The sequence below is a fragment of the Trachurus trachurus genome (genome assembly GCF_905171665.1).
Source record: "Trachurus trachurus genome assembly, chromosome: 14".
NCBI classification, from domain to species: Eukaryota; Metazoa; Chordata; class Actinopteri; order Carangiformes; family Carangidae; genus Trachurus; species Trachurus trachurus.
Window position 1 is genome coordinate 12,162,636 of NC_139903.1, and position 144,179 is coordinate 12,306,814.

Consider the following 144,179-nt stretch of genomic DNA (forward strand, 5'->3'; position numbering starts at 1 on the left):
TCATCCAGTCTTCCTTTTTAAGGCTTTGCAGATGTTCCCAGTGAGAAATTAGCCAAGTGGATGATACTGTACCCATATTAAAGCTCATAGCTAAGAGCTTAGAGAACTCTGTTATTTGCCTGCAATTATATCAACTAGAGCATAAAAATCTTGAAAACTTCCCACTGCCATTAGAGTGAGTTTGTAATCAGCTGAATGGTTTGGCACAATATGCAGTAAATAAAAAAAATACTGGTTTGGAAAATGAGACAAAATAATTTGATCCACAATTCAATTAGTGGAGCCCCTGATTCAGGCTGCAAACCTAGATGAATGCTACCATTTCCTAAACCATTCAAATCTATAGTATTTATTTAAGACTTTGTACATAATTTAATCTTTTTAAAAAGCACAACCAAAATGCTAAGTAGCTTAATTTGCTCTCTCTCTCTCTCTCTCTCTCTCTCTCTCTCTCTCTCTCTCTCTCTCTCTCTCTCTCTCTCTCTCTCTCTCTCTCTCATTCTCTCTCTCTCTCTCTCTCTCTCTCTCTCTCTCTCTCTCTCTCTCTCATTCTCCTCTGCATGGTTTCTTTAGATGGGGTAGGGTTAGGAGTTGAGCTGTGCAGCAAATTACTGCAGGAGTGTTCAAAGCCCTATGTTTCTCTATCAGAACCGTTATTGTTGCTGCTGTTGCGTGCCTCACTGTCAGGATCATGTGAATATAATCCCAACCCAGTGGCAAACATAAACAATGGGCAAAGAAAGTGAATGCAAACTACTGTAGCTCCTGGCATGGTTTAAAAACACACTGCAAACCCCCACAACTACCCCATCCCACCCCACCCTCATCCCCCGTAGAAGAAAAAACTAACATCCAGCTATTGGTACAGAGAACCTGAAATAAATGCAGTGAATAAGATAAGGAGAGTATAATGTTTACATGACAGTAACAGGATTACTCATCGCACACACTGTGTTACATTATTTATTTTAGAATAACATTCATAGGCTGCTTGTTTTAAGTCCTGATTTGTGAACATGGCAGACCAGCTTCCAACGCACCTTGTTTTCCCAAAATTCAGATATTGCGTTTTCTCCAGGAGGGAGGAGTGATGTGGATCCTCCCACCTCCTTAATACTCTCTGCTTGATAGAGAGTGCATTCTGTTAATTAAGCAAACCACATGGGGCCAAACATAAGTCCAAATGCTCTCTCTTGTTTTGATTTAAGTTCACGGTATATTCTCCCAGTGAATAAGAGCTAGAAGCGGAGGGCGTTCATGAAATGTATATAAGCATACCTGTATGTGTGATGCTGTAAGAGGAGCTGAGGGGCAGACCTAACACTGATGGAATTAATGTGCCAGTCTAAGTATATACCATACTGTGACCTATAACCATTTCCCACCCTTGTCTTCCTACTTGCTTTCTCATCTTACTGATATTACTTTTCTCTTTCATGCCCTCTCCTCCTGCTGATCCCCTCACCTGTTTCACATATGATATTGTTTGGAAAAGATGAACAAGTGTGTGTGAAGTGTAGTTATAGCTGAATTGACAGCTGCTGGGGGAAATATTAGCAGCGAAATTGTCCAACCTTTGTAACTGCCAATCAGAAACACACATACACCCACGAACACACATCACACACGGGGCTAAATCATGACGGGAATGATGGTGAGCTGCATGTGGTGCTGACAGCTCTATAAACACACCTCTTAAATCTCTTTAAATGCCAGCGTGCCATTAGGAAATCAGTTGTCTATTAACACATTTCAGTCATTAGACTGCACCAGCCTTCAGACAACAATGGCTTCCCCTCGCTTTCATTATTCATTTCTTTTTGATGTACATAACATCTGAATAACCTGGTGGGATTTTTAGGACAGATTGCTGATATTATATGCAAAATTAAATTCATTGAGCTGATAATAAATTACATGAAATGCAGGCACATGGCTGCAAAGCCTGGTATTAGTTCAGGTATTTGAGTCCATGGGGCTTGTATTATATTGGCATTGAGATTTCATGTTCATTAAGGAGTTTTACAAAGATAAACCAGTTTTTCTCCAATTACACTCTACTCACCAAGCAGAGTTTAAAGTTTTATTATAAATGGATGATACCAAAATAAAATCTATCTTATTTTGATATCTTTGATATTTGTTCAGTTGATGAAAAAATTGGACCATATACACAATTATATTACTAGGAAGTTACATAAATTGAGCACCAGATTATGAAACTAAAGCAGAAATTAGTCATGTAGGAAATGTTTCTGAAATTGGGCAGGGAACAAAATAGAGTTGCCTTTATGATTGAACTGTTACAGCTGATAGAATCGCAAGAGGTACTAATTAAATCTCGGAATTAAAACTGAGGAAGATGAATGGGTGTGCACCTCCCCTTACTGAATCAATGCCAGCTGAAATCCTCACTTAAGTAGTGATGAAAACATTTTATAAATCAGATTTACATCAGTGTATTGAACTTTTTTTATTCCCTAAACTGATGACTCAGTACTACTGGGCTCTGACTTGGTGCTGAACAGTTCAAGTATCATGAAGTTACCTTTTCGCATCACTGCTCCTTCAATCCCTCGGTTGACCCGTCTGTAACTGCTCCTGCTCCACAAGTGGATGTGCTACAAATCTGAATGCAACATATTCTTTAAGTCCATGTCTGCTGAAGGAGAGAAAAGGAAATGTGAGGATGTTTCTCCTTGGGATGAAATATCTCAGGCTCTATTTTTATTGGGTTGACATTTAAAGAGTAAATGCACACTAAATCACATATGGCAGACAACTGCTGCTGCACTGATGCCTGTGGGCTTCAATGCTGTTGCAAGTGTGGCCACACCCCATGATGTCACAGTAGGTGTTTTCAATCACCTGTCAAAAGTAAAAGTATCTGCTGTGGCATCAATGCCTGCAATGTGACGAGAGACACAGCATCCTCAAACATTTATACCCATAGAGCAGTGCAGAAGCTGACTTTCCTCATTCAGACCCACTCTCATTCATTCTCTGCTGCAGTTTTTGTTGAATATGTTTTTTTCTTTTACCTCATGTGTCTCTCATGGATGACATTTGCATAACATACATGATTGCATGTATGTATCTTTTCATCTGTCTGTTGTAGTGTCTGTGTTGTCTTTTTTCTATATATACTTCCTGTGAAAGAGTGTGTATGTGCATACTGGGGGAAGTTCTTCCAGGTGTGGGATGTGATAAGAGAATAGATGTAAATGTATACAGATCACATTCACACGCTGTATTACCGTGTGCTGCAATAGTAAACAAACCATGAGCTGTCTGACTGCAGAGTATTCAAGCACACTCAGCTTCAAAGTTTTCAGCATCACTTGACATAAATGGAAATTTGTAATGAAAATAAATTCAGGAGAAAAACTCCAGCAATACTTAATTGATGATTACTGAATGTGTTTTTGGGACTGAATCGAGGATGAAAAAAAAAAACAGAGGCTAAGTGTTTGGTTATAATATTCATAGACTGGCCACAGATTGTTTCCTGGCCAGGTTTGACATGATGGGCAGTATCTTTTGGGGAATTTGGGAGAGTTTGAGGTGCCTTTGTTCTGCTGCACTGATTACCCTTGCCTTGTCCTTGTTTTACCTCTCTCATATTCAAATTTGGCCATCAGGAGAAGGTGAGTGTGAATCAAACAGATCTGCACTCTTTCAACTGACAAATAAAACTCTGAATTAAGGAGTCTGTCAGCCCACACTCAGTCGTACCTGAAATGAACAACACTGTCTGTGTCTCTGTCCATGACTATGAAGGCTACAGGCAGACATTTTGACATCAGACGTAGCCAGTTAAGCGTTAATATTTCTGAAACACTGAAATACTTTTTTTTCATCATGTGGTTGGTTATAAAAATGACAAAAAAATATTCACTTAAAACAGCCAAAGATCATCTAACTTCATTTCTGTTAATTGGCTGGTTTATGAATTCAAATTGTTTGCAATTACCTACCGCTCTTATTCTAAATGAGCCGCTGAAACATTTAAAATGAAAAGTAATTATTTGACTCAGATGGCTGGTCACTCACCACTGGGACCCTAACCCACTCAGTTAGTTTCTTATTGTATGATTTTCTCTTTTATCGGTGCCCATATAACTCTTGTGTTGTGGAATATTTTTCTCCTCTCTTTCTACCTCCTCTCAGTCACCTTATGGGCCACCTGTGAAAATACTTAAATGTTATTAGTATGGCTGGTGAAGAGCAGCATAGCATAGCGGTGCGTGGGCGGGAGCTCTAATATGATTGGCTCAGGGACACTGTGAGCCTGAGTGGCAGCCCTTAATGGGAGCCCTGGAGAGGTAACCCAACAGCTGTGTGTTTGCAGCTAATGAGAGATGGGGGAGGAGTAAAAGGATCACAGACTGGAAACACTCTGATAAACTCTTGCTTCAGAAAGGCTGGGGAAGATAGAAAATCAAGTTTTCTCCAGAGGACATTGCTTAGGGCTTTCCTTTGTGACAAAACCCGCATTTGACTCATTGTCCCTGGTCCATTGCTTATGCTTAAGCAGTTATGATCACTGACATCAGTGTTTGGGAAGAAAGGGAGATAGTTGCTGCGGTGTGGGATGAATTCCGCTCCCTGCTGAGCCATGCTGATTTATAGCCCTGAGCAAAAGCATTGTTTTTTTGTTTTTTTTAATTACACTGATGCAATTTTAATAGAAGTTGTCAGACACAATTAGTTTATTCCACTGTACACTAACAGCTTATCCCTTTTTCTGTGTAACTGATAGGCACTGTCTTGCCTGGCAAGAAACTAACACTATAATGTGCATTACCCCAGCATCAAGCAATGTTAACATTCAATTCCCCTAATTTCCCCAGCTAATGTAGAGGACTGTGTGACTTCCCTTCTTTATTATAACCGCCTGAGGGTGGCGCCAAATGAATAAATAGTGGCCAACCAGCTTCCATTTTAGGCCACTCATTTTGCTACATGGAATGCATATCAACAAGTAAATTGTCAGCGCAGCCTACCTGTTACATCAAATATATTCAAGTGGTACAAACAGTGCATTTTATAGCTCTTAAAGGAAGCACAGATGGTTTGCAGGAGACGAAGGAGGGCAGGGAGGGCACAGTGATCGCAAAACGCACGCTTATTTAGAAAAAAAAAAAAAAAAAGGTGAATTCCCCTGTTTGGGGGGTGACCCAGTTTGATTTGATCTCCTTAAACTGTAGGAATCACACAATTTCCTGGTAGGCAGCCCGGGCATAATGTGATGTTGAGTGTGAAGTTGCTGTGTGCTGCGGTGGATGGGAGCCCCACCTCCTCCCACGCTCTGATGAGTAGAGAGAGAAAGAGCGAGCGAGAGAGGGGAGCAACTAAACCTACCCACAGTATCTCGCCACTTGCTCTCTGGAAATGCTTCAGATTGGGCTTCTCGTCTAGGAGCCCTTAGCTATTCACGTTGCTCACGTTGCAAAAGAAAAAAAGAAAGAAAGATGACATTTGTGTTGCTGTCGTTCAATCGTCCAGTCCATCCTCGGAGTGCGCTCTAGGCTACTTACATCAGGGGGAAGAGCTGGAGAAACTTGGGACCAAAGGGATGCGCCAACGAGTGCATATCTTGGCAGGGATCAGTTATTGAGGATTGAAAATGGGACACAGTGGGCTGTTCTTCTGGAATATGACTCTTCGTTTTCCAGCTCTGTCATAAAACCGCAAAAAGACAAACCGCTCATAACTTATAATATCAACCTCACGGACAGAAAACCTCGGCTGAATCTCGCTTCTTCCAGGACCACTGGACGACGGACGCTTGGATCCTGAATTTTGATGCGGAAAGTTGTGAATGCTGTGAATGTATTTTGCGTCTGCTTGAAGTTATTTTGATGTCAGCGCAGTGACGGAGGTTTGAGGGTTAGACACCTGCCTCTGGGAGCACCGGTGACACAGGCTATCAGCTGCGGACGGAATTGGCAACGCCACAAGCGCTCATAGAGAAGTCTCCGGCACAGGTAGCTACTGACATTACTGCAGAATTTAAACCGAGAAAGTTGTTTTTAATGAACGCTGTGCTTGGAAGATGTGTGCTGAGACGCGAGGGAAGTTTTATGTGTTATTATTTTTTAATTCCCGACTTGTCTGAAGTGACATCAAAGGCCGCCGTCTAAATAGAATGTTAATACAACAAGTTGTCCGCTGTGCACTTTATAATGGTGAAGCCTATACGGCAGCTGCTGCACGGTGTTACAGGTTGATGAAGGATGCGGTGATAGAAAGGCAACAGTCTAGATATGTCACCCACAGTAATGATGCGCTGCATGACTGATAAGACGATCCGCTGGAATTAAAACACATGCGAACAGACTTGAGGTCTAGCCTCCGTGAGTAATGGCATTAAGTCATTAAGTCTGCATATCATGGCACTTCAGCTACAATATGAGTGCGTGCACTTCTGTCTGATCTGAACTGGCGATCGTCTAATTGCATTTTATTTTACCATTATGATTCTGTGAAGCAGAAAATGTGATCCATTTGTATCATCCTTCTCCTGCCATTTCTTTTACACCGCATGCAAACATCATACTAATTGCCACAATCGGGGGAATCTTTATTTGGAGCTGTTTACTCACGAGAAACGATTTCTGCGCAAATAATTTTGACGTATAGCCTCATGTTAATTATTAATCGGCAATTTTCCTATACGGAGAGCTTCACGCATGGGCCTATAATTGGAGAAAGAAAAGAAATCTTTGATCAGCGCATCCACACGGGTAATCTCCTCTGCTCTCCAGTAACAGTCTGGGGTGTTGTTTCTCGCCACTCAACCGACCAGCAGACACATTTGAATAGTCTGCTCTACATAGTGATGTCGGAAGTTCCCACACATACTGTAGGCTACAAGGCCGTCAAAACAGAGCAGATCAAAACAGGCCTATAACCCAGCTGTACCCCATATCTGACAAACTGTCTTTAAGACGTAAACCTGATGAAAGTGATGACCCAAGTCAGTCGATTTTCTGCAGCGGTTGCGTGATAGGAGTTTGACACATTTCCTCTGGTCTCCGCAGAATACTGCACAATAACATGCAATGTGTCATGTAGCTTAATGGAGTTGCTGGAGAAAGGCTAAATGTGTGCCATTTGGTAAATATCAAATCACAGAAAGGGCTCAAATGAGATTGCTGACTGGAAAGCTCAAACAGCTACTTGACAGAGTGAACCTTTACAAAATCATACAAAAAGCAGTGCAATCCCCCTGCAAGGAAACTCTGCTTTTAGTTACACAAACAGAGACCAACAAAGAATACAAAGTGCATGACCTGTCATTATGGTCATATCTCCCTTTACACACTGTGGAAATGTCTGAATGCAGCCTCTTTGATCTTGGTGTATTTAATGGGATTTTTGTGGTAGGAGTCACCCTCCATCAACGTTAGAAGCAGTGTACATGAATAGCTAAATTAAATACCCATACCCGTAACAAGTGTTTCCAACTTAAGACCCATGCTTCCTCACTACCAATGCCCAGGGTTTAAAGCCAGTCGAAGACTGTGGGGTAACATTTTGCAGTAAATTCTAATGGTTTATCAGCTGTAAGGAGACCCATAGCTGTGATACTACCCATCATAAATCATGCTGGTGGGAGGGTAATGGATTTTACCTGTTATACTAGCTAAAGGCGCAGAGTCAGCCAATACATCAAATCACATCAGTTGAGAAAATCATTAAATCATTTGTTATCTCTCCACGACGTAGCAAAACAGAAGAGTAGACCCCACACTGGAGACTCATGAGCTTCATTTTTACCAGGTGACAGGTGAAAATCCTCGTTCTGTAGAGCAAGAGCTGGACTGATAGAGCAGCTGAATCATAATCTTCTCTGCTATTACAACAAAACACATGTAGCTACTTTAAAGAAAATTAGATTTTATTACTTTATTTGAATATTCTTTTTTTTTTTTCTAGACCCACCCTTACTTCTTTGACATATCAGTCATTTTACGATTATTCCTGTTTATTCAGTGCTTGAGTCATCTCTGCTGGACCTGTGAAGCGACCAACCTAAAGAGCAAATGTCACCCAGTCAGTCACAGAGTTTACTCAGTCAGTAGATAGTCTGTCTCTATGGTAACCAGGGCAGGGGCACATGCTGAGCAACACAATCATATTATTCATATATCAAATACCCGTTATTTTAAAGATTGTGACAGCGTTCGCATGTGTGCTGCCGCACACACCTTCATCAAGCCAAAAGCAGTTACACCTTATATTATAAAGAAAGAAACATTTCTTAATCTCCCTCAATTGCTTTTAAGAAAAAGCTTTGTTTCTGTTCCTTTAAGAATAGGAAATAGATGATGATATTTTCACTTTGGTGATACATAACCGATGAAAAACGTTCATCTTTAGGCTGCCAGTGTGCCTATTTTTCTTTTATAATCCCTCAGCTTGCAAATAAAAAAATCAATTAATATGGAAGCTCTGTACCCAACATTTACAAAAATCAAAAAGTTATCTTAAAATGCACCCAGTAACCTTATACCTTTCAGTCGTTCAAAACTCCACAAGCCGTAAAAACAGTTGGACAGCTACCCGTGGTATAAAAGAAATGCACTCCAAAACACCTGGGGAGCAGTTTTAGGAGACTGAATGAACAGGGTCTTACCACAGAAGCCAGTGTGTCACAGATATTTCTGTGTTGTGTGGCTGGGTTCAACACCTCTGGTATCATAAAAGCAGAGAATCATATCTCTGTTGTGAACGAGGTCAATTGTGCACAGTATGATGCAAGATAGCACGTTGATTGTAGACATGCAGAAGTTAAAATGTTCTCTTGAACAGTGGGGTCAGCTGGCTGGTGCAAAGTGTGAGGGCTCCAGGCGAGACTCAATCAGACCTTGCAGTTTGACTGATGTTTAGCTGCCAGTGAAGTTTTCTGCAGTCGCTAGGTGGAATATGGGAGTTGAGTCACTCAAAATGGTCTTGGAGTAAATGGGCTGGTTCACGATTTAAGACAGAGATCAGAGGGAATTGAAAGTGAGCTCTATCTATCTATCTATCTATCTATCTATCTATCTATCTATCTATCTATCTATCTATCTATCTATCTATCTATCTATCTATCTATCTATCTATCTATCTATCTATCTATCTATCTATCTATCTCATTTTTACATGACAATAGTAGAGCGTGGAGCAATTGTATATTCACATATCAATCTCAACACTTAACACTTGAAAGCAACACTTGAAAGTTCAACACGAGGTGACAACACACTCGTAGATGACACTGGAGCAGGAGTGCGAACCACTCTCTCTTTGAGCTACTCTTATCTATAGGGGTCATAGGCAGGTGAAAGGGTATGCCTGGGTGAGCTTCTCCTGCAGCTTGCGAAGTCTGTGGACTGACGGACACGCTGTGCTCATGTCATGAAACACAGACCCTCTGGTCCAGTCTTGTTCTTAGACCTGCAGTGGACTTGCCACATGGCAAGCCTTCTCTGTGATGTACTCAGAGTCTTTGACTCCACTTGTGAACAGTTTTGCCTTGACTGCATTCCTAGTTGCGAAGTTAAACATTTTCACAGAAGGTGAAACAAACAGTCGACCCATCAGACAGTTTGAGACTATCTTTGAAGGTCCACGTCCATACTGCGGTACAGGCTGCCTTCAGTTTTTCTCTGTGTTGGAACCATCTGGACCATTGCATGATCACAGCATGAGCCTATGTGCTGAATGCTGCTTCACTGGTAGAGTTTAAGTTCTCTTCCCAGTCAGACAGTAGATGTTTTGATTCTATTTGGAAAGACATTTCTTCTGAATATTTTCGTCACAGATCACCACAGTGTCCGGCTTATTGGTATGTCTATTTGAGCAGAATGTTTTATGCTGCATACAGTGCACGTGGGACTAAAAGTCTGAGCTCTTTTGGCTGTGTAAGGCAGCTCTGTGTGAAGGAAGTACAGTGTGTACTACACTACTACAACTTGTGGTACAGAAGGGGTCACCGAAAAATGTACCAGGGCTAAACTGTCCCCAGGCGTAGCTACAGTAGCTTGCATTAGTTATATATTAGCCCTGCTTATAATGGCCAGTCAGTGCAGATATGAAAAATGTTTAAAATGTTTTTGCAGTGAGTCTCTTTATTGTGCATCACATCACTTGGGTGTTATCAGGGTGAATTTTAATTGCCACAATGATTTCACTCTCTCAGCCTAACACTTAGTGAGATTTGTGTTACAGCGCTTGATCCAGTTGTACTGTGTGCCCTATTCGTTGTTTTTCTGATTGTAGAATTACAGGAGCCAAACCTTAATCCTGCAAAGGACAAAATAAACCATTTGATTTTAAAACTGGCTGACCAGGACTCTTAATGTGACACAGTTTAACACAGTGGAAAACTTACCTCTTGTTCTTGCCTTTGATTTTATGCTGAGTTATGTATCGCAATCTCCCTGAATTTGCATGTAGTCTTGTGGGTCTACCACACCATCTGGGATAGCAGATGATAACCAAGTTTTTCAGAGGAAAAGCGCTGAGATGCAGGAAATGTCACTCCTAGTTGTGTTCAGCAGTTCTAATTTATCCATTTTGCTGCTCAGGTAGTGAACTTTACTGAGACGTGTAGCAGTCCAAGAAGTCTCACATCCTCCAGGATAGAAAAATCTCAGCACAAGTTCCCCTTCGTGACCACCTCAGAGTGCTTTGAGATGAGTGAAAAAAATGTACGCTGTCAAGCTTTTGATAAAATATTTGTGAGATAGCTGAGAAATGTGAGATAAAAATCCAAAGGCCTGGTGTCAATAATATTCAACTGATAAGAGATTCTCAGTGAGTGATGGCAAAACCCATATTTCACGAACAACATGAATTTTAATGTAAACGTAAACAAAGAAAAAAGAACACCAATTCGCTGTGGCTGCCAGGCACAGAGCCATCTGGAAGACAGGCATTAGGCCAACTGGAAGACATTAAGTCATGAGTGTCATCAACCATAACAATCATGTCACTATCAAAGCATTCCTATTCATTCTAGAAGTGGATGCAATGGCAGGGGGACATTTATCGCTAAAATAAGGCCAAATATTGCAAACTTAAAAAGTGAATTTTGAATGAGAAATGTATCCTTGTATGTATCCTTTGATCGCGCTTTTTACTCCTGCATGCTTTTTCCCCCCCTTCCTGCACACATGAACACCCTCACCGTTCATGCTACATTGACTAGTGGCTTCCCTGCAAATGTAGAGAGGGACACATCAATAACTGAGCAATTAGTACATCAATAACCTACACTTCCAATTTTAATGTATTCAAAAGGAATTGGATTTCTCATTGAATTTCTGTATATTTGTCCTTTTTCTGCCTAGCTTAATACACATTTGTTTAGCTTCTGTCTGGAACATGAGCTTAAAATAACCCTGTTCATACTCATGTATATTTCTACTGTATCTTTCTCACAAACTGTGGAAACACTGATCCCACTCTTTTTTTCCCGATCCCCTAAACTCAGGTTATTGACCGATAACATCAATTTAATCTTCAATTTAAATCTACACCCAATTTATTTAACAGACTGTGTAAATTCTCTATGATTTAGGGAAGGTTAGAAAATTATATTGTCGCTATTTTGTCAAGACGGTGAGTAAGGCACAGTATTTATTATGGACTACTCTAGTCTGGGTAGCAATAACAGTCCACTGAAAACACACATCGGAAAAAGAACACTCCATGATTAGTGAGGAGACAATCACAGATGCCGCACACACAGAAAACTGGTAAAATGTTGCCATCACTAAGTTTTCCAGAGCACTGGACCCTGATACTTAACCTCAGTGTCTGCTTCCATTTCAATTACCAATAGAACACCACACACACACATACACGCACACACGCACAAACACACACACACACACAAAATCACCCACATACACCCACACACAGGAAATAATTATAGTCTAAAATCATTGCAGCATGAAAAAAGCCAGAATTCTTTAGCTGGAGGGAATACAGATCAAAGAAGACACTAAAATAATGGGTCGTAATTACAGAGTTGAAAGGTTCAAAATCAAACAATGATTGCAGTGTTTGAGCTAGCCAGTAGCAATAGAGTGAGAGTCGAAATTTCTGCATTGTGCATTGTTGTAAGATGCTTGTGATGATAATGGCCAAGTTGCATAATCTGCATGTGAAGAAATGGCCCCTACTGCCTCTATGACCCTTAGAATGCAAGCCCTTGTCTGTAGAGGCTTCTGTGGTTATAGAATAGATCAAACAATTTAGCTGTGTCAATACACAACATCTTTGCAGGTTCATAAAGAATCATTTTTTGAGGTTATTTTTATACCGTAGGTTATTTTTGAGCTACATTGCTTCACCACTCAATGTCTAGTACTGTAATACTGAAATAATGAGTCTCTTAGGCTGTGTTGAATCTCTGCGATTTTGTATTTCATTTTTATTTGATTACACAGCTGAAACAATCCACACTGGCCCTCAAGTTTGTTTTGTGTGTAAGCTCACAAGATAGAATTTCCTGTTCCTACATTAATTTCTACATGACATTTGTAAAGTTGAGACATTTATTGAAGCTATTAAAGCTCTGGGACAAAAAAGAAACCATGCTGGGATATGGCTATGGTTGCATTTAAAGAAATGCAGGGGGAAAGTAATTCCTTTGTTGTTGCTGTTGTCTCATTATTACTTGTGCTTGGAGGCCTGTTTTAGGTGTTGGTTCAACTTATTGAAAAAATAGCAGAACAAAGAATACCATACGGTACAATATAATACAATAATAACACTACAATGACAACAATGTTTTTTTTCTCCTACTGACTAAATCCATCACTCTGGACTTTATGATTGCTGTTGTGGGTACTGTGGTATTCGTTTCAAATTAAAGTCATTGCATATGGAATTTGTTACAGCTCCCACCTGTTTTGTAGTTAAAATTTCATATGTGTTTTCCAAAAGAAGCCAATAACTTAACACAGACTCTCTCTGACATTTACAGGCAGATCTTCTGATGACCTAATGGAACTGATTTTACGTGTGATGCTGTTTTGGGTCCTGGTGCTGCACTGTGGCTCTGCTGAAGGCAGTATCCTGTACCGGGTCCAGGAGGAGCAACCCCCCAACACCCTCATTGGTAGCCTGGCAGCAGACCAGGGACTGCCAGACTCGGGTCACCTCTACAAGCTAGAGGTGGGTACCCCTTACCTCCGTGTCGATGGAAAGACGGGAGACATTTTCACGACAGAGATTCCCATAGACAGAGAGACCCTGAGGGACTGTCGGTCTCTGGCCAAGGGTAAGCCCTGCTACCTTGAGTTTGAAGTGTCAGTAACAGATCTGATACAAAATCAGAGCCCACGTCTCATCGAAGGACGCATTGAGGTACAGGACATCAATGACAACACCCCACAATTTCCCTCTTCTGTGCTCACCATCTCTGTCCCTGAGAACACAATCATGGGGGCGCTATTCTCCATTCCTTTAGCCACAGATAGGGACTCAGACAGGAACGGGGTTGCTGACTATGCGCTGACTGCAGGTCCAGAAGCAGCAACCCTCTTTGGTTTACAAGTGGCTGATGACAGAGGAGGAAAACTCCCACAGCTGATTGTCCTGGGCAACCTAGACCGCGAGTTAAAGGATTCCTATGACCTCACCATCAAGGCAGTGGATGGAGGAAACCCGCAGCGCTACAGCAGTGCTTTGCTCCGAGTCGTGGTCACTGATGCCAACGACAACTCTCCCAAGTTTGAAAGGTCCAGCTATGAAGCAGAAGTTTCAGAGAATAGTCCAGTGGGGCACTCTGTATTGCAGGTAAGACTGTAATTCCATTCTTCTTTTAAAATATTAATTATTACAATACATATTTATTCCATAGACACAGTTGCAGTTGATATGTTAAACCAAATCAATCTAAAATATTTTTACTTTGTTGATGTGCTTTAAATATATATTTGAATTTAATTTTGAATTTGAAAAATATAAAAATCTAACCTCAAATGCCTCTGATTCTTGGGAAGCCAAGACCACAGTTTGTATATTGAATCACATATCTGCTTACTTCTACGTTTTAATCACCCCTGTTGCTCTAATGTGCGTTTTTAAGTAATACTATAAGTATTAGAGCATTAGCACATTAGGCTTGTACAGGTAATTAAGCTGCTTATTGCTTTTGTTGTGCTATTACACTTGCAGAAATAGAGTTAGAGATACACAATGCTCAAGTGTAGGAGTAAGATGCTCTGTGTAGGATTTTTTCTGCATTCTGCTGTGAAATTGCACTGACTGCCATGAAAGGAATAGCAGCTCTAATAATTTACCATATGTTTTCATATGAATATTTTCTGTAGCCTATTTTATGGAATAAAAGAAAGGGGGAAAAGAAAATAAAACAGTGACATAACTATCAAAAGCAAAAAGAGAAAGGGCAATAATGAAATATGCCTACATAAAGCTATTCAGATGCTATGCTTTATAGTGATTGTACATATACTGATTTAATTCATTCATTCATTCAGCGACTAATGGTTAGTAGAGAACATATTCTAGTAGCCTCTTTTAATTATTTATTTCTAATTATTTAATTCTAATACTACACAGTAAAACCCATAATGGGTTATTTTTTAACCCAATTTTTGGGTTAAGTAAGACTAAAATGTTGGGTTAAAATGTATTATACCCACAGCGGGATTCGATCCTTTATTCTTCTGGTTACTGATCAACACACTCTACCCTCCAAGCCACTGCCACGCCAATGTAATTACATTTATCATCAAATAAAGCTGTTACTAGGCAGCCAAATCCACACAAAAACCAATGTCCAAGATTTCAGGCAAATTAAAAAAAATATATTTTAACCCAAAACAAGCAACCCCGAAATTGGGATGAAGAAATAACCCAAGAGTTTTTAATGTGTAGCCCAGAAATTGGGTTACTCTTTGAAAAATAACCCAGAAATGGTATATTACTGAAATATGTTACTCTCTGAGAAATAACCCATCATTTTAACTCAACATGAGTAACCCAGAAATTGGGTTAAAGAAATAACCCAGGATTTTTTACTGTGTAAATATTTGCAAATAATTCATGCTGTTAACCATATAATTCCTTTAATTTTAGGTCAGAGCAAATGACTCAGACATGGGCCCGAATGGAGAGATTGAGTACACCCTTCATCAAGCAGTGGAGCCAGTGCCCAAACTCTTACGAATTGATCGGTCTACTGGTATTATCTATGTCAAAGGATCCTTGGATCGGGAGGAAATCAGCAGCCTGTCCTTCTATGTGATGGCAAAGGATAAAGGTCCGCAACCTAAAAGCTCTAAGACGTTTGTAACCATTGAAGTCACTGACCAGAATGACAACGCTCCAGCTGTTGAGATTCGTGGGATCGGTCTTGTGACACACAGTGAAGGAGTGGCTAACATTTCAGAGGACATGCCAGTGGGAACAGCTGTAGCTTTGGTGCAAGTGTCTGACAAGGATGAGGGAGAAAATGCTGTGGTGACTTGTGTGGTTGCAGGAGATGTTCCATTCCAACTCCGTCCTGCCAGCGACTCATCCAGTGACAACAAGAGGAAATATTTCCTACAGACCACCACTCCTCTTGACTATGAAAGGGTTAAGGAGTACCGCGTAGAGATTGTGGCTGTGGATTCTGGAAATCCAGCACTCTCTAGTACAAATTCATTGAAGGTGCAGGTAACAGATGTAAATGACAATTCTCCAATATTCTCCCCAACCTTGTTTGAGGTAGATTTTGCTGAAGAAAACCAACCAGGTGAAAAGGTTTTGGATGTTACAGCTTCGGATGCAGACAGTGGCACTAACGCAGAACTCCTTTATAACATCGTGGCAGACTCATCAATCAAAGGTCTGTTTGAGATTAACCCAAATACAGGTGAAGTAAAAGCCCGAAGCCCACTTGATCGTGAGCATAAAGAACGATATGAGTTCCGGGTCACAGCAGCAGATAAAGGGTCACCTGTTCATAAAGGAACAGCTACTGTAGTGATAAAAGTCCTTGACCGCAATGACAATGATCCCAAGTTCATGCTGAGTGGCTACAGCTTTTCAGTTTTAGAAAACATGCCTCCCCTAAGTCCAGTTGGTATGGTGACAGTCCTCGATGTGGACAAAGGTGAAAATGCCCATGTTCACCTCTCTGTAGAGCCTGATGGAGGGAAGTTTGTTGTTCAGAATGGAACAGGCACCATTCTGTCAAGCATCTCATTTGACAGGGAGAAAGAAAGCAGCTACACTTTCCGTCTAAAGGCAGTGGATGGAGGAGAGCCACCAAGGTCTTCATATGTGGGTGTCACTATCAATGTACTGGATGAAAATGACAATGATCCTGTGGTCACCAAGCCCTCCAATTCCTCGTTTAGGCTCCTGTCACCATTAGCATCTCCAGATAGCCATGTGGAGGTAGTGGAAGCTGAAGATCTGGACAGTGGCCCTAATGCAGAGCTGGTCTTCAGTATTGCTGGTGGAAATCCTTACCAGTTATTTCGCATCTCCCCCTCCAGTGGGGAGATCACTCTAGCTAAGGAGATGACCCGAAAACATGGTGGGCTACATCGCCTTGTGGTGCGAGTGAGTGACAGGGGGAAGCCTGCACGTCATGCCACTGCCCTGGTCCACATTTATGTCAATGAAACCATTTCAAATGTCAGCTTAGTGGAAGCCCTAGTTGGACACAGTCTTTATACACCACTGGACAGAGACATTGCTGGTGACCCAGACAATGGTTTTGCTGCACAGCGTAGTAACATTTTGTTTGGAAGCCTTGCCGGTGTGGCAGGTGTTGTCATGTTGATCTTAGTGGTGGTATTTATTCGACATCGCATCCAGAGAGAAACCAAGAGTGGCTATCAGGCTGGCAAAAAGGAAACAAAGGACTTATACGCACCCAAACAGGCACCAAAGAATGCCAAAGGCAAACGCGGAAAGAAAGGCAAGCCCCAGAAATCCCCCAAACCTCTTGGGGAAGAAGAGGAAGTCAGCCTTCAAAAGAGTCTCAAGTTCAACCTCGATGGAGTCAATGATAGCCCCAGGATCCACCTGCCTTTAACATATTCACCTGGAAGCCCTGATATAGGCAGGCACTACCGCTCCAACTCCCCTTTACCCTCCATCCAGCTGCAGGCTCAATCTCCCTCAGCCTCACAGAAGCATCAAGCCGTCCAGGACCTGCCCGCTGCCAACACCTTTGTAGGAACGGGAGGAGATGACAACTCTACCGGCTCAGACCAGTACTCAGATTACAGTTACAAGACCAACCAACCGAAGTACAACAACAAACAGGTAAAGTCACGCCTCACAAATTGTCATATGTCCTTTATGGTCTGTTAGAGGAGTGGATGGCTTGTGTGTCACATTGAGTGACGGACAGATCAGTTTTGGAGCTCACTCTGAACTCATACTCTTACAAGTCTCTTATATACTCTTATACAGTAAGTGTTCAACACTTATAACACATATTATACAGTGAAGAATTCTGGTGTAGGCTAAGTTGTCAGCTACAATAATGTCATCATCTACTTAAAAGAGTACCATGATACCAAATTTGAATAATTTGTATGACTTTTGTTATCGTTGTGCTGTCAGTCCAGATTGTAAAAATGCAAAATCATACTTAAACATTTATTGCAGATATGTTAGTGTCACTTCTCTCCTATTCACAATTTCATTCTCCGCTGAACGTGTGGGATGACAGATTAAGAGGAGACAAAATGTCTACTGCCATTTGAAAGCCTACAACAAGTTTAAACAGAATTCAAATTGTGTTCCCCACAATTCTAGTTGTCACTAAAATGCCTCTGTAATGACATGTACAGCATTAATATACTTTTGGAACGTAATTATGATAACTAGAGTTTATTTGGACTCCAGTAATAGAGAGAGTATAATGTTTGTTATTTCTCTTAATATTAACTGCAGTACTATGCTGTCTCACTATTTGTTTTGCTCCCATGTAACTTCTCTGGAGGGTGAAATTGGATACACAACAAAAGATGCTGCAAAAAATTATTAACTTAGAGTATGCGTTCATGTTTTGCACGACTAAAAAACTTAGATGGCTCTTCATATTTTGTTTTCTCACCTGTTTGGCAGTGGACCTGTTTGTTGAACAGGGAAAGTCCATTTCTCAGCGACTTATTTCTGCTCTTCTGCCTGACCTCTAGTGTTCTGATCTCTGCAGGTCACTTGCTCTTATCTCCTTGCTCCTTATGCTCTTATCTCCTCTTATCTGTACAACATTTGGCAAGGTTTGAATCGCCATGGAAACAGAAATATTAATAGACTCAGTGGGGATTACGAACAGAAAAATTGTAAAGTCTAGGGACAGGAAGCTAGTGTGTCTCTAGGTTTCTGTGTCATCTGCAAGTGTGTGAATGTGCGTCTTGGACTAAATAAGTGTAGATGTGTATTTGTGTCTGTGTGCAGAGGGATAAGGGAGACTACCATAATCCTTGAATAGTGTAACATTCTGTATAGTACTGAGACATTTCCAGATGTCATGATTCCATCAGTTTATTAAGACAGATATACACAAGCTATTGTAATGCATTTCTTCTCTCTTTTACAAATACAGTAATTACTGTGTTAATCTCTCATTCAGCATGAAAAAAATACCTAATGTCAGTAGGAGGTAAAAACACAATTACACAACTTCCAAGTATCTCTAAAACCAAACGGGCATTCCCTTTTAAATAAGCACAGTACAGCCAGTGATATAAAAAAAATAGTTACTATATTGTTGAATGACAACAAATTGTATCCATTGACATTGATGTCAAAAATATATTTGTCCCTAAAGAAAAGTGGACGTGAGCATTTAAACAAGTTTGACATTCTCCAAGGCTTTGCAGATAATGTTTGCCACATAAGAATTAGCAAAAATAGAAGTGGAAAATACGCCGCTGAGTTCTGAACATGTGTAGGTGACACATTTTCTGTGGTGATATCTTCAGAGCCAGTCTCACAGTTGGCTGGTCGGTAGTTTCAGCAGATGCTAGCTGACAGCTTAGGTGATCACAAGCCTTTGTGGGTGGAGTCAGTTTAGAGAACAGTCACCACTGTCTCCTTGATGGACAACATAAGGGACCAAAATGACTGCAAGCCACAGGGTGTGTCTGGGTATTTGTGTATAGTGCCAATCTGTGTGTGTGTGTGTGTGTGTGTGTAGATTTGCTGCTTATTATAAGAGTGTTAATTGTAACTCAGGCACAGATGTAGGCTCTCAGCTCTTGACAGTGTTTGTGGTTTCTCAATATGATAACTTAGATTCATATGAGACGTGACTCCAGTGATTGACAAGCTTTGTAAAAACACAGACAGATGTTGAAGCTCATGTGACATACCTCAGCAGATGTTGTCTCATGTATGGCATCCCCTCTCACATCAGGAAGAACAGATTGACCAAAATATATAATTAAAGTAACTGCCAAGTGATGTGACAGATGTAGAGTGGTGCCCTTGCTTTAATTAACTGTGCTACACTCAACAATGGCTTTTCGATAGGAATGTGGTCAGTTGTGGTGTTGCATGGCATGCAGATACTGGAGAGGTATCACAAGACCCTGCTGTTAAAAACAGTACTATACCTAATTTGATGAGTTTTTGTGTGCGTTAAGAATGACAGTGTTTTAACAAGTATTTCCAGTGAGCTGCTTCATTGTGCGACAGTGGGTCAGTGTGTGTGTGCAGTGTTCTGCTTTCACTCCCTGCAGGCATTGTGGGCGTGCCAACCTTTTTTTTTTCTCCATCATACGAGCGCTGCAGCTTTCATGGTGACAAAACAAGAGGCATGGCTGCAAATACAAGTGTTCTTGCTGACCATTCACTGCTTGTCAACAATGCAGACACACAAGGCAAAATACGGCATTGTTTTGCTTATATAGCTAACAGCCAATCCAAGTCCATGGACACTGCAAAGCCTGTCCATAAAATATGTTTTAAACCTACGCAGAATAAAGGAGGCCAACTTGGCAAATCATCTCCTCAACAGACATGCCAACCTGTTCAAAGAATTCAAAGAGTGACAGGTTAACAAATGTGATGGATAACATAATTACATAATGCCCTTGCCCTAAAATATCAAAGGAGGGTGATTTATTCTGTGACAAGTTAACATTTTTTACTGTGGAAAGAGTTAATTAAGGGCAATAATGACAGTTAAATTTGGCAAACATCTCTTTTTACATCACTCCTGGTAATGGTATTCATTGCAAGTAAATGTTTTTCAATGATTACAGTATTTCAGTGCAGATATTATTTTTACCTATCAAAGAAATCACATAGACTCATCATATTACCATATTCAATGGACAAGCGTCACTATGATTTTGATCAATTTCTTTACAATAATCCATTTATTTAATTGTAAAGTACATGAAGCACATTTTTTATATGGCACAGATAAATGGCATTAACCAGAAGTCTGGCACTGCATGGTGATGAAGCACAAACCCGGTGCGAGTCAACACAAAAGCCTCAGTACATACTCCTGCGCTCAAACAAGTTCATTTTCTAGTTTTATCTTCAGTCAAATTAGATTTTAGAGTAATTTAATAAGGACAGGGTTGTGGTGCTATTTCAGTGTCAGTATTAATATATTTAGACCAGAAGTGTATCAAAGTCATAATGTTGATATCCTGACACCATTAGTCAGGAAACAAGGTATGTACTGAGTTTCTTGATATTACACCTTCTGTGTAAATGGATTGAGCACACAAGAGCATTTTATTGAAAAAATACAATTATGAAGATTCATTGTGTTAACAGAATTGAAGCAAGTTCACAGATTGAACACCAATCTATTACTGGGAGAAACCTCACATTTACTTCATATGTCTGTGCTCTTTAATGTTCGGAGCACCAGTTTGAGCTGATAGTGAGGACATGCTTAAAACGTGATTATATTTTAGGCAGTCACACCTCTTTAAAGGGCTTCCACGGGATTAGGTGCAGAATATGGCTGGACATGCTGTCTTGAGGACTCTGGTTAATATTGGAGACTGGTGGATGCATCACAACAATTTAGGTCAATGGGGTCTCCATAGAGGACCAGTTTGTCAAATGTTTTCAAATATATGTACAAAAGTGGTACATTTGGTAGGTGTTGGTAGATTAGTGATGTATAAACGTAAATATATAACACAGACAAGTATTAGATACTGTATATGGAATTATGTATGTGTCTTACTGCTCTAACATTTATTTAGACCTACTGTGTATCCTTGTTTGCTGCACCCACTTACAGTAACTCTAGATTTATTTTGCAGACATCAATTTATTTGTTCAGTTTTTTACCTTAATTTTATAGAAATGTATATACTGTACCTAAAAATGCTAGCCTTAAAAAACAGCCTGAGGCTGGATAAGATAATCTTAAGGCACTTTATACTCAAGAATGGCTTGGAGCTGCCAAAACCCAAACAGATGTTTAAGATGTCCTAATTAGATCACAGTATTAACTAAGCATGTGCCAGCTATATGTGTGAAGACATATTTGGTTTGTTTGTTTTTGTTTTTTTTACACTAGGAGATGGTACTGTTATCAATCCAGAAACATTTTCATCTCCCAACACTCAGTAGAGAATTTTGCAGCCCTCTAATTGCTTTAGATTAACCCACTTTGGCATAGAATTCCTGAAATGCAGTTTCTGGGATATAGTTATTACAGCAGACATACTGCTTCTAAATACAGTCAAAGGCAGTTGGGCAAAAATATCCATTACCTCACAGCAAATGCAAAATAAATCCTTTCTCTATAATGTTTTTTCCAAAAAAAGAAAAAGGAAACAAACCAGTAAATGCCAGAAATAGACTTAGACATCTGAAACCCTTAACCACAGTTGTAACCAACGGTTGTCATGTAATGTATGTCTCTTGACTCAATGAAATTCAGAACCATGGACAGTGCTTTTTGCTGCCAACTGTTCCACAGCCGCTGTGCAGATGGAGTACCGACGCAACACGAGAAGAGAGAAAGATGATATGCCTGTGTGTGCCTGGTTTACATGGACTCCTGTTCTCCCTGGTCCTTAGTTAACAGCCTTTAGAATTTTAACACACACTAATTTGAATGTGTGAAATGCTAAATTAAAAAAGAGCCATGTTTTAGTAGAAGGTAGTGAAAGCCCACCAATGGCTTGAAAATTGAAATGAAATTAACATTTTTTCCCCCACTATTACAGATAAGACTACCTATTCTCTGGCCAGAAAAAACTTGAGAAAGTTTAAATTTACCATCAAACAAACACAAAATGTCTTTATAATAACTTAAAACAAACCATATGAGCTTTTTGCATGATACTGTATGGTCCTCTAGCTTCCTTGTGCTGGATAGAATCCTTACTTCTTTTTTTCTTCTTTTTTTTCATCGACTCACACCTGTTTGGGTAATATTGTAATTAAAGTGGGGACATTGGGAATTTTCCTCAGGGTCTTGGCACGTTACACTATTCTCAGGTGTATGTCACAAATTTGTCATTGAGCCTGGGTACCCATTTACATACAGGAAAATGTGCATATTTCAAAGGAATAATTATCAACGTGACAATATTCTGTATTGTTAAACTGCATGATGTACAGCATGTCACGTGCAAAGGAGAGTCTCTGACTAAACTTTGCAGATGTTGTTCCTGAATATGAATTTGTTTTTAAGTTAACTATAATGTATATTTTTTTATAAACCAAAAATAGGCTCACTCTTTTACTCATTCAGTTGTGTGTTATTGAGTCCTAGGATTACATGTTTGAACGTATGACTCATTTGTTCAATTAATTTAATATTTGTAAGATTAAATCATATTTAGACTCTTGGTCATAATTGAAGATGAATATCTCACCCAGTTGACGCTTTCCAGTCATGTCCAAAATAACATGATAAACTTTACATTGGAGGTCTGTGCCTTATTACAACAACCATCTTTGTAGGTTTCAGTTCCCTATTGTCACCTTTGAATGTGTGATATTGCGTGATGGTTACTGCAGAAACCAGTGACTCACATTAGTCATAAGAGCTGATAATTAGCCCTGTTGGGTCCAGGAGCTGGCGCCTTTTTTCACACCTCATTTTATGAGAAACTACATTTGAACAAAACACAGTGCAAGTGGTATGGAACACTAAGAATCCCTTTTACACAGCATTCATGATTTAAACACTGCAAATTCATTCTTATGTACATACACCCCAGTAAAATGCTTCATTTTTAGAAAATGGTTGTCCCCCTGTGGGCAACTCATTTATCTCTTTTCCTGTCCACAGTTACCTAAAACCCATCCAGTGGCTTCCCAGAACAGGAAAGTGGGTAGAGTGAGTCAGTGTGAGTCTTAATTAACCTGCTTCTTTGTTGAGCAGGGCCCACACTTTGTGAACTTTAGGCATCCCTTTGAGCTGGGATTAGCCCAATTTAGCCCAATTCTGCTGTTTGAACCCAGCAGAGGTGTATTACAGACGAGGCCAGAGGCAAAATTTCTACTTGTTCTACAAGACTGTGACACAATATTCTCTTGGACGTGTACTCAGGACCAGTGAAACCTAAAAATCACAGAAAATGTGTCATCTGCATTCCAGTGAATAGTTGAGAAAGCAGATTTATTCTCCCTATCTTTTCCTATCTCAGTTTCCAATCTGCCTTCCAGTGTTTTTCAAACAGGCACGACACACACAGACTCCCACGCACACATAGCTTTTTGTGCACCACATATTTACCCTGGCCTTTACCCAGAAAAAGAAGGCTGGAAGGAAAGTGAGGTGAAAAGCATTGTAGATGCTGGAATCATTCACTTTGCCTGTACTGCATGTTTTGCTTACAGTTTTATGGCATGGAAGAATGATTCAATACATTTTGTTGCGTTGTACACCACATTCTACTGAAATGGCTGCATTGTGTATTGTATATACACACAGTGGTTTTTGCCCATGAGATGCAAAACCATACGCTCGCCCCCTACTGGCTGCCAGCGGTACAGGTCATAAACCGTGCCCCTTCCATGTTAGCAGATGGGACATGGGCCAAGTATGGTTTGAATTAATTATTTGATGCTATAAAACAGGAGGGTAACATGATTGACAGCTGTGATTGACCTTGATGCTGCAGATCACGACTGCATACAGCCTGGCTGTAAATGATGTCATCAGTGCAAGATGTCTGGGTTATTTTAGCTCGCTCTTTGTACAGTAGCTGGAAGTTGAGATGCACTGTCCATCGCAATATGCAGTCATTGCTTTTATCGTCATTATATACTTTTTCACAAAGCAACAGTGCGTAGCAAATATTTTGAAGTTGTAATAACATCGTAATGTGCACAGGCTCATGACCGTCAATGTGTGAATGTTCTTTGGTCTAAGACTCTAGTAACGAGCTAGTATTATCTGCACAGTAAGGTTAGTATCGCTGACTTGCAGGCTAGTAAGCTCCCAATTACTGCATTATCTGAGGCAGTAAACACAACAAGGATGTAGGCAAAGAGCTAGAATAAGGGAGAGGGAAGGAGGGGTAGAGAGTGGTCTTCTTTCGAGTCTTATGCTGCCTTTGTGATATTATAATGAAAAAGCATTTGCTGTTTTTATTTTTTTCTTCTTTTAGTAAGTTATAACAGTCTACTTGAGTTTTAAGCATCAACCTGAAAATACGTTGGAAGAAAATGATCATTTTCGGTTTCCGAAAACGTGTGACATTTCTGACACGCAAACAAACACCAAAAGGCTTTTTAAGAACAGAAGCTCGTAATGATTGTATGGTACTTTGATCCAGCAATGATGGAGCCAAAGCATGGCAGGATCAAACAAAGTCATAAAGATGACAAGAGCAGATTCTGAAGAGTTTCATATTTTAATTGGAAATCTTGCGCTATCAGGGAGAGCACATACCACATGGGTACAAAATAATGCACACACTGGTCTTGTTTGTCATAACCCTTTGTACTTCATCTCCCTTTTTCCCCGCTTTCAACGTATATACTGGGTCTGCTATGACTGTAGCCTTGCCAGATCACACTGCCATGGTAGTAATTGAAGGTTGCAGACCACAATTGGAAGTTATTTTAGGGTTACAGCTCGCAACAGAGAGACTGGTTCAGTCAAACACAGTAGAACTGACAGACAGGCAGGATATGAACAAATGGTAGTCAGCCAAGGTAATGGGCAAATCATGGAGATTTGAGGCAGGTACTGAATGTGTAAAAAGGGCTTGAATGCTGAAGCAGAAGGGTAACGTAACCTGGGAGTGAGGAACCACCCAAGATATCTGCTACTAATTGTAGATGAGCAGTAGCTTGGTAGATGGGGGATAGTACCAGGTCAGTGTTTCCATTATACTGTATACATTTTTGCAAGCGGCCTACTACTGAAAAATTATTGCTGCTACAGCAATATCATGAAGTTGCAATTACACAACTCTGCAAAGGGCTTTTGAAACAGGAGATATAGGGCAACACCTGACCAAGGCAAGGGGAGAAAGAAGTTCAAAAGAAACAGAAGAAATAGAGAGGTAGATTATGTAAAATAGATTTTTTTTTACCTATTGATATTCACTCTGACCACCAGTGTTATACATGTGCAGCTCCCAGGTACAACAAAATCCTTCACTGTTGGACTGACTAACGGGCATACTGGCATAAATTCCAGTGGGCCACTACATTGGTGGGCCAATGAACCATCACAAAATCAAAATCAGTTTTTACCGGCCCAGTCAGTCTCTAATGGCTCTCCCGGCGTGCCTGTCATTCAGGGTGCACCTGACCCCCGACCATGCTGCTGGGAAGAAAACTCCTAAGGGAAACACTGCAAAATGTGTCTGTTTTATGTAGAGGAAAGAGAGAGAGCTTTTATGGAGGGCCTTTAAATGTGGTGTGTTTCTAATTTAATTTGGTTTAGGATGGCTTAACAGGAAGACCAAACTGGCAACTGCCCTTCCCTTCCTCTGGACAATAATTAAATTAAAGAACAATGAAGTAATCCCATCCTCAAATAATGGAGGTTATTCTACCTTTAGAAATAATATCAGAAAGCTTTACACATGATACAAATAAAACAAATCTTAAGTGCTACTACTTTCCCCTGACAAGTTACTCCTTCTTTGTGTTGGTCATTATGACAACTAACTGCTACTAAATTTGGACATAATTGACATTCCTAATCAAACACAAAGTGAATATTTAATAAAACAAATGGCCACACGAAGGTAGTTGTTGGCACCCATGTTATTTGCAAGGCTTTCAGAATGATGGATCTGTCCTTTATTCAGATATCTGAAGTCATGCTGGATATTGAGGAGGAAGAAGAAATCTGTTGACAAGCAAATACGCTTTGATTGGATGTCAATCTGTCAACATCATCTAATCCACTAGAGTGTTCGCTACCAGAAGAATAAATAGAAAGACATCAAAACATTGAAAGTGAGAAAAGTAATGGAATAATGTCAAGTCTAATTTTCCTCATTGTGTGCCTGAACATATCACCTGAGCTGACATCTGACAAGTTTTTTCTTTTTTTTTTTAATCACAAAATTAATATTAAAGCAGATATCAGTGGAATGTTTTTGTTAATATAAGTCCTAAATAGTCCTATTTTCCGTCAGCAATCACTTACATGAAGTATTTCAGCCTAAACACGAGTCTCTCCGTCACTCTGCTCTGCTGTAACCCGAGGAGAAAATTTTCCTTGTGGGATACAAGTGTTATCCAATGAGGAGAGAGAACGGCATGAAGGGCTGTGTGTGCAGCCAAGGGATGCGCGTGAATGTGGTGATGTAGCACGAGGACCAATTGATGCCTGACAAGGGCGGGGGCTGCTAACTCATGGTGCGTTCAAAGAAACTCGTACTTTGTGTTTTTCCTTCCTGTGAAGTCATACCAGTTCGATCTGGTACGAGTTCACGGGTCGGAAGTTACGAGTGGCCGTTATAGGGAACTTTCACAGACAACAGGATGGTAAAAACACGAGCTACGGGTTACCTGGAACGCTACCAAGTCGTAGTTGTGACTTGAAGCTGTAACTTACGGTTTCAAAAGCCTGCCTTGAACGCAGCATTAGCCGAAACGGCCGTGAAGCTGATATCTGCTTTAAGTTGGTTACAAAACCTGAACAAGTTGCTGTTTCTAGATATTAGTGACCTGAGGGTGTTGGATGTATCCATATCCCTGAAAAACCATAGATCATATACAGTATAATGATATATAATCATAGATAATCAATCAACACATTTTTTGCTCATTAGCCCAATAGCTAACACACACTCGGCAACATCTGCAACTAATCCACAACATGTATGGACAATGACATTTATGTTTTTTTCCCTTTAAATTGTTTGACTGTAAAATCGAAGGGTTTGCCTCCGATCTGAATGTTTTAATTGCTGCCATAGTTACAGAAGCCAAATGTGTGCAGTGACATTGTAGAGAGGCGGGTATTATAGACATTTAGCTCATTAAAATAACTAGCTAACATCACAAGACCAGGACAAATGTGAGAGCAAAATTCATCCAAACCCCAAATCTATTGACCACCACCTTTGGAAAATAAACTGTCCACTAAAATGTGCGGAGAAGGGGTGTCGAGTGGCGCAGTAGGTTGAACAGGTGCTCCATATGTAGAGGCTACAGTCCTCACTGCAGTCGGCCCCACTTCGAATCCCCCATCGGGCGACCCTTTAGTGCATGTCATTACCCGTCTATCTGCCTCCCCATTTCCTGTCTCTCTCAACTATACTATCCAATAAAGGCATAAAAAGCCCAAAAATATATCCTAAAAAAAAAAAAGTACAGAGAAAATAGTAAAGTTGTAAATGTATTTTGTTTCTCCACACAACACATGTACAAGACACCCATAAGATGTGACAAATGTCTAAACCAATGTTAAAAATTCTGTCTAATCAATCAATCAATCAATCAATCAATCAATCAATCAATCAATCAATCAATCAATCAATCAATCAATCAATCAATCAATCGACTACCATAATTTCACTGTAGAAGTCAGTGGGCTAGGGCTAAAAATCCTTACACTCCACCCCTTCTTATCTTCTTTGGTGTGTCTGCTCATTGCTATTAAAAACTGCACTAGGCAGGTGGAGATAAAGAGGCCAAAAATATTCACATAACATCCCTAGACATCCTTTGAAGTGTCTTGCCAGGGTAGAGAGGATGTGTGTTACCTTGAGTTACAGTAGACGGAGACGGATGTCAGCTGTACGATCTGGCAGTGCACAATATAAAAGATGGCACAGCTCAATAATCAAGGCTTATACGGAAACGCTGCATGCTCAGATGGGCTGCTGTACTCAGCACATTTACAATGTCCTGGCACCCTCCATGAAGCCCTCTGATGCTGTCTTGTTTCATGTTCACTGGACTGGAGATTGGAGCACCCAAATCTCAGGATACATCCTAATTATACAGCGGCCAATCGACTGTTAAAACTTGGAGAGTTTCGGTTTCTTTAAGTTCTTGTGACTTAACAAGACAAATCCTATTTGATGTGATGCTGATAAGTATGAAGATTTCTGGCTTTGCAGCAGCAGACCAGTGGAAGTGCCTGACTTACAATATTGGTGGGTTCCAGGTAGTGAAGGACTGTGGATAAAATATTAAAAATTGACTTAACCTAAGGTCAGAATCCATAGATTGCAATGTGAAGGTGGGCATGGCTTGTTTTTTTTTTAGCTTCTCAAGTGCACATCTGGCAAGAGAGGCTGCTTGACATGAAGCTTTAAGTGAAAATTGTAATTGGGCATTCTGTATACTGACCAAGAAATATCCAACATCTCACCCAGTCTGTTTAATTCTTATGAAAGGAAAAGGAAGTGTTTATATTTTATTTTGTGGGATTGGATCCCAAGACAGAAAATAACACTAATAACACAGTACTACTATACCAGCACTAGTACTTGTAGTATTGGCAAGCAGTGCTTTACTCTCTACAAAAAAGAGTAAGTCTCTGGTGTATTGCCAAGTCTTTTTTGTTCTATAAAGGAAGTATATCACCATAACTGTAATAAAACAAATTGTAAAATTTGTATTTCCAATAGAAAAAAATATTGTGGATGAAAAATAATTTGTTGGCACATTTGTGAGCAGATACTATTTAGATGTCTTCCACCACTCTAGGTAATAGAGAAGCTATAGATTTAAAATGCTCCAATAAAAAAGTCTTTAACTAGAGGGATGATCAACATGGTGAGGGCAACAGAGACAGCAGGGAGGCAAATGACTTCAATTAGCAGGCTTGCCCTAATGAGAGAACCATCCTTTGAACTAGGACATAGGCATTGATTTCATTTGCACCCCACTCTTAGGCTGAATGATCAGTGTTGGCCCTCTGAGATTGCTGGGCCTATATAGTCTGGTGTGACAGGACTGAAAAGTGTTGATAACAGACTTAGACAATGTGCGGGAAAGAGTAGTACATTTTTCAGTTTGTAAAGTATAATTATTAACATTTTTGTATTTATATCAGAGAGTGCATTTTTTTGCTGGAAAAAAGCTAAGATGTGTTACTTTCAACACATTGTTCTCCCTAAGTAATGATTGACTGTCTTTTTTGAGCTAGACATTTCAAAGTTTGGAGAAGGTACCAATGAGGTGTGATACCACCAGGTACTTAGTGATTATTACTGTCAATCTTACTTCCTTTACACCTCATTCTTTTAAACAGCGTTTATTGGGGGTGTTATATCAGGTCTGGTGTGACATGGTAATGTGAGTAACATTTTAGCAGCTGGCTATAGAGTCCGTCCCCATCTTGAATTTTGCTTCATGCATGTTGTCATTTCTGATGGAATAATTATGCCCTTAACATATTTTAATAATGTGGCAATGTATTGATCTAATGGCAAAAGGACCTGTGACAAAAGTCTTCCTGATGAATGGCAAGAACTTCCAGGGCAGCTTGCATTGACTGCCAGCCCTGAGCCCTCTTGATGTCATCAAAATGCCCAGCATTGCTGACTTGCTCTTTGATGTAGTGGGAAAATAATTAAAGTGTTGCTAGTGATCTATATACGTATTAAAAAGTGATGGTCTCTCCCTATCGATCAAGTCTGATGAAATGTCTGATGAAAAGCCAGTGGTTCACAGTGATCTGCTCTCACTTTTCCTCAGGCTCATATGTATGCTTTTGGCACATGGTCAGATTCCGTCTTTTATGTAAAAAATAAAATAAAATGAGTAACTCCTTAAGGTAAAGCTGTGTGGAGGCTCAGCTCCCTGATGGCATTGCCTTTAGCTGAGATATTATATCACCACACATCCCAGCCTTCTTACCTTCTGCCAGGCAGATTAGTGCTTTTATCAATAAGCAGCTTAGCACCAAAGTGTCCCTCAATAATATGCCATGGTATTTTTTTTTCTCCCGCTGCTTTAACTCCTGGGCTCTTTCCGTGTCTTCTGCTCTTACACATTCTCATAACCTCACATTTCCCTCTCTTCAACCCCTAAAATTCTCCACTTTCTTTAGCTATATTAACCTCTGACTTAGAGAAACAGTGATACATTATGCATTCTTCTCTTCCGGTCACATTAGGAACCTAGACAGGACCCAGGAGTGCCAGAGAGCAGCATCCCCATCAGACATACTACCCCATTAGAAGCCTGCAGTGCACCATAAAACCTATAAAAGTCCATTAGGGAAGTGCTCTGGCCCACAGACACCTTTAAGACCAGTCAGCCACAAAGGTGCGCAGTTACAGATGGGGTGAAACTTATTTGATTCGTCACCGAATTGCCATGTTTTCCTTTGGATATTCATTCTGAGCAACGATTCAGTCGTTGTTGCTCAGTAAGCAGTGGTTTAGATGTTGAGCGTTGTTGCTATGTGGTTGCAACATAGCTTCAGAAATGTAGGGTAGTCAGATGTCAGTGAGTCTTAATCATCCCTGAATTCAGTGATGTTTTGTGAAAACTGTGCAGTTATAGCTATCCCTTTTTTTTTCAGCAGACCAATACATAATACACATTATCACAATGAATATAATTTAGCGTAAACATTATTGAACCGAAACAGACCCCAGCTGAGATTTTGTAACACGCTCTTCAGCCAGTGACAGCTCTTTCAACCTCCTTCGATCGGGACAATTGCATACAGCTGTGAGGTTTCAGCGTACTGCCTCTCATGTGATTAGAGCAGTGCTTATTACGTTTGATGAGCCTGACCCAAATCTTCCAGTGGCAGACACATTTTTCATAGTGAGTCTGAAATTCTAAATCCTAGATCAAGTCAAAGGTGAATCCCTCACTTGGCCATAAAGTGCTATTTCCGTTGCAATTTTGTGGGAAAATCTACCATTTGGTCTTCGGGGAGATTTTCATGACATTTAATAAACATTTTGAAAACATCTCTAAATGTGTATACCAAGTTTTAAAGCAGCATGATGTGTCGCAGCGACATACATTTGGAGCTGCATAATGAATAGTGTTTAATTAGCTTTGAGGAAACATTTCTCTTTGTGACAAGCTGATGTGGGGCTATGATTAATTTCATTCCTTCCATGCCTGTCTTTTTTTTTTATTTAGCAGCAGCAAGTGAGGAACTCATGAATTCTCTTTTTTCGACACTCACTCCCTCACTCACAAATGTACTTTTTTTTTAGTCCTATTGCTGTAATTTAATAATTTTAAAAGAACGGATGATGAATGAACACATGAAAATGAAATACATCATTTGAATTGTATTTGTGTACTTAACACATATTATACAAGACTGGGTAACTACGTCTTGTGAGTGGTGAATGTAATGTGCCTCCATTGCTTTAATTTTCCATTGCATGACTGCTGCTCTGAAACTAGTCATGAATTAGTCCTGTAGGATTACGCTCCGTGTGCTGTGGGGGACCAAGATATTTTATATTTTGCAAAGTTTGCCCCTGAAGGGTTACATGGCACAAAGATCCATTCATAATCCAATAATAGAGAGGAAATTTAGTCTTAGTATTCAACTGAATGGATTGAATCTCTAAATTCATTCTGGTATTTATATCAACATACAATAATTACTTTCAAATCAATGTTATATTTCGAATCACTGCCTTACAGTGTCTTCCTCTGCTACTCAGACTCGTTTCAGAGTACATCCCTGTTAATCCAGAGTCATGTGAAATATGAACAATTAGCGTGATAATTCCATTGTAGATTCCTGAGTGTTTTGAGACATTTTACTGATCTTGACCTTTGGACTTTGATTAACAAAATCCAATCATATCATCACAAACGTAGACAAGTCACTGTTGGTGCCAAATTTTCAGAAGTTCAGAAGGTGTTACTGAGGGATCTGATATATCAGAGATAGAAGAATGGGATGAGCCGGTGGACAACCTGAAAACAATATGCCTGCAGCTCTGGCTGTCACTAGTGCAGAGCCATAAAAACCAAGATGGACTTTTGAAGAAGGAAGCCACTTGCAACACATTGCCTCAAGGGTTCCACAGTGCAATTTTCTCTTTCACATTACAAGTGGTTATGTGCCCCTGATTCCTTTGGAGTTTTTGTGTTCTTTTATCACAGTTCTCTCTTCACATTCATAATGTCATTTTCAGACAGATGTTTTGAACTATTATGGATCTGCAACATTGCATATCTGGCACTTTTTTCTGTGTATCTTGTAATTGACATTATGTTGTCAACTTTAAGCAAAAAAAAAAAAAAGTCAATCAGTGAGAAAACTCAAAAATGATGTGGTGATGGCACATGTGGGTTTAGCAGTGACAATCGAGTAAGAAGTTAGAATAGGGATTCGTTCTGTTAAAAGGCTGGTGACAGGTTTGACTTTAAACCAGCATCTAAACCAGAAAGATGAATATTTAAATGCTTTTAATAAATTCTTGAAATGCATTGTAAGACTGAAAGCCAAATGAACGGGCTTAGACAATTGTAATGTGACCGTCATTTTCTGATTAGAGACCTCTCTGCTCATATGCTTCTTAACTAAAGGATAAAAGACAGAAAACGATAAAAGAAAACTGTCAAAAAGAAACAATCTCATTAATTTTCATGTGCTTGACAATCAGTATAGTTACATTAAAATATCTCAACAAAGGTTTTACTTTATTAGTTGAACTGCCAAGATTTTCATTAAGATTTGTGACATTGTAAGACTATTCAGATTATGACAAATTTTCATCTAACTGCAGAATGTTGTGACACATCCAACTCTTATGAAAGCTATTAAGAAATTATAGTCAGTTCATTTTACATTTAGATATAACAGCAATCTCCTTGAGTAAATTATTAACTTTCATAAGAACTGCCAGAGCAGCCCCTGTTCACACGATAACTTCTCACCTGCAAAAACTTTGAAGGAATATGTAGATGTTATAGTATATTAAAGGCTTTTCAGCTGTTTTCCTGAGAATTAGTGGCTCATCACAGTGACAGAGGAAAGTTCAATGTAATGGTGACTGGTTTGCTTGCCAGCTTACAACTTACAACATATAAATAAGATTTGTAGTCTAAGAAATACGTCTTTTACTTTTGACAGGGCGAACTGTTCGCCCCCTGCTACAGTCTCTGTGCTAAGCTAGGCTTAGCATGTCACAAAGACACCTCTTACTCAGTAAAACAGTAGCCTGTTAGAGAAATTTCACCACAACCTGTCTTGCACCTAACTTGATGGCACTCAGAGCTTGGTCCTGTGCACTGCAATTACAGATATGAGGACATTCATATATGTCCCCTCTGGGTGCGTCTTGTTTCCATTGCCTGGGGGCAATGGGTTTGGCTCCCCTTTAGCTGCAGGACTCTTTGTCATCCATACAACACGTCATCCACTTGGGTGGGGGTGATTGTATTCTTACTGGCCTATAGGACTTTTCTGCCAAGCCTCCAGGTTCTGCTCTTGATGTTGGCAGTACAGTCCCTTACACAGAACTGTTCGCCCTTTTGGGATTTTCTTGGCACTACAACTCCACACTCAGACCTGCTCCCCATTTTTGAAGTCACTTGAGCTCCTCCAGTCTTCTATACCTACACACACCCATCTCATCCACTAAACCAAAAGACTATTGAACCTACCCTGCCTGCTTTTACTGTATAGTCCAATAACTTCCTCCACCATTTTATTTGAGTTCATGATTTGAGCATACATTTTTATATATTTAAGTTTCCTCCCATTCCAATAATGGCACAAAAGAAACTCTTTAGTGCTAATAATAGCGGAGTGTGATTTATACAGCAGAAATGACCATGGAGCTCCTCTACAGCAAATGTGTTGTCACAAAGATGAACTTTGAGAAATTGTATCAAATATATTATTACAGTAATCTTAACAGTCATTCCATCTGTCCAGGAATGTTCAAATAAACATGAAAATGTGGTTTGGTATGAAATAAAAGACTGAACCATCAATCATATTAATGTAACTATGCGAATGATAAAAAAAAAAAGGGAATCGATGTAACAAATAAAGGAAATGGGACAATAATATGAGGCAGAAAAAAAAGAAATGAACAATCCAGCTGTCATAAGGTAGAGACGCCCAGCAGGGAAAGGGTTCTGGTGAAAGAAGAAAAATACTCTAAAATCAGAAATACTGTCTTTATGGAAACAGTCATAACTGTTGTTATCATTCAGAAACCGTATTGCTTGTTAGGTAACTGCACAAGCAGCAGAAACATCTTGTAGTTAGGTGCAGTAATTGCAGACTTACCTACACACCACAGACAATTTAGGTTAATTACACCTGGTGATGGATGCGTAGACACATTACCCACCAGGGACTGAACATGCAATATGACTGCCAACTACAGCATGCTTCCTGAGCCAAAGAAAGTGTTTTTTAACCTCCAACTGATAGATTTTTAGTGAGGAAGCCCCGCCACAGTACTCATTACAGGGCCCAGGTTGGGGTAGACACTCAGCCAATAAAAGTTTGTGCAATTCTGCCTGTGATGCATCCAGGAGTGCAATATCAGCACGCTGCCTCTGCTTCTTTGCAGGAGGCACATATATAGAGAAGAGAGAGAGGCCATAGTCAAAGTGAACTATAAGCAGCTGGTTTGTGCTTGTATAATAATTAGTTTAAATCACATTCATCGTCTTACTTAAATGTGTATTGTAAAAACCTACAACTGCACAGATATGCCTCATTACTTATTAATGTATCTCCTGAAAGAAATGTTAATATTGTTCAGACATGCCTCTGGAAAGATGATTCTACTCCAGGCTATAGGCTACTAGTGTTACTGGCACATACATTCGATTAAGCTCAGTGAGCATGTCCACGCAAGCAGACAAAATTGTGTGTGTACAGAGTGCACTGTAGCATGGGTTGCATCCTCATCTCCAGCGATAGGAGAGAGGGCAGGTGCTGGCAAAGGTTGGAGGATAGATGGTGATGGGAGGTTGGCTTAGGAGTGGGGAGGAGCGGCGCTGGGTTGTGGGCCAGATCTCGTCCTCGCAGTTATGAAGGAGAAGCAAACTGATCTGACAGTGACAAATGAACCGTCTCCTCTTCCCCAACTGCCAGTTTTATGCCTCTCAAACTCCTTTCTCACCCTCTGTCTCTTCCCTATCCCCCCATCATTTTCTTCTTGAGCGCCCTCAACCCCATCGTCTTCATTCTCACCTACCAAGCTCTTTTTTTCAGCGTCAGTTTTCATTGTCCTACTTTTTTTTTTTTTTTACTTTTCTTTTGTTCTCCCTGTGATGCTCTTTCACTTCTCTGCCTCCTACTGTTACCTTCTCATATTCTCTTTTTTGCTCTGCTACTTTAGGAGTATTGGTGATTTTTGCATCTGCAGAGGTCCTGCTGCATTTTATTATGCAGTAATTTCAGTGGATTATTTTGTCCATTTCAAAGATAGAATGATTCCAGTGCACAATAATTACTTCTCCACTTCTGTTTCATGTCAACGATGTGACTAACATGGCATTTAAAAGCTATAAATTTCCTTGCATGTATCAAAATTTTATTGAGTTTGACTGGAATTGTCATAGCTGGGTGCCATTAAGCAGGAGACACTGAAGTAGCACAGAGGATGAAGGCATAGCTCAGCAGTGATTATTGTTGAGGTTTAATGACTGTCTTGCTCCTGTAATAGACCTTCTGGGGTGCTGAAATGAGATGCCAAGCAGAGAAGACAATTAATTGCTTGGCTTCCTTTTGTCCCCGCCCCTATCCCCCTGTGCATTGGACTGAAACCTGATAAGATAAAGGCTTAGGGCCACCCTAATACCTTAAGAAACTCGTCTGACTATCTTGCATTTGTTGTGGGTGCATTGTTTGAGTTAAGGTACCTTGTGTTGGTATCTGACACACAGGAGGAAACTTCTAATGCTTTGCAGGTTTACCTTTTATTGATAGCAAGCAGAGAAATGCAGAAATGAACAAAAATGACCCTGGAAAGTGAATGAATACTTTCACATGGAAATGCCATTTACGCAATTCAAATCTTAAGAAATGTTTTTTTATTTAGCCACATTGCTACTTAGAATGACTTGGAGAAAGCTGGACAGTGAATGGAAATGGCAGCATGTTGTGTGTTTGCACAGCACCTTAACAATACAAATACAATATGACTGGTTTGTTTGTGTGTTTTTGCTGCTTTTCCCTTCATTGGCCAGCATAAACTCAATTTGATATATATTGACGTAGGAAGCAGTGCACACAATGATGGCAGGATAAATGTATTGTGCATGTTCCGTTCTCTGTCTGAGCAGTCTTTAGAAATGTACTTCACTGACAGGTTATTAATATGTGGATAATCAAATGGCAAACATAACACCCCCTTTGGGCCAATCTGTCTACATCTAAAAATACTCAACTGCTGTACTGGTGTGCATCATTTCCCCAAGTTCAGTAAAAATTCAGTCAGTGATATGTGAGATATTGTGTGTGATGCTTGGAGGAATGAATGGATATTGCAGTGCCCCCCTTGAGCTAATCAGTGTAATTTCAAAAATGCCACAAGCCGGCAGTGACTTGCATAATTCCCTAAAGTTTTGTCAAAAGCTGATCAGTATCAAAAAATCAGGTCTCCTACACCATGATAAGAGGCACACTATTAATTAAAAATTACTCTCAAAGGCAAGCTTACAGTACACCCATATCAGAGTTGCTCGGATGGCCATGACCAAAGTCGGTGTAATTCCAATCCTGTCGCTGACCGCAGATGCTCAGATTCTAGTTAAATGTCCGTCTCTGTTTTTCACATCGTTGTCATAGTTCCATGCAAAAACAAGAGTAATTTCATACCAAGGAGTTGCTACGTCACGAGCATATACACTGTTAAATGGTGGAGTAAACATATTCTGTGGAAAAAAAGCCACAGTACACACTCTAGTTTATGAGCATTAAAAATGCATTGGTCTTCTAAATCATTATAATGCAAATTCTGAGTCTGTTAAGCAGCAGCACACTGCACACATTAGATGAGTGCAAATCCATCAGGCAGAGCTAAAAAATACTGTGTGCCGAATGTAATTGGAATAACAAATAGCAGGCTATATTATTCAACATATGGTCAATACCATACAGATTGGAGTCAGAATAAAAAAAAGCAAAATGTGCATGTTTGCCACACCATTTCCTTTGAGCAGGCACAATATGCAGTGCCATTAAGAGAACAGCTCGCCACGGGTAATGGAAAGTGTGATGAATAATACAAACTCAAATAAATACTGTCAATCAGTTAGAGGTAAAGATTAATAGCAAACGGCAGCCCTTAATGCCTTCATACAATTTCAATATTTTGTTTACATATTTATTTAATATTTGCATATTTTACTCAAGAAAATCCTGCAAACAACATTGATTTAAAATCTAATATTGGTCTCTTCCTGCTTTCTGGTAAGTGTCAGTACAAACAAAGCACTTAAAGTGAAGACTAAAGCATTGCAGTGTGGAATTTCAGCTCTCAATATAATGACTCTCAGAGGCTGCAGCAGCTCATATTGGGAAGGATTGTTTCTGGTTTGCAGTCATATGAAATGTCATCTGGAATTTGACAAGATATGAAGAAGAAATCCCCTTTGAGAGCTCCACTGAACCGCACATTTTCGTATATTGTTCTCTTGTTATAATCAAGCCCTTATGGGTGACCCATGTCATTGTGCGATAAAACTAATTATTTGCCACAAGAATTATTGTGGGCTCTGCTGTCTCGAGGTCAGAATAACTGGCAGCCTTCTTATACTATTAAACTGATTATACTGTGTCACTGGCCAAGAATATGCACACTGTTGTAACAGAGTTGATATCACTTAGCTAAGCAGATGCCATGCTTGTTTTTATATTAGCTCTACATTTAAGATAACAACAAATACTTTTAATATGTGGGGTTTTTTAGTTTTCTGCTTTTTTTATGTACACTGCCAACAAATTCATGATTTTACCATCAAATTATTGAAAAAAAGCAACTGAATAAACTCACTTTGAAATGTTATCTAATGTAAGGAAAAAGTAAAACAGCATAATTAAATACACTTTACAGCTTTCTGGTTGTATTACCTAAACTTACCTTTGCTGCAGTATTATGGAGTCAGGTTGTCCAGCTCTTTTCAAAAGAGAAAAGATCAGTAGCTTTTACTTGTCCATTTCTATTTCAAGTCTATTTTCCCCTTTCTTACCACCGGTTAGCTATAGTTCAACCTAATTAAAGTTCTCAACCAACCAGAAAGGTGAAACACCCCTTTTTTCCTTTGAAGTCTTGCACACAGTTGCACTTTACATTTCAGTAGAGAAAAATTTCCATGATCACAGTGCACTGATCAGATAATAACATTATGTACTGTTTCAGATGCACCTGTAGCATTCTCTTAGTTCATAGACGGAAGATCAATAGACGTCGGTGTTCAAAACCTCGTTTTTCTCTCTTCTTTTTTTGTTTGTTTCATATAAATATAAAATTTATGAGATCACAAAAACTATCCTGGCTCTGCTTAAGAAAAGCCTGTGCAGCAGGGTATTGGCCGTGAAACATCCCTGCCAAGGCTGGAGATTTGGGTTCCAGCTGTTGAGAGGTTCGGTGGCACAGCTGGAGTGGTTTTACATTGAAGGCTCTCTTTTGCTCAGCACATTGATATTTCCATGGCTGCACAGTTTGAGCTCCAGGGCATCCTACAGTAGGACAATTGTCCAGCTTCCACTTCAGTTAAAACAATATGCATCCACTGCAGCTGCATTCACTGTTGCGTACTGAAAGATGCGCTTGTGAATAGTTCCAGTATAATCAGAGAAATATGCATCTCATATTGTCAAATTGAGATTCCCCTAACATTTCAAGCCCATGTGTTTATTGTGACTGTGTGTCCGTGTGTTCACGCACGCGCGTGCATGTCAAGTGTTTAACACGATAAGCACACCGTTACTGTTTTTAACTTCACAACCCAAGCAAAACGTATTCAGGATCACAAGGCATCCTAGATTCCAGAAATTCGAGTTAAATGGAGATTCACTCGGAAAGAAAAATTTCACCACAAAACAGGTTGCTACAGCAGCAGTTTTCTGCTTCTTTCTTACCATGATGCAAAAAAGTCGCTCTCAGCCGACTTCATTCATTCATGAAGTGAAGTGAACTGAAGGGCTCACCACATTTTCATAAATGTTTAAAATCTAATAAAGAGACTTAGTGTGAAAAGTATCTACTGCAAATTAGGATGAATTTGTTAATTTGTAATTGTAGCAACGCATCTGGCGTGTTATATCCAGTAGTGCCAAGTGTTCCATTTTTTCTATAAATGTGGCCAACTTAAAAAAAAAAAAAGTGGATATTGTTATAATAGGAAGATAGAAGCATAACTGATGCCCTAGTTATACCTTGACAAACATATCCTTAACCGACTAATTTTCAGTGGCATTACATAGGCATTGTACTGTATAAAGAACAAGTTACCAATTAATTACTAATAAATCAATCAAAAGGAAAAGCCTTGAATTGCATTTACATAAAGGAGCTGAAAATAGGGTTGTTTGGAATTTGTCAATGTAAATGTGCAATGTGCAAAAAAAACAGTAAACATTTTGAGACAAGAAGCTACATCTTTTAAGAATAAAAAGTAATATGCACATCTTTACAATTACCTTTTTTGATGTCTTCCTTTTTGTAAGTCACGTCAAAGGAGACATGGTGTAGTCAAGAATGCAGTATATGTGCAGTGGGAGTGGTGACACGATTTTGGTATTTTCGTGGTTTGGAGCATGGAGCGCTCCTGGGTGCAACATAGAAGTCGGGTTGGATTAGGGCGAATCGATTTTCATACATAATAGGTATGAGAGTAAGGGTTGTTTAGGGGCTGTGTCCACAACTGTGGCCAATCATACCGACTCCTTTTATGCCCTTTAAAAAGCAGTGACAGTTTGGAAAAAGAGAGAAGAGTCAGACACATCATTGTCTTTTGTTCTCATACAAAATGTGCAGAGTTCAAAGTGCACACATAATTCTGTCAGAACACGCCGCCAAGGACAGATGATGATGATGTGTCTTTTCAAGATAGATTCACATTTCTGTATTGAATGCTTGTGTTCACATGGTGTTCATGCGTAATGATTCACTTGTATGTGGGCTCTGATGCTAGAGCAGGTCATTACCTTGAATGGCAGCTCCAGCACCATTGCAGCACTATGTGTGTGTGTGTGTGTGTGTAGTGTTCCATGGTAATAATTTTCAACAGCCCAGTACCCCTCAAACCTTTCAGTAGAGAGGTCAAACTAGCTTTGGCATGTCTGCAAAAAATGATATTTTCCTCTTTTTTTATGCTATTGTGTCCAATTATGCCGTATTCAAAATTAACCAACACAGTTAAATGAACAACGGTGATTTGTGTTACTCACGGCTGCAGGTCAACTTCCCCACGTGTGATGTAATATCCACTGAAACTTCACACCAGAAATGGGAGAGAGAAAAGCCTCTGTGCACTTGAGAAAAAAAAAGTCACTTAACCATTGTGCCTACACAATGATGCAGCCCTGTACTTGGACTGAACAAAGCGGCATCACATGCACAATTTAGGAAACACAAACGGATATCTGAGACAGAAACTGGTTCCTCATGCCACAATTTACAACTGTGTGACCGTTCACACTGGCTGCACTAACACGGAACAAAGGTATCTCCAGGTGTTCAGTTACACTGCAAGGCTATTTCAGCATATTTATGATTACAGAAAGTTATTGAAAGGTCCAAGGCACCAGAGTAAGACAACACAAGCTATTTCCCATCTCCCCATGTTGCTTGATGAAACCAGAACTCCTTGCTAAGGATATAAAATAATCTGCTTTCGAGCTAGTGGTTAAACAAAAATCAGAAAAACAAATCGGATCCATCATTACTTGATTTACACAGGCGATACCGTTGCAAAAAAAACAAAAAAACACCCACCCGCCGTAGTATATTGCTTTTCTGACAGAAGCGCCTTATATGCTCTCTCAGTTGTGTTCTTCCTTTGACTATTTCCACCTTGTTAACTGAGTAACAAACAGGCTGCAGAGATGGATAAGCCCAAGTACAACATATCACAAACCTGAACATTTCAGAGCCTTTTTGAGAAACCCACAACCCAAGAATATGTTAGAAAGAGTCAATGCATTTAATAGTGTTTCTGTATATATTTGATAAGCATATGTCTAACGTGAATATGCTGCAAGTGTGTGATAAGCCTTACATTTGACTATAGCCCTCTAAAACGCCTGTGCCTTTGATCTTGTGGTCTCTGTGTATTTAACATTATTTTTTGATCCTAACTCTGTAAATTTTTTAAGGCTTATAGATTGTTTGCAGCAGAGAGCTGAGTGTCTCTCGTTTTATGACTTTTTGTTGCTGAGCAGAGACTCGGCTGCATTCGGACGGTACGGTCATGTCTGCTTTCTCTGTGCCATAACACTGTCTGACCAAAGATTATAAATGTGCAGTTATAAACATTGAAGCAGGGAAATATAAGTGACTCCTGCTAAGTCTTCTCATTTGAGTCATGGCACAATATTACAAACTGTTTGTTGTATTCCCTTAAGAGAAAAGCTCTGCATTAATATTGTAACATTAAGTGTTTTTCATTTTCCATGTATTTATATGTGGTTAAGCCAAAATGTCAACTTGATTTACAGGTGTGCAAGATGTCTGGTTGTGATAGTGTTGTCTGGATTATTTCATTTGGTTTATGGTTTTGATAAGAATCTATCTGATAGAGGCACAGAGAGATAGCTGGAGCTCAGCGTGTTTTTAATAGTCTCGGGGTAGTGTATGTATTTGATGATAGCCTTTTGCAATTTGCCTGATTCTGTGAATTTGTGCATGTATCTCTCCAGCTGGAAGCTTGTTTGTGTCTTTCAGCCTGTCTGCCTCACTGTCGGAAACGGTCATTGAATCAGAAACAATTACCCTTATGACTTGAATATAATTCAATTAATATCCATCATTTCACAAGTAATAATGCATAACAGTGTCATTTTCCTCATTCCTATGGAAGACGCACATTTCTTTTTTTGTTTTGTTTTTTCTAACAGAAGAATACCATTGCCGTTGGCTCCTATTTTTCTGCTTTCTTGGAGACTCGGCTCCACAAAAGTCTTTAATCTTCTCCTCTCATTTAGGATGATTTATGAGTTTGTAGTGAGACCTTACTTTGTTTATCAAATTGTCCAGTGGACAGCAGGATGACAAAATAAGCACACTAGATCTTTGTGTGTATACATCTTTTTTCGCTCTTCTCCTGCTTTAGTGTGTTTTTCTCCTGCCAGTCATAATAGTAATGATTGAATAGGTTCTGAAAGAAAACCTGCCTCACAGCTTTACCTAAAATTTGACATGTATTTAATAAATGCCACAACCCCACTGCAGACATCTTGACGCCTCTAATCTACATGTTGATGACATTTGCTATTATGTCAAGAATCCCATACCAACAGAATATTTTCAAAGAGCTGGGCTTTGATGAAATGCAAAATGTGCATTGGTACAGTCTGCCTGAAATCTGTCTCCCCTTTACAAATGGTCCTTTGGTGTGTTATTTTCTCCAGGATAAGATGAGAGGTTTGATTATGTCAGTGTGATGCCCCCCAGTTTTTACAGTTATGGTAATAAGTGTTTCCTTATTGCAAAGAATCCTGCAAAGTCTTAATTGTTCCCCTGCCTTGAGCATTTCAGGGCTGATTCCAGTCCTTCGTTGGGCTTCTTCTCTGATAATTAAGGGTTCCTGTAATGTTATCAGCTGTCGGGTCAAAGCTTATACCCAGAGCTTCAGGAGATAGAAGGATCTCACAGAAACTAATGGATCAAGAAGGAATTAACCTGAAACGTGATCTTTCTTTTCTGTTGGCTGTAGAACAGTATGTGGCAGCAACACATTAAACGTGTTTGACATTTGGAAACACGCATGTACCGAATCCACTTAGAAACACTGTAGGACTGTTTAAATAATAAATATGTAAACATGGATGTAATTAGAAATACTATAATATATTCATATATCTGATACAATATGTAGAGGGCACTGGTGTTGAAGGAAAAAACATGTTAGCTGCCTTCTTGTTATCTTATGACATATTCACCATCGAGCTCAGCAAGCGCCTACTGAGGCTTCCTTTGTACGTTAGCTGACCCTTTCATTCAAGTCGTAAAAAAGCACACCAAACCATGTATAAACATCGGCTGAAGGCACTGACACAGTGTGTTTTTGTGTCATTAAGGCTAATGAGTAAATGACACAGCTCATTTGTTTTCTGTCTGCCCCGACTCTGACTCAGTTTGGGAGTGTGGAGGTAGTATCTCCGCCCTGGATTTGGTTTCACTGCTTCCCAATTGCTGCTGGATACTGAGAGACTTCTGTATCTGTCTGCAATCAAACCGTCTTTTCTTCAAGTACCACATCTCCTTAAAAGCTTGTTTGTTAAACATGATTTGATTAAATCTACGTGTGCAATTAGATGAAAAAAGAAATTTTCTTATCATGCTTTTATTCATGAGTGATTAATAGGGGCATACAGGCTACATTCAATAGCTTTCAATGTGACAACAAGCATGTAATTGTAATTTAAAGCTGTAGAAACAACTTTTTGGAAAGAAGGCTGACTGTCAGTTCAGCCAAAAAAGAACATGATTGAATTATGTTTATTCAATATTTTAGTATTGGCCTTGTCAGTAATAAGCTACTTGATTAAAAGGTCAAATGAATAACAAAGGGCAAAAAAAATGTTTTGCTATTATCTAATTCAATCAAGAATTAAGAGCAGTGACAGTATTAGTTATCACTTATAATTTAGGACAAATACTCAAGCGATTTAAACCCACAAGCATCATCTATATACCCAGTTTTACTGCATGGCATAATCCATTTACCATGGCACCGCAGTGACTCAGCTACCACTGAAACTTCTTCATAAAGTTATTTAATCATCTTGATGTTCAGACAGATCATTTATAACTTTGCCCTATACCTTCACCCTTTTTTATGAATACTTTCAGTTTGTCTGTCATTTCCACAGCACATAAAATAGATTCCCTTCTCAGCTCTTGTCCAATCAATGGGGACATTCCCCCGTAAACCAGTATTTTTTACACCTCTTTTATCATCTGATTTAAGGAGAAGATGGAGGTTGCATCTGAAATATGAAAGGAAGGAATGCATTTTTAACACAAGGATGTCACAAAATGGAAGTTCACTTAAGTGCACTCACTGCGTGTCAGCTCAAGAGCCGCCCACCACACTGCATTGTATGTGTCAAAGTGGACACAACATGAAACCCATACCCCTACAGTTTATATACAGAACACAGAGAAGAGAAGTGGAGGAGCACTGAGGTTTGTGTTTAGTATTTTATGTATGTCTCTACAGGAAGAAAAAAGGCACAACAATGAGTGGGCTGGGGTGAAGGTGAAGAAAAAGTCTGGTAGGAGATGGGAGGTAGCTGCTCACCCGGGGATTGGGTCAGGTGCAGAGAGCAGAGACAAAGGGCAGGCAGAAGTATGTGGGCTTGGCGTGTGGGAGGATGTGTGAATGCTACTGTATCGTTTGAAATGGAGGGGGGTTGCTAGGATACGGGGGAAGAGATCAGATGCTCTTGGAGAGCGCACACAAAAATGTCCACTGAATTTGGCATCAAGAAAATTAGACCCAATGATTATTACTTGTTTAAGAAAACTACCAGGCGTTAGCGATTTTGTGATCACAAGACCCACTCCTGGATGAAAAGGTTAACCACCTCAAAACATGCAGTGCATTACAAAGGCTTGAAGATTTGGCCAGCCTCGCACTTTTTACACAGATTTTTTTTTTTTTTTTTCCCTGTGTGTTGAACTTCCAGGCCACAACACTTGCAGATAGAAGCAAGAGTCATCAAATGTGCCTGTGATATCCAGGGCCCCCGACTGGATGTAAATGAAACAAATATGTAGTCTTCACCCTCTCTGAAGAAGCAAGTCTGACACAGCAGAACACTCTGCAACGTGTCAAAAGGAGAAATCACTACACACAACCTTATCAGCTCCGTGTATGCATAATTTAAAGGGGAGATGTTCAGTAATTGGCAAGGTTTAAATATCTTGAGCTATGGTAATTGAATAGTCTCCCCACTAATGGAAATGTGTCAGACGTGCTCTTACACCCAGCAGACCGCAGACAGTGAGTGACAGAGCACCAGGGCAGGAGAGTGAGACATGGAAAGAAGAAGAAAGGAAATTCTGTCTTATTATTTGCTTGGCTGTAGAGAAGAAGATGTCATGATGAGAACGAGTGGCTGGGTCATGTTGTGCTGCTGCCATCGAGCCTCTTGGAAATATTCCATCTCTTTCTTCTAATATTTATCTTATGATAAACCTACTGTTACCTCCAGGGCTCTCTGAGTCCTGTTGGTTTTGTTCCCATCATAACCCTCCTGGCTATTTAGTTAGGTCTGACTGCAGACTGAGGAAAGCCGTTCTACTCTTTCCAGTGAGAGTTGTCTTTCAAAAAAAATATATATATATATATATTTTTTTTTATTTCTTAAAGGATACTTGTCTATTCTGACATTCATCTCAGTAGTTACATATCAGTCCATATTACAAAGTCACAACCTTTGAGTTGACCCAAGTTAGACTGATGATTACATTTATGACTTAAAATACATGTTCAGGGCTTGAGACTTGCAAACTGGCAAAAATAAATGACAATATATGCGGTATTCAAGTGGCAGTGCTCTGCTGTATATTAACAACCCGTCAGAATAATGACAAAAGGCATAAAACTTTAAAGAACAGTGACAGTTCTTTCTTATAGTCTCCTGGTCTATCAGCCATGTTGCCAGTCTATTTATTTACTGAAGGCAGGCAGTCCAGGCACAGCCTCTTTTTTCCTGTGTTTTCACAGTGAAAATTAAACCTGTCCCATCAAATCTTTCTGTGTGATGAAGAAATAATCACAAGGTCAAGTGGTCAAGTCACAGTGCTGTTGTTGCTGAAAAATGTATTTATGTCATGTGAGCGACTAGCACCCGGGCAAAATGGTGTGAAAATAGCGTCGGGCAATAGGCCTTTTTATATTCCATTTTCACCCTGATAACATAAGAAAAGAGGCACATGCTAATGTGTTGTTTTGGAGGTTGTTAGCTGCAGCTTCCTCTAAGCCAGAAGCTTATCTTGTAATATTAACAGTGCCAAAGAGGTGCATCAGAAAGCTTGAATACTCCTTTCCACAACAGAGTTTCATTGTGAAATAATTTGTTAATTTTTATTTTACAAGGAAATTTCTGACATTGTTTGAAATTATATTGTGAAGCAGAGGCGGAAAAACCTTGATTTGCAGATATTTGAGATAGACTCCTGATATGTCATGCTCCTGAGTCAAAATAACAAGATTTGACAAAGACTGCTGAACTATGGCAGAACTATGAGAGAACAGATTATACTACAAAATAGGATTAGAATGTAAACGACGTGTACCGATCTGCATCTGTTTTTTCACAGATACAAGCTGCACTGTGGCACAAAATGGCTTTTTGTGGGTGCGGATAGAGCTCTTCTGCAGTTTCTTCTGTACAACCCCTAGTAATTGCTAAGTTCAATACATCTTGTTCTTTATAAATCAAATTACCACATTGATCAGCCAGGAAGCTATCTAATAACAACACAGAGGGGGTCCAGTAGAAAACAGTCCCTTCAGTCTTTCACGGTCTGCAACAACTTGCTTCTTTTTTGCAATGGTTAATGCAAATGCATTTTTGACCATTTAAAAATCTTTTGTATTGGCTGATCTCATTGGCTTGGACCAGAATAGCACACTCTGCAGCAGATACCTGTTTGCAAAACTGTAGCAAAATGCAGGACAAAGTAGCTGTACCAACCACAATGTTGTACTCCTGTGTATGGTAGGCATTGTATTTATATTGGCCTTGTATTTTCCATTGTTCCATTGTTAAAAATCCCTTTATTTGCTTCAGAGTTACACAAACAAAACACTCACCATTTTTGTTTGTGAATCTCAGGAGCTGCCTTAGCATGAACCAGTGATAAAGAGACTCTAGTTAGAGGTCTTTGTTGAACAATTTGTCTTTGGTGAGGTGAAATGCAAAATGTCAGCAATCGCTCCTGTCAGACAGCAGGAGTTGCTTCAGAATCAATGTCAGGAGGATGGTTCAAACTATTTCTGTTGTGATTGACTGGCATGTCAGCAGTTAAGCAACCATCAACAGCTGCAGAAATAACCCCACATGGGGTTATCGCTGTTTGTTTTATGGTTTGATTTTTGTGGGTCAGGATGCAGAAGGAACATTACTTTGAAAGGAATATTAAACAATCTGCCAAAAACTGAATATCTGGGGACACATACTGTTGAAACCAGGACATATTCATCTATTTCAAAGATTCCTCTGGACACCTACTGTGTCACTAAAACTGGAGACACAAGCTACATTTCAAGTTAACTGTCTCGCAGTTCCAACTGTGACAGGATGTGGCATGATTTTCATCATTTAAGCCAATCAAATGAGTGGGAATTCCCTATTTGATCACAAGGACAAGAAGAAAATGCCCGGATCCTGCCATAGCCAGGACATAATTGAGCTTAGCTACAGTAGCACTGCCAGATACTGTTTCATGAACCCCTTGAATCTTCGATTTTATCACCTTGCAGGATAATATGCCCACTGTTCTTTCTGCCTGGGTTCACTATGCAAGTAATATAATCCTGCATGTACTTAAAAACAAGCTAGAATTTGACTGGTGGTGTCTAAAGCATTACCAACAACAACAACATAATATATACTACAGTATATCAGAGGGTTGCTCTATCGTAATATTCAGACCATTTATCAGGCAGTGGACAAATAATTTTGCTTCACACTATTAAACTAAGAAATGGGAAAGTCATTGTAGATAGAGAGCAAGGGAGAGATGGATTTGATGGGGGTTGGGAATAAGAGTCTGACACGAAAGAAATTAATCCTCAATATCCACTGCTCCCAATGCACCTCCACAATTGCAGGCTCCGTCTGTCTAGTCCATTCATGAATCACCGGGCCTAGGAGAGACGCTGGAGAAAACCACCAGCTCTCATAAATAAAGCAGGAACCTACTACTGTAGTGCCAATGAGTCATTCAGGTCTGTTCTCATTCAGTTTTGGAAAGGGGAAAAGCATGACAAACTATTTCGAAAACCTGCCATTACTGTATTTACTCTAAAAGTTAACCTCCCTGCCACTGCCTCCACCGGTGTTAGCCACCATCACAATGTGAATACACACTTAAGCTTCAGACAAGAGAAACGTTATGAACATTAGATAAAGACCTCACATTTAATTTAGTTTTATTGATTCAGGATGGTCATCTGGATCTTGGCTTTAACGATCGATCTAAGATAGATAATGCGCAGCTGCAGTGGTTATAAGGTACAGAGGGTTTTTTATTTGAACACACATACCAGATTTCTGCCCAACTTTTCAGAGACGTTTCACATCATAATGTCACTAAAATGCCAACAGGAAAATAGAGCTATTTTTTTTCTCACATGCCTCTAATGTCTGGTGGAAGAAAACAGCTGAATTCCTAGAGTGGTTGTTCATTATCTCCATCAAATAACACGGTTATCAACCCAGGCCTATCTGATGATCCAGTCTTTGAATTTCAGTGGCAGCAAATCAGCTCAGTTTTCCACTGTAAACTGCAGCTTTCCTGTCAGACTAACTGAAGATTTATATAATAATCAGAAGTACTGTATGACGTTGTACTCCATTGTGGCAGTTTTTGAAATCTACGGCAGCATAATTAAAAAACCCATGATTAACACTTAACATCAAGAATTGATGCAGATTACACACTTAGGTTGATCTACACCAGACAAATACACACTTAATTTTCAGGTTTCTAAGATAAGATATCTCAACCTGTACTGTTAATTAACAAAGTGGGGGAAAAAATGGTACGCACGATTTCAAAACAAAGTTACAGTACAGACATTAACACCCACCCGGTGTTAATGAACTCACCACAATCTATCGGACATGAGGTGTTAATGGACATTCATTTTATAAATCAGTTGGTTGTTCAAGTTGCAGCAAAAGTCTGTTCTAGTACCTTCTACAATAATCCAAACTGTTAAGATTCATATATACGGTACCCAGCAGTCAGCAGGTCTTGTGCTACAGTATAAAGATTTTGGATGGCAAGTCAGTAAGGCCTCATTATTCATACGTTCTCAAGACATTAAGCACGACAACTTTCATTGACTCTGCCATGCTAAACTCACTGTATCTATAAATGTTTTTATTAACTGCTCCCTGCGCTCGGTGACATGGTGAAACCTCTCAGGGTTTCTGGCTCAGTTACTCTGGGAATTTTCTCTATTCAGGGGATCAATATGTGGAACTTCACTACTGAGCTCAGAAAGGCTCATACCAGGGACCATTTTAAAGGTAATACAGAACTGTTAGTCAAGTATAATGATGCAGCTCTCCTTAGAATGAAATGTGTATCTCTGGTACTTTGATGTACTGTCTGTTTATAGCACATTTTAGACACTTTAGATATACAGTATATGTTTCATTGCACTGTAGATTTTTTTTTCTTTATAAAAATCCAACAGGGGTCAAGATGAGCGTTGCAAACTGTAGCCAGTAAGTCCTACAGTTTGTGACATGTCCAGGGAATTTTCTATGCTGTGTATCTGAAAAAAGAAAATAAATAAACATGAGATGTCAGCTCATGTACTGTACAGTACAGTATGTTGTTTTCCTTACCAGCTTAATTACCTGACAAGCTAATGTCAGTCTCTATGATAAGAACTGTAACTGACTTTTTATTGGTATACAAAGAAAGTATGTCCTGTATTCAGGTCAATTAGTTTTATTTTGAACATGATCGCTTGCATAATTTCCTGCTATTTGTCAAAATCAGATCAATTAATGTGCATGATGAACGGGTAGACAGACACTTAGGAACCAATCCACTGTCTTTCTTTTCATTAGATGGCTTGGACAATAAAGTATGTCCAATTAATAGTACTTCAAGGCTGATAAAACACAAACCCGCCCTTTAAAATCACTTCCCTATCCATTAATTCAGTTCATTACAGACTGGAGAGTATTTTCTCTGCTAGAAAAAAAGAGCTAAAAATTAATAAACAGTTACACAGAAAAATCTCTGTAGGGATAAATATCAATACCCATAAACCACTATATTTTGCTGGATATTATTGAATAACAGGGATTTTCTCTCTCTGTAAAGACACAGCTTATCTACACGGTCGTTCTCTTTTTTTTGTATTTTTAACTAAGAAACCCATCATGATACATTGATTGAATAAAGATCTCAGGTTTCATATTACCTTAGGAATGTCTTAGAGACATACTGTGGATTATTGGTTTCTGCAACAACAATATGCCCATGGCTAGAGGTGCAGGATCCATGCTCCTGCTGCCATTGGATTCCTGTAATCTTGTGAACTTAATTCCTTTCAGGTAGTGCTGAAAATGTCTAGCAGATGGTGATCAGTATTGACATTTAAGGTTGTTGTTGAATGTTATGAGGGAACAAATATGGCATGCTGGCTTTTAGGAAGCCAATCGATCCGTGTGACACACAACATATTTCACAGTAGACCCTGTATTATGGCTTTCCAGTCCAAGAGTTAAAATCAAGAACACGTTTTAATACACCAAACAAAAGGTCAAATAACTGAGCAAAATTCTGGACAATTCAGAAGTCATAGTTGACTAGCCCCCTGGTCGTTCCCTAGGTTTCACAAACCGGAGCTGTTATTTAAAGTTATCGAAGTGTAGCCCTCTATCTGTTAGTGACAAAGGTTGGTTCGTGGCTCTGCAGTGTGGAAGCCATGAGGCTTTCAATGCGCTGATGGACAGGGTCAAATACCATGATCTGTATTTATCAGTGGGATGCTGCTCTTGTGCTGTAAATGTGATTTTAAAGCTTCTTTATCCTCTTTTTGAGGATTTGCAGTATAGCAGATCACATGTGAGTCCCCCTGCACTTAAGCTACACTATCAGCAGCTCAGTAGGCTACCCAGAACACACACACAACCTTTTTTCATTTGTGTTTTTCTCTTTTTTTTGTATTTACTCAGGATCTATAATCACTGGACAACACTGAAACCGTGAAACAATCTGCTAAGTGCCCTAATGTTACTACTTTATGACAGTACTGCATATGTCTTTGCTGCCTAAGAAGCTCATTCATAAATCACTTGTTCACTTTAAAACAAGATCAGATACCCAGAGAGATACCACAGCAGTTAGCAGATAACAGCATGGTATAGTTTGTATTGGAATAAGGCAAATATTGGGATTTAAACAGCATATCTTTTCCAGATATTTTAGAGCTGCTGTAGTGTTTGCGATAATACACAGTGAAATGAAAACAGATGGAGACTGACGGGAACAGCAGGTTCATTCATTTGACGTTGAAAGCGTCTCAAAAAATTGACAGTTTGTCAATAGCCTTAGGGGAGAAAAACTAAAACTAAAACTTCTTTTGTCCTTAAGTTTCATTATAGGAAGGACAGACTTTCTTGTTTACTAATTTATTGAATGACTACAGCTCTGATCTCTAAAATCAAGTCCAAATCAATATCCCGCTGAAAGCACCATAAAATCAAATGGAGATTACTTGTAGGGTTGTATTGTAAGGTAACAGGCCTCTCGTGGTAATTATAAAGCACTTTATGCTAAAGATATACTAATGAATGTTCATTTTAGTAGCCCATGATCCAATAAGCCACCTGCTCTCTTCATTCACTCAGGATTCACTGGTGGTACAAAAGTGACTCCTGGATATTCATAGTTATAAATACCTGCTGATGTCAGAGGAATAAGGACATTTTATAAAATAGAGAGTTTTTGTTGATCAGGGCTTGCGGTTATTATTGTTGCATCTCCCAAGCCTGTAAAGCTCCAGCAGTGTCATCTTATTGTAGAGATGGCTTTCCAACATGACATTATACAAGCTTACAAAAAGCAAAGGTAATACGTAAGTGAATCTATTTTGGCAGCATGTTCTGTAACCACCCAAACAGACTTCATAGGGAATAAAGAAAGTGGGGAAGCTAGAGGGGGAGGCAGCCAGTGAGGAATCATGGGCTGTCAGAACCGTGTCTGTCTAAGCTTCAGGAATCCAGGAAGCTAATGCTGTTTGATGTATTAACCATGATGGAGGGGGCAGTCTCTGTGTGCTCATGAGCAGTCCTGTAAGGATTTGGGTACATTGTGTCTGTGTGTGCGTGGGGGTGTATGCGCTTGTGTCTGTGCATGGCTGTGTGTGTGTGTGTGTGTGTGTGTGTGTGTGTGTGTGTGTTTTCGTGCATGAGTTTGTCTGTTTACTGTGGGATGCATGTGTGGGTGTGTGTGCGTGTGTGTTCTCATTGACAAGTAGAAAAGGAAGGAGAATTGATGTTGTTTGATGTATTAATCATGCATATGTGGGACTGAGAGGAGCTGTGATGGGTTGCTTGGGCACTGATTCTATCTTCAATCAGAGGCTCATTTGGGTCCCTTTGTGTAAATGCTTAACATTGTTTAGTAGAAAGTAAGCAGACTGCTTATAAGACTGTTTGTTTGTGTGTGTGTGTGTGGCATTTGAGACTGAGAGGAGACGAACTGGGGCGGGGGCGAGGGACTAATACAATTTTTCATCTTGTTCATACATAACGCATATTAGAAGCATTGTTTTGCGTGATCCCATTTTTTGATAAGCTTTTTAGCTGCCTGGAGTCCAAACACAATCAGGAAATGTGTTTTCAAACAGCAGCTCTGCGTACGAGTTAATCAATAATTCAGAGGAAAGAGGTATGACACTGATCTATATGCTATCATGATTTATCAGCCTCTCGTCCACCCTCCTGATATTTCATAGATTCCAGCCGGTGGCCGGTGAATAACTGCATCCACGCAGACAGGCCATTTTAAAACTACACTGTTAATTAGTTGTGCTTATTTTGTGCTCTTTCAACCGTCCATATTCAGGTGTGAGTCAGTGTTCTGCAAGTTATTAAGGTGCAGAAAATTATTTGCCTTTTTCCAATTCACATCGCCCACCTTAGCTATTGAAATCTTGTCCAAGAGGCACTCCTACTGTCTAAAATTTAATCCATGTTGCCTTTGGATTACAAATGTATTTCGTTTGACACTTTAATTCACTGCAGAGCTCGAGTTCTGTTGCCAGGCAACTCTGTTAAGGTGCACACAAAGGATCATTATAGATTTCTTCGGTGCAACTTTTAACTTCTTTAAAAAGATATTGTACGACTCGCTATACAGATAAGGCTCCTGTTTGTTGTATTTTCATATGCTTCTAGTATCTCTGTACCTCATGCACTCCATTCAATATAAAGAACTCACTTTTTTTTTTATTCAAATAAATAGGCCGTCTTGCAAAATCATTCCTGCCAGTAAATTCGCCAACTCTGGGCTCAAGCTTTTCTGCAGCACTATGAAAGAATCAAGTTGAGTGCCTCTTCTTATGCATCTATCAGACATATGTTACTAACAGGAGATGACAGCATGGCCCACAGTATTTAAATGGTTCATGGTGCTTGTACTCTGATGGCTACGATATGACATGATGAGCCATAAATATGTCAGATATGACTCAAATGAGCTCTGAAAGGAGATGGCAATAGAGTATTCATACTAGATTTTCTGCTTTGGGGCTCTGTCTAAAGCCCATTGTGGAGCACTCCACCAAAATTTCATCAGTGGACTAATCAAATCTGTCATCAATATCATACCATATCTGTATCAACTGTGTCTAGTGTATTCCCCTACAGTATTACCAAAGCTGCAGAGAGACCGTGACAAACACAACTGCTTGTACTCTTTGAGATTTCAAAATGAGAATTCCCTATGTTATTATACTCAAGGCAATCTGATTAGATATCTTAATAGATCTTTTTTTAGTGGCACATACGATATTCATAATGTGTTCCTGCAAATATATGAGTGTACCTTGAAAGTTTGTGAACAGCCATACATTCCCCATTGCCTGGAAATGGCAGATCAGTTCTGGTTTTATCAGCAGGGTATCTGTTTTTTTTTTCTGGAAGCGAGTTGTAAGTCATCTTTTGTTTGAGGCCTGCAGGAAGATCACTGCTCAGTTGCAGACTGCTGTTGCAGGAGTGAGAGAGCAGGATACTAGGATGCACAAGGAGATGCAAGTGAAGGTAGGGCCTGGAATTAGAAATGCAGCGAGATTACATGTGCATGTCTGGCAAATGGATGATGAGACTGAGGGCAAGACTTGGTACTCGCGTGTATGTTTGCACTCTGATTGAGATACAGTAGGTGGATTACAGGGCTCTTCTCACAAAAAAACATGCCAACTCCTAAAGGCCTCAACACACAGAGCAGCTCACTCAAACAGAGTAATCTCTTCATCTGATGATTTTTGATATGTTGTTTTTCAGCCTCGTTTCACTGCGCACTCTTCTCAATCCCCACGTCTGCAGAAAGATCAATGTTGAGAACACATCCTGCTTCAGCAGCGACTGGGCGCTTGTAGCCAGAGATGAAAAAGGTCACTATGAATCTAATTAAGCATGATTTTTCAGTTCCTTGATAAGATGGAGGAGCATGAGATCTCCTCTTCCAGTTGCATTGAAAGGATTACTTTGGGTGCAAGAATGAGATGCAGACACACTTCCGAAATCGTCCAGCTCTTGGAATGTATTGCCAATCGGGACATCTCGCATGCATGGGTAACAAATCAAGACAAGCAAGACCATGAGTTATGCTATTAATAGCAATGCATGCATGTGCATACACACGAACACTAAAATGCAGACTCGCACACTTTTATGCACATAGAGGATGGGCAGGGAGGAAAAAAAAAGTTTAAGCAGGGTTGAAGGCTTTTTCATCCCTCTTCCCAATCCAATTATGTTCCAGTTCAAACAAATGGAAGTATATGCATGCTTCTCAGCTAGATGCTGCAGCAATAAAGATATTAACTCGGAAGATGGGAAGTTTGAGAGGCAATAAGGTACACAGCGGGGAGCAGATATTGAGGATTAATTTCTCTCATGTCTGATTCTTTACTTCCCCCATCATCCCATCTTCTTCCCTGTCTATCTTTCCTTTCTAGTGTTATTAACTCCTGATATGTCTTTCAAAGGGACAGTTTGGAAGGTGCTTATTATACAGTATATCATAGGAAATGAAGAGAGGAGATATAAGAAGGAAACTAACTAACAATCCGCAATCAGTACACACCTAAGGAAGTATCAGACCATCTAAGTGGGTACTTGATGTAAACCTTGTCCATTGAGCTGACTGTTCTTTGCTGACATGAGTGCACTGGCAAAGTGTATACTGGCCCACAGACAGCTATTACAGTGTGGTGACTGTGCAACTTCAGCTCTGGGCTTAAAAACAGTAAATATTGATTAGTTTCACAGAACCTGAAGCAGCTGCTTGCAAGCCAAAACAACTAGAAAATGCATTGTAAACTGCAAATATCAGCTATAATCCATGTCAGACATGGCTCTGAATTGATACCAAAAAAAGTTCTTCCTTGGGGTAAAAAATGATATTTATTTCAGTTGGATGCATTGCAGCGCTCTAGACGAGTGTGTTTCTGTGACCTCTCTCTTCTTACAGTCAGCATAGTGGGGGATCGGTCCATTGACTTAACTCCTTTTCATGTATTTCCTTTAAATTTGAAATTCAGCTTGCCTTTAATTCAGTTTTGTTTAGCACCACAGCTCTTGGAGATTGAATTGGAAACTTGCCCATGGGACATTATTTATATAAAAATATATAGCTGCAGTTGACTATGAGAGGGCTTTGAATCCATATGCCAGACATACACAGATATCACATTTTTGCTAAGCTGCCAAAGCATCTGTTCAGCAACATTATGGTGCATGACCAGATGTGATCCGACAAAGTTTGGGGCCAATTCCAGACATTTATGTAAAATTTGATTTCTCCAGCTTTTGGCATAGAAAATTACAGACTCTTCAGGCTCAGATTCTGGCTCAAGTTAACAGCATTAGATCATTTGGTTGTGAGCAGAAATATATATATATATATATTTACCTGCAGCACAATAACAGAGGCCTGATTAAGATATATTACTTATCACAGTTGTCGTAAGGGCCACCCTCTATCAAAGCCAATAAAATCATCTCCTGTTGGTGAAAGCAGTGTACTTTCCTCTAGTGCAGCACAGACTGTCTCTCACCAGAGGAACCACACCAAAAAAAAGGGGGAGTGATGTTCTTGTTTCAGAGGTGCGCAGTCACACAGTGCAAATATGTGCCACCTAAAATATCCTGCTGAGGTCAGACATGTCAGCTTTAAAGTTGAAGCCAAATTTCTGGGAGTATTAGAATCACTGTCACCAGTTTTTCATGCGTGGCGAAGTGAAACCACAGCTACAGCAGGAGACAATGACTCTCAATAACACATAATATCAAGATAAGTGTCTGTAGTGGTTCTGTTGTTCAGGCAGTTTACAGATTGTTTTATATTGTAAGTGCTCATGAAGGCCATATCCTATGCACTATACTGTACATGAAGTGCATATAAAAGTGAAGCAAGCAAGTATACCATGCAGAAAGGCTTGCCTTTAATCTCCTATACAGTACAGAACCGTAGTCAATCCCTCACTAACGTAAACAGAGATTAGCCTTTCTACAGTAAATACTACAGGGTTATAATCATCTATCTACTTCCCTCACTTTCTCACTTTCCCGGCACCCTCTGGGCCTGTATCCAAGGTACAGTATCACTCTAATTCACAACACTTCTCTTTAAATTGTAACTCTTGTTGTGGTTGTTGGAACTCATTTGGGCTGCAAATGTGCTTTGGCCTCCAAGGCTGTGTCAAATGTTGCGTCAGAAGATCAGTTAAAGCAAACTTTAGTTTCATATATTTTGGTCGCTCAAAACAGAATCAGAAATGGAATACATTTGAAATTTGAAGTGGCCACCCAGCGCTAAAAGACTAAATGCAAAATAAAACACATGGAAAATAATTGAAAAATGATTAAAACACAAAACAAAAATGCCAATTAGATATTTAAAGCTGTCTAAAGACTGGTGCTGATTAATATGAATGGATAGCATTAAATAGCGATGTTGTATTTAAAACCCAACTCTCCTCGCCCACAGTTTTCAGTTATTTATGTCAGTATTTTCACAACATCACTTCTCTGGTAAAAAAAAATATTTTTTCACTTCACGTCACCATCTTTTCTAGCAAACAGCATTTCTCCTGTCAACTTACTTCTTATTTTCTCTGTTAGGGGGACTGGTTCCTTTCTAGAGTTTGTAAGACCACTTTGCTTGCAACCCACCCTACTCTAAAAATTGTGTTCAAGATTTCTTTTTGCCCTCTTAGCTAATTCATATTAGCATATTTAGTCCCCACAGTTTTAAGACAATGTGAGTGTCGGTAGGAAGACATCACTATCTAAACCCTAAACCAATCAAAATTTTAATCCTGTGCCCTTCCCAATTAAATTTCACCACTGATCCTTTCTCTGGCTTCTCCAAAGCTCATCCCTCCTCTCCAAATCTCTCTTGACACCAAAGAATATTACATTTGTGTTTCCTCGTTCCATCATCTTATTTCATTATCTCAGAAAAATAGCAATTAACCAGGGGGTGTAACGGTACGTGTATTTGTCCTGGGCCGTCACGGTACAGACGTTACCGCTCAGTGCACGCAGTTGTACGGATGCACACGGTAGATAATGTGCAAAGATACTGTAGACGAACATTACATGGAGCAAAATGTCACACCCACAAATCTTCAGCTGTAACCTCTTTGCAAGTTAACAACATACCATGCTAATCTTAGCTCAAGCCGATTGGCACCTGATTTCGTCTCACTACTGTGAGTAGTACAAACACAGGAACTAGAATACCTGCTTGTTTCCTTTAAATCAGTTGTGTGGGAAAATACTGGGCTCCCCGTGAACTGCATGAGCAGTGACGAGGGAGTGACGGTTCAGACGAGGGCGGTGTTGTTTGGCATTTTAAGGTGTGTGGAAACACATTGAAAATGCTAACACGTATTCACGGATATGTGCCAAACAGGGTAGCAAAAAAGAAGAAGAAAGAAAATCACTGCATAATACACATCATGCTGTAGCAGCTATATGAGGAACATGTGACACTAGGTGGAACAAACTGTAACTTGCTACTGCTACTGTTAAAAATATATGAAAAGGAACTTACAGTATGCCTTACGCATTTGGTGTTTTGTGTTGCTTTTTCCCCATTGAACCAAACTCGTGCCACGCTGTCTACCCATACACCCTTACAATCAATCAAAACATGTTGTCTATTATCTATTATTGGCAGAGGTTTATAAAGGTGTATTGTCTTGAAATGTCCGACCAAGTTTCAGAGTTTACTTTCAACTTACCAACTGGAGCTTTAACTTCACACCCACACAAATCAATGTTTGTTTTTTTTAACAGATGAATCAATTGTAATTAAACTGAGGAACACACAAAATGACGATTTGATTATTAGATAATGAGCAGCCACTGTCTTGGAATAACAGACGTCTTTTGTGGTCGCTACACTTTCAGTGGTAGCAGCTGCGGCAGTCAATGATTTGATTTTTTGGGGGGTTTTGTGGGTTTGTCTATTTTCCTGTCCATGTGTGCCCTCGCTAACTGATTCCATTAAAATACCACAGAACATCTGCACATGTGGCCCTGTGAGGCACAGAGACACCAGTAGCTATAATTTTTTATAAGAGTTCAACAATTTGTGCTGCATAGACACAACTCTCCACTGCCTGTGTCAGAACAAATGTAGCCATGACATACCCCAGTGTTACCAAACAAGTCCAGGCAGGGGAACTCTTTTGTATCTCTCTCTCTCTTGAGTGAGAGTTGTGCAGGCCTTTTCTGACTTTGTTTTATTGTTGACGTTAAGTAGGCTATTGGAAGTACTGTATACTATGCTCTCATCCGGCACTAAGTGAGGCTAATTTAGTTCAAACCCATTCAGTGAAGGTGGGAGGTTTGTGTGTGGTAGCTGTGGCAGTGGGACGGGATCTTTGCTGGATGATGCCCCGCAGCTGACAGCAGGGAACCGACCAGAATCAGTTCCATATACTCACTTCTTGTAATGGAAAAAAAAACGACATCCATAGCTCATTGTGGGACAGAGGGGCTGACGGAGAGCTTTTTGTCGAGGGGTGATGCATTCACACCAGCACTCCCACATCCTGTCATATGGAATGGCGTGAACAGTCAGATTTGTCATTAGATGTGGCAGCTATATTCACACATGGTGGGTCCTGCTGCAGCAATACTTGGTTTTACTGTGACAACATTATGGTATTTCAAGGCCAGTGCTCCCATTGAAATGATATTCTCTGTGCAGAAAAACTCCACAATAATACAGCAGCACAGACAGTGAAGAATGTGAATCCAGTCTTGCCTATCAAGACCATTAAGGTCTATGTGATTGTTTTTTAATGCATTCACTCCAGCCTTTTTTTTCTCTCCATTTACAGTACGTGAACAAAGGGACTCCTAGTCTTTATCCACCCCTCACCCCCACCCCTCCCCTGTCTGATCACTTCATCCTCCACCCAAACCCATGCTGACTCCTCTGCACTCTTTCCCCCTCCCCGCCTCTCGCTTATGTTCTTCCCTCCCCCTCTCCAGCGTGTCCCCTAGTTTTCTGGTAGCTGTGTCTCTTTGATAATCCAAGACTCTTTGAAGACTCCAATTCCACGCTGCTTGCCTTGGAGCTATTGCACCTACAAAAACAACTGCGTGTGTGTGTGTGTGCGTGTGTAGCGACAGAAAAAGAGAGAGAAGAGAGAGAGCAGTAGATGGGATGAGAATGGAGGACATAATGGTGGAATGGAAAATAAAAACAGTTCCATGTGCATTTCCTTCTCAGCTGCTTTAGTCTTTATGGTTTTATGCGTGCTGCATACACTGAGAGGTGCACTTCTTCATTGTCATATTTGTTGGTGCAGCTCATTTTTTCTGTGCCTTCAGAGGCAGCAGCTCATTGATTCCTACATACGCCCAAAATGCCAGAGCCAGGATGTACTCACAAACACTGTAACTAGATGGAAATTCTTGGTCCCACACTGGGGGAACTCTCGTGGACTGTCAAAGATGCACATTTTGTAACTAATGCTACACTTTAAATAACAAAAAGATGCACATACGATCAATTCACTTTACGCTCACACCGGTGTGTCAGGTTGAGCAGTACTTCACTGAACCTGGCAGCTTGTCCTGTGGGATCTCAACAAAAAATGATTCTCTGTGCCTCTGTCAGATGCTGCAGCCAAGTAATTAGAGAGAATTAGTTGGCTATACTTAAAATGCCACTGTGATCAAAATTAATCATTACTAAAATGTTTTTCTTCTATCCACTCCCCCTCCACTTTGTATCACTGTCTCCTCCTCTTACCTTTGAGCATCTGGCTGCTCTCTGTGACTCTGTCTCTACCTCTCCATTGTTTCTGTCTCAATCTTTAGTCCCTCTTCTTCCATCTTAGTCTTCAGCCCTCCCTTTTTTGTCTCCGTCATTCTGCTGCTCTTTGGCAGAGGAGCTTGCCATCGGGATTTAGGAGAAATTGAATTGAATTATGAAGGAATTTCTCTGCAGTACGATTGGCATCATTTCCTCCACACAATAGAACATCATTCTCATATCTCTCAGTGTGGGGGAATGAAAATAGGCCGTGCACCATTCTTTCTCTCATCCTTTTAAATTGAATTTTTCATATCACAGGGGCACTGAGACATCAGCCGTTTCCTTTAACATGGGCAGAAAACCCATTTCATAATATCTGAGAGACACATAACTGTGATTCAGTAGGAAAAGTCTGGCTTCCAGCTCCAGTACACATACGATATACCTGAGCTCAGGGTTGATAAACAGGGCCACATAGGTTTCCTGCTGCTTCAAAAGTTGAGGGCATTCCAGCAGAGTAGACTGGAGCTGTTTGGCTTCCCAACTTCTCAGATTCACCCCATTGTAAACAAAATGAAATGCAGCTCCTGTTTATTTCCACTTGTCTGCGTCAAACACACAGACTGCATCCTTCAACCTTCTAAAGCCTCCCACTTTACCCGTTTACCTTTATTAGAAGAAAAGAGAGCAATCTCACTGAACCCTCATTTTCGACTTGTAAATTGCACCCGTCGCTTTACAACACAGCCTACCATAGTTCAGCCGGTTGTTATCCCTGTTCATGTGTCTTTAAAGTTATGACACTCAGGCTCTTGTTGTGCTTTGCTCCTCCAACAGAGATTTTGAATATTCAGCATGTTTCTCTGGCCACAGTGACTCACCATAAACAATACCGCTGTGTAATAAAAAATTTAAAGGAAAACATCTGGCAACAAACTAACTGTGACAAATTGCTTGTTTCGCACTAGACATGGGAGATGACAATAAATTTTACTTCGTTACAATGTTTTGAAATGTGTTTTATTGCTGATCTTTTCAAATTTAGGAAGAATAACATTTTTTTTCACATATCAATGAAAGTATTCAGTTTCCCACTATTTTTTATTTCACTGCCTTTTGCTAAAAAATGTTTTTTTCTGCCATCAGTTTTCACTCAATAGAGAATTGTGTCAAAAGTCAAAAGAGTTTTCTTTTCTAACTTATTTAAGAAAAGCAGAAATCACACTATTCAGACCCTTTGAACTTGAAATGTAGTGCAAGTGTCTCCTGTTTTCCTGGATCATCTTTGTTTCTGCACCTGGTACTGGGTTTACCTTTGGTAAATGTGAGTGGTCATAATTTGGAAAGGCACACACTTGTCTTTAAAAGGTCTGACAATGCACATCAGAGCAAAAACGGAGCCATGAGGAGGAAGGAACTGCCTGCAGAGCTCAGAGAGAGGGCTGTGTTGAAAACACAGATCTAAAGAAAACTACAAAAAACCCAGTTCCATAAGACTGTAAACACAACAAAATAAGTAGCATATCATCTATTTTTACGACTCTACACCAATCTAGCACATGTCGTTCTTTGTCAATGGAAGAAAGTGGATAACTGGTTTGATTAAAATGGATTATAAAATAAAAAGGGAATAGGAAATATAAAAAAGGATTATTTAAATTCATAAAAAAGGATGCAGTTTGACTTTGATCCAGACATATTTTAGCAAGCAGTCAGACTAGAATAATGGAGATGCAATCAGAGTGGCATAAATGGGGTGCCATCCATTTTAGCTTAAAATTGGGAGAGAGATATTAAAGGATGCATTAAGATTCATATCAAATGGAACTACTTTGAAGAAGAAGAACCAAGAGTACTGTTCTGCTGTAATCGTAATAATTGTTATTATGAGTGATATTATTATTGTTATAAAAAGAATTCAATCATCTATTTTATTATGTCAACAATCTGTCAACATCCACTGTATTTACTGTACACCGTAATAAGTCATATAGCTGGCAAATGCATTACACTAAGGAATTATTCTTATAAGTTAGCTCAAGCACAGACAATGCTAACTAGATTCATGTCCAAATGTTCACCCAAAGCTTAGTCAAAATAGAAATACAAACTGAGGCATGAGGCAGAGATCCAAGCACTGAATCTATCTCACCTACAACTCTGCTGGATGTCTGCTGAAAAAGAGGGAGAGAAGATGGAAAAGCTTTACCATCTGCATAAGTACCAGCAGCCCCTGTGCACTGGCAATCAGCGAGGCTTGGCTGGATGACAGGGCACCTGACGGCAGAGTGGTGTCAGGTAGCTCCAGGGCATTCACAATGGACCTAGGACTCTGCGCTATGGGAGGAGCACAACAGCAGTGGGGTCTGCTGTCCCATCAGAAATCAGTGGTGCAAATCAGCAGTGGCAATAGAGATGCTCCACAGTCACCAAAATGCTGTCCTTGTTGCTTAGGCACAGCAGTTCACCCTAGGATTCCCTTTTTATTCCTTCATTCAAGCTACAGGCAAATGCATTATGTTTTATTCCGAATCCAATCTTAAGGGCAGACTGTCCACACTGTTATTTGGAGGTGATTAGATATAAGTGTTAACGATAACCCATCTGTGTCAGTTGCTGTGGAAACGACACATACAGATTTTTTTTCAATGCAGACACAAAATGGCAAGCCGCGGGCTGGGTGAATAATGGAGATGTATCCTCTTCCTCTTCACACCATAGCAATATCTAGTCTCAGCGCAGAAGTCCTCCATCACACCAGACAACATTAGTGACAGGCGGTTGATACATGTTTCTCTGTGGCAGTCGCGGCCAGCTAACAGCGCTAACAGCTCTCTGGACATGACGTCACCGTGATGTGTCAGATGTGCCAATGATGAAAATGAAAGTTTGAGAGCCAGGTTTTTAAATCAGATATCAAACCACCCATGTATGTTGTTTAAATCTGATTTGACGAATGAAATATTCATTATCATGCCTCAATGTGCCATAAATCTGATATGGGCCGTCAGTCTCCACATAACCTAATATGCATCCTTAAGCTCAGACCAGGAGTCTTCTGTTGTACTGAAGCCCCACACTCATAATTTCATTCACATAGATCGTCACTTATAATTATCTGCTTATCAATTTCACCATAAGCGTTTGTTGTTTGAAGCTATGTCATGTCAAATTATCGTCTCTCAGTATCTAATGTTATATCTTAACTGAAGTGTGATCTCTATAATCCATCCTGCTAGATGCATCCGGTGTATATATAGGCTGTACTTTGTGCTGGCTGCGTTTAACGATGACAGGGAGAGAGAAAGTAGCTCATATGAAGTCAAATCTCGTCTCTTATAAATGTTTTTCTATTACGTCAATAGTTCGGCAAATTAACAAAGGCTGCTCCCTTACATAACAACCTCAAATACAAGCACTTCAAAAGACTTTTAATGTGCCTCCTTTGTCACATAAAACGCAGAAAAGTTGGAGGGTAATATGTAAGCTATTACAAGTCACAGTATCCATATAAAGAAGGAAATATAAATCATGATCAATAGCTTTGGTAACTAATTTCCAAAAGTTCCCGAAGCTTTAAATCTTTATAAAAAGATTTAATGGTGGTGAGATAGAGACATTTTAATTTTGTCTTTGAAGAAATTAATCTCCTATCTTTCTATTGTCAACCTATGAATCAGCAGACAGGAGACAAAGGCACAGGTTGCCATTCAGCGTGGGTGTACAGTGCACTATTTTCTGAAGTCTATTATGCTCAAGGTATCAGCTCCAAAAGAATGGAGTAGTTGGGGTATATAAGTGGATGTCATTATTGTGTTTTTTTTATCAACTGTATACAGTCAAGGCCAGTTGCTTTGCCACTCCATACAGGGGTCTCAGTTGACCCATTTTGTAAAAGAGAGTAGTAGCTAGTTTTTATTTTGGGCTTGACCAGGAGGTACCTCGTCATAACCTGCGTAATGAATCAGAGAAATAACTGCATTATTATGTAACCGGTTCCTTCTCTTTATGGTTATTTGGCACAATCAATGGAAATATTCAGCTCTACTAACCATATGGAGCTTATTATTCTGAGGCGGTGAGTTATTTTTCATATTTCTGGGAGTCCAAGAAAAAAAAAAAAGACAGGACTCGAAAGGGCTGCGGGAGCTCTAGGTAGGCAGAGGATGATTGCTGTTTACGACTACACTAAAATGTGTCTTGGTCCCCTTGTAAAGACAGAATCGTGCCGTATCTTTCCATCTGCTTTGGGGTTGTAATATCATGCGTATAAACAAGGCCATTTTAACCCAAACTAAATGGTCTTATGAATTCAGATGTCATCATAATTGTCCCCTCTTTCATTCTCAGCCCCATCACTTCTTACTCCTACCACAATGCCCAAACAATCCTGCTCTCCCGCCTCCAGTCTCCTAGAATCTAATCCTTCTGCTTGTCCCCTCCAGCCAAAGCGTCGTCCGTCTCTGCCTGACCAACTCCCCACTCCTGCTCAGCCTCCCCTTCCATCCTTCCGTCTTGCCGCATCCCTGCAGCCCCCAAGGCCTGGCAAAGGATTTGTGCTCTGACTAAAAGGAGAATCTATTTCCCATCTCTGCAGCCCTAGCTAGTTATCATACCCAGGAAACATGCTGACTCTCTGGAGTGATGCCTTGAGGAGAAGTTTAAGCAAGAATCCATATTTAAACAACTAAATGCCCCCTCACATTTAAATAGTCATGGAGTCTCAGAGGCCTCCAATCATATTTAAGAATGCACCATTGAAATATCCAGCTGCATGAGTTCAATGGAATAAAACAAAAGCAATAATAGAATTGTCTTGTGTGGTAGAGGAGTTTTGTATTGGAGACTTCCAGTTATCACACATTTCAAAACTTCAATTAGATCAATTAGTGCAATTTCAGTTCCTAGTAAATGAAGGATAAATGGTGTGTTCTCACTTAGCGTTTTCACTACACCACACCACACAAGTGATAAACACATTTCTGCAGTAAAAAATGTAGTGTGAGTGTACATGCACCTGTCAAAGAGCATCTTTGATAGAGAAAAAACATCAAAACAAACATCATATTTTTATATCCTGAAACCTCACGATGTCCTTGTGTTCTCATCTTGCTGATAAACATACAAATCGCTATCAAAAAGACAGACATAAAACGGAATAGTTTCACTATTTCTCAAGAATCTTTTACTTGAACTTGAAAATTCAGCTTACGTTCTATTAAATGTTACAGGTATTTGGGTACTTTGTACTGTACATGATTTGATGATGCACTGATGAGTAAAAAAAAAAAAAACACGACAGAATCCAGACCTCAAGTTATCGTAATTTAGATGAAAGACCAAGAAATAACCCTTTGCATTTGTGAGAAAAAATATGACAGCAATGACGAGGAGATAGACAGGTTTCTGGAAACATTTTGAAGCCTGCTAATGGTATTAACTGACTGGCTGATGGCTCTTACCTAAGCTCTAAAAGCATTTCTCAATATCTGGTGTGTCTGTACTAAAAAGGCTGATGGTTTGAATGATTACTAGCATGGATTTGTTTGCCAGAAAAGTGGGTGAATGGTAGAAAGCACAGCCCTGTGGTATCGATCTGAGCTGACTCGTGCAGCAGATGCTGGCTTGTTCTGCTGTATCAGTGCTTTCCTGACTTTTACAAGAGGTGCTCATGTGTGGGGGTTGGGGGAAGAGTGCAATTGCATGTGCGCTGTAAGGAGTCATCTTTCTGTTGTGGATCGGTGGTAAGTAGCCATTAGTAAACTGATCTTTGGGAGAGGAAATTTAATGGTCTCCTAACTGTATTTACAAGCCATTCAATTTGATAAAGGGTGTGATCTTGAATGATTTAGTATAATGCTGCTGTGCTCCTCTTCAAGCTATCAGATTCAGGATTTCATCTGTATTTCATTATTCATTCATTTACTCCTTCATTCTTTCATCAAATCTCATCAGCGTATAACGGCAAAAACAAATCTAATGATTTATTCTAATGCTGGCAAAATAGTGACTGTCACAAACTATTTTTCCAGTGCTGTGTTTTTTTTTGTTTTTTTAGGGGGGGTTTTATCCCTTTTCGTTAGCCTTATTTAGATCTCCTTGGGACTCGTTTTTAGTTAAATTGCAGAAATATTGTCTAGCTTTCTGCTCGGTTAAACATCAAAAGCTGAGGAAAAGGGAAATATTAAAATATGGAGATAGGAAGTAGCTCACTGGGGCTACTGATTAGTGTACCAATCATTGTCATCAGAATTCATTTGGCAGTGGCAGATTTAGAAAATGAAACTTTTGTCTAACTAATAATGATAATAACAGCAATAATAGTGCTTTTTACAGTCTCAGTCTCTGTGACACCCTCTCATGTCCATGCAAATGCATACACGTTCTCTCCATACATGTGAATCTCTTCGCTGTACCATACAGAGCCTGCCTCTATCCAAGTAAATGTTCTGAGTGTAATTATTGAAATTGCAGACAATAGTGCTCATGGCACTCGTCCACTTTTATTTTTCAATCCGTACTGTACGTCACTTCCATCTGGAGCTTCTGATAAGATGGAAAATAACGAACATAAATACAGTACACATCTTCACTTCCTGTACTCTGTAACTGCACCTGCTTAAGTCACATGGAGTATCCATATGGCAAGTTTCCATCTGTAAAAATATATGTTGTGTTTTTTGTAGACATAATACAAATATGACTTCTTGAACATTCTCTGCATCATCTTGTTTATTATACATTGCATACAAATAGATTTGAATCACTTTTACACATGTAGGACAATATCATAGAGAATATTTAAGCACATAACCTATATTGAGATATTTATATTTAAATTATTTAAAGAGATATTTCTCATAGTGTACGTGTTTCTTTTGTTGTAGTCGTTTTTGTTGGTTTTTTGTCTCAATTTATTCAATTTCAGCTGCTGCTAATTTGCACACTTATTATTGGAGTCCATAACCTCATCCTGTTCATATATTTCTACCTTATATAATCTGCAGAATAATAATAGTGCAAAAGACTATTTAATATTTAAGAGTGTTTAATATTTAATACTATTTTCTGACTTTTGAAGAGTGAACATTAGGAGGCCAGCAAAATTCAGACAGTCCTAAATTGCAGACTGTTGAGCTGTGGCTGTTACAACCATAGTCACACCATCCCACTGGAAAAAAAAAAGGAAAAAGGAAGAGTTGTTGGAAAAATACTTTCCTTGCTTTGAAGAAATTCATTTGTTGTTTCTCTGTTTTTTTAGCATCCCCATCGGCGAGTGACCTTCTCCACCGCTAACCCTGTGCAGGACCTGCAGGATGCCTCTCAACACAGCTACTACGACAGCGGTTTGGAGGAATCAGAGACTCCCAGCAGCAAGTCGTCGTCTGGTCCTCGCATCGGACCCCTGACCCTGCCTGAGGACCACTACGAGAGAACCACTCCAGATGGCAGCATTGGAGAGACCGAACACCCTGAAAACGGTACAATGACAATCCTCTCTTTTCTGTCGTGCTCTCCATGAATATGTATTTAAATGTAAATGGCTTTAATAGGCTGTCGCGGTGTGTGCGGCGTTGTTGCCAATGGAGACATTTCTGGGGGATGTGTTTGTGCTCTGTGGCCATTTTACAGTGGAAATGTTGTGGCACCCGTGACGCTGACTGTTTGTCGATGACTGTGTGAAATGTTATTGGTTTTTAAGCAGATTTGTGCTTGTGTAGGTGTTTGCGTGGGCATGTGTGTGTGCGTATGTGTGCGCCCGCGCGTGTGTGTGTGTGTGTGTGGCATCAGGGCCGGAGTGAGCTGTGCTTCCATCCTCCTCATCAGCAGGTCCTCTGTCAGACATCCTTAATGACTCTCTCTCACAAGTGTGCTAATTAAAAAGCCCAACTAATGGGGCATTTGCCCTCTAAATAAATCTGAACCATGACATCTGCGCAGACAACACTATGTTTACTCTAAGCATTTCCTTGCCTCCAGTTGGACCCGAGTTGCACTGCGGCTTAGGTGTGCATAAGCCGTGATTTCGAGGCACGGTAATCAATCCACAGAGTGACCACTGTTGGTCTCAGCACAGGTCCATATTAGAAAACAGTCCCAGCCAACACAGTACCTGCCATACAACTGCCAAGCGTTTCACTGCCTTAAACTGCCAAACATAATTCATTACATGTCTTGCAACACGCTATGATAAGTGATTCACATGGTGCATTTTCAGTATTATACTGTGTGTATTTTCTGCACGGCACACCTCACTGAATTAGACAATTTTACAGGATGATATTTTGCTGCTCACCTTGAACATCTTGCTTTTCTTTTTATGTTTTTAGATCATTAGTTTGTAGTGTTAAAGTGCGGTTTTATCTCCGCTTTTTGTGCATGGGCTGTGAGTTTAAGAGCTGAGTAATAAGGCTTTTGCCGCCCTGTACAAAATGGGGCATGTATCGGCAAGGTATTGTGAGAACAGTTACTTTGTCACCGTCTGTGCGAACAAACACACAGATGTATCTTTTGTCAATGGGACTGTACATTCCAAGCGCAGAGACATTCTTTTTTCAAAGTGAAGAGGAAAAAAAGGAGCCTGTTTCAGTCTCAAGTGTTCCCAGTAGCAAAACCTCACAGTATCAAAGGCTAAAATGTGTCATCGTCACGCCAAAACAGCAGATGACAAAGTTCTATTATTAGTATAGTGTCTTGCATTGTGATGCATCGCCTTTTTACTAGACAATTGTGTTGGATCTCATTAGCGTGCTTATTCATCTCTGTTGCAAATGTTTATTGTTTATATGTTTATGTCAATTAGCGACCCCATATTTCAAGAGCTAGAGGGGAGTGGTGGTTGTGTAGGAGAGGATAAGTTCTACCAGCGTAGCTGTTCCCTCCGGCCTTACAGAGGTCAGAAATTATTTAGCACTGAATTTAATAAATAGTTTTAGTCGCCCATATACATGCTTGCTTTTTATAGCCCAGGAGTCAACAGTTGAATATTTCACTTTGCTCACGACACTGTATGTGAAATATGCATTTTCTTTTTTTTCTTCTATTGTTGTACCTGTTTATTGTGTTCTTCACATCTGCAGAACACAGGTTTTGTCAGACAGGGTGCTCTTTGTAGTCAGCAGCAGGAGAGCAAGACGGGGAGAGGAGATGGAGCAGTTAAAGAATGAAAAGATGGCACAAGATGGGGGAGATGTTAGATTGTGACAGGGAGTGGGGACTAAGAGTCTCTGACAAGTAAGCAAAGCCCATAGGATGAGCCCAGAGGACAGGGAGATGCAAAGATGAACCGCTAACTGAGGATAGACCTAATTAAAATGTGGTTCCCACTTCAGGGAGGTAACTGAGAGCCCACATAAAATGAAGGATTAGACAGGAAAATCAAACCAGACAGAGGAATTCCTCCACAGCTCCACCTGAATAATGACGTGAAGTCTTTTTTAAAAAAAAATAAAACATTTGAGTGACAGAGTGACAGGTTGTACTGGTACGGAGCTTTATTCATTGCGGTGGAGATGAGTGACAGGCAAAAAATGGGGAGGTGAGCATGATGTGTCATTCCATTTAAGTTGTATAAAACGCAGTATATGAACCCCAGACTGTCAGCCTTTGCATCACTGGGCCCCGGAAATATCGACATGGATGTGTTTTGTTATACAAGTTGAACTTTGGCAGCGCTGAATCTACATTTTGAGAGAGTGTCAGTGGCCTACAGCGGAGAGTGATGTATGGTTCACGAGCCATTTTAGTTTCGCTGTTTGTTGAAATAATGGTATCAACTGTATTAGACTGGAATTAGGTCAGCTGCTGAAGTCTGGGCTCGATGGCCGTCCCAGCGTGGATACGTCTCTATCTGTGCTATTTCTTTATTCAAGGCATGCTAATATTAAGTATACTGATGCCAGGGGTTGTTATGAAGGTAATATACTTATCTATTAATTAATTCTTCATAGCTGTGATTTTTGTTGTTCTCTTTTGAAGAGTCTTATAGACGGAAGCATAATGACGTCGGTTCATTAGACTTGGTGGTAGAGAGGAGAGAGAGTCTGTGTGGTCTTGAATAGTCTCTCTGGTTCCCTGAAGTAATCATCAACATATTCCCCTGTGGTGCTTGGCTTTGGAATTAAGAGTAGTTTCAAACTACAGTGATAACATTTCTAATATCTGACATGTATGCTGCCTGCCTTCTTTTTCTCATATGCCCAAGCAGCTGTTTCCTCCTCCCACTTTTTTCTAATTCTTATCTTCAGGCTGTATTAGAGTGCACTCCATTTTCCCATGAGTATTTTTCACTCTTATGTTCATATGTGTTGCGTGCACATTGCTGCACTGTTGGTTAATCTTATTGGAAATGTTTATCCATCAGATGCACATGTGCGTGTCTGCGTATGCACCTGCTTGCATGCATGCATTCGTCGGTATTGGTGTGTGTTGCATCACACCCAAAATCGCTAAATCATTTTGATTACGGTGCTATTTTACTTTAATAGACTCTCATCATAATCACTGAGCTCTGTAATTCTCTTTAAATTGATTGCTGTAGACAGCATGAAAACTGCTTATCTTGTATGTCTGGTTGCTGTCAAGATGCATGATTTGTCCTCCACAGTGAAATCAGATGAAGGCTGGTTTGCCCCATCTGTCCATCTCTCTGTATCTCAGACACTGCTGATCAGATTTTGAGTTTGGTTGCATCAAAGACATTTACGGTGTGTGTTACTGCTTCATTGGTGTAGTTCTGATTTCAGAAGTGTAACGGGGCGGGGCGCGGGCTCACAAACTAAAAGAAAGGAAAACAAACAAGAAAGTTATATGTGAATATTATTTCCTGTATTGATATACGTAAGTATAAATCGTGTGATTAACACATGGTGGATCTGGTTATCAGGCTTTCCAAAACAAGTGTAGTCTAATAAAACAAATATAAATTCATGTAAAATGAGGTATGCTTGTAACGCTAACTTTTAAAAAGTTTTTATCAGTAGACACCCGATACTTATGAAAGATAAATATTATATTTGCTTCTTTACTAAAAAGCACACTTATCTTTGCTGCGTTGTCTGTGACTGTTATAGAGAAGTATAGGTTCAGGAGAACACTGACTATATAGGATAACAGATGTTAGGCCATCAAAAAAAAAAGAAAAAGAAAAACCACACAGAGGAGTTTGCAGTGTTTTTACAGTTCTGCAGTACTGTCTGCAAGTTTTCCTCTCGGGCTGCAGGTATAATTCTACCAATCAGGGATAAGGGATGTTGCCTGAGAGGTTTTAGGTGTAATGAACCATTATGTGTATAAGAAATCAGTTAGACAAGATGATCAGTCAAATTTAATTATCTCTAATCCTTTAGTTGACTTGGTTTGATTTTGTTAAAGTATTTTAATTAATTCCATCAATTATATTCGATAACAAAGACAGCTGATGAAAACTGTTCTTTTTTTTTTTTTTACCTGCCCGGAGCTGGTAAGTGTAGTTTGAGCCCCAGCACACACACAAATTGTTTAACCTCCTGCTGCCCCGTAGCACGCGGCATGAGTCATCTGGGATCTATGATGGGCCTCTTTTCTCTTCTTGGGACACAAGTTTGACCGGCAATCCCGTCATGTCCAGTCCAACCCAGACAATAATCACTCTTCTGGGGATCAGTGGTTAGGTATCTTGGCTGTGATACGAAGGCCAGCACCAATAGGACACAGGTGGATTGAAGACAGGTACCAGCATGTGAACACACACATACAACTACGCACACCAAATACACACACACACACATACACAAACACACACACACAAACAAACAAACACATACACACACACTCAGCTGACCACAGATGGAGGAATTTTGATGTGGCCAGTTGCCCAGTGTGAGGTCTCCCTGTGTCTTCCTCTGTATGGACTCTCTGCCATATGGGCTATTGAGAAGGGTGAGATAAAATGGTATAAATGCTGTTTGCATGATAATGAACTTCTTTAGTAATGCTGTCTGATTTTCTGGCCTTAGATCTCTCAGATGATGCATGTACCGCCGTATATTTGTTCTTTTTGAACTCCTGTCAGGGATTTTCCTCTGCTTTCAGTGCTTGCCATATCAGACAGGGTACAACCATTTTAGCCATTACTGCTTTTGACATCATGAGTTCCCTGTGTATATCTGGGCTGTGCATGCAAAACACGAGAAACGTTTTAAACAAAGGAAGATGTGGAGAGAGCCACTGTGCACACTGAGCGTCAGAACGTCAGCCTAATGGGGCTTGTTTGTCCTCTGAATGCCAGATTGGTCCCCTGCCCAGGCATCAATATAGTCTACTGATGCAAGGGTGTGGATTTCCTGAAGCAGATGTCAGTGTGCTTTGTCAGAGCCCCTACTTTTAAGCGGAGTATACCATGCCAGCCTGTAGCAGCAGCGAGGCCTATGCCAGCCACTGCAGGAACTGCTGCCACCCGAGAAGGGACAGGTCATGGGACTGGCAGTTTTGTGGAGGCTTCTGTGGAGTAAGGTCCTTACAAGTGGTCCCCTGAGGCAAGTTGTCATGAGTAATACGCCTATAATCCCGAGCTCATTCTTGCACATGCATTATGCTCTGCTCACATCGGCTGCTGCTGTTTGTCCCCCCACTCTCACCACCCCCACCCTCTTTGCCCCCACAAATTGTTTGTAATTTTATTTCAGAGCAAATAGGTCACTGGAAGAGCCTAACTGGAGCAGAATTAAACTCTCTAACCTGGATCAGGCTCTGACACGGTGGACAATGGTTCCCTATAGCAATGACTTTATGGGACAATGCAGCTGAATCCAAAATGGAGCCGGCGATGTGTCAACTCGTCACAATTTTGAATGTGTCTTGATTTCCCTTCGCCCAATTTGAATCTGAAAATGTGCTTTCGCTTCTGTGATCACTAACAATACGACCTACACACTCATTCCAAACTCTGGCTGCACACATTACAGTGTTTGTCAAATGACTTCAGATAGGCAAGACCTTTGAACAGGGCTATGTGAGAGAAAAGACATGGTGTCAGAGCTCAGACCATTAACTGCAGCAAAATATGAATTTGGGTTATTGTCTTTTAGGGTGAACTGGCTTCTTGCTGTGTGGCAGATATTGCAGCTACATGTGAAATCTGAATGGAATCAGAATAGAAGTCCCATTATCTCAATAAATCTACTCCTTGCATTCAATTTCATACTACCTTCCTGACACTTAAAAGTGATTTCTCAGTAGTTTCATCATTATGTCCAGCTGACTGGAGGACTACACTGATGAAAGCATGTTTTTGTCAGAACCTGAAATTGATTTGGACTTGACTTTTTACAGTCTAAATACATTTTTATGTTGTGTTAAAAAAATTTCATAGTGGAAAAAACACAGAGAAACTGAAAAAAACAATTTAAATAATAAAACATACATTTAAAAGTCTAAATAATAAAAAAGAGTGAGGCAAAAATCATAAGACATTTAGTAGAAGATTTCTTGAACAGTTTTCAGGGACATTTTCTAAGTCCACTTCATTTTAATTGAGGTCTACACAAACTACTCAGGTCTATCTGCATGTGTATGACATGGATGAAAACCCAGATGAGTGTTCTGAATTATGCACTGAAAGAAAAGTACACACATATAAGCACACATTAGGTTCCATAAATAGTGCTTTTAACGCCATTGCTGCCACAATGTCCGGTTTTAGCACTAAGCTTGTAAAATGAATGAGTGAGCCAGTATGCCTAAGCCAGTATCCCTAAGCTTTAGATGTGCTCATGTATTACGCTAACAAAAGTGGATGGCTCTCTGTACTTAGGCAAAAATTGGATAGTACACTGCCTACTCTTGCCATGCCATCAAGTCTGGGCAACAGCATGCTGAAGCAGCAGGTTTGGAGGTGGTAATGTGTGAAACACAGGCATGAGAGTAGAAGTTTATAAAGACACATGGAGAAAAAAATTCTTAATTACCCTGGTGTCACTCATAGCTATAAAAGACACTCCTTTTAGCAGTGTCCATTGGCACTTCCATGGGATCTTGACTTGAAACTTTAAGGATAATTATGGAGGCAGAAATAGAAAGTAGTGGTACTGCTCTGCTGCTCTCAGTGGGTCTTACCCAGTCTCACCCCAGATGTGATTCGTAGAGCAGGTACAGCGATGTGCATCGGGGAGGGGGTGGCTGGCTAGGGGCCAGATCCACTTCAACCTCAGTCGGTCGGGCAGCTCAAGCCGGCATCAGAGAAAGGCCCCGGGGGTCATCTCTCCATCATAGTGTGATGGGGACCGAGAGCCGCTGAACCTCCCTCTAACTAGTGTTCTGCCCTTCAATGATGGATGGCACTTGAGGGACTGGAATTGTACTGTATGGGTCTGACATGCATTTCCTTATTTCCAGTGAGTCACAGAGGAATGAAGCTGTTCTAGCTTTAAGGCTTTCTCACAGTCAGTTGAGGATATCTTTGGATTCACTGCAGTTAAAGGACCTTACAAATTGAGAGAGCACTACATCCTGTGAAACTGAAAATGTCCTCCCCACAAGTTTAGAGCAGCAATACTTTTTTTGTGTGTGTATGCTTGTTTGTTTACAAATGGAAATGTCATCCTGGTGACTGGATCAATTCTTAATTTGCAGTTTTGTGTTGTGTTAACATGGTACATCATGCAGTCATTATACCCCAAGCTATGTAAAAAATGATTTTGTATCGCTCATGGCCAAGCATGTTTGAGTGTTATTCATTTAAGGTGACACGACTAAATTTTACCCCAGTTACATAAAATCATCTACATATTTTTACAGTGGTTTTGATCAATACCACATCTAAGTGATTACTTCACCAGTTCTGGAAATTTATGCATTTCAAAACTGACTTTAAAACTCAGTTTTTGATGTGAGGCATCCCTAAAGTTCCCCTTGTTCTCAAGCCAAAAGTAGAATAATTCTGAGAGAATATTGCATGACCATGTAGCTTGTTTCCACCATGAATTTCTGCTCTAATTAGAGAGCATACTTGACTTCATTGTGAAATTGTGACCAATTTTTGTTAGTTAGTGTGACTGCTGAGCAGTCACACTATTGTTCTTCTGTTTGGCCATTTTCTTCCGCCTTTTTACGGTCTTCTTCTAGTCCTTCATACTTTGTGCTATTTCAACAATTCATATATCAAAACGTGCAGCTTTTTCTGGACTTTATTGGCATTACTTTTCTCTTTTTAACTCTTTATACTTTTTAAAATATTTAACTTTTTAGATGTTGACAGTGTGAAGATCATTAACAGACAACAGTCTTCTTGACAACTCCACTGTAGTGTAGGGGTTAGGGTGGCTGCTTCCCAACCCTAAGGTCACTGGTTCGAATCCAAGGGAAGAACTCTTGTTATGTTATGTTGAATTCTGCTCTCCTCCCCCGCCTTCAATTGGTCACAGGTGTTTGTTATCTCCTTGATTACTCATACCAGTTTGCAGCACATCATCACATTACAATGAATGACAACAGTCTTGAAAGCAGTGTGCTCTCTGTAGCCGAGTGGCAGAGTAAAGGTTTAGTGATCAAATGGTCATGGGTTCGATTCCTGCCTTAGTCATTTCACGTCATTGCTTGACTTTTGATTCCAATTATTCAGCTGTCATTGGACAGTCTTTGATTCCTCATAGTATAAAGCTCATTGTATCAAAGGTTTTCTTTACCCCTCACATACTGTCTCTGTCTGTAGCCTAGTGGTTAGCTTGCTGGTCTGGAGACCTGAAGGTTGCTGGTTCAAATCTTGCCTCAACAACAATTATAGTGAATTATTTTCCCAGTCGTCATCTGTTGACTTCTGATAACTTGCTTCATGTTGAAACTGCTGCTCTCAGCCTGAAATTCACAGAAATTTTCATTCTAAGTCATTCAAGCTTGACTCTCAAGCTTTCTTGATGTTGACAGTGTGCAGATCATTAACAGACAACAGTCTCTACAACTGTGTGTGCACTGTGGCCTAGAGGCAGAGTGGAAGTCTAGTGACAATGAGGTTGTGGGTTCGATTCCGACCTTGGTCAAACATTTGTATGGTGATCACTGCTTGCACTATTTGCTAATTCTGCAACAGCGTTCAGTTGCTATCAGCAGTCACACCATTTCCATTCTTGGAAATGCTTTTTCTAGTTCCAAATTACAGTGCTGCGACGTACCCAATCATCATTCAATTCCTTGGTCACCATTAGAGGTCAGTCTTACTTAAAGCTATTATATGGATTTTTTTTTTCACTTTACCTTTCTATCTCAGATGGTCATGTTGCAAGGCCCCACCACTTGTCACTCATCTTGATGAAGTGTCTACTTTGAGGCCGTATCTAGCCTGGAGATGAGGTACCCATCAAACATGCAGCAGCCACAGGCGCTGAAAAAACAGATGGCGAGAGCAGCCACTGTCATAAAAGAAAAAAAGTGACAGCAATGTTTACTCTTGTTGTGCATTTGCTGTATTTTTTTTTACCACCTCTTAGTGTTTTTCTGCTTTGTTTTTGGCTCTTGATTGCCCCAATGTTGCTCACCATTAGCCACATTTACATGACACAAAGCACAGAGAATTTGTTTAAAAAAAAAAAACAATCTCTGTGAAAAGAGTCCTCATTTATGCCGAACAGTGAAATGGAACCACTACAACACTCAGGGTCACAGACAGATCCAGACTACTGCACTATGTCCATGACCTCATTTACCCATCCTTTCATTAAATTTTCATTTTATTATCCCATAATGCAGTGTATGTCCTGTCCATTGATGTTATTTTAAAGTGATAAAACATTTATATTGCTCTTTTATGCCCCTTTAATACACAAGACAGCACTAAAGTGCAGGTGTAGCCCTCATTCAATTAACTAAAACACGTGGCATCCCAGATATGCCAAAGTGCCCCTGACCCACACCATAGCCCCCACCCCCCGATTTATTACCATATCTTAGCAAATATTAGGTCAAGGGTGTTTTTGTGTTCAATGGTTATTTCAGTTGGAGGGTTTCAACAGCCTCAGAGTACATGAATGTTGACCCTCCGTTACCATGCCAAAGCTTATAAAAGTCAATCAGACACAAGCAGCAGAAAGCAATGAATTAGTAAGGAACAACAGGGGAAGCTGGAGTCACGCTGGCCTCAGAAGCTAAGATGATGACCCCCTGCTGCCTTCTGTGTTTTGCGTTTCCCCTTAAGTCGATATTTAAAGACTGAAATTTGCAGTTTCCCTTCCCTTAATAATTATATATTATGTTCTTGATTCCATGTGATATTTCCCCCCCCTCCTTTAATCAAAGCCTTGTCAGAAAAGCTATCATCTGGCAGAGGGTATAGAAGGCTAGAGCAGCACTGGGAGATTGCTCGGTTCTTTTCCTGTTGCCTCTCTCTGCTACACAAAAGGCAATTTTCATAATTCATCATGTTGTAAATTTGAATTGTCCTGCTCCAAATGCATAGCTCTATTGTTCAGAGCATTGTGGGCTTTCCATCTGACTGCGTTAGTATGCTGACTTTCCCAGTGAATTGTCAGTCATGCAGCAACGCTCTATCTACATACAACATTTAAATAAAGCTTTGCCTCTCCAGGGTCATTATTTAGCTGCTGTATGGGCCGCTTACATGATTCTAAAGATCAGATTTTGTGAGATTATCTCGGTGTTTCTCTATACTTGGCAGTGATGCACCCCCTGTGACTATATTATTTAAATCTCTGTGTATTAACTTTTACCACAAGTATCATATCTCTTTATATGACTTGGCCTGATGTATGCATTTTGTCTGGAATGCATCCAGACCACATACTGTAGCACTTTGATATCAATCTGAGCCTGACAGCTAAGCTTTTGGTTTGAGGATATGATGTATGATCAAATGATAAAAGATGTCTTGAAACAGCTATAGCCACAGGCAAGGCTATGTGTCCTACAAAACATTGAAGCACATTGAGAATATGTCAGGGCAGAGCAGATTTGTTTAACATTCAGATGTGTATGCAGGTGTAGGCTAATTAGCAGCTAATGTTGTCCCTCACAAGTTAACCATGTCTTACATTGCAGACCGTGGAGATCAAAGGCAGAATTAGCAAAGAGATAAGATCTTGATCGAAAGGGGAAGAACAACAAATAGATCATGGAAGACATCCGTTCTCCATGTCAATAAGATCAATGAGTGAAAGATAGTGAGCATGAAAGTGCTACACTGGAATTAACTCCACGGGGGAAATCCGAAGAGATAAATAATTCCTTCTTTGATAGTTAAAGCTGTAGATCACATGTAAAGGAGACTTTCATTTTGTTGTCAGTGAAATAAAATTAGTGATGAGTTATACCCAGATTAGTTGGCTGGTATTATCCAGTATATTCTGTACTTAATTTCATTCACCCCCCCACTGGTGTAAAGGCATACAAAAAAATCATTTTAGATTTAAATCAAGAAAGTTAATTCAGTGCAGAACTAAATGGAATCAGCATAGTGTCCAACAAATGCAGTTTAAAGCAGTAACATATGTCGACCTGAAGAGAAAAGCCCATTACTGTAATTGTTTCTAGGATAATTCAGTTTGAGAAAATTAACAGCTTAAATACAGCCGACATTCACGAAAGGGCTGACTGTTTTCCTCCTGTGCTCTTAAAAATAAAATATGTTCTACCTACTGGTATGAGGCCATAGAGTTAGAAAGGGCCATACCCCTCAGATGTTAAAGCCTAAAGCAGGAAGAAAGCATCAAAGGCAGGGGCCAAGAAAGAGACATTCAGACAAGCAGGAGAAAGAAGGTTTGGGTGTGTATTTTTTGGTGTTAATTTTCTCAGCTCCATCCATCTTCACTTCCAATCTCAAAGCTGTCACCAGTTTTTAAGCGAAAAACAAAGTATGTGTTTTATTGGCTAAACAGTCAGAAACAGTCTTCTACTGCTTGTTGACGTACAACTCTACTTGCAACGAGACTTAGCAAAACATGGTCAGTCAGGTTGTTAGGCTACATATGTATTTGTAACATTTTCTTAACAAGTTTGGTATGAATACCCTGTCGTCATCGTCTTTTATCTGTGTGGAGTCTTTAATGGAGTTCCATTTAATGGCTAAAAGTAAATAAATAAAATAATAATCAGACTATTGAGCGTCCAGTCACAGCCCCACACTACAGGGGTTTAGTCGACTTTTCTAATTAAATTACACCCAAAACTGAAGGGGAAAAGGAAATAAGTTTTGTTGACCAAGGATATTTGAGGAATTTGTGTCCAGTTTTCAGTGGCTCTCAATGTATCTCCAGACTGCACACAGCGCCAGTAACAATGTCCAGCTGAGCGAAGATAAATCAATTACAGTCGGGAACAAAACAACAATAATGGGCACAATATGCAGGCATAGAATTATGTATGTTTAGTAGGCTATATATTATTTTACATATTCTATATACAAGTCAACCAGTGGGAAACAGTGTCACGAGGTTGGAAAGTGCAAGGAGGCCTGAAATGAATACTGAGTGGATGGTTGCTTATGCATACAGTAGGTGGTCATTAACATAATGCATATGTTTACATATCTATGTACAGAATATACATGTATTTATGCCTAACAAGAGGTGTTATTATTGCACAGTGATCGTTTGCCAGTAAATGTACAACAGAGTGATGGTTTGTAGAAAGAAAGTGTTGTGTCTGGTTGATTTGGCATGTTGTGTCCTGTATCACCTAACAGAGACAGGACTTAGAGCACGGTTGTGTCCAGGATGTGATGAAACATTTCTACAGAAGTGCACAGGTCCAGAAAGGAGGGCACAGGGCAGGTTGTGATCTTCTTTACAGTCCTCATTGCACGTTAATGCTTTTGCTTGTCTTGTCTTGTCTTGTGACCTGAATGTGTGGAGAACTGAGTTGATGTTGTGCGTTGTGAAACAGGATCAGCAGCTCCTGAGGCAGTTTGAACTGGTACAGGAAGTAGCTACATCTTCGTTTTCATCACAGAGTAGATTGTTTCTGATCTTGGCAGATTAATGATCCTGGAAATCTAAAGGTTTCCGCAGATGACACATATATTTAAGTGCTATAGTGATGTGGTGGCAGGGGTCAGGGGAGGGGTCACCCAGAAGCCCACAGTCATCTCCACAGTCTGTCTGTACATGTTCAGGTTCAAGTTGTTGCGACCACACCGGAGGATCAGCTGTTCCACATCTTGTCCGTATGCGGATTCATCACTATCTCGGATGAGGCCGATGACTGTTGTGTCATCTGCCTTTTTCAGTGGTTTAACAGATGGGTCTCCCGAGGTGCTCTTGTTTGTGTGTCGAGTGAGAACAGCAGTGGGGAGCAAACATATCCCTGGGGGGTGCCAGTGTTGACTATATGGGTGCAGCCTCACCTGCTGCTTCTGGTCTGTCAGGAAGCTTGTGGAGGCAGGCGCAGTGAGCTGGCTGAGTTTACAGGGGAAGAAGAGCAGCAAGCTGAAGTCCACAGTCAGGAGGAATCTTGTATTTGTCCCTCGAGAATTGAGGTGTTGCAGGATGTAGTGCCGTCCAATGTTGACTGCAACATCCACTGACCTATTTGTTGGTAAACTGCAGGGAGTCCGGCAAGGGGGCATGTGCTATCCTTTAGGTGGATCTGCACCAGTCTCTCAAAGGACTTCATGACCACAGACATCGGGGCAGCAGACCTGGAGTCTCTGAGTCCTGTGATGGAGGATTTCTTGGAGACTTGGACGATTGTGGAGCCTTTGAAACAGGAGGGAACTTAAAAGCTCCAGAGATCTGTTGAAGATATGAGTGAAGATGGGGGTCAGCTGGGCAGTGGAGACTTTCAGACAGGAGGGTAACACACAGTCTGGGCCGGATGCCTTCCAGAGATGGAGCAGAGATCAACAGACTCCTTTAATATGGAATAGCAGAGGTATTTTAATCCGTAGTGGGACTCTTAGTGTGTTTTCTGTATTTTTGCCTGTTTGGTGATGTGGTTTGCTCTGTTGAAGTCACCTAAAATAATCAGGAGGAAGTCTGGCTGTCTGTGTTCCACACTGATTATCTGCTCAGTCAGATATTGTAACACCTCACTAACACAGGCCTGAGGTGGGGAAAAGATGATCAGAATGAAAGGGGAGAGCCCAGACTAGGAAGAACAAGGTTCACAGTTCACGGATGAGAGTTTCTATGTTTAGACTGCACATTTTGCTCGATGCTGTGGCATATACTATACACCAACCTTCATTAATGTAAAAGCAGATTCCACCTCCCCTTGTTTTTCCCCATCGCACAGTTATGCACTCCGCTATGTGGAGATGAGAACCAGGCAGCTGTAATGAGCTGTCCGGGATGGATTCACAGAGCCAGCTTTCAGAGAAGCATAAGGCAGCCGAGCGTGAAAAGTCCGAGTTTGTCCTGTTGATGAGCAGTAGTTCATTCTTTTTGTTGGCAAGAGAGCAAAGATTCAGCAGGTAAATGGACAGGAGCAGCGTTTTAAGTCCCTGCTGTCTTAACTTCACCAGCGTACTTTCCCTGCCTGTGTCTCCTCTACGCTCCGTAGAGAGTTGATGCTCCACTGACCAAAATCCCCACAAAACTTTCTGTGTACTATGAACATAGGTGAAACATTGTGTAACGCGGCCTGTCAGATGTGCAGCGCTTCATAATTAGGAAATGTGTGGTTTCTTATTTCAGGAGTAAGAGAAAGAGGGGAGGAGGAGAAGGAGCAGAGTGGGCCTAAATGTAATTATGCAGCCAAGTTATCACATGACTACCAGTGATATAAGATTACAAAAACAGTAAAAGCATGTTGTATATGCAGTAATTGTCCTGATTATTCAATTGCTTATATTAATTACACGTTGTCATTGTACAAATTATGATTGTATCTCAATGGCCCATGACAAAAGATTGATATTGTACGCATACTATCTGTACACAATATACAAACTACATAAACCAACCACTAAAAGTACTAATACTATGTTATTCCAAGCCAGCATCTCTGTGTGAAGTATTACACACTGCATCAACCGAGTTTTGGCCCACAGTAAAGATTTAAATGAACAGCATTAATAAAGTACCTGCATTGGCCCAAGGAACAAATGCAAATTTCTAAATTTAGGCGCTGATGTCTAACTAATGCGTTTCAACCTCAACATGCACATTCCACTCTGAGTCCCTGAAGCCCTCTCTGCATGAATATGAGATTGAACACAGCATATAGAGTAATGCTGTTTATTATCCAAGCTGACTGCTCCAATGAAAGATTTAGGTAAAATGATTTGGGCATCTTTTCTTGTCAAGGTAAAGTTATCTTCAACAGTCGGTCTATGGTCAAGACATAATATACCGCAGGCTGGATGGATCGGTGATTTTCTCCATCTGTATTTATTTATTAAATAAATATTGATTTTTATTAACATATCAAATGTATTTTGTGTTTCACTGCAGTGCCATTTATTAACTGTAGACACAAAGTGGAGCCAGCACTATAATCACAAATGTTTGTGACTGACTGAGTCACTGAGTGACATTGAGTTGATTGATCATTCCACCATTGGTCAGCTTAATGCCACTTTACTTGTTTGAGTTAGAATTTCCCCAGTGGCCATTTCTCTTTCACAATGAATTGTTGCAGACAGTTTGTACTTGGGTATTTGCGTTCACAGCATGCAGTGTTGTCAACTTTTTATATTTGAACTTTTTTTGTTTTTTAAGTTGCTAAATCTACCCAACTTTTTCTGGAAAACGCTTGTTATTGGGGGGAGTCACAAGTGATGATCTCTCTACAGTATCTCCCTATATGTCTAGTGGCAAAGAGGTGGAGCAGCAGTTTGTTACCCAGAGGGAGGCTGCACATCATGTGAGAGACAAAACAAGGCAGATATTCTGGTGCTTTTAACTCTCTCCCTGAGAAACCATTTCATAAGTAAATACAGCTGAAAACACAGCACAGTCTGTGTCTTTAATTTATTAGTTTGGTGATGTTGTCAGACGACATTGCGGTTATGAAGTCAGGATCTGAGCAGCGGCACAGCAGCAGTTTGGAAATGTCTTGGAAGTTAACATGTGGTCTTAATGGACTGCATTAGAGTCACTATTTCAAACTTGTTCCATTTTCTGACAACAGAACCTAAACCATATAAATGAGAAGAGTTTTATTGAGAATTCAGCTGTATTAAAATACTGTGTATGTGAGAATAGAGAATAGAGTAGGGGAGAAGTAAAGGGCTGTGACCAGCAGATATAAGGCAGAATGCAGATAGGACTTGACAGTGTCCGCTGTTTACAGATATTCCACAACCATTTTTAACTACAGCCTCTATTTTGCACATTGATCATATACAATCCAGCTATATGGTGGGTGTTGACCAAGTGTTCTTTTTTTAAAATCCAATCAATCAAGGAACAGTCTTGACACTGGACGTGGATAATAATCAAAAGCCTGAATCCTTTATGTTCAAGAGAAATAATTAATTTTTATATATTTATTTATTCCTTTGGTTTTGCATTGGCAGCTGCAAGCTGATCAATACCCTGTTGTTAAAGTTCACAATGCAATTTCCAGTCAGTAATTGGCCAGCGAGCCTGACATATTGTTGTGGGCAGAGGCATGAAGCTGTTCTCCACACAAGCATTCCACAAACACCTCCGTGTGCCAACAAACGATTATATTACTTACAAAAGCAACTATATTATGTTTTAGTCCTGTTTCCTCACATTTCCTCACCAAGGTTTTGAATCTATTTTATCCGACAATGCCTTGTGCGTGTCACAGTTTGACAAAGCCTTAGTATTGGTTGACATATCACACCGCATATCAACTTCTCAATTGGAGGAGCTGGTGCATAGCGTGATCTGTCAGCAGGTGCTAAGGCTTTGTCAAATGCAGTGATACAAAAGGCAGTCTTCAAATAAAGGAACTCTGAGACAAAATGGTGGATGGTGAGAGAACTGACAGGAGGTGTAGCATCACCCACTGAACCATCTACAGCGGCTTTCCCTGACAGGCCTCTGGCCGACATGTCCACTCATCAGCCTTTGTCAGCAAGAGGCTCGCCTGCTCAAGAAGCCGAACATTCAGACCTTACTGAATCTGTGAAGGAGACTCTGGCACACTCTTTAAACTTTGGTACCAAATTCTTACCCTGGCATCATCTTCTGTAGACAGTTTAGCTCAACGTTTAACCATTTACTCTACACCCGGAGACCAAACAGACACTTATTTATCTCTATAGAAAGTGATGCGTCAATGCATTATTACCATATTTGTTTTAAAACTAAAGACACAAAAACATGAATTAACATGCATTTATCATAGACTTTAAAAAGAAAACTTGTCTGACAAGATTATCTGCGAAGGCAAGTGATGCTGTGCACATAGCATGCTTTAAAATTAATTGCCATACCAATTACCTGCAGAATAACACCACAGGGTTGCACCTAAATGGTTAACTGCAGCTATTTCTCACATCTTACTTTCTCTAAAGGGAAGGTGACAAAGCCTTCAAGCCTACACATTGTAATTTTGCTCCTGAGATGTGAGAGTGTGCATCTAAGGTTTGTATTCCATTGCACTGAGCAAGGAAAATGTGCATGTCAACACTATGTTTGTGTGCTTGTAGCAAGTTTTCCTCCCTTAAAAATGCTCCTCTGGAGGAAAAAAAGGATTGTTTTGGTACTGTAGCTTCTGCTTACTGTGAGAAAGTGTTCTGAGCACTTGAATAACAAGACTTGACATGTCATAGCTAAAGAAATACAAAACCCTCTTTTTTTTTCTTCTTGTTTTTCTTCACGGAGGATGACAACCACAGACTACATTCACACAGTTATTATACTGATAGCCAGCACCAGACACTAATGTCTGCTCAGATGTGGGATATTTCTTCTTTTTCCTTTTGTTTCCTTGAACTTGTTAGTCATTTACCACGTAAACTGTTTGCAGGGGCCGAGAATATACCATTAATATCACTCACACACTCCCAAACGATAGTGGCTGTTTTTCCCCGTTATCCCTCCATGAGGTGTGGGTCTCTCATATTTGTTCGCCATCGATCATAGCAGTGTGGCACACACGCTGGAAAGCAGCCGGTGGGGAGAGGCTGCAATCAAACAGAGAGGAGCAGTGTGAAATCTCAGGAAGAGGCAGCTTCCCCCATGCCCGTGGGCAGGGGATCAGACGATGAGGAAGCCTGCCTCAGACACTCAACACCTCCCACTGGCACACTGATGCAAGCTGCATGCAAACCCACCCCTCACATGTATCTGTCAGCCGGGGGGTTAAGCTCTGTGTGTACCCCCACTCTGTAACTGCACTGTGCATGTTATGCTACTGCATTGGAGGTGCTTTTAGAAGCTTTGCTAGGCTTCAGTGTGACTCGCTGATGTGCTACTTTAGGAGAAAGAAGGTGGAAATTACAGTCTTGTGTTTTTTTTTTTTGTCACGATATTGCTTTAAGCAAGCATTAGGGACTGACCCAATATAAAAAAAGGAGAAAGGTGTAGGTGCAATCTATCCCCAAGACTAGAGGAGAAGAATGCTGGTGTGCACAGAGGAAGAAATGTCATTGAGTCACTGCTCTTCAAAACCAAATCACAAGCTCTCTAAATCCAGTCAGCCTGTTCCAGCCACTGGCATAATAGTGCTGTGGTTTGCCCATCTGTTCTCCATTGTCCACCTTGGCTCGCCATCCATGACATACAAGACTATAAACTCTAAAGGGTTTGTTCCAGACTGTGAGCAGATTTATTTCAGGTATAGGTAGAAAACAGGTTTGAGTGGGTGAGAAAATACCAATTTTCCCACCGTGCTTTTGGCTGCTCCTTCACCTCATGGTTGACTCATTTGCTTTATCATGTCCTGCAAATATTCAAACAATGATCGTTGTAGCTTTGAGTGGGAGTGTGCTTTTGATGTGCGAGCAGACAGTACAGTATTCTGCCACACTGTAAGTGGGTACTACAGCTACAGATGGCTAATGGCCACAGCAAAAGCCAGACACAAAAGTATAATTATCAGTATTGATTTTTTTGTGGAGATGGATTTGAGTGTGACAGAAAGGTCAGAGCAAGCAAATGTTCAAACTTGCGCTTTCACAAATGATACACCCTATCATAACATGCTGCCGTAACAACAATAAACAATTTATTATTATTTCATGTTGAAAGACTGTTGCGAGCTGACCTGTGTGAGGGGGAATTATATGCACTATAGAACACAAACAACAGCATGTAAAAACAATTACTCCAACATGACAGGTTGTAGTGGAATGTAGACCTCTTATTTGTTAAATTGTCTGGTAAGAACACACAATGTGTCAAACCTACTTTATAAATAAAACCATATAAAATTTAGATTAAACACTACCAGACAAGGTAATGGCCTACTAAAATACCTGGCATTAGAGAGGTTTTTTCTTTTCTTTTTCTCCTTGATGACGTACGATATGTGCTTTGGCACCATTGGAAGAAAATGGCAGACTTTGGCAAGCTAGACGGTGTATTTAGCTGTCATTGCTGATTTTCTGGCCCTTGATGATGATGAGCACGGTTCAGTATGTGCCTTAATTCCTGTCACCGGTGCATGGTATCATTTTACATGTTTTCTTTTATCTGGCATTCCATTAAGCAAGTCCAAATTATATTTTCTCAAAACACAGTCGACCTAAAGTCAATTGCCAACCCCACCGTCAGTGAAGATGTGGCAATCAGTGTTAATCTTTGTGCCTTTTATCTTTTTTTTTTTTAGGGGACTGAATTGGAATAAATAGGCAAACTGTGGCTAACTGTGAGTTCACCATTCATGTGTGCATGCCAACCCCTATGGCATGCACACATATAAAAGCAATTTATCATTCACAAAGAAAGAAATAGTGTTGTAAAAAAAAAGACCTGTGTAAATGTACCTTTTTTTCCCTCCATAGACTGATTTGTGGTTGTGGATCTAATTTTACACGAGGCCGCTTGGTGTGGCATAAACCTCCTGGAAGCTGTGGAGAGGTTTTAATCAAGTGTGAAATCCTTTTGGAGTAGATGCCTACACGACTGTGCTTGTGCTTAGAAGCGTACTCCTCAACCCTCTCCCCAAGTCTCTTCCCATGAACATCTTTTGTAGCAAGAGTCCATTTCACTGCAGTGATGCATACAGACAACGCTCTTAGCGGAGCTGAGAAAATGAAACTCCCATCATCATGCATCAGGCAGTGCACACACACACACACACACGCACACACACACACACACATACTCATGCCTGGATTGCTTGTCTTTTCTCAAAGCTCCAAATTCAGTTTCTTCTTTCCTAATCAAGCATTAAAATGTAGTTCATTCATTTGAAAAGAATCTTAGTTCACTGGCACTAGCCTCGTAAACAGAGTTTGCCACTTAAGCATAATGATATAATTAAGCACAAGGGGGGCAGAACAGTGTTCAATGGTGAAGTAAATGTATTAAGAAGCCTAAACATCCAGCTATTTAGGATTCCAGGAACAATGAGATTAGCTACCACAATAGATCAAGCCATGCATTCTTCCTCTCCAATTATTATTATTTTAATAAACATTGGGACAATTGTGTGTGGATTATCCATGAGTAATGAATATTTTAGACATAAATAAGGTAAATTAATTCGGAGCAAATAACTTCCATTATTTTTCATTATAGGTAGTTTCATTTCATTTTAAGTTATGCCTAACAGACAAGCTGTCTCACTTTGCCATGTGAATGACTGAGGCCTTGGTGGGCCAGATGCAGTTTTTCCAGCCTCAGAGGTCTGACATTTTGTGGGATAATTATGTTGCCAGTGGTCATGAGTACAATACTGATGGTATGTCTCATAGGCTTACTGTCAAGCTGGCATTTTCTCTATTAGCTGTGAACTCTCACCACCACCTCTAATACGTCATCTCTTGTGGTTGCATCATTCACATGCAGCAACATCTTTCTGCTTGTTGTGTGTGCAGCGCCGAGCCTCCACCGCTTACCCCGTGAATACATTTTCTCTCTCTTCTTCTTTTTTTTTTTTCTTCACACACTGTCCAACCGCCACAAAACGAGACAGCGCATCTGTGATGGACGTGTTCCTTCACGGTGTGGACAACGTTGTGGCACTACAGTAATGCATTAATCACAGCAATCAAAACTTTACATGCAGGGGACATCACAGACTCACGGATCTTAGTTGTCTGTTCCTCTCTTCACAGACATTGATTTGGCTGTCCTAGACCTAGACTGAGGGGGATAACAAAGATAAATTGAGTGGTATTTCCATTTAATCTTGGCTGTATGTTTAGCTTGTCAACAGGTGGACTGCTTAACAAGTCTATTGTTTGCCAGCTGCACAATTCCGGTAAACAAATACATGGGTTTCTGGGTGCAGCCTTACTTTCAGAAGCCCTATCATCTGTTTGAGAGATAGTTGAGGCAAACTTATTTTGGAGCTTTCACAGATTGTACATTAAAACGAGGTCACTGGGTCATGGACCCATTTATTTAATTAGGAACAGTTGAATAAAAAATGGATGATAATCAGGCGCGGGGAACTCATTTCAGCTCTGTCAATCAATAACTCATTCAGCAGTGGTTTTGCCCAAAGGGACCGAGCCCATCCCTTTGTACCCAAATTCTGCTTGCCTACAGCATGCGTGTCTGTAGTATTCTGTCCGTCCCTGTAGTCCTTATTCCATGGTGACGTGTATCTGGAGCACCATTCAGAGCTCGCAAATAGAAATCAATATGTTGTTTTTGATCATGTTAACAATACGGTGATATACTGTATTACAGAATACCAGACAACCTGCTGTTGTATACTTCTTAATGACATAGACACAGCATGCTATCTCCTGAATGTATCACATCAGCTTGTGGACTACACACACAGAAGCGCTCATTACACAGTGCATAGCAACAGCTACATAGCAACTGCTGCTGACTGCTTAGCAACAGCTGCAAAGACCTCAAGGAGGGGGGTGGGTTTCATGGGGTGTTTCAGATGACACCATTTCTATTCACAAATGCCTTTTTATGACTTTTTCTTCTTCTTTTATGAATGTTGCACCGATCTTTATTTCACTATGCAGCTCTCTCTGATGGTGTGGTTTTCTCTCTCCTGCCCACAGATATCCGCTCACTCCCTGATGTGGCAATGACCGGAAACTGTACAACAGAGTGCAGCGAATTGGGCCACTCAGACGCCTGCTGGATGCCCGGGCATCCCTCCCCCGTACGCAAGACCAGGAACCCCCCGAAACTCTCCACCTTCGTGCCTTACCAGGAGAGAGGGAGCCTGGGACGCCTGGCAAACGGTAACGTCAGGCTGGGTGGCGAGGAGCACCGGTCGCGCCTTCCGCCCTCCCGCAGTGCCTATTCCAGCAGCGGTCATGACGCCAGTCAGGACTGCCCCTTGGAGGAGATGCCCCTGAGCGTAGCCTCTGAGTTCCCACCCACCTCCCCATCTGCCCACACTCCAAAAAGAGAAATTTACCTGTGAGAATTATCATCATCTGATTGGTGCACAAATGAGGAAAGTTACACCCACTTGGGAAAGAGAAACAGGCCGTCCACACACTAAAGCCAATACCCGTTAACAGTAGGCTGTGACTCATTCAATCACTGGCATGAACACTTGTTTTTGTCATTTCCTCCTTAAATTATTAATTTATTAGCATATTTATTGAGAATTCCACAAAGTTAATTGAAGCACTCACTGATTTATTTATACGAAATCTTGAAGGATAAAATTCAAACAGATCAAAAGGAAGTGCAGATTGGTAATTGCTACTTTAGTAGTAAGTAATTATTGTTGTAGTTAGCCAAGTCCCATTCTGTGAAGTGATCTCTTGAATTTGAAAGTTGTGATCAGTGCTCTTGTGCCATTTTTAGATATAATTTACTAGACAGCCAGTCAGGCCCTATGAAAAGGTGATTTTAGACTTTTGACTAACAATCAAATGAAACAGTCTTATCTTAATGTACAGTGCTGTAAATACATTTGAATGGTGTGTTCTACATATATTTTTGTCTGGCATAAGCTGAAAAAAAAATTGCCTCAGAATTTTAGCATATTTAAGCTTTTCTTTGCTGCTGCTGTTCAAACTTGATTGAAACCATCTCTAGAAGTGGAGCTTGATATTGTGGAAGGCATTTGTCAGCTCCACGCAATCACACACACCTTCGACCCCTAATCATGGTAGAATGGCCTTTACCTCTGCTCCCTGTAGAGCGCTGCCACTGGTGGAGAAAGCTGTGTGGCAACATTTAAACTGACATTATGTTCCACTGACTCTCAGCACTGTGACCTATCGTTCATCATGAAAACGGTTGACTTGGCCACAGTAACCCCGGAGTCACAATGACCAAACGCAGAGTACTCACCAGACACATTATGATTGGCTTTTCTTATAAAACCTTGTGACTCACTGTGTTGATGAAATCATACCAGTGTACCAGTTTAAAACACTTCTCTCTATTATGACAATCAGACAGGCTCTACGTGTAACACGATGCTTTCCTCTGAAGCTCTCGGCCCTTTTCCCTCCTGATCTATAGGAACTTCAGTAGATCTGATGAATGCACAAATTATTTACATGAAAAGGCACTTCGGTGTTGAGAGCCACTGGAGAGGTGGAGTACTTTTGGAGGTTGATATCACGCTGATGTAAACTATACGAGTGCTCTACATTCAGGGTGCTTTCTTTGTTTTTCAAAATGTCAGCTCTCACTAGATATGTACTTCTTCAGAGGTGAATTCAATGCTCAAAGCACTTATAGAAACTACCTAACAAAAAGATGTGTTTCAAGAAATCTCAAGAGTTGTTGTCAATAAGATGATGTGTTTTACATAAAAACTTCACAACATTGATAAATATAATATCTGCAAATGCAGGAAAAAGTCTAAACATCGGTTTAGAGTAGGAGTTGGGCATGATTTACTGCAACTCCATTTGATGATGATTTCCCTTGTATTGAGGACAACATGCTTAATAAGTTATTAGGCATTTTTCCTCCTCTGGCTATTGAACAGAGAATAAAAAATAGGGCATGCCTGTGGGCTTCCTTTATCTTTACAAAGATTTTCCAAGCAAATCTGAAGGATATGTGTGAAGGACACTATATATTAGTCGGTAATTGGATGTTAATGATGACTACACTAGCCTGCCTTACAACATCATAGAGCTGGCCAGTGTTGTTGACTTATACATTGATTTGATTCGATTTGTAGATACCTTTCACCTCTGCAGAGTATTTCCATAGTGAGATTGTGTCTCTGAGTAAGGGTGCAAGAGCCGAAAATGGACATTTCCTAATTAGGGTGAGTAATGAGTCCTGAGCTAGGGCATGTGTGAGCACACCCCCAGGACAAGGCACCCACCAGATAATGCAAATCCACCCGCAGAGCCACAATCAGTTAAAGGGGGTATTTTTATCAGCACTTACCTCATCATGCTGCCATTGAAAACTGCATTTAGAATAATTAAACTGAAAACATATGGAAATTACTGGACATGGCCATGATTAAATAAGGTGGGCGATTATCCTGCCTTGAGGGGGAGAAAGCACATTATGCCGTTTTCAAAGCCATTTAGTGACTGAAATAAAATTCAAACAACAGCCATGATACACTGTGATTAAACCCCCACGGCTCCCCCGAGCACCCCTCTCAGAGCTGTGGATAGCCGCTTCATGAACTGAAAGCAGCGGGTAAGATCACTGACCTGGAATTAATGACAAGTGAGAAAGATAGCACTGAGTGATAAAACCAATGTCACATAGGCTCAATCATAACTTTATCTATTTAAATGCTTTGACTTAATTCTGATTCACAACTGCTTCACATCCAGATTTATTTCTGGGGTTAACCTGATTCCAGCCTGAGTACTCTTTATCGCGTCAGTGAATCTGGAACGTATCTTCAGATATGTCTCTTTGATCACCACTGCATTAATTAAATGGGGGTAACTCTTAGCAGATAAGTCGTGATGGTTGGTTGTTGCACCAAATGGTACTGTATGACAGGAGTTTGATTGAAGTCCCTCTGCAAAAACAAAATCAAGGCTGAGCTTGCCCCCTCCTCCCCTCTCTTTTCGTGATGAGTCGGACTCTCACTCCAGCCAATAATGACCTCCTGCTACTCAGCCCTGGAACAATATATCACCAGGTTTGACCTTTCTTTTGAACTCATGCTGAATGAACTTCTCTCTCAAACACAGAAGGGTTCTTCTTGATCTAAGTAAGAGGACATCATGAAGCACCTAAATACACTCAAAAGTATGTTAAATAATGTTTAATTTGTACTTAACATTGATTTAATGTTGGATTCACTAGTATCTTTTGCCTCTCTGTAGTGTGTATTGTATGGTGATCATTTATGTGGACAGATGGACAAATTACTGTACTGAAATTGGCAAGGGATTCTTTTCTTACTGATCAAAGACTCTTAGCAAACTGGTTGTGTGAAAAAATAAAGAAATCCGTTGGTGGTGTAGTGTACATAGATCTCCACAACCATGTCTGCTGTCAGGCAGGCTATGATTTTAGCATGAATTCCAAAGATAATTGGTAGAAACTGTTTACTCTTTTTTCTTTTATTTTACTTTATGAAATGTCAGTGCTGGTTCATATTCAAAAAGCCCTCTCCCTAACGAACTGAAATTAACTGAACATTTCATCTTTTTCACAGTTCATCTAGAACAAAGACAATTGCCTTGAAAATATGTCTTTGCAAGAGAGAATCTAGTTGTTATCCTAATTGTTGGTATATTTATATAGGATAAAATGCTTGTGATGCCATGTTTTTGTACAGTTTTATGTACATACAAGTGAAGCTTTCTAAAAGTTCTGAGAAAAGCCGATGGCATATAAAAATTGTAACATGTTTTCTTGAGATGTGCACATCTTGCCTTGGTTGGATTGACCTTTGCTGAGTCAGTGTGAATGTGGCCGTTCTATGCCTGCACTGTAGTCATTCACCGGCTCCCACCTCCTGAGGACTTAATCAGTTTTTATGTTTATCGTGAACAGTGGATTGTCTTATCTTACCAGTTTGTTAAACTCCTGTGTTCTGCTTTGTTCTGTTTTCGCATGTTGACAAATTCTCTTGTAATACTGTAAGTCCTCATGAACTTTGTAATAAAATCACTGCAGGGAAAAAATGAATGCTGTCAGTGTTTTCTTTGTTTTCTATTATTATTCATCGCTTTTGAGTGTTAAACAAGGTTTTGGTTGTTACATTTTTATAAGAGGCTTTGCAGCCTTGGAGCTACATTGTGTAAAATGTGTTTCACTCTAGGACCAAGGCTCATTAAGAAGAACTAGTATTCTTGTCATGTGGGGAACAGAGCTTCATTTCTAAGTCAGGAGGCTCCAGAATGTTGAGAGGGAAGCGTTCCAGGGCTTCAAGTGCGAGAGTCCCAGGACCTGTGCTCACCACTTCAACTAGAAAACAATGAGCCAGAAGTAGATGGTCCCCACCATGCACTTAAGCTGATACGGAACATTTCTTTAAAGCGCTGATGAGCTGCCCGTTGCTGCACATTTAGTGCACGCTGCCGCCGACAGGGAGTCTGTCTTGTGATGTTAATTCTGAGATGTCTAAGTGCCTTTTCTTAAAGACAGAGAGGAAAGATTTTTTTAATGGACAATGAGCCATCATTGAAAGCATTCAGTGAAAGGGGAACTCTTTCTATGACTGAATGTTCACATTGTGCATCTCTTCTCTGTTTGATCATTAGCACATAAGCTGTGATGTTAACTGACTTAATCATCGTTGCACAGATACCATATTATTTAATCATCTGTGAACTACAGTTACATGAGGATGATGAGTTTCCAGCCTGTTTCACAAACATTATCCAAGTAACTCATTATTAATATGCCTCTGCTGTATATTCTCTCTCACATGATGAGAGACCACACACCACTACACCTATTACTCCTCAGGGGACATTTGAAGACAGGTCTAATTTAAATTCATTTGGAGTATAAATATGTCCTCTATAATCATTATAATGCCAGCCAACGCATATTTGTAATACTACAAGATAAGATAAGGTATCAGTCAAGGTCTGGTCACTTCCAAAATCCAAGTAAAGAAATCTCAAGACAGTGTTTTAATTGAACGATCAGCAAAGCGTCTGCAGCCTTGCTAGCAGCTCTGAGGAACAGACCTGATCTCTTAGACTTAAAAAGACCCAAAAATAGATTTTTAATATTAATCAATCACTGAGAAAGTGGTAAGTGGCCTGAATATGGTGTCAGAATAAAAGTCTTAAGCAAAGTACAGTGTAGCCCAGAGCAATTGAATCAGTCATAAAGAATGTGTAGGCAAATACACTTGAAATAAATACACTCACATTTTAAAATAGGCTCTAAATAAATATCCTTGTTTTAAAAAAAAAGATAAAATTGATAAATTCATATGTCTCAAAATTGTTTCAAAAGATTAGAGCTTGTTGACAAGCAGGGTAGCCAATCAAATGACTACTGGTAGCCTACGTCATGCTGGTCAACAGGAACAGGTGAGCTGACGCACCTGCGCAGAAGCAGAGAGACCAGACCACCATGCGTTTCCATGGGAGGGAGGGAGGGTGGTGGAGATCTGACGCGCCTTCTTCGTGGCCTCTAGGCTGGCTCTATTCATTCCTAGGTGAGTCGCATTTTACTAACTCTTGGATGTTGTAGTAAGCCGTGTCGTACATTATCGCCATCGAACGCCATTATCTATGCAAGAAAAAAACGCTCACAAGCAATGTCTGTTGGCCAAATGCTAATTTTCGTGCTATGGTAGACCTATGGGCCTATGCTAATAATGTTGCTACTGTAGCTGCTGGAGCCCTACTTGCTCAAATTTAAAATGTGTTAATGACTTTGAAATCTTGTATGATTGTGTGGGTTTAAGAAACACTAGAGAAACAAGTCATCTTCTGACTTGTATGGTGTGTTGTTTGAAGCATTATTTTGCTATTTATGTTGACTTCTGTAGCTCTCTGCTGGTTCAATTGGACAAACTGATCCTAATCCAGGTGTTTCTGACCGTTGATGTAAGGTCAGACACACCTGGATTAATCAGTTTGTCCAATAATGTAAGACAGGAAATAAAGGAGCTGGCTAAAGTTCAGGAAGTAGTGGAGCTGTGCATAAAGCCTATTGTAGGTTAGTCCAGTAATCCAGTGCTAATGCTAGTATTTCTGCAGTTCATTAGAGTTGAATACTTTGAACAGGGTTTCCCTCAGAAAACTTGTTTAGCCAGGTGGCAGGGTGTCCCACCGACCGACCCACTGCGACCAAGCATGTTTTTTGTGACAGGGCCTGACAGATTTATGAATGGAGTAGCCTAGTAGAATTTAGAAGGTGTGATTCCCTAATGCCTTGCCAGGAACTACAATATCTAATCAATGATTTTATGGGACCTCTTATTGGCCTCTTGTGAATCTAAAAAAAAAGTAGTGAATCTAAAAAAAAGTAGTAGCTAGTATAACACAACATTTTTGATAGTATTTTTTTAAAACTTTGTCAACACCACAAAATATGTTTTAATCATTTTCTTCTTGACATTTGGAGAAATAATCACAGCCAAGTAGCTTGGCAAGATCCAACAAGGCTACATAATTGGTATGGTGGGCAATTTCATGTTTCAGAAGCCAATAAAGGCATTTCAAACCATTAATTACTGCCTCATGCTTAATCACTGAAACATGAAAACACATTGCATGCTAACTATTTGGATATTTCAAAATAAATTAATTCTAACATATTTACATTTAAAACAATGTGACGTTATTTACTTTTGCTTCTGCGTGCTGCCATATCAATGCTGGTGCGATGGTGCAGAAACCCAATATGCGCATTTAGGACATCTTGCCTGTATATGGAACTTGGTGTTTTCACGCAGGCAGTGTTGTTTTGGTCGCCCCAGTTGAACTTTGGGTGCGTATGGGTCAGTGTGAACATTACAGTTGAACTTCGGTGTGGTCCGTTTGTGAGTATGCGACCAGGGTTTATATTTATAATAGGGAGTCATGGTAAACATGATCTACCATGTGTCTTTTTCCATTCAGTTGTCATGGAAACATGACACTGCCAGTTGTGCGGCTTTGGACTAGAGTGAAAGCAAACATGTGAGGTACCATCTCGGCTCGCAGAAGTACTTGGCTGCTCTGACACTGCAGGGGAGGAAGTGCTAATAGCCATGCTAGCTGGCTGTGCCTCATGGAGCTGTGGCTCGGCTAACGGTAACAAGGTCGACTCGGTGCATTCCTCTCGTTTAATTGGTGAACCAGCGGGTTCAATTTCTCCAATGTTTGTCAGACTTTGAAAAAAGAAAGTCTCCAAAGTTTTTTAGCCTTTTTGAAGTTGGCGTCTCATGACAGTTGGCAGGGGTTTTGGGGGTTGCTTCAGCTGATAGAAACGACACCTAACCTCAGACCCTTTGTGTTGACCAAAAGTTGTCTGCAGAAGTAAAAAAAAAACCTATTAAAAAAAAATACACAATGCACGTGGGAGGTCAAGTAAGGCTTGGCGGCTCACCAGGCATGTAGTACTCTGTGGGAAATCCTGTTAGGCTATTAATGAGAATTTGACAAAGTAAGAAAGGTGTTCCAATTAGTGGTGCAATGGATTGATGCTGATCCGTGATCTGTTCAGATTGCTCTCGACCGATTGGCACGCAAGTGGTCCGCAGATTGGTTGATGGGGGGGTTGTGCGTGTGGGAACACATACACTGTAGGTGCACCCCCTGCAGCCGAGTTAAAAAAAACTGCTCGTATCGGCAGCTGTACGTTGCGCACCAAAACAACAACACAATTGTTCAGTCACTGATTGTGGATGAAAGTTCAATTTTGAAACAGCATTTTGAACTGGAACATTGAGTTTAATTTATGATCTTAAAAGTGTGATTAAGAATGTTCATAAATTAGCAAGAGAGTAATTTTATTTTGACATTCTTTCTAGGTCTTTTTTTTTTTTTTTTGGAGTTGGAGTTGGAGAGTCGTCGAAGGGAGATTTTGTCACCAACCAAGGATGATTCAGTGGTTTGAGAAGATTTCAGAGAATCCAGATATGGAAACGTTTTCAGTAATGGATGGTGAGTCTAACCCAGAGAGATATTAAGCCACCTGCCTGTAAACTGCAAATGTCACATTCATCATCTTAAATCATGTTGATTTTTTTTAATCATCTGTAGTGTAACAGGGCTCCAGACTAACTTTTTTGACTAGGAGCACAGTGGCCCCTAACTTAAAATTTTAGGAGCACAAACAGAAAATTTAGGGGCACACACCGAAATCGACTTGCAAAGTAAATTTTCACATTTCCTCAAATTTTCACTGTATTACTGATAAATACTTTGATAAATGCAGAAACTATAATGTTTAGACACACCACTTGTAGTAAACTCATCCAAGAACAGACCCCCCCGTGCCTGTGTAGGACAGCCTCTGTAGTTTGGCCTGTCTGTTGACCCTGATCGAGCCACATGTGCACGGACTCCTTGGCATCAAACTCATCGACCCCCCCCTCCCCCCGGCACGGCCAAAAAAAATCTATTGATCAACAATCAATCAATAATCATTTCCGTTTGGGAGCCTCTGTGCAGTGCTGCTCTGCAACGCGAGTCAACCTGCTTCGTTGCCTTGTGACGATTTGAGTACCGCTGCTGAGAGCGCGAGCATATTATGGGATGTTTAAGGTTTGTAGCGAGCCATCGGAAGAAAAAAAAATATCGCGGGTGATGTTCAGCACACACATGCGCAGGTCACCGGTCTGTGTGTCTCCTGCTGTTTCACACGGAGCTCTGCTGTGGAAAGACGTCTCCTCCGCTCCGAGATGTAGAGAAGAGAAACACACGTTTCTTTTCACAAATTAGCCAATCACAGTGGTCATTAAAAAATCTGCAAATTCAGGCTAGCTACTGGTCGCACATGCGCGAGTAGATGAAAAATGTACTCGCATTGTATCTAATTTTAGTCGCAAAATGCGACCATTTAGTCGCAGTCTGGAGCCCTGTGGAATCAAAGATGCAAAGCTTGGGCAACACTAATGAAATACATTATTGTTTTTGTATTGATGATGCCTATTTAGGCTATAAGTATTTGTTATATGGCAGTGGCACTGGTTGTCATTCCTGTTTGGTTCAATGGGCTCTATGCACAGCTCCACTACATCCTGAACTTACAGTAATGCTGCTCCTTCGTTTCCTGTTTTACATTATTGGACAAACGGATTAATCCAGGTGTGTCTGAGTAGTCACAATGGTCAGACCAATAATGTAAGACAGGAAACAAAGGAGCAGCATTAAGTTCAGGAAGTAGTGGAGCTGTGCATAAAGCCCATCACCAATGTGTAGGCCTACCACTGCATGATAATTGTTATCCTGTTAACATACTAATATTTCTAATTAGCACATAAAATGAGTTAAGTATAAAACTGAGGCTGATGGGTTAAAGTCATAAACTTTGAAGATATTTAGTAACAAACTAAAGCACAATTGTAAGTTATTTACTGACATTATATAAATTGTAATTTCCTGATGGTGCTTGATCAGAAGCCACATTGTTAATATCTTAACGAAGCTGAATGATAATTCATTCAGTAATCCCTTGTCAGGACATTTTATTCTGAAAGCATCAAAGTCAACCGACTGACTGACGTTGCCACCCCTACCACCTCCACATCCATAACACCAAGGCCCAAAGCAGATAATTCAGCAGTACAGGAGAGGAGGCACTTTGACATTTGTAAGTGCCTTTCACCACAGTGGACCAGCCTACTGTACTTATATTATATTTACTTCAAAGATCAAACATGTGCTATGGGCACTTAGAGATTGCTGAGCAACTGCACTGGCCAACAGAACTGGAGGTATTAACTCTTCTGGAAATAGATAAAAAGCAACAATCTCCCCTGAATAAGCCTGTTAATCTACACTTATTAGGCGCATCATCCTCTGTCATAGCTGGCAGTGTGCATTATGGCTTAGGCTTCACTCAATGTATGACATTGTTGTATGAAGATTTCTGTGTAGTAAATAATCATTATGCTTGCTTTTCTTACATTATCTCAGGGAGCACTGTCAGACTCTGGGCATAAAACGGCTTCACAAAAATATCTCATCACATTTAATTGGATCTTGCAGGTGTTAAGTATGTCTTATTTTCTTTACAAAAGAGCATATACCAAGTACAGTATCACACTCTGTTTGACAATAGATTCAATAATGTACAGTTCAGAGGCAGACAACTGCTCATATCACTTGTTTGCTATCATCACATCTGACCTCTGTTGACTGTATATGAGGTTAGCGACCCCCTGTATTCAATGTTTGCCCATCAGGATGTAATCGTGGTTCATAACTGTTCACTGTGAGATGCAGGATATTTACCAACACAGCCTACATACACCCACTGCCAGGGCCTGAAAGACGTGAATACTCATCTACACATACAGTGCAGACCATTACATACCCCAGGTCTCAGGAGAATCCAATGCATGTGCTTGGTTATGTGTTTTTTTTTCTGGCCTCTTGCTCCTGCCAGTTCTCAGAACAGGATGAGGCAAATGAACATGTGTTGATAAGAAGATTGCACAGAGGAGAATAGCTAAATGGAGAACAGCTCACTACTCATCAGTCACTTGAAATAAAGAAAAAAACAGGCCTTTAGAGAAACCCTGATTCTGTGGATGTATAAATTGAAGGAGCCAACCACAACCTCCTCCATACAGGCCTGTGAAATGCAAACACCCAGCTCCTTTAGCAGCCCCTATGACAGCACAGCACACAAAGAGCTTCTGTGCTCTGTGGTGCACCTGTTGCTCATAACATGCTATGGTGGCCACTGGGCCTTATTGCAATGTACTTTTTCTCCCTGTGAGATGGAGGATGAGAAAAGCTTCCGAGTGGACCAGCCAGGACCAGAGATAACTCTTCATGCTTTTTTGTGGATGGTTGTTTCTCAGCACAGCGCAGCTTCAGTCCTGTCTGATGAGTTTTTGACTTGGATGGTCCAATAGATCGAAGGTCTCTGACCTTCTTAACTCATGTTAAGGCAAGCAATAGCTGTGTCTTAATAGCTAACAGCTTGAGAGGGATTCAGTTGATAGCTTCTAGACACTCCTTATTGTGAGTATCTTGAGGACCATTGCACAGGGAGGCAGCAACAATATATCTGTGGAAGACAATTTCCACCCCACACAAAATATTTCAACATGGAGGATTTGCACTGGAGGACTTTTTACTCCTTACAGAGTCACTAAAAATGCCAGGACTTTTGCTTTGCATTAGACTACACAGGTGTACCTCATAAACAAATTCCATTTGTGTGTGTGTGTGTGTGTAACTCACACAAATGCACTTCGCAGGGTGGAAGAGTTCTCCAAGGTCGAGTAGATGCCACTCTATCTCTCCAATGCTCCCTGCAAGGGGAACTTGCATGAGTAACTTAACTGACTTCATCCACTGTGATGCCACACTTATCCTGTTGCTAATTTTAGCCTACTCTACTTCCTAGCGAGTGAGAGGAAGCCAATATTATCAATAACATGTAACCTTAAAGGTGGACATAGGGCAACTAGCTTGCTATGCACTGAACCTCAGCTACTGCAACGATTGAAGCAGACATACAAGTAGATAGACAATAGACTGGGGATGATGTTCTCTATCTTGTACTGTACAAACCCAGAGCTGTAGCTAAGTGTTGAACCACTTGCTCAAAAGCCGAACTGTTGCAATCACAATATCTTTGCCTTTTTTAGCTTTTGACCAAAGGAAGGATTTTTTTTTTCATAGATATTTTGTGATCTTAGTCACACAGCTCAAATTGTTACTAAGGTATTACAGTATTTCTGGTCTCCACTGAATTTTAACTCGGGGTAAGGGGCTCCATTTTGTAATATATTAGTCTATTAGATTTGCTCGGCATTTCAATTCACTGTTGTAGTGAAAGATGACATAACTGGCACCTTCAAGACCTATTTGCTGCTGGAAATTTCTCCTGTGGCAGGCACTGGCCTTCTCAGAATTGCCGTGTACGGCTGGCTTTCTATCTATCAATTATTAATGTGTCTATGTTCTGCTGGATACCCTCTTACTTGAGGGATGTGCTGTCTCAGTATTATGGTTATTATCTGCTTTTTGACTCATGGAAGTGTTTTGCTATTCAGGGGAGTCACCTAGAATTGGGAGAGAGAGAGAGAGACCCAAGACCATGTGGTAATTGACAGTGCAATAAAGATGAAGCTGGGAAGATGATAAATTGAAGATGTTAAATTGAGTCAATAACTCCATACATATCTCATGAGCAGTCTGGCTTATAATTCAGTTACAGAATCATATCCTTTTTTACACTGTTGCGGGCTGGCATCAACTGCCATATCATGTAAGCTTGTTTTAAAGTTAAAAAAGCGTGAATATCAAAACTGAGACATTTCCAAAAAAGAAACTAAGCATAGAGGTCTGAATCAAAATAAATCAGAGTCCATATACCCATGAGTTTGATCTCAGGCAGAATTTAAAGAAACATCTCTAATGTGTGACGTACCAGAATAAACCTCACACCATAGGAGCAAGTAGCTTATATAAACTAAGCTAGATAATTACCAATTCCTCTTCCAGTATGTCACATCTATAATGAAAATAAAGCAAATTGCAGCTGGCTGTGACACATGACAGCACATGAAACTATAATATCTCATAATAATAGACCATCTGCCTTCGCACTTAGCTCCTTTCCAAATAAAGAGAAGCATTTATTGTTTGTTCCAACAGCATTTAGAAGCCAAAGTTTATGTGCAGTGGCAAAGCAGCAAACAAGGGCAAAACCTTGTCTCCCACAGCCTCTGTTCATAACTAAACTGTATAACACTCTGCAGGTGACTGAAGAACATACACTTCTCATTAAAAGTTAGGGATATTAGGCTTTCTGATGAAATTACAGAATGCACCTAAACAGAGTTGTATGCTAACTTTTTGAGCACATATAGCACTGGTGCTACAGAGGGTGATCATTTTGTAGCACAGGTATAATTATGCTCGTTACCACCTCTAAAAACAATAGGTAGTGGATTTAGTGAACAAAAACACACTGGAAAAGGAAATATATGCTATGCACTCAAAAGACTGACACTTAGTGCTTTGTTACTGATGGACATTAGAAATAAGCCAATGTCCAACTTTTAAATAATAAAATCCTATAGGAATGGAAATCAATGTTAACAGCTGTGTTCATTCCCTTTCTATCACAACTCTGCAGGCTTCTGTAGTCGTCATATTGTCAGAGCTAAAATGTGTCAGAGACCAACAAGGCTTCAGGAGGAACATGGGAGATTTGAATAAAATCTGTACAAACCATTAGTATGAGGGCAGCAATATGCACAATGAAATGTATAGTCCACTGATATACTTATAGGAGCAGAAAGAGAAATTGTTAATAAAAAAAAACTATAATTATTATTGGTAAGTTTTGTCTATTAAAGCATTTTTTAATTATAGACTACTGTTGTAGGATGCAATTTACCTATAGATTAATTATGTTCATTTTGTCTTCTCAAATATATTAGTTATATTTTTCTTGTGTAACCATACCATACATCCGGGGAATAACAGAATCAATACAACGGATCATGAAGAAACATCATATCAACACAGCAGTCAAACCACATACAAAACTCCGTCAACTACTAGTTCACCCAAAAGATAAAATAACACCGGACCACAAATGCAACGTCATCTATGAAATACCATGCAAATCATGCAACAAAACATACATCGGAGAAACAGGGAGGTCATTCAACATAAGGAAAAAAGAACACCAAAAAGAATGCGAAAAAGAGACAGCTGGACGATACACACGGACACAAAAAGAAAAAGCAGAACAGGAAAACCTAAAATCAGCAATCACAGATCACTGCAGAAGAAATAATCACATCATGGAATGGGACAAAGGCAAAATCATCACATCAGAAACAAGCAAGTTCAAACGCTGGATAAAAGAGGCCATAGAGATCAGGAAGCGGGCGAGGGACACCATCAACCGGGACGAGGGGGCGTACACTCTCTCGCACACCTGGGATTCCGTGCTCCAGAGACCACCCAGGGCGGAGGGGGCGCGGTCGGTACGGCGGACTCTGACAGGTCCGCCGTACCGACCAGCTGATAAATGACACGTCAGTAACACGTCGGATGACGCTTCTGAGGAAGACTGGAGTCACAGTCGAAACTGTCAAGCAGGTAACATCACTCTTGATTTCAATTGTCTGAACTACAAGAAAAATATAACTAATTTACCTATAGGCTACACTTCATCACAGGCTTTTAGTGAATGGAGAACTTTGTCCTCCTGAGGCTGCCATCCATCCGACAGGTCACCATCCGCCACATCAAAGACAGTATATAGAGCATCTTTGGCCACATGAAACACTCACGGTTGCGGAAACACCAGTAGTTTACAACTAGTTTGATAGTCACTGTCACCGACACTGTCAGATTGTCCCACTCTCATCTATGAAAGAAAATAAAAAAACTCACTTGCACAAACAGCGTGTTTTATCCGATCACGGACAGAATGCTATGGGGATGATGCTGCATTCAATACAACTGGGAATCACGGGTCAAACCCGTCCTGTACTGGTTTAAAACGGGACGCACTATTTAATCCTCAAATACGCTATGGGGCGAACCCTGACTGTCATAGGACACTACCACGGCAGGCTACAACTACCAGGGGGAGAGCGTGCCCATGTGCCTTTACTTCAATCACGGACTCCATTTAGAGTAAATAAACACACACAAGTGACTCGCAAAGCTGTCGCACGTGCCACTTATAATTAATTCATGGCACGGACATTTTTTTCATAGCACGTGCAACATATATGTCGCACTGTATAGCCCTGCATAGTATAACATTAATCATTAATTAACACAGTTGACTGCAACTACCAGAAAGGATAGCCGTAGTACCATTGTTCTACACAGAAGGACTTTTTTTTCCAAACAAGCTTTTTGGCTAAACAGTAGGCAACGTTATGTCAGCGTTATTTAGGCTAACGTTACAGGGTTGACTCGAAAATCTGCCCATAGCACCCATGCTACAGGGCAAATTAATTCTTAGCACAGACATGATTTCACATAGCATATGCAACGTGTATGTCGCAACATAGAGCCCTGCTAAATCCACTGTAAGCTTTACAGGTTTACTTAATTTGACCTTCTCTAAACTTTTGAATGCACATGTCCAACTGTTCAATGTTCCAGTACTTATCACATGACATGCTGTTCTCTAACAAGGTGATTTCCTGCAAAAATAACAAGTGTCTGATCCATGAATCGACCACCAAATGTTCTGGTTCAATGACAATTTGTATTTAAAAAGGCCTGTTCAACATGCTGTTCACATTTTGACATGACAAGACCAAGACGACACCTAACAATCGATCAGCAGCACCTGGCCATTGCGAGGCTTCAAACGGGATGTCCTCAGAGGGAAGTTGCCCCTGAGTGTCACAGAGTGTCATCAGCAGGTTGCAACAGAGACACAGACTGGAAGAGTCACAGAAGGCATAGAAGTGGATGTCCTTTGGCCACATGACAAGTTATTGACATATTTAAGTTTTTGTTTTTATCACTTGGACTTACCAAACAAAAAAAAACAGCCTTGTGGGGAATCTGGAGGCTTTAATAAATGTGATGCTTCATTCATTAAAAACAAAACAAAAAAAAACATTAACTCTGAATGTAATCCAGCCAGAAAGTTCTCAAAGAGAACGTATTTGCTATTGCAGATTAGTTGTATTAACTACATTTCTAGCATATTTGGTCGAAGAATAAGTCTGTAGTCATTGCCTAACCTTAAATGTTACAGTTACCCAACCTTAACAGTGATAATCTCATCCAAGTAGTTTAAAATGCCCAAACACTAATATTACTTTTCGAACACTTGTTGACCTTTTTTTATGATGAAAAGAACTACGATAAAATTAATAAACTCTTTCATCAGTGAATTAAAATGAAATTGAAAAAAGGACAAACTAATTTCAGATTTAATGAAAAGTCTTGCATGCATCAAAAATATCACATTCTGGTCTGATCAGTGATGAGAATCCCCCACTGCCTATAAATAACTCAAACAAAGCAAGACTAAAATGTCTAAAACTTTTGTTGACTAATACAACATAACACTATTGCACGTTCAAATTACAGTAATGAGATCTAACATATAAATAAAAAGGTGTAAATTTATTATAATATTTTGTATAGACAGAATATAAATATACTGATCTCAGTTTCACACTTAATTTAGGAGCACACTGACATACCAGCAGTTACGGCTTATGTCTGAGATATTGTTAGTCAAGCTCTTGCTAATTGCCTTTTCCCAATACTTACCAGATCCCGGCATGTCTTAACTCTTGACAGTTCTGGATGCATGCATCTATGTACACATAATCTTGGATAAATATAAGATCATAATGTTTTTATGGTGATGAATCCTTCTCTGAATCACTGGGAATTTCAAGACTCTCCCTTTTGGCAGGTTTCTTTTGCCTCACTGCATCCATTACTGACAGTTAGGCTAATGCAACACATCGGTTATGCTCTACCCGTCGTTCTCTTTCCCTGCTGGGCATAATGTATCCTACTTGAAACACAACACACACATGGATGCAGACCATTGGCAAAAAAGAAAAAAAAACAACTTCTTCATTAATGATATTTGAAAATACCCATACCTGTACACAACCTGAGGCTGAAATGCACCAAAACCCCCTAGAACTGATATCCAATACTTTTCTGGGGCCACGGGGCTTGAGTCATTTTACAGTACTGTACTACAGGGGTAATGATGATCCACTGTGAGCATTGGTGGTTGAAATGGTGCAAATGGACACTTCAGCCATCCAAAAAACTGCACTGATATATATCTCTAAGAGAGCAGTGTAAAAAAATGACTAGCTCATTTCTTTGTTCAAACCTGAAGACAGAAAGCTTTTATAGCTCTCTCCCTGGTGAACTGCTGCACTATTGTACTTCAATAGTGGCCTAAACACTAATCCTGAGGTTTGGAGGAAAATTGTTCCTCTGGTGGATTGTAGAGACCTTACTTTACAGTTTTGCATGCATTTTTCAGCTCTGCAACATTGTCACAAATATATCTATGACTGTATAGATATTCATTTTAGAGCTGCAAGAGGCACTGCAGGGAAACACTACTCTCTTGTAGCCTTTTTCCTCAAGATGAAAACACTACTCGGCTACCGCTGCTGTTGCCTTGGAAACCTGGTCACTCTCACTCTTTTACCCACACTCTTCACCACTCGCTTCATTAAGTGCGTTGCTGCTGGCAATTAGAATAAAACCAGCGGCAGGGCTGGCTGTCTTGAAATGCAGTCTCCAATTAAATACTTTCAAATAGCAATGCTTCTTCAAGCTACATCTGCTCACTATATAATAAACCATGCACCTGGGAGCTATGGCTCTAAAAGCTTGCACTATGGTTGCTATATTGATGAGTGACTTCAAAAATGTCTTTTAGTACCTTGAATACAGTACGAATGTAACACGGATCAGATGCTACCTTGTTACATTACTAGTGATTCTTTTTCAAGCCTCTACGCTCAAATAAGCAAAACAATGTTCCAGACATTGTCACGGTTAGTTCACAGAAGGGGAAAAAGGAAAAAAAAATTGCCTGAGTGATCAATTTAAATCTGCATCCCTGTGTGAGCACCACTATTTCAAGTGCTTGAGAGGGAGACACACACAGAGCATCCTTTGTGCTCATCCGTTCAAGGCCGTTTCTATATAGATGATTGATAACAGAAATATAGGTGGAACAAATGACAGTCACAAGTCCTTAAGTCTGATCACACTCAGCACTTTCTGTTACTGCCCAGCGTTTTCATTTTGATTAACTGAGGATGTTATTGCTGAATAAAACTGATGAAGTAAATTTAAGTGAGTCATCATCACACTACATTTACTTTAAATGAACGACTGCTCTTGAGAGGTGCACTTTAGCATGTTTCATGTATAGCGTCATCACTAATTGAATCTCGCCCCCTCAGTTCATCTGAGATGGACTAAAACCAGAGAGAAAACTCACACATACTGTATTCGTATCAGCCACCGCTTCAAGCAGCCAGTGCTACCTCTCCCCTACTCAGCTGAGCCCGTGAAGCTTTGCATCACTCATTTAACACTCTATTACCTCCCACCTGAGCACACTCGCAGTCATTACTGAATTACCTACAAGCTATCCATTTGCATTGACAGACCTTTTGTAATCGAGCGACAAGCCCTCAAACAGACTCAATATCTATCTTAAAGACAGTTCATTCAACCCATCTTTGGGTTGTTTCTGTCATGTGGGGATTTTGAGCAACTGTAGCTAAAGATAAACTAACTCTATCAATCACAAAACAGGAGGCAGACATATATATAAATGTAAACCTTTTGGCAGTCCGCAGCATTGTCACTGGCTGTCACTCAATGAAAAACACTGCAACATAAATTTGCCACCTAATATCATCACTGTACTAAATCTTTGTCTAAATAGAGCCACTTGCTGAGAGTGTTTGAGAATTAATTCAAACAATGAGGCATGCTGCCACCAAGATCGAGGACTTGATGGTGCCACAACGCTCAGACTGAATTTTAGTTTGCTAGAATGATTTGTTTTAAAGGGCAAGTCAAAATGACTGTGAGGTTAAAGCAGCGTGGGTTTACTTTAATCAAGGACATCGATATAAAAAAAGGCACATCTTCCCAGTACACAGTGGCAACATTTCATCATGTCAAAAATAACTAGTCAGATAAGAGGTCAGAAGGCTTCTTGTGTAATTACTTAGCTGTGAAACCGAACATCTTATTTTTTTTCTCTCTCAGGTGTGCTGCCTCTTGGAGAACCCCGGAGGGAATTCATCTTTGACTTCATGCTAGTTGAAAGCGGCGTGTGATATAGAAGAGGAGACTGCTCATCTCGGTGAGTTTCTGCCTATGCAAACGGGCCCAACATGATCACTTTGCATGATACCAAAGCTGCCTGATGATATAGAACCACCATCTTCTTACGCAGCTCGTTTGTGCATATGGAGCTGTGCCATTAGTTGTTGCTGCAACATCAAAAAGCTTAAAAGAAATTACTGAAGTGAAATTATTTGGGCAGGAACATCTGTTACGATATTGGCTGCACTGACAAGCTGGAACTTCAGCGGAGTAAGTGGCTCCATTGTTCGGTACAAATCTCCAGCTTCCACATGAAGACAACATGACTACAGTAGCTTAATAAAACAGCTGTTCATTCCTCTGACATGAGCCAAACGTTGTCCACAGATACCGGTGAGCCCCTGCACCTCTCCCTCGCGCACCTGCTGGCTTTCAGGGTCGAGGCAGACGAGTTAATGCGGCTCAGGTGTTGTAATTGAAGATTGCCACCAGCTGGTTGTGGTGTAGCTTGGCAGGGCAAAGCAGAGCTGAGTTGGCTGTCGGGCTGAACAGGTGAGCGGTGCTTCAGCGCTGCTGGCCTCTGTTCACAACAAGCCCCTTGTTCATGGAGAGGCACTTGTGTCTCCAGGCACCACATTCACATAATGGCTCTAACAGTAAAATAAAAAGAAAAGAACACGCGCTTCATTGAATATTAATTTGAATCTGAAGATACTCTAAAATTAAAACCAACTAACCTTATTAGCATCATCTCGTTGAACAGCCGAAGTAGACAGAGAATGGTGCCATAAAATCAAACATTATTTCATTGTCCAAATACTTTCTCGGCTGACTGTAGCACCAAATATTCATTTAGTTTAATGTAAACCACCCACATTCTCAGGCTTGTGGGCCAGGAAAGAAGTGTATTGGATTAATTTTGCCACAAATTCTGTTCCAAACTCAACACGAGCTCTGTGTTAGCCAGGGAGAGCTCGCTTCCTACCTCTTGCTGTCCTTAAAGGATACATTTAATGCTCTCCATTTACATCACTGAACCTGATAAACATGACATTTAAGCAGTAATCTAATAAGCAGCCACTACAGGTCCAAATGGATTAGCACAGTTTGCATTTCTCTAAGATGTATTCAGCATATATATAGATGTCTTCAGATGTCTGAACTGCATTAACAGTCCCCCTGCTCTCATTTCCATTAGAATGCATTGCATTTACAATATCTCCTGCTCCTTGCAGTAGCTAAGAAAGGGTTCCAACCTCAGAGGTCAAGATGGCATCTTCCCTTTGTACACTTAGATACACTGTTAGAGCTCCTGTCAAATCCATCACAAACATGCGTACAGTATATGGTTATAAGATCTAATGCTACTGAGTAAAAACTGCCCTGCAACTTAAATAAGACATCATTGAACACATCTGTATTAGGTAGGCACACAACAGCATATACTGCACATGCTTGCTAACACAAATATCCATTGTTTTCCTATCTTTTTATTTGGCTTTTTTGGCTGCTGTGACCAGTGGGACAAAGACTGTGTGAGCAAAGACAGAGCAAATAGCATCTTGCCCAGTGCAATGCTGCAGGAGAGCAGTTTAGATTCTGTGGTTATGGGACAGTTTGTGTAAGTAGTGACACTCCTCACAGCTCTCAAGAAACTTGAAATTAATCTTTGCATTTACACACTGTGGCACCTGGGTGGGGGTTGGTGCAAGCCAGCACCTTATGCCTTTCAAACAACTACAGTGGCACTAAGCCACAAGGTGCTGCACCACTCTGTGGAAAGACAAGTCATGCAATTACAGGGAGAGACATCTCAGAGACTGATGCTACCCAGTTCAATTCAGGTAGCGATTGGAATGGAAAGTAAACTCAAATGATCGGAGAATGGATTGGAAGAGGTACAGTGTATGTGGCACTTAATACCCTGAGTAATACGAGCTGCTGTAAAGAAAAAGAGCCAGAGAAGGCTCCTTACAAAAGTGCAGGGTGAATGAAGACAGGGGCAGACAGGAGCCAAATATGCATGTTTGTCCTGAAGTAGAAGAGCGATGAACAAGGTACAAACAAGAATAGTCTAAAAATAGGTCACCAAACAAATGTTATTCATATAATATGCTAAAAAGTCAAAAGCAAGATTCTCACCGTTGAAAAGAAGATACAAAAAGAACACATAGGTCGCAGTATCAGTGTGTTCATTCATTAAGATTCAAGATTTACTGGCGAGTTAAATAGCATGACACATCCAGAACCATCTGTAAGAACAGAGGAAATCCCACAGCAAATGAAATGTTAAACAAGAGCTATGTGTAGAACAGTGTAATGCCTGAGGACATTACAGTCTGTTGTTGGAGGATAGTCTTGGCGTATTATATTTTGTAATTAAATATTAAGTCTAATTAGCGGATTCTTTCTTGGTGTGAATTTTCTAGCATCAGAGTCACCCTCGCTAACTTCAAATGCAATGCAGACCTAGCGTAGGAACCTTACATTTAAAATGCAGAGGTGTAATTCTCAGTTGTAAGATATTCTGCTCCCCATATTCATCATGTCTGGTGCATTGACTACACTGAAAGGGTTTTTAGTATTTGACAGAGAAAGCTGTTTAAACAGTTGAAGCGTTTCATTATGTTTAGCTTAAAAAGTCTGAGAAATCTTGTTAGAGAGGTTTTTAAGGAATATTAGCTTTCCCTCCATTAGTCCTTGTAACAGTTCTTTAAGTGCAGAGTTCACAGCCCAATCATCTGACACTTAAAACTAATCACCTGCCTCATACAATTCGTCAACCTTTTACAGAGGCCTTCAGGTGATGGAATAATTGGTTGTGGTTCAGTTTCTTGTGGGAGGGAGATGTTGTAGTTCCGTTTTTTGTTTTGTTTTATGTGTCTTCTATTCTCCGAGGGTGTTTAGGTTTAAGTGACGGTAGAATCTAAACGGAGGCGGCATTTTGCAGGCAGCGAGTTAACTTTGCTGAACAGTCAGAGCCAACTGTCACCTTAGCACATGCAAATAATTGATTGGCTCATTATCCTAACGACATATTTTCTCAGTGTCGGGCTTTATGTTGCTTGGTTTGCAGCAACCTATTATTTTACCGGGGGCTTTATTGCCAAATCAGTTTGTTAGTGCTTACCAATCTCATAACTAACGTACTGCAGTGTTTAAACACTGCTGCATTTCTTTATAATCCAATGAGTTTGAAAGTGTCTGTTAGAACATGAGTGCAATATTGAACATTACACAATGATTATTTTGGGTTGTATAAATTGTCCAGGAGGCTTTGGACTTCACTGTTTCTGAACATTTCACCAATCCAACATTTATTGACTGGCACTATCTGTGCTGAGATGCTCTTTCAGGCGGGATCAATATTAGATACAAGCAAAGTGTATATTATCAGTTTATTCAGAACCTTTCAGATGCCATTTGCATACTTACTTCAGTTCAGTTTTTCCCTAAAGAAAAGTATTGATGTTATTTCCGTACTGTGTAAAATGAAAAATCATCTTTTGCATTGTTGTTGCACAGTTGTGCAGCTCCATATACAAACCCTTCATTGGTCCATCATTTCTCCACACACACCACACACACACTGTACTGTAATTACCAGCTGATTGTAATCCTCACGAGCAGCTGACCCTCTTCCCTGAAGTGACAGAATGTAACCTTTTGGAGGAACTGACCCATCTCCTCTGGGACAGTCAGTGTAGACAGCAAATTCATGGTGACCAAGTCTTTTAAGAGGCAGCTGAAAGGGCATGGGCTTGTTGAGGGAGGTGGAGAGTTGGGGGTTTGGTGGCGGTCGAGGGGGGTGGGTACGCACACAGCTCACGGATGTCAAACCCTTGGAGCTTTGCCTGTTCACCGCTTGATAATTGGTCATCCATCTACTCTCCTGTGATCACCAGTTTAGTTCCAGCTCTCTGGGTCGGTCATTTATTTCTGGTCTCATTGCTGCCTGTTTGTTTCCAGTTGTGTAGTCAGCTGTTTACTTCTGGTCTTATGATCAGAAATTTATTTCTGGTGCTGCAGTCAGAGGTTTTTACGACTGGTTTCAAGGACATTGCAGTAGATTTGCTGTGCTGCAGCCATTCTCTGCCTTTTTTTATTAATTGGCTTTATAGTCATTTAATGCTATTCAGAAACATAATAAAACATCATAAATACTTAACACAGTGTGAAAAGAGTGTTTTTGCTATATTTACTAGTGTGTAAATGAACAACTGTGTGTCTCTTCATGCCAGAAAATGGGGATGTGTGTGGTGGTCCCTTGAAAGAGTAGGGCCCTTCATGTAGATGAGCAGCTGTGACTCTGAAATGTAAATAGAAAAGTGGAGTATATGGAGAAGTTTTGCTGCAGTGAGTGAGCTGTGGTTGTAAAATGAGATTGAGTCCGACACCCTCGTGCAATTATTGAATGGAGCCATGGGAGCGGAGTGGGATCATGGCGGGATGAGTCAGCTCTGTAAGTGCAGAGAGAAGTAAATAGTTGCTTACATATTGATTGGAGATGGGGTTGATGTCTCTGGTGGAGGAGATATGAAATGTATATGGCAGCAGTACCTTAAGGGCCTTTGAGAAACTCTGTCAAGAACACAAGCTACTGCTTAATCAGTGATGGCGGGATCTCTACATTTCCAAATTTGAATACATATGGGGTAAATGTTGCTCCTGAAAAAATATTGATCAGTTAATACCTACATATGACTCTTTTAGTGAGCAATTTGATTAAAGAACCTGCGTTTAAAGTCACTCTTAGAAATATTTCAATATTTCACTCGCATATAATTATGGGCTGAACTTTTTCCAAAATGGTGTCAAGAGAGATAAGGACGTCATTCACTTTAAACTCACTAACCGGTTCTGTTAAATGCCTTCAACTCTATTTAGATTCAATTTGAGAGTGAATCAAAAGATAAGAAGGATCACTGGCTTATTATCGAAGTTTGTTGGTAAGGGTTTTACGTCAGTATTTCAGAAGAGTGTAGGTGAAAAATATCCATACTCACGCAGATAACTATGTGCTACATAACCCAGCCTGTCAATATTTTACCTTCACATGAGACAGTCCAGGTCAGACACCACTCATGCCCAACTGGATGGTACTTAAATGTGGCTATAGTCGATATTTCTATCATAACAATAGATCAAATGACGGTGTAATGTCAAAAGGGTAGCTCGAGGTGATGAACACCCATGCAGGGAAACATCACCAGGCTGCAGTCACCCTCAGCTCTGTGAAGCTTTTTAACATCTTTTATTGTTTAATTTCACTCTCACCTCTCCCATGGTGTTGTTTTTGTTTTTGTTTCAGTGAGAAAGCTCTCAACACCCGCTGTACACACTGTGCATAACACCAAACGACAGAAAGACAAGGCTAGAAGCAAGTCGGGCATTAAACAGCTAAAGAGCCTGATAGTTCCCTCAGGAGATGGAGGCATTAAAAAAACAGCTGAAAAGCGGGGTGAATGGCAGATTTTTAATCATGAGGTGGTTAGACGAATAAATGATAATGATGTTACTTCATTTACTGATATAGCCTACTATATGAACAGCGAAATCACCAAATCAACCTAAAAATATACATGTAAGTTTTGATTTCACAGATCTGTTTCTGGTGTCAAAGTGACATCATTTACTGTAGAATTAACCAATTAACCAATGGCTGAAGAAACAATGATGCATATATGTGATGACATAATCATAATTATGGAAACATATTTTTAAGACTTGATTTTTATAGTGTATTTTCCACAGTTTACATGTGGCTTTCAACTGTAAAGACAGTGTAAAAACAGATTGATGATTGAGGACTGAGTACTATATCAACTATTGGGAGAATTTGCACAGAAGCAGGGGAGGAGTTTGTGTTGGTGCTCAGATGTCTGTGTTGTACCTCTCCCAGCTGAAGCTAATGAAACGGCGCAGAATGGAAGCTATTGTGCTGAGACATCTGACAGCAGTGGACGGCGTAATATTCACAGCTAAATTGCCTGATTTGTCCTGACATTTCCCTTTTGTGTGCTCCCCCTCATATTATGTTACCGCTAATGTCACAGGGGGGAGCCATGAACATTACCAAAAGGGTGCAAGCTGGAAAATACCTGTTTGTGCCCAGTGAGACTGCCACTTTACAAGGTCGTTGAGCCTGATCTGCTGAGGTACAAAGTAGTGCCCCCCTGTATCCTGCAAATTAAATTCACAGGAAATTCATTTGCTAATGAAACAGACAAAAGAACTAATCACTTGTCATCTAAATATGTCGCCCACAGTGTTTCAAAACACACCGTCCATCTCTCAGTTTCTCTGCCGCTTTTCAGCTATAATGAAGTCTCTCGTTCAGTTGAGTGATCTCACTTTCAAACCATTTTTTTTCCTCAAACGTACCTAATTAGACTTCACAACCTCTCACTGTCGATCTTGTCTAATTAAAGGTCTCTCATTCTTCCCCTCACCTCGTGTGTCTAGTACTCATCAAATAAAGGTCTCACTCTCTCCCTTTTCTTTCTGCTCCCAACCAAATAAACTCACTTCCTCTTCTTTTCCTCTGCATGCATCTCTATAGTGAATTAGAAAATCGCTAAGTGAATATCACTGTCTCCCTTCATAGGCTTTCAGTACTCGATCTGCTTCTGTAACATACATCTCACCTCACCTTCCCAGCTAATAGTGCTCCCTTGCTTGTTTACTTCCTTCCTGCGACTCTGAAGCTCTTTTTGGAATTTTGCCTATTCCTTCAGATGCAACATCTCGTCTGTTTCCTGCTTTACGGCTCTAGTTGCCTCTCAGGAGGCCTCTTTTTTGTTGCCCTACACATATGGGACACAAATCTGTTCAGTGAGGGAAGCTCAAACATAACACCTCATCTTCTTCATAGTCTTTTTTTCTCCATTGTATAGCCCACACAACAGCAGATAAAATACATGTATTTTTCTTTCACAATTGCATAACCAGACATCGCGAAACTGTAACTCTGTCTTCAGCGGAAGTGGCACTGGAATTATTTTCATATAGAGTGTCTCATAAATGAAATGGGGCCCTATAAAATCTGTTTTATTTTTTCCTTTTTAATTTTTGAGTATTCAGTTTTTTCCGCTGCACCGCAACGGCGAATGCTGCGTTAAGCTGGGATAACTGACGGCATGACCCAATGTGAGTGATACGGCATTTGGCAATATCGCCGTATAGGTGCTTATCCCCACAAGTTCCTCTTCGAAAACAGCATTTCAGTCAAATTATGTCAAATTTTGTGATATTCCGCGTTAAAAACCAATTACCTGTTAATTGGCCAATTCCGCGATGATTCTGTGATCACGCACATCATAGGGCCCTATTGAAGAAGCAGAACCACAATCATTGTAATTTTTCATTTATTAAAAAAACATTTTACAGTACATGCCAAAAGCTAATAATTCAACTTTCATACACCACTGTTTACATTCAAGAGGAAATGTTGTTGGTTTTACAACAAACTTTATTCCTCTATGCACCAAGAACTAGCACTGCTCAGAGCATTATTTCTATGTATAATATTTATATCTAATGTCTTGTAAACATAATGAAGGCTAAAGCTATTGTCTATAAACCACGTTTAGAGGAAGAGAAAACCTCTCTTCTGCTAAATAGTCTCTTTTGAGGTCTGAAAATGTAATATCTAGGAGTTGCTGCCACTGTGGCTGCTGCATCGCTGCTGAAAAACTGCAGTTAAAGATTTTGTAATGCTCATTGTAAATCTTCTGAAAACATATGCATGATTCAGAGAGGTTAATATTGTGTTATTTTAAAGTAACAAGTACCATTTTTGCTTTTAAGTGATACTGTAAATGCATGAACACCTCTGAGCAAGCCTCGAATAAAAAACTGTCACCAATGTTTTTACTTATGGTTTTTTGTTTACGGCGTGGCAGCAGTCCCCTGAGGTTTTGTACCTCGTGTTGTGCAGGTGTGGAGGGCATGGTAGGGGGTAGGGGAGTTCGGATGTAATGTTTGGTCTGCAATGCCGGCTCACATCCTTTAGCCGTGCTGTTTATCTCCTGCTGTGCAACAAGCATCTTTGGAAAGTGATGTTGTCTATCTTGCCGCCAAGTAAAACATTTTACTTTACTTTTCTTCCAACAGGATTTATTAAACATTTAAGATGGCTTTATTTTGTGCTGCCTAATGAGCCTGACTTAGGTTCCTACTTTCTTTGTATGCATGCTGCTTGTTTCACAAAGGATAGCTCTTCGTCATGGAACTTAAAAAAACACAAACAGTTGGAGTCTTGGTGGTATGTCTGAAGACAAATTCACAAGGAAGTGATTTTGAAATACGGCTCTCAAAGTTGAACAGTTGGGGACACTGCTTGCCAAATACTGAATGGCAGCAGTGAATCATTTTTGTGGAAATCAGGACTCAGTTGATTACAAATATCTTTGGAAATGCAGACCAGAATTTTGAAGTTGTGTGCGCTTGGCAACAGTGCAGCCACTGATGATAACTCATTACAGAGTATTTATGGAAATCTCAAAACAGTGATGAAATGTGAGTTTAGTTAAAGAGATTTCGGCACAATACCTGGCGTTGTTTACTGAGATTACAGCTAGTTGTTTGGAATCACTTGTCTCCTTATCCAGACTGAACGTTTTTGAGATGAGCAAAATGCCTTTAAATGCAAACACATGCTGTGCTCGGAAAGTCAGACAAAGATGTTTTCCCACTCAAACTTGTTGTAAAGATGATACACTATTTTTGCATCAGGCAGTTGAGGTTCAATAATTGTCGGGCTTGATCTATGTATGTGCACTGGGAATTATTACTATTATCACAAAATGATTAATTTAATAATAAGTGACTTCTGCTGAGGTTGCATTTCATTTGTATACGTGTTTCTCACACGACTCTTTTGGCAGTGACTCCACTTTTATTTGGATGTATTTCAGCTGATATGTATTGTATCAAATATGCCAGAACTCATTAGAGCTCTTTAGAAAGAACCTTGGTGTTTCACACACCAACATTCCTGTATGTACAGTACAATACATGATGGCAATTTGCTTTTGCCTGTTATTCCTTCTTCTCTCTCTTTTTTATTGAATAATTGCAGAGAAACATTTGATTATGGAGTCGAGTTTTTAGGGATCACTTAAAAATCAAACTTCTGTGTTTTGTCTTTTACTGCTGCTTTCCAACTGAGACAATGCATTTTCTATTTCGGTGTAGCTTATCTTTCCCATTTCTTCTCATTATTTATAGAAACACTTTCTAAGGGTAGAAAGAATTGAATGCTGGTACTTTTTCTACAGAGATCATTCACGTGTATGATCTTATCTCACACTAGTGCTTGCACTGATTGTATGACTGCCGAAGTGTTAACCAGACGTACACCACATGATTCACTGTCACAGGAAAGTTTTGTAGCATCCCTATAAAGTGTTACCAAAACATCACTCTTTATATGACAGGAGATACTTATGAAGAGCAACAGTGCTGAATGACAATGTCAAAATGGTGACAATGAATATAACAAATCTTAAATCATTTCATCAGCGGAATGACTGTCGCATTACATTATGTGTGAGGCAGAGTCAGAGAATGAGCAAGGAGCACATTGTGATCTCCATTTCTTCTTTGATCCCCTAATGAGTGACCGGCAAAGTTCACAACTGATTAATAAAGTATTGAATCGAAAACTGAATTTTAAAAATGTCACTTTGGTTGCTGCCAATATAACACATTTCACTTTCATAATGAGATGTTCTTTCACACTTGACCAAACTTGTATTTTCCCCACTTGCTCTTACGAGATAGAGGCCATTTTTTTGCCCTCGCAGGCCATCACAGTACCAGTCAAGAAGATTTGACAAGCATGGCAGGTTTCTCCTTCTCAGCTTAGAAATGAAGGACAAGAAAGCTGCAACTTCTGAAGCCAATTACTTAAGTTTTTCCTGTTTTCCTTCATTCTCCTCTCACGAGGAAGAATTGAATGAAAGCTTCCTACGGTCCTCTTATCATATGGTATGGCATGTTTTTATGTGCCAAGTCATCTTCACATCACTTATTCTCTCTATTTTGTGCTGCATTCTAATCTCTTTAAAAAGAATGGAATTTTTTAAGGTGCTTTTTGCAGGATAGCAAGTTTCTGCGTCGTTGAAGTATGCCTATGGGGAAAATTTACTCAGAGATTCTTTGCAGTGTTTAAATAAGACTTTAGATGCTAGTGACAAATCAAATGCATGTCTGTGGGAGTGTGAGAGGACAGCAATACAGCCAATCATGCAAAGCTGTGCTGCCTCTCTGCCAAAATGAGATTCACATCGGGAGTGAATAGCTGCTCTCTGAAAAAAGCAGCCCTGAATAGTACAAAAATATCCAGTAAAATGTTAAAGAACACATCGTCATGCCAAATAACTGGTCAATGTAAAACTCAGAATGGAAACAAGAAAGAAGTGTTTCATTTGTCTGGGAAAATGACTCCTACTCTTTCAGCACCCACTGCTTCACTTAACACGGTTAAATAAAGGAATAAGTGTTGGACACAGTATAAATTTGGAGGTGTATTGAGTAACTTGCAGCATAGATAATACATTTTACTAATATATTTCAGGAAAGCTGATGTAATACACTGCACTGCAGAACAACATGATTGTGGTGTTGTGTGAGTTGTGCGAAGAGTTTAATTTATCTTTTTAAAATCTTTACTTGTAGTTTGAGGTAGAAACATGCTGTTTGTAGCTTCAAAAATGAAATCTTCCTCCGTAAGATCTGTGACTCTGTCAGAGGGCTAAAGTTAAAATGGCCCGTTTCCCATTCTTGTGTGTTGCCATGTTGTTGATTAGCCAGAGGGGATGCAGTGAAAGAATGGAGGAGGCAGAGCAGGTTGCATATCATCTGTCTGTGTCTTCCAGCATTGTAACAAACAGTCTCTCATGGTTCTGTGAGAGTAGTTAAGAAAATTATAGTTGTGCCTCAAACAAATGACTTATGTCAAAATGCTCCCAAGATAAAAGTGCGTTCAGAAATAGTATTCTGATCGACAGAAAGTACATGATGTTCATAAGAACAGAAACAAAGAGCATTTTCTTGGTCGATCGCCCTGGAAAACAAACAGGGATATTAGGGTTTAATGATGGCTATTTTAAAATGTACATTTTCTGATAAGCATTCTTAAAATATTGCACCTGACATTCTAACGTCTATAAACTCAGTACATTCAGTTTATGTGAAACCTATTCAGTATCTTGTTTCACAATCTGTCAAAAAATACGGCTGTATATTGTCACAAAGCACAGGCAAACTGCATGTTTCATATAATGCACAGTATACAGTACATATAGTGTAGTACAGATAGATATACAGTAGAAAAGATCTAGATATATTTACGAAGGAGGAGGTACAGTAACATGTCTCGGTGCGCCTGACCTCACTGAACAAAAACTGAAAAGAAAACGGCACAGATGCTCCAACAGAAGAAAAATCAATAGCACACACAACAGAAAATAAGCAGAACATAATCACAACCTAAACTACATGTCAAGTGTACTGCAACATTTGCAACATTTATTAGATTCATTAAATTTCTTATTTTTGTGTGTCTGCGCCAGGGTCAGTCAGAGCTGGAGGAGTAGTATCTCAGTAACACCTTGGTTAGAACCTCTTCAAATTTGGCACCATCATTTAGGAAGACCAGGGAGAGATGCGTTTATGACAGTTCGGAGGTTGAGCGTCAAAGGTCAAGGGTGTGGCGACCTCACAAAATTCAATTTTGACCTTCATCATGCATCAAAATGTTTTATATTTTAATATGATTCTAGTTAAACAGGGATGTAGCATGAAACTTGCCTGGGTGGAGGAGGCAGACAATGGGGGGTAATTCTGATTTCTCTTTTATCTTCCATTTTCTGCACTAAACGAGTGTTTCCAAGCCATAAACTGTCATTTCAAGTAACACATGTGCTCTTTATGTCTTCAGACAAGCCAACTGACATACATCAGACGAACAATAATGGTCTATAAAACACAGCCTTTGTTCATGTTTTTGTCCAGAACAATCACATTTGATTAATTCTTGATGGCCAACTACACATAAGATGTCACTTAGACCAACAGTATCCAGCAATGATAATGTCTATCATTATATTTCTATATACAGCATTTTATAGTTAAGAGTCATTGTTGCTCTCTCCTTCAGTTTCTGTTTTAGTGCTCATTGCATAACCAAAACACATGAGCAGAACATTGGCCAGAAAGCTATTGGTGGCTACTAACAAATGAATGTGCAAAGAGACATGCAAATGACAGAAAACCCATAGGGTGTGAAGCACAATACTTAAGCAGAGACATAAACTAGCCACACATTTGTAGGCTTGATGCAGTGTGTTGGTGGAAAAACAACACTGTTGATGTGTCTTCAGGTTTTGAAACCATATGCAAAACTGAGCCATTATACAACAGGGCACAGGTGCAGCGCTTCATGAGATGCATGAGATAGATTTAACTCCTTTATATATATATATATATATATATAGAGAGAGAGAAAGAGACTCGCTCACACAGTGTTTACACACCATTAATATTCACCACTGTAGGGCAGAAACATTCATAACATGCTTCTGCTAAGCAAATGTGTTGCTGGAAAAAAAACATTTTGCTAATATGAAAATTTGCAAACTGCCTTAGTCAGTAGGTCGTTATGTAGACAAAATGACAATAGGACACTTATCCACTTATTCTATATTAACCAGAGTATATCAAGAGGTACAGTAAAAATGGCAAAAGAGAAAGTCCAAATGAACAGTTTCATTATGTGTAAATGTTAACAGTGGAAATGTCATAGCACCCGAAGGTGTTATTTCATTTAATTCATACCATAATTCTGACCGTGACTCGTCTAGAGGCTGTAATAACTTTCCCACACTCAATAAGGAGGAACAACAAGTCTATGGAGAGCACTAGAGGCCGTGACACATGTCATGTGTTCAGGTTTGAATACCTGTCATCGATTCTGAATTTGCCCATTTTAGCCAACAGTTCCCTTCATCAGTCGCAGATGAAGTACTCTGACGACTCACTTACTGCATATGAGAAAGACCAGCTGCGCACAGATCTACAAGTGCAATAAATCGACAAACTAACACAATGATGCCAGATCTCTCATAAACCCATCAGTAAAACTTTGCTCGAATTGATTGATGGGTGGCACTAATACGATTTTTGATCAGACTGTCACACAACTTGTCACCTTTTGTTTCTCCCCACTGCCCTGTCAAAGTAATGATGATGTAGCAAAGTCCTGATAAACCATATTAAAGGTGATCACTTGATATAAAGTGCTCACTTTTGAAAAGAACATTTTAACTCTGGTTTGGCTCAGAAGGATATATGCCTCTTAAGATCAAGATGAAACCACTCACTTAATGCATGAAGTAAACATAATTTTTTTTCCACCAGTAACCTTTTCGAATGAATGAAAAGGTGACTTTTTAAATATGCATGCAGGTTCTCTGCTGTAGGCTGTTTTGTGCTCTTAAATTGAAATACAATTGTAACTTATGACCCAAGGGATCTTAAGAATATTTATATTCTGTTCCTCTTTCTTTACATTTGAACTCAAAGATAATAGTGTGTGACGCTGAAAGCACTGAAGTCAACTTGTCAAGTCATCTGACATTTTTTCACAGATTTCTTTTATGACTCTTTCTTTGACTTTGTTTGCCTGCTGTTTGTTTAAAAAGCAACATTGTGTTTCTTTGACACTGTTATTTAGAGTCTTTAGAATATTGCCAGCTGCATAGACCACACAATGCCACCAAATTGGTACATACAGTATAGTATTGATTATGTACATACTGTGCGCTAAATGTGAAAAGAAAAGAAATATTTAACTAAGAAATTAGCCATTCTGCATCACCATAGAAAATACTGTGCTGTAGTATGTCTCATGTCTCTTTGCGATGTTTTCAAACAGCCCAGTTATCTTGTTATAGACTGACAATAAGGAGCTACTGTGACACAGTTGCTAACCTTTTGTTCAACATTTTGTTTGTAGACCCAAATCATGGTTTTGACCTTTTCCTCATTTCACACATTTTGACAGTTGGAGCCTCACGCTGTCAATATTTAGTTTAATTTGCATGGTTTTATGTCTGTCTTTGTAAATTAGCCCACACAAAGCCTATCTCCCAGCAACGTATTATGATCTGTATTAATTCAATAAAACTGTCTGCTTTTTGTTGTTTGATTTGCCAACTATTTTTGTGTTTGATACTACTCATTGTGCATCCACTGCCCTAGTCTTGATTGCATAGACCTGACTGTGATCAATCATTTGAAAACAAAGCTGTGAAAATGTGAGAGCTGTTACTGAAATAATACATTGTAGTCAGACAGCAGACACCTTTTGAAAGGAAAAAAAACACACACCTCTTCTTGTCTGTCAGGCAAACCTGTGAGATGATTGTTGAACCTCATCACGGAGAACATTTGTTTACACAAATAAATGCTTCCAAACACACTCGGCGCACAGGCAGCCTCAAGGCGGAGTTGTGGTATTGTGTCTGAGATGAAAGGGGCAAACTCTTTTGCCGCAAGAGATTCAAACTTGGCCCTCGGTGGGCTGTTCCACTGTAATTAATTCAGCTCTATGTGTCAGTATTTTGGAAAATTCTCCGCATCAACTGCAAATGGATTTGTAAAACTTTCAAAACTTTATTTATGTGCATCAAGGTTCGTAAACCTCCTTCCTAAATTTGTACTTCCCCAGCTCTCCCGGTGAATGCAGTTTTGTTTGAATTGCCTTTCGCGGCACATGCATATTCATGAGCGCCTGGTTTGTGTCCTTCCAGTTTCACATTCAGGCGTGTGGAGCACTGCTACATTTCAGAGAAAAGACAAGTCGCCTCGGTTTTCATCCTCAAGCTTCACAACAACATTTCTCTTGCCGGCCATGAAACTGCTTATTTCCTCACACATCTCACAGAATCTGGGCGCTGCTTCTCACAGCAAATAAGACTTCTCCATGCTCTCCTTTATACGCGTCGCATGCACCTTTCCATTTGTAAATCCTCGGCACTAACTCAATTTTTTTCTTACTTTGTTTCCATGAGATATACAGCTCTACTTAATGGTCTCCTACCCTTGCACATCAGGACTTTGAAAGAGTGTTGAATGAACATGTTGCAGAGGCCCAGCTTCAATCCGCACTCTTGCTACCTGTGGTTAGTGTGTGAATCAAACAAACAAACAAACACAGTTGCGCGTGTTCAACAGTGGGAAGCCAATAAGGGAAAGTGTCTTTGTTGTTTTTGAGAGCCACACCTTGTCATTGGTCAATGGGTGCGATCTTAAGGGGGGTCATATTAGCTGTAATGCATGTCACAACTGTTCGCTAGAAAGTGCAAAGTGTGACACTGCGTATATCGATGTACGCAAGGTTGTGTACACCCTCTCGAGGCCGGCAGTAGAGGAGAGCAGAGACGAGCACTGCTGGGAAGTGGCTATACTGTACCAAACTGTGAAGCAAAAACAAGGGAAAGAGGGTGGGTGGGGGGTTGAAGAGGGGGGAATTAATAAAGTGTGTTGGACGGGATGACAGCTCTGTCTGCTTTGTTTGCTCTGTGCAGTTATGTACTGTGTGTGGCAAGTGGGACAAGTATTGGAGGTAGATGGGTGAGAATGAACTGACAACACAGATTTATGCCAAATCAAAATTTTAGATGGGCTGAATTCCACCTGTGCCACCGCTACGATAACAGTCAGTCAAGGTTGACAGTGACGATGACTACTAACTGGGGAAAAAAAGAAGAAGCTCTATTTCATGAATGTGAATTAAAAAATCTGATTGTGTCTTCAGATTTTTGAAGTTTGAAATCCTATGATTCGAAATACTCTTTAAAATAGACTCCCCTTAAAAAGATGAGGCTGTCACTATGTTAGTGCTGTGGTCTAATGTAAGTGAGATGCTGGGGTAATCTAATGCAAATGCGTATGTCTTGTTGGCAGGCGAGTAGCCCTCTCTAATAGTCCTGCAGTGTTGATTTTGGCACAGCAGCACTACAAACATGTTGCTGCGGAAGAGGCTACTTCCACTGTAATGTATTTACTGTCTAATTTGTGTCTCAGTGAGAGACCATATATCCTGTTTAGGGAGTGACACCTCCTCCTCCTCCACTTTATGGAGCGGTGCAGGCATTTGATGGGGACTTGAACATGCTGCGCTGATGGATGAGCTTGTCAAGGCAGCCCCATGATGCTCTGCTCCCCACAGAATGCACAGGGCTGGAGAAACTCAATCATATAGAAAGGCGTCACTTGAAACATGGTTAATAACTCATTCATAACACCTGAAAATAATCTTCTTTAACAGTATATGCTTCACTTGCAAGGATCAGTTTACAGTTTATGGTAGGTTAAGGTGTCAGCTGAGCTTATATACGCTACAGTTTAAAAACACAACATTTTACACAAAAAAGGGGTAATTTATTGTGTTGTGACAGCTCTCTTTTTTTTCTGCTGAAAGACGTGCCTTAGGTTTAGGCTGTACATATGTCAACAAGCAATGTTGTTTTTTTCTTTTTTTTTCTCAAATTCACGCTGTTTGTTGCTCACACTGTTCCTTGCCTTCACTCCTCTGCCTCAGCTGCCAGCATACAATGTTCAACACTGTGCCTCTAATGTCAGGAATTCAGCTCAAGACCGAGAGTTTGATTCCCTGAGGCAGAAGTTCAGACTTGCTGACAGGTGTTTCAAAGTACTCAATTTGTGCATGTTCTCAAACAATTCTCGAAACATTGTGCTTTAATACGTCCCTTTGAGTGACTTTCTGCACTATTTTTGTGCCCCTATTTTTGCCTTCCACATTTAAATGCAGAAAGGGGATAAAAAAAAAAAATTCCAATCAACAGCTTTCCCAAGTGATGCCCAAAACTATTCTATAGGGCTGAATGAATAACAAGCAGCGTTTCAAATTATGATAATTACAGCTTCAACCTTTTGCCAGTGTTCATGTATAACTTCTATTGAATATTTCCTAGTACATGTAACTGTAGGGGGTGTAAGGCATCATGCTACACTACTAACTGTGCACTGATGTAAATGTTACCTGCATGAGCAATCAACCTGAGGCTAGCTGGCAACAGAGGCAGCACACACGCTGGCCTGCATGTCCTCCCAGTTGACTGCAGTAGCTGAAGCAATCAGCTGTTAAACTTACACATACTTGGACAGACATACAGTGTTGCTAGATAAAGAATGCAGATGGATGACATGTCACCCGTGGAAATGAGGCAGATAAGTTCATGATCTGTGGAGGCTGCACAATAAGTGGCCCTGTGTATTACTTCCTATTGTTTCCTGTGCCGGTAGACACTATGTATAAGTCTTAAAATCTCAGTACTTTGCACATGGAATAAGAATTTGTAAATAATGTTTGTAGCCATTTCTGTGCATGGTAATCTCCATTATTTTCATTGGACTGTGGTGCACAATATCTAATTATAACAAAAGGCTTGTTTTCCCTACACAACGTAGCTGGTTAATATTGTTTCAGCTGCTGTGACTACATTTTTAACATCCTGTAAACACATGCAGTTCTTATGACTAACAGGGTGTTTCTCATCTTCATTTCTTCAACATATAATACAGCTTCCTTACCAGTCTCAATAGACTTCAGGAGAAAGATGCATAATTCTGTCGATTCAAGGCTAAACAACAGTGTGTCTGTGTGTTCGTGCACAAAAGCAGGATATGCAGATGATGCAGTCTCTGCATCATCTCAGGTTATACATATCAGTCACTGTAAAATTATGCACACATGCAAAGGCCTATTGCATATTCACACAATTTGCCATAAATAGAAGTGAGCGCACACTGTCAGAGTAGAGTTCCAGCCTTGGACCTTGGGATGACACTGGATACGTCCTGTAACGCTGCCATATTACAGCTTTTGTGTTGTTATTCACAGCCATTACACACTGTAATCTGACCCATGACAGCCTATTGATCAGAGACACACAATCTAAATTTTCAAATGCATTACTCTCACATTAACTGCACATCAATTGTGCAGCCTAAGTGATACGTAAACCGATACACGTGTCAGAATGCCAACAAGAAGGAAACATAAAGCACGCTTGTACAGAGAGATGTCAGTGCATGTATATTTTATTACTCAACAGGTTATAGTGCTAAAACATTAAGCCTGCTAATAAAATGTCAGCAGGTGTCTGCGTGGAAAGTGACGCATATATACAGACAGCCCCTGATGTCTCCTGAAGCTCTGACAGCTGACAGGTAAATTGTGAAATATTACGCGGTTCTGTCAAACAGCTTATATCCACCTCCTCTCTCCACCGCCGGTGAACTCGAGTGCTTTCCTCAGTAAACACAAAAGGTCTTTAAGACAGGCAGCAGAGGGAGGGCCAGCATACACCATATTTGCTTTTCATATTAAGGACCATTATGGGTTGGTGAGGAATTGCACACAACACACTGACTGCCAATGTTGTGTAAGAGAGACTCAACCCTGCACACAATGCCCGTGGCCAACTGTATTTTACCACATGATCAGGAAACGATTCTGAATAAAATCGCAATTTCTATTGATTTTAGAGCCTTGTATCATATGATGTGAATGGAACCACATTCTTCTGCTAGACCACAGTGTTGTAACCTAAGAGCACTTTGTTTCCTCACTGCGATGCCTCTACCGATGCATCACTCAGTGCTATTTTAAAGGTTAGGATTACTTTCAGGACGAGTCGAGTGTGGTTTATGGCAGTCATACATTTCTGAAAAAAACATTTAGATCACGGAGCGAATACATATCTCCCATCCATCAAATCCACAGTGGCACTGATTTCTCCCCTTTTGTATGAGTCGGCCCAAAAGTACATACACAGTATTTCTGTGGCTGTGTGACCCTGAGTATATGTCTGGGAGATTTTATGACACTCACAAAAATATTTGCCAGTTTTGCTGACTGCATGTCTTACAGTGTCAGTGGTGCATAACGGATTTCCCCATTCAAAACTGCTAATATATTCTGTCTCTACACACACTCCTCCAGCACACTGTAAGGAAAACAAATTCCGGAAACAAGTGTTTTGTTGCTGAGATGACACAGCAGGTAAAACATGCTGGTGTTGAATCAGATTAGGCAGCATCCCAGAAGAAAAAAAAAAACATACTTTCTGATTGATTTATGTCTCCTGACATGGCTCTGAGTGTGTCCTTTTTCACTCTGGTGTTATGCTGTTGCTATTCAGGTGACTAAATAATTCAGTGTTGTCAAACAAACGACAACTCTTTTCGGAGCTGTGCTCTTTGCTGAGACTGTGCAGCATGTTAGTGAGAGGTGTCAGTGCTGTACATTCTTTGTTGCTTTTAGCATTAGATTGATAATTGGTTGTCTCTTGGCTTGATGCTTGTGCCAAACTAATAATGACTGTAGCAGCCACAGTTTGAGCTGATGTGTGAAAAAAAAAAAAAGTTTGCTCTTTTTGGAATTGTTTTGTATGGTTATGGCTGGTTTTATCAGTTGTGCAACTGCATAGTAAAGTTTCAGTATTACATAAATGTTGGTACTAAAGAGGAAGGATGTAATTATCAGTGTCACCCAGAACAAAAACATGAATAGATGCTGATTTTAAGATTTAAGTTAAAGTGCTCTCAGGCTCACAAAGTTGTAAGTGTAAAACTGTATAATATCATATACTGGGTTACGCACATTTAAATTCAAACCATTGATGTTTATTACATTAAGCACTTGTTTTACATTTCAGTTGCATCTCCATTCACTCTGCTTTTATCATTTAATCTATGCTCTTAGCATCCGTATGACTTGATTCATAGCTACTATGCAGGCTTATCCCACTGTTAAATTTTCTTGTCAACCTGATGTTTTTAAAGTGCTGAGTGCAGTTGTAAAATGAAGTGACTTCCCGTCAAAGGAGTCTCTCATCTCTTCAAAATGCGAACTGTGCATGAACTTTACATGAGTGAAGCACTCCAAAGAGTAACAAGTATATTTAGCTGCAGCGTGTGTCCATCGCCATAGAGAAACGTATCTGCTTCAAATGATATTCTGCCATTCACTTCAATGTAGCCCAAAAGTGATTTAAGTTAAATTGTAACTGATAAGAGAGCTAAACAAGAACTATTCATGAACGCATTCCAATCCCCAGTGATTACTTCACCAGATCAAATGTATTTAAAGGCCAAAAATGGGTGCTTAGCAGAAAGAATGTTTGAAATGTGTGAGCTAATTAGTTTGAAAGAACTTAATTCAGTCTGGTTTTGACTTGGGTGACTCTTCGAACAGGTCAGCCAAGCAGCACAGCCCTCGAAATGTGAAAGAGCCTGAATGACAGCACACACAAAATCTAGTGGAATAAGCTGAAGACATCTGTTCCACATCCAAACTGTACACAAGTCAATCTGTAGAGTGAGAAAATTGGACAGTTCTATCCATTTTTTGGATCACTGCTTTGTTTTCATACAATAGAAAACTCTCTAGCAGTGGTCGAGCTCTTTTTTTTTCTTTCTTCTGTGAATTCCAGCGTTCTGTGGAAAAGATACTGTGACATTTGTATGCTTGGATGGAGATGTCAGGATGACAAAATGTTGTTCATCAGTTTAAAAATCTGACCACATGATTCATGAAAGTACATCACTCAGTCAAACAACAGAGGGTACAAGCTACATTTTAGGGTAGGATAACCTGCAGGCTATGGATTTAACACAAAAACACAGCTGCCATGATACAAGGGTGTTCTTTTAGCTAAAGATAAGCATAACATAAGAGGGATTCTATGCAGCTCTGATAAGGAATATGTGACCTTTACAAAAAGGTTTGGAGATTTAAATCTAAAAGGCTTTTTATATAAATGTTGAGAAAACTTAGAAAACTCAGTGAACTTGGTTTTTTACTATTATTGTGAATAAGTACTAAATATGTAAGAGGTAAATAGCCACTGGCAATAGCAGGTGGGGATGATCAATAAAAGATAACTTTTATCATAAAGGCTAAACATAATCTCTGAGTTCTTCTTTATCAAAAATACAAAAAGCTTTTCAGGCTGTGCTGTTTTTGCATGTACCAAAGTGTCTACTTGAATTGGAAAGGCCCTCTGAAGAAAATAAAGGGCATTCAGTTGACTGTGGACCGTCAATATGTAGTGGTACACAGCACAAAGATTATAATCAATCAAAGAGTTCGATTCAATGAGCCTCATTTCTGCTAGTATGAGTGTTGGGCTTGATCTTGCATAATGCAAAGGGCGAATGGTGATGGAAACCATGATTTGTTTTTGAAAACTGATTAGATGACCATCAAAATGCCAATAATCAGAAGATAACAGAAGCTGTAGTGTATATATTGTTTTAATAACAATGATCAATTGTACTGAAGGCCATTGCCGATCTTGTCTCGGAGTATCGGCTCCCACTGTGTGTCTGTGTCTGTGAACAGGAGAACTAGCTAGTTCCTGCACTGAAATTGGCAACACATTTCTTTCATGTTGAACTTCACAAAATGTTCAAATATATATATATATATATATTTCTTAAATAATACCTGTATTGACATTTCATAGTCAAAAGGAGACCGTGGGATCGAACACACTGGAAGGCTGCACATAGATGTAGACAAATATATTCAAGTTTGGAAGATGTATGGGCTGAAGAAAAATACATAAAAAAGTCTGCTGCCAAACATACACAGATATGTCAACATATACAGTAGTATATGTAGTACAATGAGTACATGTAGGTATGACAAGTTAAAAGAATAGTAAACTAATGTTTAGGGTTGGGTTAGAAAGTTTGATGATGAACCTTAGTCTGTGATATGGTTAAAAGGAACAGGTAGGGAGCCCTGTTCATGAGAAACAATTAAAAACAGGAACAACAATTATATTGAAAAAGCTTAATGCTAAAAAGTTTGTAATTGATTCATTGTAAGCAATGAATTCCTTGTCATTAAAAATACTCGTCAGTGATCTGCAAAGTGGTTTTAATCTGCCAGTTGCTTTGGTCTCCACCCACATAATTTGCATAAATCATGGTTGAAATGCTGAAAATCTCAGGATTTACCTCACCTGAACTGTCAGAGCATCCCTCTCAAGGTTTCTCCCAGGTGTGCAGTCAGTGTTTTATACAACTAAGATGGTCGTCATTTAGTTTTATGAATTCAAGCGTCCACAGAATTTGTTTGTACTGTAATATGTTGAGAAAATTAAAGTAACATTTTGCAGAATAGGGTGTGTTGTTAAAGTGAGTTTGTGTGTGTGGTTGTGTGTGTGTGTGTAGTCCATAATTGTTGTGCAATTATGGCTGCTCAGAGTGCTTCTGCCATTTTGTGAATTTTTCTGTGTATTTTACACCATTGTTTCTTTTGTTTTGGAGGATTTTGTGAGAGTTCCCGAGCTGGAGCTACAAATAAATAATGGTTAAAAAATGAAAAATATGTCTCAGGGAAATACTTGATGCTGTTAACCTAAAAGAAGATATGGACCCACCCAACTTTAACCAACCTGTTTTGCAGGTGTGTGGTTGTGTTTGTTTGTAGATTGCGTACATATTTGATTATTCATTTGAGCACATGCTTCTGGGGAAACGTCACCTTATCACTCATGTGATTAATTCTCCCTGTCTCTCAGGGGCGTAACATAGGCAAATCCCTAATGGATATTTTCCCATGCATTCAGTTGTAATTGTACAGTATTGTCTCTGTACATAAAGAAATTTGCAAACCAGTCACACTTCACTGTTGACCCTCCTACAATACTGATATGCCCTCCAGTTTCGTTCCATGTCATTAGCGACAGAATATTTCCGTCATCATCGTTCTTCATCCTGCAATTATGTCCTCAATCAAAGCATCATTTGGTGTGCTTCACTTCCCATTGCATACCACATTTATGTAAAGTAAAAAATCATTTCAGTCTATTCCTTACACCAGTGAGCACAGAATAACAGGATCAGGAAACAACCAAGCCCAACTTGTCAGTAATTCAAGTAATTCATTAAAAGATCATGATCTGTTTCATGATTCATGATGGCCATGCAGGAGAGTCGTGTAATTGGAGTATATGAGAAGTGATGGCTCTCTCAACAGGATTTCAGCTCTGTTATCGGAGTAGTTACCGTCCCAGTGTCACTTCTTCTTTCCCTTTCTACTCGCACATCATATACACATCAAAGTCATATTCCAGCAGTGCACTGCAGTAATGAATGCCCTACATTTCTGCTGCTTAAATTTGATGATGTCCCATTGAAGTCCTTTTCTTCTTCAGCAAGTTTTTTCTTCATGTTCTAATTTCATCAGGTTTCTGACAACATAAATTTATTATATCGCCGTAATTCCAGCTTTAAAGTTATATTGCAATTATTATTTTATTTTTTGCGGCTAAAGTTGGGTGGTTCTTCAGACAGGGTTTTGTGAATCAGTTGAGGGTTTCAAGAGAGTAACAATTATTTACCAGTAGAAATAAAAAAAATATGTAGGTAGCCCAGATACTGTATGAGCGAAAGTAGACCTCAGTTTTATCTAAAACTAAATGATACAAATTCAGTGAGATTGCATTACATTAGAATGAACATACTATATTTTGAACCAGACATACATTAACTGTCCTGAGGCAACAATCACTCTCAAGGGCTCCAAGTGTGTAACAATGTGTGGCTAAAATGTATTTCCTCCTTGTTCAGTAACATTTTCCAAATATTATTTGCTGTTGTGGGAAATTGCTGATTTTGTAAGAAGAGAGAGCATTCTATTTTAGTGACCCCTGCCTTTATTTTCCCAAACCAATAGGCTTTCACTCCAAGCCACAGATACAAAATACTCAATGTTGATTTTGGTCTGTAAACATACTGTGAATGTCAGCCTTATCATTGAAAGTGTACAGTATTTCTAGTCCAAAACGCCTGCTTTTTGTTACACTTGCATGTGTGACCTTCAGTGTGCGGAATGATGTATGTGAGGAGTTGGACACGGGAAGGCTGTCCTCGCATTCATCCACTAAAGGGGGAAAGTCTCTCTGTGCTCACCATAAATCTGAGTTTTGGCACTTTCACATACACGGTGATTTTGTAACAACACAACTAATTTGGAAACCAATCAGGATGTGATGTCAGGTAGAAAAGTCACACTATTCTGGAGGGAATGTTGTAGGGCTGTCCCCAAATAGTTGACCGAGTTTTAGAAGAAGTCATTAGTTGACCTAAATTTGACCAAATTTTCATTTTTATTTGATTGGTTGAACAGTGTCATCCCATATTTGATATTTTCCTGATATTGTGCAGACCTAGTTAAATAAAGTAACAATTTGTCAAAACATTTTTAGAGTGGCAATTATAATAAAGTTCTAGTTAATAAGAGCTTGGTAATGATATTCTCTGAGGCTGGAAGCTCGAGTACTCGAGTACTACTCGAGTAGTGACCCCGAACATTCGTATACTAAAATATGCCACTTGTTGCAGCCCTAGAGAACAGTAAGCCATACCATCATGAACATGAATCATGTAACCACTTAAGAACTGTGTTGAGTAGGATGCAGACAGAGAAGGTACTGCAGTCACAAGGTTGGTTATGGGTGAAAACATAAAGTCATTGCAAAGAATAAGGAGTTTCAAAAAAGGAAACACAACACTGATACGTAAAAGGTCACAGACAAATACTGAAAGAAAGTGGAATGAATGTTAACCAGTACATGCTCTGAAACATAAATGTGGCCTCAGGATAATTAAGCTGCCAACATGGTCAAAATACTGGGCCATTAATAGCATACTTTGGGTACCTTGGTGTGGGAAAGAGGTCCCTCAGATTTAAACAGAGGGCATGAGTCAAGTCTCTAAATTCAACTGCAAAGAAGTCTGAAGTAAAAAAGTTTTTTTTTAAAAAGTAATGATAACTGTAGAGAAGCACAGATTCTTTGACCGCATTGACCTTTTTAGCTTGAGAGTTAATTGAAAAAGATAAAAAGGAAAAAACAAGCAAGTGTAAATCTCACAGACTACAAAAGTCTGTTTGAAGCCTGAATAGACCTCAGCTGTCTCTGCAACACAGCCACCACCATTGCTTGGCTTACCTGTGCTTGCAAAACATCTTTTTATTTGTCTCCTATTTCCATGAGCAAAGCAAACTTTTGTTCACTTCTCTAGAACGCGTCTGTTAAACAAACCTGTTTGCATCTAGTCTTCTGTTGAAACATGTGCAAGTGTTCTTACAGCTGCTCCTTCAGCAATGAACACATTATAGCCTCGTTTTATGTCCCTGTCATTTCAATTCAGTCACAGTCTGTGTCCCTGGCAGCAGATTTATAATAGGTCTAAGTGTCATTTGGTAAGATCAAGGGTGAAATCAACCGGCCATCAGTGGTTTGCTTTAACACTTAGGCTTCACCCAAACAGTCTGATTGCCACTTAAATGTGGAGGGCCTGTGGGTTCCCTCATAGTTCCGGTGCCAGTCCAATAAAAAAGCTTTACTGACTTTTCTATCTAATATAAAGCCACCGTATTTAGAACTGCATGATGAGCTGCGGATGCACATTGATTCATTCCATATTTGCTGGGTGAATTGGCATGTGGGTGCCTCTGCGGATGGCATTAGGCGAGTCTGTGCTTTTCCCATATTGTGCAATACAATGCAAGCAGTTATTACATTTTGCAGAATTTCTTGCCTGATGCATCGTCCAGACACTGTCCTCTTGCCTTCAACCATTACTACATTTTCTACAGTCTATGATGGAGTGTGTCAATCTATTCTTCTTCTTTTTTTTTCAATAAAGGGGAGCTCCCAAGGTGATGAGGTTGGCAAACAGGGTCATCAAGCCAAGGATTCGGTGAGTAACCCCTGTCCCCTAAGGGTGGAATTAATGTGATGAAAAGTTGAGAGTGCGCAGGTTTGGAGTTACTAAATGTCAAATCTCACGCTTATCAACAATCTGTCCTGAAGTCTTACTCCCCAAGAGAATACATACACCAACCATAACTCACAGAAATGATGTTCATATACTTCTAATATGCAGCAGCAAATGTTAAAGACAGAAAAATAATACCACATGAATTATGTTTTCATCATCTACAGAGTGAGGGGATGTTTTTAATGAATCTATATGCTGGGTGCACAATATCCGAACAGAATATATTTGCAAAAATGCTCACTGACAAAAAAGATTGCAGTACAATAGTTGTTTATAGCAAGTAAACATGGTTTTGTTGTGGAATTTGAAGTACTTAGTTAAGGTTAAGGAAAAACTGTGCTCCCTGGTAATACTGAATGAGTCAAAAGGGACTTGAAGCACAATTTGGGATGTTTTTACTTTATTAACATCTATCTTCTGTAACATGGTGTTTTCTAACCTGAACCAAAGTGTTGTGTTATTTTATTCTAAACACATGCTTGATGCAAATTCCTGTCACTGCTACCAAAGTCATGCATTTTGTACACCTACTATCTCTGACCTCCTTCCTACGCTGCGTGTGCTGCACACAGACGTTGCACTTCACACCTGGGTAAAAAAGACAAGAAAAAACACAGTACGATACAGTAACAAGTTTTTAGTAGGCTATACAAAGTCGTCTCCATAGGGTGGAATTCAGATTATCAAATTGAAGGAGTCAAAAAGTAAAGGCAGAGCCATATGGACCTTTAAAGTGCTTAATAAATTGAATTAACGTGACTTGAAACAAACATTTAGGATTAAAGACATGTAGTTAAATAAAAAATGTGGCTGAAGTCTGCACACAGACATTTCTGATTAGGAATTATTTTTGAATAGATTAGTTTCTATAGTAACCAACACATGCAGCTTAAACCCTGATTATTTCCATGTTCCTGAGTTGCATTATGCTGTTCGTATTATGACATTGCACACATTAAGGTAACTGGGTTAATGTGTTTTCATGACAGAGTCTACAGCTGGATTATCTCCCCATGCGTTCAGATCAAGAGTGCATGAAAATAGACTTAAAGGATGATTCTGCTAGTTTTTTACGCACATGTTTCCATGTGAAACGGGGGTTTGTTGACACTCATGACATTTGCACTTGTTTTTAGTTCTACTGAAATCTAGCAAAGTATTGACTTTTTTTTTTTTTACTATTCGTCTAGTTTAAGTTATCTGCTTCTGCTGTGCAAAATAGCTAGCTACTGTATATTTCCAGCAAATCTAGTGATTACTGTGATGAGTACAATGTTATTATAGACAGTAGAATTGATAAAAAATGATAGGCAAATTGTATTTACTGGTGTTAGCCTACAAAACCAAAACTGATGTTGCACTCTTGGACTCATATGACAACAATGTAATTTCTACATATTGTGTCATTACGTCTGTGATGCCTTCTTAATAATACTTAGAATTACAATTGATGAGCAGAACATTACAGTATGATCAAATATTACCACTGATGTCGTTAGTATATATTAGTATATATATATATACAGTATATCACTACTTAGTCACTTAGATCAAAACCCTGACAATGTGAAGCTTCCAGTGAGCAGAAAGCAAGTTTCTGTCCACAGCTTCAAACTTTAAAATATCTCAACCATATTAAAATGTAAAGATCTGATAAAAAATGCTCACTGTGTGTTTTAGTCACTTAGACCTCATGAAATATTTCCGGGAGTGCAATGAAGCGACCAAATGAGGCAAGTGGATGACTTCTTCCAGGCCTGGCCACAGCTCTCACATTAGACAACCCATCAACAGGCACATTTGCACAGGGGGGGAAACACTAATGGTGTGATTAGGCTGGAGGTGAATCTCAAGGCCTCAGACAGCAGTTTACGTCTTGGCATCCAGTGACCACAGAAAATGTATTATAGGGTTCAGCTTACTATTGCACTATCCTGCTTTGGCTTTTATAGTCAACATACCAAGTCTGTGCTTAATGAAAAACAAACGTCTGGAATGGCATCAGCCTCATACCAACATTAGAAGCTCAGGGATATTTACAACATAAGACATGAACCTTAAAAGTTGAAAGAAGCCCACATGGCAAATCTTTTAATCCTTCACAATCTGGGCTGCAATGTAAACCAGGGACAAGAGGATAGATGAAGCTATTCCCATCCATCTGGGTTCAAAGATCCAGTGCAGCTGTACACAGTAAATCCACAACGTGTGCTTTATTCCATGAAAGCGAGATGAGTGATAAATAATAGTTGTAAAATCTACTTCGGGAAAAAGGATCGTAGTTCTGGAAACTGATCTTGTCTTACAGTATTATTAGAGGCTTTTCAGCACCACTTAGCTTTGTCAGTTACACTTCAGGTCAGCTTTAATGGGGAATATAATATGCGTACATCCTCATTACAAACTGTAATGACCTCAACCTGTAATGCTTCTCATTGAAGCTCATTGCATTTCGTCAATTTCACTCAATTTTGTTCATGTTCACTCTCAGATAATGTCATAACACATTTCAAATGTTCCTGGGATAGAATTACTGAAACAACAAATACAGTATGATGTTTACCAAGCCTGCTAGTGCTGAAAAGATTGTTTGGTCACTGAAGCTTGAAGCTGTTATTTTACTCACCATTCCCATTTTTTTTGGAGGGGGGGGATAAGAGGCCATTTACATCTGGCATTATAATGTAAAGCATGATCTGATAGTGCTTGACCAAATTAAATTACAGGTGGAAATACATCCAAGGTACTGTATATTGAGGGAAGAATGTGATCCGATCAATCAGACCAACAAATACAAACATGCAAAGGAATGGGGCAGCCAGGGTGGCAGCTAGCATCCATTAGTAACCATGTGAAGTAGTCCGCACTGACCACAGCTTAAATATAAACAATGGATTAGATAAAAGTCTTCCCCTGGTTTCATCTTCAGCAGTTCAGTGGAAGATGAGCCCTGCCGCTGCCACTGGCCTAGCATCATGGATAGCTACACTACATCCTTTTTTTTTTTTTTTTTTTTTAAAGATCTGCTCAAATGAGAGGAGGATGTTCTGTGAGCTGGATGAAGCAATGTGATCTTAATCGGATCTGAGTGTGTGTGAACACTGGATATATTATACTACCAGATGTAAATGTAATCAGATTAAAATCATATCTACCCCCAATCTGATACCAGATGTTTTGAATGGCAAATTGAATCAAACTTGCAATGTTGTTTTTGTCCATTTTGTCCATTTAATAAATTGATTTATAAGTTTACATCATAATCACATGAAAATAATCAATAGCTGCTCGCCTAAAACTACATATCATGCCTCAAACATTACCAGATATGAACCAGTGCAATGCAATAATTTCATTTTCGTATTTTATAAAATTTGATGCAAATTAAATTGTATTGGACACAATAACAATATATTTATGATTGTGAAGAGGAAGTTAACCGACCAACCTGGCAATTCTAATGGTTTCTAAGGTCAAATCACCAAGACACTCTTGCACACGGTCTAACCTTAGTCAATTTGTTTCATCTAATCAATTTATCTGGAGTGATTCGGTGCTAGACCTTCATCAGACAAGGTCAAGACTGACCTCTTCCCATGTGAAAAATATTGCGCTCAGGTGTCTGGGAACATATAGTAGCTATCAGCTATTATATGCCTACACAGTGATGTGTACTCAGTTGCTGAGTGATAAAAGTCAGTTTCAGTTGCAAAGGCGTGCAGGCATGTTCTCCATTCTTTCCACTCGCTAATATGGATCATTTATTTTTCAGGCATCACTATGTCAGTGTGCAAAAGGCAGGTGTGTTCCCAGTTGTTTGAGAATGCACAGTGCAGTGCAAAAGCTGTCAACAGCACTTTCATACAATAATTGCTGTGAGGATGAGAAGAAATGGATATGAGGTGCCACACATGCCTTTGTCCATTGTACTCACTTTTCACTCCCCCACAGGCCCTCAACAGTTCCTGCCATGTGGCACACAAAATGCTGGCTGGAGATAGCGCCTAACTGGAGTAAACCACTTTGATGAGAATCCAACTATTCCTAGAGAGGAATCACTTCTTGAATATTGTTTTCCAAACATCTCTTTCGACATTGAAATGCAACGAGAGATACTGCACCAACCGTGTTTAAACATGCAATGTCAGTGTCTGTTAGTAGAAGAAAGAAGCTGTCTCTCAGCTATGCATGGCATGGCAGAGGTTAAAAGAACAAGCTTGTGCTGAGAAGTGGTGTCTCTTTACCAGCCGCAAATTTGGTCAGGAGGCTGAGAGAGGAGTGACCCCACCTCTGTCATCCACCACAGCTGAATACCCTTGAGCAGGGCATTAAACAAGGCATGGAGAAACTGCTTTGCTCTCAGGCCAACAAGACAAGGTTGTAGTGTTTGTACTCGGTAGCTTGGAGCTATAAGTGTGGGTACACATAGCCTATAACTTCCCCCCACAGCTATTGCTGTAAATAGGGATAGTATTTTTAGCAAACATGCCTTGTTAAATCAGTAGTAAGAATTCTAGTTGAGTCAATGCTGCCTGTCGAGTGACAGTAGAGTCCGTAAAGTCCGATAGTATCTTAAAGGTGGATGCTTCTCTCCACCCCAGGCAGTATATTTTCCTGTGTATGTGAGGCATAAGCACAAGTTTTCATCAGCATTCTTGTAAATTCGGTGAAATAGAGTGTCGCCATTCCAACATCTTGTGCTCAGCATGAAGTAACTTGGCTCCCTGGTGTTGGTCTTGTTTAGTTTCTATGTTAGTGTGCGATATAATGAATGATATGCTTGTAGTTGTTCCTTATGAGCTAGCACAAATGGCAAGCATATATTTGTACACTGAAAATACTTCTACAGAGACTGTGTGGGAGGAAGAGAAGGAGAGAGGAAGGGGAGAAGGGGTAATTGTTTGAGAGCTTGTTATATCATCACGGAGTAATAATTGCAGTAATTAGTGAGAATGTACATCCATCTCCTTCAGATCGGCTCATGGAAAAGGGATAAATTTGACAATAGGGCAAACAGATTGTTTTGTTGCAAAGCTTACTCGGAGTTTAAAATCATATCAGATGTGGGGAAAATCTCCTCTGTATTCAAGCAGTTAGTGATAAGAGTCTCTGGCGATCCATAATGTTTGTCTGCAGCAATTAACTCGAGGTGAAGATTATGGGAGATTTCTTCTCTAGTGTGTACACATCATGCAGAATTCATATTCTGACCTAAGCCCAAAACAATGAGCCTCATTTATAGCTTGTGCTCCAGCTGATGGAGAATGGCTTTGACAGCGATCAAAACCTCACTGTAATCTACCCAGCTGGCATTTGTCATTGATATGTATTTATGGCACCCGCACCATGCATTTTAATGCACTTTTATATTATAAGCAACAGAACAAAAGGAAATGTTTGCAGTGTTGCTGCAAGAACAAGGCTGACAAAAGAAGTTTTGTAAGACTGCGTGTCAATGTTCAGGTAATCATGCAATATCAAGGTATCATGGCTGCCATTTCTTTGCATAGAAGTAAATCTCGGCTCAGGTTTGTCTTTTTCTGGTGATAGACCTTAGAAATATAAAAGTGAAGAATAGTGTGGTTCTGAAAATGTAGGAAGTATTTTTTGGGGGGGCTTTTTTGCCTTTAATGTACAGGAGAGTCGAGAGAGAGACAGGAAATGGGAGGCAGAGAGGGGGGAATGACACACAGGCGTGGGATTTGAACCGGGGTCGCCTGCAGTGAGGACTCTAGCCTCAACACATGGGGCGAGTGTTCTACCAACTGAGCTAAACACCGCCCCCTGAAAATTTTAACACCATAACATGTCGGCTAGAGATTACTTTTTTTTTTTGTAGGTCAACCTGGAAGTTAGCATCACTCTGACATTTAGATTACATATATTATTGCAGAAGATGGCTATGTTTTGCACAGCATGATTTATTATCCTCACAAATCACATCAAACGCAGCCAACAAAACCATGATTTTTGGAGCCTTACCTCTTAAGCTGTGTACACACCAAAGCGACAGCATCGCGTGGTTGCGCGTCTTGGTCAAATTAATTTGTCGCCCTTGTCCCAGGAGTGACAGTATGGAATAGGGGCCAAGCGCCATCGTGTCTTGGTGCACATCATCCTGTGGAGGCGCACGCAGCTTGGAGAGTTTCATCGCCTTCTCCAGGAACTGCGCCGTGATGATGGCCGTTTCCAGCGCTACCTGAGGCTGTCCAGTGCCCAGTTTGACAGTGCATTTTGTTCAGTGCTGATTGGCTGTTTCTGGCCAGATTTTGTGCGACACACTAGTCGCCTCCCGGCACCCGCTCTGTCAGGTCTGTTGAATCATGCCATTGACTTATCAATATAGCTAAAAGCCTTAATTTACAACTTGAGTATCTACTGACATGTTTTTTTGTTTTAGAATAGAATATGCAAATGTCTTAAACTTCTTTTAACCACAGACCTTATTTCAGTCATCATCCATTAAAAAAACAAACAAACATAGACTTAAGAATAAGGGAACTGGAAGTGGTAAAATGCTAACTAATTTAAGGCTCATTCCTGTGGCAGTCTACTATTACTAAAAATCTGAAGATCAGTCACATTTTAAATGTTAGAGCATGACACATTCTTTTTTTTATTTGACTAAAGATCCAAATCTAAGAGTGAATAAATGAACTTGGATTGAAGAATACATATAGTATTTCACATACAATACATTTTCAAGGTAACTGTCTTCATTTTTCATTTTTCCATTGTATATTAAGGGTTTGAGTCAGTTAAGTAACTGTGGCTGGTGTGGTCCCATTAACACAGGGGGGACCTGGTATTTGATCCACACAAATACCATAATACCACCACACAAATAATCATAACTTGTGAAAAAGCTTCTGACATTAATGGTGCAAGGCATTGAGAGATGCAGGCATGCCACAGTGCTGCTGGCTTTGCATGAGTAGAGCTTCGATTTAAATATGGAAAGTCAAGTCCTTTTATGATTACACATTAGCAGATTCAAGAACAATTGTAAACTCTATGTGCCACTTTCCAGTTAATCCATTATACATCCATCACCTATCTTACAGAAGCCACCTCTTGTGCTCTCTGAGCACGGCCCAAGCCGCAGAAAAGGTTTGACTGTGGAAGCTCCTGCTATTAACAGAATTAACTCCAGCCAGGAGCACAGCTCAGGGAGAACACACCAATTCCATTATCTCAGCTGGACGGAGGCCATTCTCTCTCTGCCACTCTGCATCCAAAGTGCTCCAAGCATGGAGCCCACCAAACCCATTGTACAGAGACACAACATGCACCAACTCTCAAATGCACTCTATCAAAGCCTTTCTGCTTGAAATATTCATCTAGCTGGAAAACCACATTTGAATCTTCTGAAAAAAATAAAAAGGTACAAATATTTAATTCGTTTTTCCTTTTACTGAGGGAGTTAAGTGAACCACAGTGAACCCAGAAATATTTGGTACACTTTAGTTTACATAAATACCCCTTCCCATGACACTCTCAACACATTTTGTTTCTCAGCTGTCCTTACCCTTCAATAAATACAGTGAGGTGCAGACATATACCAGTTTAAAAAATATGATCTAAATATAGAGACAAATAATTGATAGCATATTACATGGCTCAGTAATCATGCAATAGAGGGGTGATACAGAGATTACTTGTAATAACCAGATGATTATATATGAAAGTGTTATAATGTGGCAAAAACATTAGGGTAATGATAGCAAAAACTAATTGTGAAGATTAGTATTTTAAAAGTGGTATGAGAGTAACAATGGAGTAATGAACAAGCTGTAATTACTGAAAATTAAAACTGCATAAGGTAAGAATATACTGTAAGAAATCGGCACAGTGATGAAAAAGCTATTCTACTTTGCCTTTCAGTGAACAACAATTCTGACGATGTATATTAATGTAATAGATGTACAATGTTACTGTATATTCCTTATATTCAGGATACATGCCATTTTAATCCTCAGGAACAATGATATCAGTGCCAAGAGGGAAAGTTTCAAAATATGCTTTTTTCTCTTTCCCATTGTTATTGAGCCGGTGTATAATAACCATATATGAATATTGCTGTAGAGAAACACTGCACTCGAAGCTGCTTGACTGTCTCTTGAACCCAGAGGAGGGTGCAGGGTTTGTTTGTGCTTCACAGTCAACTTGTCACTTACAAAGTCACAATACAGGGGGAAGCCACAGACACTGGAAAGTGTAATTATTATGATTACGGCTTTAAACAAATTGTGCAGCATATTTCATAATATAAGGCAGTTTCTAATAAAGATGGGTATAATGGATCATGTTCAATGTGTTCCAGGTATGAAGTTTTCCTGTGACTGAGGATATGTTTTAATTCAGAGAGGAAGATAGCTGAAATTTTCAATAATGTATTTTTCTGACTGGGGTGATGGAAAAGCTGCAAACTCAAGCTGCTAGGGCCGTTCACTTCGTATGTGAGTGAGTGAAAATATCTGACATTGCAGGCAGTGGTAAGTGGTTCCTTTTGTTAAAAAAAAATGAATGGCAATCAATGCATTTGCCTTCACACTGCATGTGTCAGGGTAAAAATGGAACATAACATCGCTTGTGGACAGTCAAATGAGTGCATGATACATTGGTTAACCTTTTCCATGTCATTTTTTATGACGATTGAAAAAGTGTGCTACAGCTTTGTGTCCTTAAATTGCATACAGTGCATGACTGTATGCAAGGAAAAAGTACAAAAAGAGAAATGGTACAATAGAGCAATGTGCTGCATGTGGTGGTAGGGTTCAGATTAGGTCAATAGGTGTACATATTCTGTTGTATGTTTATACGGACTAGTAGCCTACAGTATATTACTCATAGTAAGTGAAGGATTGATCAATGGGAAAATGTCTGTCATATAGTGTGTTAACTGTCTGGTGTTATTGGTAGCTGGATGCAAGTGTGCACTTTAAAAGTAGGAGGACTGTTTACAAAGGCAGTACAGTTGTCGGGTGGAAAAAAACATCATATATGGTAAAGGCTGTATCCTCACATTTGAAGGTAGTTTTTGTCATCTGATTATAAATTATTCAAGTCATGAGGCAACTTTTCTAGGTGCTGTCTAAACATGAAAGTGTCTGTTGCATGTCTGTCTGTTTTTACAGAGTGTGTTTCATAATTTCTTTATCTGTATACATCCTGAATATCCTTGAATATAAATGTCACATTCAAAGGTAAAGCCGAGTCATTATGTTGAGAGCAGATAATATGAAAGTTTATGGACTCACTGCAGTCTTTCACCCATGGTAGTGGTTGCTAATGGAGCCCACCAGCCACCCACCTTTACAGGCAAGTTATTTGTCAGCCAAATAGCTTATTTTTGCACTGTATATAAACACATTATGTCCTTGCAGTCGTGTAGAAAGCCATTAGCATTCTTTAAGAAGTAATATTTCTATTCACTTTAATGTTAAATTCAGAACAAACAAACACATGTTTGTTTTTTCTCTTGGCTGTTGTTAAAGCAGGATCAGACGGTTAGAAAAAGATGATCAAGCCCACAGGCAATGAGATAGGAGAGAGGAGCAGGTGATGATTAATTTGGGGTATAATAAAGTATTATCACAGAGAGCGTGGCTTGA

The 144,179-nt window shown here is 39.9% G+C and overlaps 1 protein-coding gene across 1 annotated transcript; it reads left to right on the forward strand.

The window, feature by feature from the left end:
* Positions 1 to 12,993: 12,993 nt before the first annotated feature.
* On the forward strand, positions 12,994 to 90,224 carry pcdh1a (protocadherin 1a; the record flags this gene model as incomplete). The annotated part of the gene is made up of 4 exons (XM_083986613.1): positions 12,994 to 13,803; positions 15,109 to 17,295; positions 68,074 to 68,293; positions 89,854 to 90,224. The coding sequence occupies exons 1-4, from the start codon at positions 13,009 to 13,011 to the stop codon at positions 90,222 to 90,224; spliced, it is 3,573 nt and encodes a 1,190-aa protein (XP_083842739.1). The 5' UTR covers positions 12,994 to 13,008.
* Between the last annotated feature and the right edge of the window lie 53,955 nt (positions 90,225 to 144,179).